This window comes from Zea mays, chromosome 5, assembly GCF_902167145.1.
Source record: "Zea mays cultivar B73 chromosome 5, Zm-B73-REFERENCE-NAM-5.0, whole genome shotgun sequence".
NCBI lineage: Eukaryota > Viridiplantae > Streptophyta > Magnoliopsida > Poales > Poaceae > Zea > Zea mays.
The window spans coordinates 18,658,269-18,801,466 of NC_050100.1; the positions used below are offsets into that span (position 1 = coordinate 18,658,269).

General features: G+C 44.2%; 7 protein-coding genes and 2 pseudogenes across 13 annotated transcripts; 4 read left to right on the forward strand and 5 right to left on the reverse strand.

Annotated features, from left to right (window-relative positions):
- The first annotated feature begins 5,351 nt into the window (after window positions 1-5,351).
- On the forward strand, window positions 5,352-7,546 carry LOC541789 (uncharacterized). The gene is made up of 2 exons (NM_001111473.1): window positions 5,352-5,763; window positions 7,232-7,546. Exons 1-2 carry the CDS (start codon window positions 5,419-5,421, stop codon window positions 7,394-7,396), a joined length of 510 nt encoding a protein of 169 aa, NP_001104943.1. The 5' UTR covers window positions 5,352-5,418; the 3' UTR covers window positions 7,397-7,546.
- Window positions 7,547-7,808: 262 nt separating this feature from the next.
- LOC100282454 (uncharacterized) lies at window positions 7,809-12,513 on the forward strand. 2 transcript variants are annotated; one of them, NM_001155364.2, is made up of 5 exons: window positions 7,809-8,238; window positions 9,490-9,628; window positions 9,726-9,804; window positions 11,053-11,201; window positions 11,961-12,513. In NM_001155364.2, exons 1-5 carry the CDS (start codon window positions 7,901-7,903, stop codon window positions 12,156-12,158), a joined length of 903 nt encoding a protein of 300 aa, NP_001148836.2. In that variant the 5' UTR covers window positions 7,809-7,900; the 3' UTR covers window positions 12,159-12,513. The 2 variants fall into 2 exon arrangements, with proteins under 2 accessions (NP_001148836.2, XP_008643668.1); XM_008645446.4 differs by having other exon boundaries at window positions 7,815-8,238; window positions 11,909-12,504.
- A 1,164-nt stretch (window positions 12,514-13,677) lies between these two features.
- Window positions 13,678-15,078, reverse strand: LOC100274141 (uncharacterized). The gene is made up of 3 exons (NM_001316741.1): window positions 14,771-15,078; window positions 14,218-14,607; window positions 13,678-14,090 (listed from the first exon to the last, which is right to left on the reverse strand). The coding sequence occupies exons 1-3, from the start codon at window positions 14,974-14,976 to the stop codon at window positions 14,012-14,014; spliced, it is 675 nt and encodes a 224-aa protein (NP_001303670.1). The 5' UTR covers window positions 14,977-15,078; the 3' UTR covers window positions 13,678-14,011.
- Window positions 15,079-37,380: 22,302 nt separating this feature from the next.
- Window positions 37,381-40,165, forward strand: LOC103626045 (probable prefoldin subunit 4). The gene is made up of 3 exons (NM_001301767.1): window positions 37,381-37,541; window positions 37,661-37,771; window positions 39,632-40,165. Exons 1-3 carry the CDS (start codon window positions 37,533-37,535, stop codon window positions 39,890-39,892), a joined length of 381 nt encoding a protein of 126 aa, NP_001288696.1. The 5' UTR covers window positions 37,381-37,532; the 3' UTR covers window positions 39,893-40,165.
- A 1,391-nt stretch (window positions 40,166-41,556) lies between these two features.
- On the forward strand, window positions 41,557-44,382 carry LOC100192894 (uncharacterized). Of its 3 annotated transcripts, none has more exons than XR_004858113.1 (4): window positions 41,557-41,768; window positions 42,188-43,094; window positions 43,178-43,410; window positions 43,809-44,382. XR_004858113.1 is itself a non-coding variant. In XM_008682851.4 (4 exons), the coding sequence occupies exons 2-4, from the start codon at window positions 42,271-42,273 to the stop codon at window positions 43,963-43,965; spliced, it is 1,110 nt and encodes a 369-aa protein (XP_008681073.1). In that variant the 5' UTR covers window positions 41,563-41,768; window positions 42,188-42,270; the 3' UTR covers window positions 43,966-44,382. The 3 variants fall into 3 exon arrangements, 2 of the variants coding, with proteins under 2 accessions (XP_008681073.1, NP_001131554.1); XM_008682851.4 differs by having other exon boundaries at window positions 41,563-41,768; window positions 43,282-43,410; NM_001138082.1 differs by having other exon boundaries at window positions 41,627-42,088; window positions 43,282-43,410; window positions 43,809-44,301.
- Window positions 44,383-46,530: 2,148 nt separating this feature from the next.
- Window positions 46,531-83,276, reverse strand: LOC109939639 (subtilisin-like protease; annotated as a pseudogene).
- Window positions 83,277-83,885: 609 nt separating this feature from the next.
- LOC100285239 (uncharacterized) lies at window positions 83,886-89,626 on the reverse strand. Of its 2 annotated transcripts, none has more exons than XM_020553404.3 (7): window positions 89,462-89,626; window positions 88,504-89,030; window positions 86,174-86,420; window positions 85,065-85,213; window positions 84,675-84,959; window positions 84,386-84,580; window positions 83,886-84,275 (listed from the first exon to the last, which is right to left on the reverse strand). In XM_020553404.3, exons 2-7 carry the CDS (start codon window positions 89,002-89,004, stop codon window positions 84,069-84,071), a joined length of 1,584 nt encoding a protein of 527 aa, XP_020408993.1. In that variant the 5' UTR covers window positions 89,005-89,030; window positions 89,462-89,626; the 3' UTR covers window positions 83,886-84,068. The 2 variants fall into 2 exon arrangements, with proteins under 2 accessions (XP_020408993.1, NP_001359130.1); NM_001372201.2 differs by having other exon boundaries at window positions 83,892-84,275; window positions 88,504-89,009; window positions 89,462-89,550.
- Window positions 89,627-92,149: 2,523 nt separating this feature from the next.
- LOC100282756 (nucleotide-binding protein pseudogene) lies at window positions 92,150-100,806 on the reverse strand (annotated as a pseudogene). Its single transcript, NR_174155.1, has 8 exons — window positions 100,477-100,806; window positions 98,626-98,729; window positions 98,335-98,438; window positions 97,829-97,951; window positions 96,444-96,541; window positions 94,105-94,231; window positions 93,936-94,021; window positions 92,150-92,466 (listed from the first exon to the last, which is right to left on the reverse strand). The product of NR_174155.1 is annotated as a nucleotide-binding protein pseudogene (transcript).
- A 21,236-nt stretch (window positions 100,807-122,042) lies between these two features.
- Window positions 122,043-126,147, reverse strand: LOC100279995 (putative RING zinc finger domain superfamily protein). Of its 2 annotated transcripts, NM_001152943.1 has the most exons (5): window positions 125,881-126,036; window positions 124,653-124,685; window positions 124,029-124,314; window positions 123,176-123,653; window positions 122,043-123,058 (listed from the first exon to the last, which is right to left on the reverse strand). In NM_001152943.1, exons 1-5 carry the CDS (start codon window positions 126,007-126,009, stop codon window positions 122,380-122,382), a joined length of 1,605 nt encoding a protein of 534 aa, NP_001146415.1. In that variant the 5' UTR covers window positions 126,010-126,036; the 3' UTR covers window positions 122,043-122,379. The 2 variants fall into 2 exon arrangements, with proteins under 2 accessions (NP_001146415.1, XP_008643504.1); XM_008645282.4 differs by lacking the exon at window positions 124,653-124,685 and having other exon boundaries at window positions 122,118-123,058; window positions 125,881-126,147.
- Between the last annotated feature and the right edge of the window lie 17,051 nt (window positions 126,148-143,198).

Genomic DNA, 143,198 nt, shown 5'->3' on the forward strand with positions numbered 1-143,198 from the left:
CTTTCCTTAGCCAAACGAAGTATACTCAAGACATTCTAAACAAGTTTGGGATGAAGGATGCCAAGCCCATCAAGACACCCATGGGAAGTAATGGGCATCTCGACCTCGACACGAGAGGTAAGTCCGTAGATCAAAAGGTATACCGGTCGATGATAGGTTCCTTACTCTATTTATGTGCATCTTGACCGGATATTATGCTTTCCGTATGCATGTGTGCAAGATTCCAAGCCGACCCTAAGGAAGCTCACCTTACGGCCGTAAAACGAATCTTGAGATATTTGGCTTATACTCCTAAGTTTGGGCTTTGGTATCCTAGGGGATCCACTTTTGATTTGATTGGTTATTCGGATGCCGATTGGGCGGGGTGCAAAATCAATAGGAAGAGCACATCGGGGACTTGCCAGTTCTTGGGAAGATCCTTGGTGTCTTGGGCTTCAAAGAAGCAAAATTCGGTCGCTCTTTCCACCGCCGAAGCCGAGTACATTGCCGCAGGTCATTGTTGCGCGCAATTGCTTTGGATGAGGCAAACCCTGCGGGACTACGGTTACAAATTAACCAAAGTCCCTTTGCTATGTGATAATGAGAGTGCAATCAAGATGGCGGATAATCCCGTCGAGCATAGCCGCACTAAACACATAGCCATTCGGTATCACTTTTTAAGGGATCACCAACAAAAGGGAGATATCGAGATTTCTTACATTAACACTAAAGATCAATTAGCCGATATCTTTACCAAGCCTCTTGATGAACAAACTTTTTAGGCATGAGCTCAATATTCTTGATTCGCGCAATTTTTTTGCTAATTTGCACACATCGCTCATTTATATACCTTTGATCATGTCTCTTTCATATGCTATGACTAATGTGTTTTTCAAGTCTATTTCAAACCAAGTCATAGATGTATTGAAAGGGAATTGGAGTCTTCGGCAAAGACAAAGGCTTCCACTCCGTAACTCATCCTTCGCCGTCGCTCCGGGCCACTCTCCCTCTTTGGGGGAGAGAGCAAAAGGACTTCGTCTTTGGTATAATCTTAACTCATTTATTTATGACCAAAGGGGAAGATAGCACTCCAAGGGCTCTAATGATTCCGTTTTTGGCGATTCATGCCAAAGGGGGAGAAAGTAAGAGCCCAAAGCAAAAGGACCGCACCACCACCAATTTCAAAAACTTCGTGTTTCTAAGAATATTATCAATTGGCCCAAAGCAAAAGGACCGCACCACCACCAATTTCAAAAACTTCGTGTTTCCAAGAATATTATCAATTGGTTTTCCTATTGTGTTCAAAAGGGGGAGAAAGTAGTATTTCAAAATGATATATCAAAACCCTCTTGAACACTAAGAGGAGGATCTCATTTAGGGGGAGTTTTGTTTAGTCAAAGGAAAAGCATTTGAAACAGGGGGAGGAAATTTCAAATCTTGAAAATGCTTTGCAAAATCTTATTCAATTACCTTTGACTATTTGCAAAAGAACTTTGAAAAGGATTTACAAAATAGTTTGCAAAAACAAAACATGTGGTGTAAGCGAGGTCCAAAATGTTAACAAGAGAAGAAACAACTCAATTCCAAGCAACCTTTGCACTTACATTATGCAAACTAGTTCAATTATGCACTTCTATATTTGCTTTGGTTTGTGTTGGCATCAATCACCAAAAAGGGGGAGATTGAAAGGGAATTAGGCTTACACATTGTCCCTAATTAATTTTGGTGGTTGAATCGCTCAACACAAACAATTGGACTAACTAGTTTGCTCTAGATTATATGATCTACAGGTGCCAAAGGTTCATCTATAACTATACTAAATCGACTGTCCGGAATACCGTAGATTATTCCGGACAGGAGAAGCTTTTTGGAAAAACAGGCCAAGGGCGGACCGTCCGGTCCTCTACGGCGGACCGTCCGCGACACCAGGATACCCTTCGGACAGAACCAATGCAAAAATACAAGTGTCCACTACGGACCGTCCGGAGGAAAAGCAAGGACCGTCCGAACCCTCGCGCGGACCGTCCGGCCTCTAGCGCGGACCGTCCGGTAGGCAAGAAACCGAAAAACCCGAAGGTGACGGGTTCAGAGAAATGAATTATAGCGGCCTCGCGGACCGTCCGGGCCAGGCGGGCGGACCGTCCGCGACTGGCTTTATCTGACATCTGACGTCGCATTAAATGCAATATAGCCGTTGATATAGCCGTTACTGCTGACCGTTGCGTTTTCAGCCGTTGATCTACAGGGGCGGACAGTCCGGACCAGGCGGGCGGACCGTCCGCGCTCAGCAGAATGGAGCAACGGCTAGGAAGTGGTTGGTGGCTATAAATACAACCCCAACCACCTCCATTCAAGACACCCAAGCATTCCAACCTTCAACATTCAATACAAGAGCTAGCAATCCATTCCAAGACACATTCAAAGCCTCCATCTCTCCAAGTTTCACAATTGAGAAAAGAGATCATTAGTGATTAGTGACTTGAGAGAGAAAGTGATCCGTGTGTTATTTGTCGCTCTTGTCGCTTGGCCTTTTCAATCGTGCTTTCTTGATTCTTTCATTGCGATCAAACTCACTTGTAATTGAGGCAAGAGACACCAATCTTGTGGTGATCCTTGTAGGAACTTTGTGTTCCAAGTGATTAAGAAGAGAAAGCTCACTCGGTCCGAGAGACCGTTTGAGAGAGGGAAGGGTTGAAAGAGACCCGGCCTTTGTGGCCTCCTCAACGGGGAGTAGGTTTGCGAGAACCGAACCTCGGTAAAACAAATCCGAGTGTCACACTTCTTATTTGCTTGCGATTTGTTTTCGACCCTCTCTCGGGGACTCAATTATATTTCTAATGCTAACCCGGCTTGTAGTTGTGTTTATATTTGTAAATTTCAGTTTCGCCCTATTCACCCCCCTCTAGGCGACTATCAATATTAGAACTTCCACACCATTCTCTAAGTGCTAACTTTATCTCACAAAACTTCCACCAAAATAAGTTTGCCGTTGGATACTGACAACCAGAAAACAACATAGTAGCATCATTGAATTCCTTCAAACATTTGCAAAATGAATCAGCCATGTCCCATTCATCACTTGTAGGAGCACAATAACCATATTTATCCTTGTGCAAGTATACTAGCCTATCAAAAGCACTCCTATAATATATAGCATGGCTCAGCATATCATATGTCGAATTCCATCTTGTAGCAACATCCAGTGGAAGTCCAGACTTATTATCTAAATCAAAAAATTCTGCACACTTCTGAAATTCCTCCCATTGCACTGTAGAGTTCTTCACAATAACAATAATAGCTCTAATGTTCTTAACTGATTTTGAAATAACCGACAAACCATTTTGAGCCACCAAATTTAATATGTGACACAAACACCTCACATGAAAGAACACACCACCACATATCAAGGGAGGAGACTTTCGAAGCTTAGCAAGATTATTCAGCTCCTTCACAACCACTCTAACACATTTATTATTGGCTGCAGCATTATCTAGGGTAAGAGAAAATAACCTATTTTCTAGGTTCCAATCCATCACACCCTTGACAAATTCATGAGCCAATATTTCTCTTGTGTGATGTCCTTTAACATGAGGGAGACAAATTATACGTTTTTGCATCTCCCAACTATCAGCAATCCAATGGATGGTAATGCACATGTAACCTTTATTTTGGTTGGATGTCCACATGTCCATAGTTGCAGAAAATCGACAAGAAAGCGACTTAAGATGGTCAAACAACATTTTCTTTTCATCCAAGTATATTTTCATTATATCATTCCTTGTTGCTGTACGACATTTGAATGCAAAGTGTGGACGCAACGACTTGATGAAATCAACAAAGAACTCATGTTCAACCATCTTAAAGGGGTAGTCATGCATAATGATTGCCTTATAGAATTTAGTTAGGCTTTCCTCTGGATCAAACTTGAAATTTTGAATAACTGTGCTATTACCTGCACCACTCTGAAGATGCAATTCTTGTTGCCCTCTAGTCAATTGGTGCTTTGCTTTCATATGATTCCAAAAGACAGTTCTGCCCCTTGAGGACTCACCACGAGTTTTGAACGAGCACTTCTTGCATTTTGCCCATACTTCCTTCTCAACGTTGCCATTATCTCCCTTTTTTTCACTATGGACTTGGTGAAGTGCTCCCAAACCTCAGATGTAGCCTTTTTCTCTCTTATTTTCTTTGCAGCAGGCTCTAATGGTTCATCGACATTTTTATCAACATGAATAACAAGTGCTGAGCCTCCACCACCAACAACTTTTGTGGGATCTGTAGTTGTTTCCTTCATCACAACAGGTAGTGGTGGCTTCAGTGCTGATTGTGATTGACTAGTACCAACCGGTGTTCCATGAGAGGCAGGTGATGCGCCCGTACTTGCACAGACACTACCGCTTCCAGAAGCCATCCTATACCAAACAACAAAAGAAATGATCTGACTAGAAAAAATAACCTGGAGATCAAATTCTTGGTTCACACAACTAATATATGAACCGACGTGATGGCCTGATGGGTGACGAGGAAGGTTGCTGGGCCGGCGAAGCTCCTGCGGGGACACAGCTTGACGATGTAGCGGCTGCGAAGGGCAAGAAGACGATGTGTTGAGGTGGATGTGGTGCCGTCTGTTGGCCGTCAGCCCGTCACCCACCGCCACCAGCGTATGGGTTTCTGCTAGTCCGCCGCCCGGCCGCCGCACAAGCTAGGGTTCTGGCTTTTGCTTGTCGCCTTGTCCGTCCACCCGCAGACACGCTGGACTAAAGACAGAAGCAGGCAGACAGAAGCAGGCAGAGGCATGAGTCCGTGGCTCTAGGGGTGTAAACAGTATGGATAATATCCGAGCATCCGATTAGATTTCTGCTTTCGGGTACCTATTGCCATCTCTAAGCACACACAACGCAAAGGAAATTTGAAAAATACGAAATATATACGAAGAAAAACAGATAGGGCTAGCATCTTCGCATAAGGAGGCCCAACTTATGCAATTTAATATGGGCAGGCTCAAACACACCCGGCGGCCCACTTATGCATCCAACAGGCAGCGAAATAAAAACCTCTTGATGGTCATTTATTGCAAGAGAAAAGAGTTTTTCTTTTGGATAAACAAAATTGAAAGCAAGAAAAATTCTTTTTTATTGAGAAGAGTTTTTTAAGTCTAGTTGCGAGGAGTAAGTTCTTTTCTTATCCACTCAGTTTATGCATCCTCATTACTTATTTTTAAACTTTACTCTGTAAATAAAAAAACATTATTTTACGTAAACTGTTGGACCCCATCTACTGCACAGACACGACGGGAGCGGGGAAGCCTGTCAGAAGTCAGAACAACTCGTTCGTCCGTCACCATAGAACGCTATCCCATTCCCATCTTCTGACACAAATATCCGCGTGAGCGTGACACCCGACCTCCCCCTCCCGCTCCGGGCAGCAGCAGCAGCAGTCATGCGGATAGCCGTGGTGGCTCCCGTCGCGGCGGCCTACCCATGTTCCTCCTCCCTCGCTGCGCCGGCGAGTGCGACGAGCCGCGCGCACGTTGCGGCGGCCGGGATGTCCTACAGGGCGTCCTCTTTCGTCGGAGGCGGGCTCGCGGCGGTGGTTGCGTCGGTAGCCGCGCGGCCGAGGAGGGCGGGCTCTGGGAGAGGCGACGCTCTCGGGTGCAAGTGCCTCTTCGGGCTCGGGGTGCCGGAGCTCGCCGTCATCGCCGGCGTCGCCGCGCTCGTGTTCGGGCCCAAGCAGCTCCCCGAGATCGGCCGCAGCCTCGGCAAGACCGTCAAGAGCTTCCAGGAGGTGAGTCATGAGTGTCGGGGCATGAATTCGAATGGCGTGGTCGATAGCAGCTCGCCGATCATGCGTGTGGCGTGCTGACAATAGTTTGGCTGGTAGTTGGCAGCTGCGGAAACTAGTGACCCCATTCTATTTCTGCTCGAGATGCTAAAGCTTAGGTGGTCTTCGTAGTGCAAACCGTGTCTTTACCAATCTACAATGCGTTGCTTTGGTAGCAATTTCAGGTTTGGAAAAAAAATTTGGCCTGCAACGCTGAGGATTTTGGCACTCTAGTGTCTAGTAGATAATAATGTTTAGTTTAGGTACCCTGTGGCTTAAATACGGTGACCTAACATAGCGCATTCATTGCAAATTTGCATTTTGGCTTAGTTGTGCTGCTGAATGCTTAGTGGGATAATGCCAATGGTAAGAAATACAGTCGCATTGCTTTCTCATTTTTACTTATATAAGAGTTATGCTCTTTTTTATAACAGTGTGATGGGAATTTCTGCACCTTATTCTTTATGAACTGCAATGGACCCTTAGTTCCAAAACATACTCCCTCTGTTCGAAATAATATGTTTTGGTTTTTCTACGTACATTATTTTAATTATATATCTAGAGAAGACAAAATGTTTTCTAGATGGAGCTGGAAGGGTGTTGCTTGTTCTTGTCTATTTCAAGTTTTATAATCTCTCAAAAATGTTGCAGATTATGATTTGTGCAGTTATTTTGTTGCAAATATAAGAGTCGTTATCTGTACACATTACACGTTCTGCAACCTTTATGGCTTATTCGTTTCACCGTTAAACCATGTGGATTGGATGGTATTGAGCCGATTTAAATACATAACAAGTCAAAATACATATCAATCCATTCCAATACACTCTAATCCACATAGAATTGAAATAACCGAACACGGCCTCACCTCAGGTGGTAGAGTGCTACCTATTGAGATTGAGTTGACTCTACATCTATAAACTGGTAGCCCACCATGCTAATTTTTCCTTGCCTTTGAAATCAGGAACAAATGTGTCTTCGGTCTAAAAATTGAGGTCATTTGTGGTTTATGATCTATGTTTTGGTCATTGCCGACTTGCGCCATGCTGGGGCTTATGGTTTACCCAATCTACTTGGTAGGAGATAAAGCTGCAGAGAAGAAATTAGTTTAAGTAGCACAAAAGGCTCGTAAAAGTTGAAAAGTGTTTTCATTTGAGTTCAACTTGTTTAAGGAGGCAGGGCGTGCGGAGGTTAAGTGTCCAGAGACTAGAGTTTGATAATTTCATCACTTCCTTTTGGCATCACTTGTCCAAGAATTTGATGGGGCTGATCCACCTTAGCATTCACCATTATACTAACTGAAAGCTGGCTGGGTTGCACACTTTGAGCTCTGTTTTCTGAAGACAAGCTACTGATCAAGTTTTCTGAGCAGTATTGTATCCTTTTTCCATTTAGTAAAACTGTTCATTGATCCATCTAACTTCTCTCTCAGGCGGCTAAGGAGTTCGAAAGTGAACTGAAGAAAGAGCCTGGGGAAGGTGGCGATCAGCCCCCACCTGCAACCCCCACGGCAACGGGGGTAGGTGGCGCGGAGAAGGGGCTTGAGGCATCAAGTAGCAAGGAGAGCACGTCGCGGAGAAGGGGGTTGTTGGTGTAAAATTGTATTCTGGTCTTCTGGAGTTAGCATCAAGTTCATGTCCTTTTTAACCACGTCGCGGTTTCAGGCCATTGTAGCGATATGTTTGTAGTCTGTACCGGGAATAACAACCTTCCGTGATTGATTATGAATCGGTTGTCTTGGGCATTATTCATTATTGCAATTCTCATTATTTGTAGCACTTGTTTATTGAGCTTAAAGGTGTGAGCTGAAGCGGTTAGAAGAGCACGTCTATGCTACATGGGGTTTCTAGATCGTGTAAAATAAAGAGAAAATATTTTCTTTATTTTTTTATTTGTCATATTTTAGTGTAAAAAAATTTAATGAGCGACAAATATTTAAGAACGTAGATACTATTATTTATAAAGAGAATTTTAAAATAAAAAAGAAGCAGAGAATAAATTAGGGAGCTGTTTGAGACCGGCTGACAGCCACAACAGCAGCTCGTGACCCATTAGTAGGGGAGCTGCTGGAGCACACGCACGGCCACGCCCCGATATCGCCATGGCTATCCTCGCCGTTGCCTCTCCACTCAAAACCCTAAACCCTAGCCCCGGGGACCACAGCCGCTGCCGCCTCTCCTCTTCCCTCCTCCACCTTCCGCTACCAGTGCCACGATGGCGCCGCCTCCGGTGCTCCGCTCAGTACAGTGAGGCGGCGGCGCAGCCCACGTCGACAACGACGGCGCGTCCAGCGGACATACCCTGGAGCAAGGAGCTCTGCAACTCGGTGCGGCTCATTGGGACTGTAGGCACCGACGTAGAGCTGCGGCAGCTGCCCAGCGGCTCCGCCGTTGCGAGGGGTCGCCTCGCCGTATGGAAGTCAGCCACCGAGACTACATGGTATTCCTGATTGGTCTTACGCAATACTATGGCTGTTTGGTTCGTGGCTAAACCTGCCACACTTTGCCTAAGGTTAGTCGTTCAAATTGAATAACTAACCTTAGGCAGAAAAGTTAGGCAAAGTGTGCCATCCATTTCTAGCGCCGCCTATTTCTGTTCCTATTACCGAGGCCGGCAGTGGGTTCGACTTTCTGTCGCTTGTCGGTCACTCGTGGAGTCGTGGTAGGGCTGGTAGCTTTGTGAGTGTGGGGGCATGCGTGGATTTTGAGAGGTCGGCAAAGGCATTCGGTAATATGTTGGCTAGAGAATTTTGTGCAATTGGTGGACTGTAGCAACAAGAAAGATGATCGTTGAGACCAGACAGTGTAGCTGTGCCAAATTGTTTTTGTTGCTTATACAGTGCGGTAAGAAAATACCAATGAAGTTGTGTAAAAAGGCTTTACTACGATTGAGTTACACCCTTAGTTAAATAGGGACTTTATTTTGGAGCAATGAATATTGATCAGCACATTCCCTTAGTCTGTTGCTACCTGCAATTTTTTTCAGTAACCTATCTCTGTTTCAAAGGTGTCGCTAGGCGTCCAGGCTTACCCAGCTTGCCTTGGTGAACAATGTCTGCCACTGTGCTCTCGCCTGGACACCTAATCACCTTTGAAACCATTGTTGTACTATGATGATAGACAAACGAGTTTCGATTTCTGAAACAAAACTCGGCAGGAGGGGGAATGACCGCCCTCCCGGAGAAGAGACTGAAACATTGGTCCTGGCCGAGAAAATCCCCGAACCCTCCCCCCCACCCATCTTGTCGACGTCAACCGTCCACTCTGCAATGACCCAACCAGAGGGTGGCACACAGGACAACGTAACCCGAGAGCGGATGAGACACAACGAAGGGATTCTTTATCAAGCCGGAAAAAATCCGCCCCTGAGTGGAATAATACCCGGGCCTTGGAGGTGCTACTCGGAAGTCTTAACTACTAGGCTACTGAATTCTGAATCCTAATGCTCTCCATCAATAATTAACACTGCCTTATTTGCACCCCCACCCCCAAAAAAGTTAACTCTTAAGAGCCAAGCAAGTCCAAGTGTGACTGCATGAGTTGTTGATATAAATATTCTAGCTATGCAGGTACATAATACTGCCTTTTACATCCTCTCAGAGCCATAAATGCTGAGTATTTTTTGTAACTGAAAAATACAGTCCTAGTAGTATTTGTTGTTTAAATGTTTAATGGGGTCACTGTACTATAGGGTAACTCTACAATTCTGGGACGATCTTGCTATTGTGGCCTCTGAGCATGTTAAGAAGGGTGACCGGATATTTGTTTCTGGACGGCTTGTGTCAGATACTGTTGATGAGGGGCCTGAGAAGCGGCATGTTTACTACAAGGTATCATCTTCACTTGTTTGCATTACACACCCATTTTCATTATCCCTCTTTTCTCTTTTCTGTGATAATAATGGAATTAATGGGTACTCTTTCTCAGCTTGCAGTTCAACAGTTGAATTTCATCGAGTCCCAGCCAGTTCGATTATATGAACCAGAGGCAAGCCAGGATGCCCTAGGTGTGGATCTCTGTTAGGCTGTGAAGCCTTTTTTATCATAAAGTTACTGCCTTCTCCATTCTTGTTTGCCTATATTTTTGTGAGATATAGTTGTCTGTGACTTGTGATGACTTGTTCCACTTTTTTAAAAAATTAGTAGAGTTGTCTGGACTGCTTTCAATTATTTTGGAACATTCCTAGCCTTTTTAGATCTGCTAACCTCTTGACTGCTTATGTTTGATTTGTATTTGATATGTGCTTTTAATTATCTATTAACTAGCAGTAGACTCCTAATTGCATGCTTGGTTAATTACTTTGAACTTAAACTAGTTAAATATAGCTTATGCAAGTTCTTAGACTGGCACATATCACTTGCATAGTTGCATCCACTGCCTGTACATGCAAAAAATTGTGTTAGTAGTATGTAATGGCCCTAGCTGCAACTGCAAATAGTACAAGAGAGAGCAGTAGAGAAAACAAATGCGGTGAGAATGAGAATCAAGGTAAGTTGGTTTGCAAGCTTCTGGGCAAGTGTTTCCTGTATCCACAACTCTGCAAAAGTTTTGGCTAGGAATCAATGGGAGAGCTAATTCTTCCATTGACTTGCCAAAGTTCGGTGGTACTCCCTGTAGAATAATGAAAGTGGTTGATGTATTGATAGAAGATGGGGTACAATATATAGACTCACAACCCTAACCCTAGTGGTGCCGGCCCACTCACACACACAGTCTAACACTCCCAACAGAAACTAAGTTTCAAGGTAATGAACTTAACTTGACTTTATATATTCCGTTTTGTGTTAAAATACATCAAGCTTAACATACGAACAACCTTTTGCATGGCTGTTGGTTATTGTATTTTAATTTGTATATCCAAGTGACACCAAAGTTTCTTTTTAATATCAGGATTACTGTTTTCCCCATAATATATAATTTGATATGTTGTTAGCCTAGCCACTATGCCCCCTCATTTATATGTATGTGAAAGTTCACAAACATTGCTCATGATAGATCCCATTAAGAAGCATGCTTTTCTAAAACGTTTGTCAAAGTTCCAAAAATATGATTTTCTGGCGCAGAAACAGACTCTTACCTGCATCATTCTCGAGTACTCTTGCAGAAGCAGTTGCATGTTTTAGCTGACTTTCTTCAGTTCATGAAATGTTTTATTAGCCAGTGATGCACATAACTTGGTTCTAGGTAGCTGTTTATTAATCTAATGAATATTCATAAAAGGTAAAAATTAACTCCCTTTTTTGTTGAATCAAAGGTGGAAGGCGTGCTGATTATTTTAACTCTATCTCTAATTCAACTGAGGATAAGAATAGGGATAATATGAGCTCATCTCGATCAACCGAAGAGCTGTGGCAAGTGTTCTTTGCCAATCCTCTTGACTGGTGGGATAACAGGACAAATAAGGTTAGACTGGGATTGTTCAAAGTTATAACCACTTGTCATTTACATGGTAACAGTTTACCTCGCATGTGGATAGCTTAAACCTTCCTTTTGAGCGTATTCTAATTAGCAAACATAAAAAAACAGAGAACACATGAGAACTCTAGAACTAAATAAAAGAAGTTCAAATATTTACTGAGAGGGATATATGGTCAGTAGAGTGGGTGAATATTGAGACGGAAATAATAAACAGCCAAATGAGTTATGAAAGGTATTATTGTTTTTCTAGTGATTTAATGCATAAGTTCTGCACTTACTTCAAATTTGAGACTAGTGTACTAGAAGGGTTCTGCATTTTTTTTGTCTGAGTTATCTTCTGACCTTGGGAACCTACCCTTGTTTCCTTTTAATTGGTTGTATTACTGCTCGAGTCGTGCAATTGAATTTAGTTGGTTTAATCCAATTGCTATATGCCATGCATAATTAAAAACAATCACTTGTCCACCGTCCTGAATCTATAAAGAAATCTAGCACCGATATCAAATTAAATTCAATCTGGCGACAAGAGTTCAAGACCTGTTATCGGCACATAACACTTCTATTGCTTTTTATGGAGATAGACTTGATATTTACATGTTTTTTAAAAACATTTGTATAGTGTTTGTTTAATCAACATGAGTATAGTGTTTGTTTATTTACTTAAGTAATTTGTCTCTCGATCTGTTTGGAAGAGGTCTGCTGAACGTTTGCTTGGCTTGTGTCCTCAAATCGTACCATCAACAGAAGAACCCAAGGTATCCAGACTTCAAGCATAAGCAGACTGGCGAAGCACTATGGGTTGACGGGAGGAACAACCCCAACTGGGTTATATCTCAGCTGGCGGTTTTGGACTCGAGAATGAGTTCGCTGCAAGACAATGAGAGGAAACCAGTCTCCTATATGTATGCTGACGAGTTCATGACATTGGACGGCAACCGATAGTCGTTATGGAGGAGGGAAGCTTCGCTCGTGCCGATTGGCTGGCTGTTATGGCGAGCGAGATCATGCTGTCGACCTGTCTTAGTAGCTAGCTCATGCTTGCTGTCTCAGTTTTGTTGAGCGGCTCTGGAGGGTTGCGTGTTATGAGCGTCGTCCGTAGTATGGTTTGTGACATAAGGTAGCTATGATGAGCCTAGAACAAACATAAACAAAGTGCGGGGGAAACCCTTGCTTTTAGTGACTCCATTAGTAGTGCTATGTGGTTTGTGACATGGTTTTTAACTATGATGTTACGCCGAATGGTAATATATTGAAGAACGTGCCGTGGCCCTACACAACTTAGTTATTATTTAGACTAGATGGAGCACTTACCAATGTTGGACTTGTTAAATCTGGGTTTTCTGAATGTAAATGATACTAGTAATTGTGGTTAAGATTAATCTATGGTAGGCCTGGAATACCAGGACTAGGGCTTTGAAGGGGGAAGGTTGATGATGCCTTCTAGGCCGAGCTAATCTCCACCTTGCAAGGAGCCCAGGCGACTGAGTAGAACCTAACCTGCCTGCCGGATGGAAGTCGTGCGCCGACCTGCAGCTCTCTCTACGGATTATTATTATTGGTCTCAGACCCAAAACGCAGCAGGCCCATGTCATATTGTTACACCCAAATCACGCACCTTCACTGATTTCTTTCTCATACCACTATCATCATGGACACGGTCGATGGCCCCTCTTGCTTGTTGTCGGTCGGACGACGTGGTCTGAATGAATCTGTGCCGAAGCATTTTCTACGCGTCGAGGAGCAGAGCAGAGCAGGCGTCATGCACGCCACCAACCAGCATACGGCATCCAACCAGAAGGTAGGCGAATAGAACAATATATACTGCTAGTGATCTCAAATTTATATGATTCATTTAAGGGACACAGGGATGGACCTGGCAACCAATCGGCTATAGATTAACCAGTTTAATCTTCTGATGCCAACTAATGGAGGCTTCGGCGATGCAGTGCAGCTCTCTCATGTGCGGCCACATGCCCGCCGGTGCCTCAACCGACGCATGTGTTGCCAGCAACGAAACGCAGGCAGGTCGTCGTCGGCGTTATTAATATGTGTCCGCGGCGTGTTAATTTCCTTTTGCCGATCGATCTCGATGATAACCTTCTTTTCTTCTCGTTTGACTGAGCTGGGTCAGTTTTATTGTTTTCTGGATCTTGAGATCGCACATGCATATGTGGGCATGCATGTCACAGCGCGATATATGCATCACAGACTTGCCGTAGTTTCAAGCCAAAACTGGATCGTTTAGAACATGTTGCTGCCCTTTATTGCTTTGCCTCGTAACATGACTTCTTCTTGCTTGGGGTTAATCCCAACTGTTAGTAAGGGATCACATGTCATATATATAACGCCATGAACTCACACATACGGAATACGAAAACGAAGGCATCGAAACGCTGAACAAGCTGAAAGCTCAAGAGGACCATCGCCTCGATCTCCACAAGCAATTAGTAAGGGATCAACGACGGTGAAGATAACTGTATTGTTTGGTTTGTACAAACACAGCATACGGAGAGCTAAGCCGAAACAACCGCTCGTCATCAGCATGCATCTCCTTAGCTTCTGTGCTGCTGCTAAAAAAGACCTAGCTACTAGTCGTCGTCTTACAGAACCAAAGCCGCACACACATCCGCGTATATGCATGCGCTTTGTAGATTGATGCGCCACCCACCAAGCTCATCCTTTTGGCTTGGGGTCTCTCGGACAAGAAGAACAAAATAAAATAATGGGGCAAAAAGAAAAAAAAAGAAGAGATCGACATGAACGTTGTCGGGCCCTCGGTCGTCGTCAGACCTTCTTCATTGTCTCGCCGATCCCAGGCCTGTGGCTTCAGATCTCTTCATGATCCTCAGCTTCCTGCAGGTGCTAGCGAACATCCTGCAGATCAATCAAATTAAAGAACACACCATCGTGTCGTCAGCGCGATTAATCTTGCTGCTGGTACGTAACGTATAAAGAAAATGAACAAGAACGGAAGAAGAGAGATGGAAAACGCTGTACGTACTCGAACGGCACGTCTCCGACGAGCATGAGGTCGCCGTCCTTGTCCTGGTAGGTGACGGCGAACTCCGACAGGTTGTTGTTGTTGTTGGCGCTGCCGGAGGAGACGAACATGGCCTCCAGGGCCTCCCGGAGCTCCCGGTACCCCTTGTACATCCTCAGGTCGAGCTTCCGCAGGTACGGGGCGCCGTCCATGCTCACCTTGACGAATGAGCCGGCCCCGGCGCTGGCGGTGGCGTTTGAGGCGGCTGCGGACGCCGTGCAGCTGGGCGCCGGCGCCGCAGCATCCTCTTTGTCGGCCGCCTTGCTGCTGCTGCTGACGGCCTGCTGCTTTGCCTGCTGGAAGCAGCTCTTCCGGTACGACCTCACCGGTGGCCATCCGACCACGGGCGCCCTGCAAGAGTTGGTGACAAGTAGCTGGCGCGCGTGAGCACCACCGGCAGCATATGCGCACAGAAGAGATAGATATGCTACGTACGTACACGTAACGTACGTACGAGAGACACACGTTCGGTTCACTCTGAACGTTTCGGTGCTCAGATCTATTAGCTACTCACTTGGCCGCCGGGGGTGCTGCCTCCGCGTCGCGCTTGTTTGCCTCCTCCTCCTCGGCGGCGGGGCGCTTCTTGCCCCTAGTAGGGTTGGACGGCGGCGCGGCCACCTTCAGCTGGGTCTGCTGCTGGTGCTGGCTGCAGTCGTCCACGGTGCCCGGCAGGCCAAGCCTCAGCTCGGTCGCCATGAGGTCTCCCACGACGGTTTCCATGTCCCAAGCTAAGTACTTCACTTTGTAGAATAGATCTCCTTCTCCGGTTGCAGCAGCTTGGTCTCTGAGGCAGTAGTAGAATGAGATGGATGTGATGAGCTGGTGTTGTGTGTGTTTGGCCTCTCGGGGGCGGGGCGCATGTTTTATAGGAGGAAGAGGAAGGACGAAGGAGTGGGTCGTCAGCCGGGCTGCCTGTAGAGACACATACACATGCACGCAGCGACGTCGCGGCCGGGGCGTGGGCTAGGCTGGCTGTGCTGCGAGGGTGACCGCGGGCAGCACCCACGAGCGGCCTGCCGGGTCGGCCGGCGACATGGGTTCCTCGGTCGACGGGGTCACGGCCATCGGATCCGGAGGCAGCCCATGTGGCCAGGGATACACATATCATACCGATCTCTAGGGTACAGATTTTTATATGTAGAAAAAACTACACGCCGGGTGGTGGCTTTCATAATTTCATTAGTTGGACCAAAATGGGTGGCTGCATACGCGGTTTTCGGGCTCCCGGGCAGGCTGGTTGGTTTTTTTTTTTTCCAATCCAGCGGAGAACATGGCGTGTTAACGGGTTGTCGCTCGTCACGGGTTGGGTTAATTTGTACGATTTATTTGGCGATCCGACTTTATCATATGTATTAGTTGGATATGTTTTGTTAATCTATATCATCTGAGGTTCGCAAGACAGAAGCAGAATCCTGTGTTGATGATTAGAGAGATCGGAGAAGCATTACTATGAGCTGTCGTCGTCGTTCCCTTTCGGCACCGCTCTCGTCGTCTACGACTCCACTTCCCCCGGCCTCTTTTTTTTTTTAACCATTAGACGAGATGCTATTGTCCGGCAAATCTCTCTCGCTGCTGCCGTTGCATCTTTTTGGTCCGGTAAAGGCCCAACAAAGCCAAGTGGGAGTTGCTCGTTACCAAAAAAAAAAAAAAGAACTTCACACGCAAAGCATTGTCTCGCCGTGCTAGCTTCTCCCTAAATAAAGTGCATGGTCCCCTGGCTTAAAGATTTGGCTCATGATTCAACACGGTGTATGTATGTGCATCAAACTATATATATGTGCCTTTTGGAAACCACACTGTGCTTCATGAGCAGTACTAAAGCAGAGGCAAGAAAGAGGTCAGTGCTTTCGGAAACAAAAGCTTTTCTTGTACTGCTACAACCTATAATTAGAGCAGCTTCAGTAGTTATGTAAAATATATCTAAAATTTAAAAATAATAGCTGATTTGAAGTGTTTAGGGTAATAATCATCTGCAGTTCCAACAGTTGAGTCCTATATCATGTTATTGTAAATAGATCATGTTATTTAGGAAATAAAATGTTAAGAATATTGTACAAAACGAGGATATGACTCCAACATATGGGGTCCTACATTTAGTACTTTAGAGCATCTTCAAGAGAAGCTCTAAATGTGACCCTATTTTAAATATAGGGTTTAGAATCATAAACCACCCTTCCAATAGTGCCTATTTTATAAAAATTCATCAAATGATTATAAGGCTCGGTCTTTTAGGTCCTACATATAGTACCCCATATATTAGGGCACTATCCTCCTCGTTTTCTATTAATATCCAACCATTTATTTTCTAAAAGCATGGTTTATTTTCTAAATGTGCGTTATTTAAGGCCTAATCTAATTTTTTTTAATAAATATCATGTATGCTTTGCTCCGATCATTTTAACGGACGTGCAATCTAGTACGTATGCTTTTTACAACGGATCGGAGGGAGTAGCTAGCTATATATAGCTGCGTTGCCCAGGACAGCGGCAAAACAAAAGGAAACGAATGGGGGCGAGACTATAGACTGCAACGTACGGTCCAAAAAAATTAATCGGAGTTTAACAGTATTATGATTACAGTACAAGATAAACACGGAGGTCTACACCTCGTAACTATATACTTCGTTGTGTTTTCAAAGTGGCTCGAAGTTTAGATGATGCTCCACTGCACATGCGCGGTGCTCGATGCATGCATATGCATGCATGATGCGAAAAAAAGAATTGTTTTTGCAGCTCGCAAGGGTCGTGTGTGCATCCTTTATTTTGTCAGCATCAAAGGATCCAAACGCGATCTATTGAAGCTATTAGCTAGTACGGTCAGTTTATTGTTGTTAATAACTGATCTAGCTGCTGCATGCCTTGAAATGACGAACCTCTGTCTATCCGCCTTACATCTTGTTCGCTTTAGATTAAAGACAGCCGTTTGAATTGCTGCAACTGTAATTTATATAAACAAAAATACTATAGAAATATAGAAATAGTAGAAGCCGGTACGGATTAAAATCAAACAAACAATCTAAAATACATTCTAAATACTAACGCGAGAATCAAGCTTTGATTCCCTGTCGCATTGCTACCGTCCACGCATGATTAGTCCACAACTCCTCCATACAGATTGACGGGTCAAACCAGCAGCTTATTTGCCGGTACCATGCATTGACTGACTGCTGGCAGATGCCTTCTGTTCCCGCAACCTCTTCTTCCAGTTCCAGGCACAAGGCTAGCAGCTGGTGGGACGTCGTCGTCGACTCGTCGTCGCTGTGGCACGCAGGCTAACGCTGCAACCTCTTCCTGCTGCTGATGCCCGGCCAACCGAAAAGAAATTTCCTCGGATTCCAGGTGGTCTGCTCCCTGCTGCACATATATTCATAATAATACGTGCATGCATATGACGATTCTGACAGCTGCACCGACTCAAGTGCTGGCATTCTTCGATGCTGTGCAGTTGGACCTGTTTGGCTCCATGTATTGGATTTGGATACTAGTGCACTGCATCTGGGTTCCCACACGACTAGCAGCTAGATCAGAGAGCGTTCAGCTGTTAGTTTTCTGTTTGCAAAGATGCCATGTGTCGCATGCAGTGACCTCCCACCCACACCAAGCTAGCTTAGCGTATTAACTAACAAATGTATAGTACCTGCCGGCTGCCGGTACGGTGTGTCGATCGAGTATGAAGACGTACGTACTGTGCAACCACAGTGAATCATATAGCCAGCAGTCATTGCATTCGACTTCCTAAGGTCTCTCTGTTCAATGTGTTTCTGCACACGGTTTTCAGAAACACTTCTCGATCAAAGTAAACGGTCCCCGGCCCCCACGCACTACTAAAGTAGGGCGTTCTCCTTGTTTTGTTGTTGTTGTTGTTGTCAATACTTGTAAAGCTCCATTGACCACAGATTATGTTTCTTTGACCACCAATTAAGGCCCCCTTTGGCAGGGCTTATATCCAGCGGCTTCTCCTTTGGCTTCACGCTTTTCCCCGCAAGCCATACCAAACGCGCTTTTATCAGATGGCTTTAGGTGGAAAGCAATTCCCTGTTTTGTACTAGATAGGTGAAGCCAAAAAATGTGGCTCGGTCAGCTTTGGCTCCTGTATTTTTTGTGAAAACCCCCTCCCACCGATCCCATCTCGTCTCTATCCGCACGCATCCTGATCCGGTGCGCCATGCGACTGCAGCCTTCCAACGACCATTTTTGGTGGTTGGGGCTATAAATACCCCAACCACCCCACATTCAATGGCATCCAAGTTTTCCACCTTCCAACTACTTACAAGAGCTCTAGCATTCAATACAAGACACACCAAAGTGATCAAATCCTCTCTCAATTCCACACAAAGCTTTAGTGATTAGTGAGAGAGATTTGTTGTGTTCATTTGAGCTCTTGCGCTTGGATTACTTCTTTTTCTCATTCTTTCTTGCGATCAACTCAATTGTAACCGAGGCAAGAGACACCAATTGTGTGGTGGTCCTTGCGGGGAAGTTTGTTCCCGTTTGATTGAGAAGAGAAGCTCACTCGGTCCGAGGGACCGTTTGAGAGAGGGAAAGGGTTGAAAGAGACCCGATCTTTGTGACCACCTCAACGGGGAGTAGGTTTGCGAGAACCAAACCTCGGTAAAACAAATCCTTGTGTTTCACTTCTTATTTGCTTGTGATTTGTTTTTACGCCCTCTCTCGGACTCGTTCATATTTCTAACGCTAACCCGGCTTGTAGTTGTGATTAAGTTTGTAAATTTCAGATTCGCCCTATTCACCCCCCCCCCTCTAGGCGACTTTCAATTGGTATCAGAGTCCGGTGCTTCATTAGAGCTTAACCGCTCGAAGTGATGTCGGGAGATCACGCCAAGAAGGAGATGATGACCGGCGAGAAGCCCGCTACAAGCCATGGGAAGGCTCCATCGGGAGAGTCCTACAACAAAGGGAAGGGGAAGGAGAAGGAATCCTCTTCACACAAGTCGCGTCGGAGCGGTGACAAGAAGAAGAAGATGAGGAAGGTGGTCTACTACGAGACCGACTCCTCGTCGTCATCCACCTCCGGCTCCGACACGCCGTCCATAACTTCTAAGCGCCATGAGCGCAAGAAGTTTAGTAAGACCCCCCTACGCTACCCTCGCATTCCTAAACATACGCCATTACTTTCCGTCCCATTGGGAAAACCACCAAAGTTTGATGGTGAAGATTATGCTAGGTGGAGTGATATGATGCGATATCACCTAACCTCACTCCACAAAAGTATATGGGATGTTGTTGAGTTTGGTGTACAGGTACCATCCATAGGGGATGAAAACTATGATGAGGACGAAGTTGCCCAAATTGTGCACTTCAACTCCCAAGCCACCACTATACTCCTCGCCTCTCTAAGCCGAGAGGAGTATAATAAGGTGCAAGGGTTGAAGAGCGCAAAGGAGATTTGGGACGTGCTAAAGACCGCGCACGAAGGAGACGAGGTGACCAAGATCACCAAGAGGGAGACGATCGAGGGGGAGCTCGGTCGCTTCCTACTTCGCCAAGGGGAGGAGCCACAAGACATGTACAACTGGCTCAAAACCTTGGTGAATCAAGTGCGCAACCTCGGGAGCAAAAAATGGGATGACCACGAAGTGGTTAAGGTTATTCTTAGATCACTTGTTTTCCTTAACCCTACTCAAGTTCAATTAATTCGTGGTAATCCTAGATATACACTAATGACCCCCGAGGAAGTGATAGGAAATTTTGTGAGCTTTGAATTGATGATCAAAGGCTCAAAGAAAATTAACGAGCTAGATGGCCCCTCCACGCCCGAAGCACAACCGGTCGCATTCAAGGCAACGGAGGAAAAGAAGGAGGAGTCTACATCAAGTAGACAACCAATCGACGCCTCAAAGCTCGACAATGAGGAGATGACGCTCATCATCAAGAGCTTCCGCCAAATCCTCAAGCAAAGGAGGGGGAAGGACTACAAATCCCGCTCCAAGAAAGTTTGCTACAAATGTGGTAAGCTCAGTCATTTCATTGCTAAATGTTCATTATCTAGTGATAGTGACAGGGGCGACGACAAGAAGGGCAAGGGGAGAGAAAAGAAGAGATACCACAAGAAGAGGGGCGGCGATGCCCATGTGTGCCGCGAGTGGGACTCCGAGGAGAGCTCCTCCGACTCCTCCTCCGATGAAGACGCCGCCAACATCGCCGTCACCAAGGGGCTCCTCTTCCCCAACGTCGGCCACAAGTGCCTCATGGCAAAGGACGACAAAAGGAAGAAGGTAAAATCAAAATCCTCCACTAAATATGAAACCTCTAGTGATGAGGAAAATGTTAGTGATGAGGAGGATAATTTGCGCACCCTTTTTGCCAACCTCAACATGCAACAAAAGGAGAAACTAAATGAATTAATTAGTGCTATTCATGAGAAGGATGACCTCTTGGACTCTCAAGAGGACTTCCTAATTAAGGAAAATAAGAAGCATGTTAAGGTTAAAAATGCTTACGCTCTAGAAGTAGAAAAATGTGAAAAACTAACTAGTGAGCTAAGCACTTGCTATGATACTATTGTGAACCTTAGAAATGAGAATGCTAGTTTAATTGCTAAGGTTGATTCAAATGTTTGTGATGCTTCAATTTCCAATCTTAGAGATGATAATGTTGATTTGCTTGCTAAGATTGAAGAATTGAACATTTCTCTTGCTAGCCTTAGGATTGAAAATGAAAAATTGCTTGCTAAGGCTAAAGAATTAGATGTTTGCAATATTTCAATTTCCAATCTTAGAAGCGAAAATGATATTTTGCATGCTAAGATTGTTGAACTAAAAACTTGCAAACCCTCTACACCTACCGTTGAACATGTCACTATTTGCACTAGATGTAGAGACATTAATGTTGATGCTATCCATGACCATCTAGCTTTAATTAAGAAACAAAATGATCACATAGCTCAACTTAATGCCAAGATTAATGAGCATGACTTAGAAAATGAAAAATTCAAATTTGCTAGAAGCATGCTCTATAATGGGAGACGCCCTGGCATTAAGGATGACATTGGCTTCCAACAGGGAGGCAATGTCAAACTCAGTGCCCCTCCTAAGAAATTATCTAATTTTGTTAAGGGCAAGGCTCCCATGCCTCAGGATAACGAGGGTTACATTTTGTACCCTGTCGGTTATCCCGAGGACAATATTAGGAGAATTCACTCTAGGAAGTCTCACTCTGGCCCTAACCATGCTTTTATGTATAAGGGTGAGACATCTAGCTCTAGGCAACCAACTCGTGCTAAGTTGCCTAAGAAGAAAACTCCTAGTGCATCAAATGACCATAATATTTCATTTAAGACTTTTGATGCTTCATATGTTTTAACTAACAAATCCGGCAAGGTAGTTGCCAAGTTTGTTGGGGGCAAACACAAGGGATCAAAGACTTGTGTTTGGGTACCCAAAGTTCTTGTATCTAATGCCAAAGGACCCAAAACAGTTTGGGTACCTAAAACCAAGAACTAAACTTGTTTTGTAGGTTTATGCATCCGGGGGCTCAAGTTGGATCATCGATAGCGGGTGCACAAACCACATGACAGGGGAGAAGAAGATGTTCTCCTCCTATGAGAAAAATCAAGATCCCCAACGAGCTATCACATTCGGGGATGGAAATCAAGGTTTGGTCAAAGGTTTGGGTAAAATTGCTATTTCACCTGACCATTCCATTTCCAATATTTTTCTTGTAGATTCTTTAGATTATAACTTGCTTTATGTTTCCCAATTATGTCAAATGGGCTACAACTGTCTATTTACTGATGTAGGTGTCACTGTCTTTAGAAGAAGTGATGATTCAGTAGCATTTAAGAGAGTGTTAGAGGGTCAGCTATACTTGGTAGATTTTGATAGAGCTGAACTCGACACATGCTTAATTGCTAAGACTAACATGGGTTGGCTCTGGCACCGCCGACTAGCCCATGTTGGGATGAAGAATCTTCATAAGCTTCTAAAGGGAGAACACATTTTAGGATTAACAAATGTTCATTTTGAGAAAGACAGGATTTGTAGCGCATGCCAAGCAGGGAAGCAAGTTGGTGTTCATCATCCACACAAGAACATCATGACGACTGACAGGCCACTCGAGCTCCTACACATGGACCTATTCGGCCCGATAGCTTACATAAGCATCGGCGGGAGTAAGTACTGTCTAGTTATTGTGGATGATTATTCTTGCTTCACTTGGGTGTTCTTTTTGCAGGAAAAATCTCATACCCAAGAGACCTTAAAGGGATTCTTGAGACGGGCTCAAAATGAGTTCGTCTTAAGAATCAAGAAAATAAGAAGCGACAACGGGACGGAGTTCAAGAACTCTCAAATCGAAGGCTTTCTTGAGGAGGAGGGCATCAAGCATGAGTTCTCTTCTCCCTACACCCCACAACAAAATGGTGTAGTGGAGAGGAAGAATCGAACTCTATTGGACATGGCAAGGACCATGCTTGATGAGTACAAGACTTCGGATCAGTTTTGGGCCGAGGCGGTCAACACCGCTTGCTACGCCATCAACCGGTTGTATCTACACCAAATCCTCAAGAAGACATCATATGAACTCCTAACCGGTAAAAGGCCCAATATTTCATATTTTAGAGTCTTTGGTAGCAAATGCTTTATACTTGTTAAAAGAGGTAGAAAATCTAAATTTGCTCCTAAGACTGTAGAAGGCTTTTTACTAGGATATGATTCAAACACAAGGGCATATAGAGTCTTTAACAAGTCCTCAGAACTAGTTGAAGTTTCTTGTGACGTTGTGTTTGATGAAACTAACGGCTCTCAAGTAGAGCAAGTTGATCTTGATGAGCTAGGTGATGAAGAGGCTCCGTGCGTCGCGTTAAGGAACATGTCCATTGGGGATGTGTGTCCTAAGGAATCCGAAGAGCCTCCAAATGCACAAGATCAACCATCCTCCTCCACGCAAGCATCTCCACCAACTCAAAATAAGGATGAGGCTCAAGTTGATGAAGGAGAAGATCAAAGAGATGAGCCACCTCAAGATGACGTCAATGATCAAGGGGGAGATGCAAATGATCAAGACAAGGAGGATGAAGAACCAAGACCGCCACACCCAAGAGTCCACCAAGCAATCCAACGAGATCACCCTGTCGACACCATCCTCGACGACATTCATAAGGGGGTAACCACTAGATCTCGTGTTGCACATTTTTGTGAGCATTACTCTTTTGTTTCCTCTATTGAGCCACACAGGGTAGAGGAAGCACTTCAAGATTCAGATTGGGTGGTGGCGATGCAAGAGGAGCTCGACAACTTCACTAGGAACGAGGTATGGCATTTAGTTCCACGTCCTAATCAAAATGTTGTAGGAACCAAGTGGGTCTTCCGCAACAAGCAAGACGAGCATGGTGTGGTGACAAGGAACAAAGCCTGACTTGTGGCCAAGGGATATTCACAAGTCGAAGGTTTGGATTTCGGTGAAACCTATGCACCCGTAGCTAGGCTTGAGTCAATTCACATATTACTTGCCTATGCTACTTACCATGGCTTTAAGCTTTACCAAATGGACGTGAAAAGTGCCTTCCTCAATGGACCAATCAAGGATGAGGTCTATGTTGAGCAACCTCCCGGCTTTGAAGATAGTGAGTACCCTAATCACGTATACAAACTCTCTAAGGCGCTTTATGGGCTCAAGAAAGCCCCAAGAGCATGGTATGAATGCCTAAGAGATTTCCTTATCACTAATGGCTTCAAAGTCGGAAAGGTCGATCCTACTCTATTCACTAAAACTCTTGACAATGATTTGTTTGTATGCCAAATTTATGTTGATGACATTATATTTGGGTCTACTAACGAATCTACATGTGAGGAATTTAGTAGGATCGTGACAAAGAAATTTGAGATGTCGATGATGGGGGAGTTGAAGTACTTCTTGGGATTTCAAGTGAAGCAACTCCAAGAGGACACCTGATAGTCGCCTAGAGGGGGGGGGTGAATAGGGCGAAACTGAAATTTACAAAGTTAATCACAACTACAAGCCGGGTTAGCGTTAGAAATATGATCGAGTCTGCGAGAGAGGGTGTAAAACAAATCGCAAGCAAATAAGAAGTGTGACACGCGGATTTGTTTTACCGAGGTTCGGTTCTCGCAAACCTACTCCCCGTTGAGGAGGCCACAAAGGCCGGGTCTCTTTCAACCCTTCCCTCTCTCAAACGATCCACGGATCGAGTGAGCTTTCTTTTCTCAATCACTTGGAACACAAAGTTCCTACAAGGATCACCACAAAATTGGTGTCTCTTGCCTCAATTACAAGTGAGTTTGATCGCAATGAAAGAATCACGAAAGCACGATTAAAAAAACCAAGCAACAAGAGCGACAAATGACACACGGATCACTTTCTCTCTCAAGCCACTAATCACTAATGATCTCTTATCTCAATAGTGAAACTTGGAGAGATGGAGGCTTTGAATGTGTCTTGGAAAGGATTGCTAGCTCTTGTATTGAATGTTGAAGGTTGGAATGCTTGGATGAAGTGAATGGAGGTGGTTGGGGTTGTATTTATAGCCACCAACCACTTCCTAGCCGTTGGGCCTTTCTGCTGAGCGCGGACGGTCCGCCCTCCTGGTGCGGACGGTCCGCCCCTGTAGATCAACGGCTGAAAATGCAACGGTCAGCAGTAACGGCTATATCAACGGCTATATTGCATTTAATGCGTCGTCAGATGTCAGACTGAGCCAGTCGCGGACGGTCCGGTCGTGCACCCCGGACGGTCCGCGAGGCCCCCTATAATTCATTTCTCCGAACCCGTTACCTTCGGGTTTTTTGGTTTCTTACCGACCGGACGGTCCGCGCCTGAGGCCGGACGGTCCGCGCGAGGGCTCGGACGGTCTTTGCTTTTCCTTCGGACAGTCCGTAGTGGAAACTTGTGTTTTTGCATTGGTTCTGTCCGAGAGTTATTCTTGTGTTGCGGATGGTCCGCCGCAAGGGGCCGGACGGTCCGCGCTTGGCCTGTTTTTCCAAAAAGCTTCTCCTGTCCGGAATAATCTACGGTATTCCGGACAGTCGATTTCGTATAGTTATAAATGAACCTTTGGCACCTGTAGAACATATAATCTAGAGCAAACTAGTTAGTCCAACAATTTGTGTTGGGCAATTCAACCACCAAAATTATTTAGGGACTAGGTGTAAGCCTAATTCCCTTTCAATCTCCCCCTTTTTGGTGATTGATGCCAACACAACCAAAGCAAATATAAAAGTGCATAATTGAACTAGTTTGCATAATGTAAGTGCAAAGGTTGCTTGAAGTTGAGCCAATATAAATACTTATAAGATATGCATGAAGAGTTTCTTTCTTATATAACATTTTGGACCACGCTTGCACCACATGTTTTGTTTTTGCAAACTATTTTGTAAATCCTTTTCAAAGATCTTTTTCAAATAGTCAAAGATAAATGAATGAGATTTTGCAAAGCATATTTGAAATTTTCTCCCCCTGTTTCAAATGCTTTTCCTTTGACTTAAACAAAACTCCCCCTAAATAGGATCCTCCTCTTAGTGTTCAAGAGGGTTTTGATATATCTTTTTTGAAATACTACTTTCTCCCCCTTTTTGAACACAATAGGAAAACCAATTGATAATATTCAACACTAAGTTTTTGAAATTGGTGGTGGTGCGGTCCTTTTGCTTTGGGCTCACTTCTCCCCCTTTTTGGCATGAATCGCCAAAAACGGAATCATTAGAGCCCTTGAAGTGGTTTCTTCCCCTTTGGTCATAAACAAATGAAGTAAGAATATACCAAAGACGAAGTCTGGTCCTTTTGCCTTGGGCTCATTTCTCCCCCAAGGATGAAGTCCGGTCCTTTTGTTTGATGCTCATTTCTCCCCAAAGAATGGAGAGTGGCTTGGAGTGATGACGAAGTATGAGTTACGGAGTGGAAGCCTTTGTCTTCGCCGAAGACTCCAATTCCCTTTCTATACACCGATGACTTGATTTGAAATAGACTTGAAAACACATTAGTCATAGCATATAAAAGAGACGTGATCAAAGGTATATAAAAGAGCAATGTGTGCAATCTAGCAAAAGAAGTTCCTAGAATCAAGAATATTGAGCTCATGCCTAAGTTTGTTAAAGGATTGTTCATCAAGAGGCTTGGTAAAGATATCGGCTAATTGATCTTTAGTATTAATGTAAGAAATCTCGATATCTCCCTTTTGTTGGTGATCCCTCAAAAAGTGATACCGAATGGCTATGTGCTTAGTGCGGCTATGCTCGACGGGATTGTCAGCCATTTTGATTGCACTTTCATTATCACATAGCAAAGGGACTTTGGTTAATTTGTAACCATAGTCCCGCAGGGTTTGCCTCATCCAAAGCAATTGCGCGCAACAATGGCCTGCGGCAATGTACTCGGCTTCGGCGGTGGAAAGAGCGACCGAATTTTGCTTCTTTGAAGCCCAAGACACTAAGGATCTTCCCAAGAACTGGCAAGTCCCCGATGTGCTCTTCCTATTGATTTTGCACCCCGCCCAATCGGCATCCGAATAACCAATCAAATCAAATGTGGATCCCCTAGGATACCAAAGCCCAAACTTAGGAGTATAAGCCAAATATCTCAAGATTCGTTTTACGGCCGTAAGGTGAGCTTCCTTAGGGTCGGCTTGGAATCTTGCACACATGCATACGGAAAGCATAATATCCGGTCGAGATGCACAAAGATAAAGTAATGAACCTATCATCGACCGGTATACCTTTTGATCCACGGACTTACCTCCCGTGTCGAGGTCGAGATGCCCATTGGTTCCCATGGGTGTCTTGATGGGCTTGGCATCCTTCATCCCAAACTTGGTTAGAATGTCTTGAGTGTACTTCGTTTGGCTGATGAAGGTGCCCTCTTGGAGTTGTTTGACTTGGAATCCTAGAAAATACTTCAACTCCCCCATCATAGACATCTCGAACTTTTGTGTCATGATCCTACTAAACTCTTCACATGTAGATTCGTTAGTAGACCCAAATATAATATCATCAACATAAATTTGGCATACAAACAAGTCATTTTCAAGAGTTTTAGTAAAGAGTGTAGGATCGGCCTTTCCGACTTTGAAGCCATTTGCAATAAGGAAATCTCTAAGGCATTCATACCATGCTCTTGGGGCTTGCTTGAGCCCATAAAGCGCCTTAGAGAGCTTATAGACATGGTTAGGATACTCACTGTCTTCAAAGCCGGGAGGTTGCTCAACATAGACCTCTTCCTTGATCGGTCCATTGAGGAAGGCACTTTTCACGTCCATTTGATAAAGCTTAAAGCCATGGTAAGTAGCATAGGCTAATAATATGCGAATTGACTCAAGCCTAGCTACGGGTGCATAGGTTTCACCGAAATCCAAACCTTCGACTTGGGAGTATCCCTTGGCCACAAGTCGAGCTTTGTTCCTTGTCACCACACCATGCTCGTCTTGCTTGTTGCGGAAGACCCATTTGGTTCCTACAACATTTTGGTTAGGACGTGGAACTAAATGCCATACCTCATTCCTTGTGAAGTTGTTGAGCTCCTCTTGCATCGCCACCACCCAATCCGAATCTTGAAGTGCTTCCTCTACCCTGTGTGGCTCAATAGAGGAAATAAACGAGTAATGTTCACAAAAATGTGCAACACGAGATCGAGTAGTTACCCCCTTATGAATGTCGCCGAGGATGGTGTCGACGGGGTGATCTCGTTGAATTGCTTGGTGGACTCTTGGGTGTGGCGGCCTTTGTTCCTCTTCCTCCTTGTCTTCCTCATTTGCATCTCCCCCTTGATCATTGCCATTATCTTGAGGTGGCTCATTTGCTTGATCTTCTACTTCATCAACTTGAGCTTCATCCTCATTTTGAGTTGGTGGAGATGCTTGCGTGGAGGAGGAAGGTTGATCTTGTGCATTTGGAGGCTCTTCGGATTCCTTAGGACACACATCCCCAATGGACATGTTCCTTAGTGCGATGCATGGAGCCTCTTCTTCACCTATCTCATCAAGATCAACTTGCTCTACTTGAGAGCCGTTAGTTTCATCAAACACAACGTCACATGAGACTTCAACAAGTCCGGTGGACTTGTTAAAGACCCTATATGCCCTTGTGTTTGAGTCATAACCAAGTAAAAAACCTTCTACAGTTTTAGGAGCAAATTTAGATTTTCTACCTCTTTTAACAAGAATAAAGCATTTGCTACCAAAAACTCTAAAATATGAAATGTTGGGCTTTTTACCGGTTAGGAGTTCATATGATGTCTTCTTGAGGATTCGGTGAAGATACAACCGATTGATGGCGTAGCAGGCGGTGTTGACTGCCTCCGCCCAAAACCGATCCGAAGTCTTGTACTCATCAAGCATGGTCCTTGCCATGTCCAATAGAGTTCGATTCTTCCTCTCCACTACACCATTTTGTTGTGGAGTGTAGGGAGAAGAGAACTCATGCTTGATGCCTTCCTCCTCAAGGAAGCCTTCGATTTGTGAGTTCTTGAACTCCGTCCCGTTGTCGCTTCTAATTTTCTTGATCCTTAAGCCGAACTCATTTTGAGCCCGTCTCAAGAATCCCTTTAAGGTCTCTTGGGTTTGAGATTTTTCCTGCAAAAAGAATACCCAAGTGAAGCGAGAATAATCATCCACAATAACTAGACAGTACTTACTCCCGCCGATGCTTATGTAAGCGATCGGGCCGAATAGATCCATGTGTAGAAGCTCCAGTGGCCTGTCGGTCGTCATTATGTTCTTATGCGGATGATGAGTGCCAACTTGCTTCCCTGCTTGGCATGCGCTACAAACCCTGTCTTTCTCAAAATGAACATTTGTTAATCCTAAAATGTGTTCTCCCTTTAGAAGCTTGTGAAGATTCTTCATCCCAACATGGGCTAGTCGGCGGTGCCAGAGCCAACCCATGTTAGTCTTAGCAATTAAGCATGTGTCGAGTTCAGCTCTTTCAAAATCTACTAAGTATAGCTGACCCTTTAACACACCCTTAAATGCTATTGAATCATCACTTCTTCTAAAGACAGTGACACCTATATCAGTAAATAGACAGTTGTAGCCCATTTGACATAATTGAGATACGGAAAGCAAATTGTAATCTAAAGAATCTACAAGAAAAACATTAGAAATGGAATGGTCAGGAGATATGGCAATTTTACCAAGGCCTTTGACCAAACCTTGATTTCCATCCCCGAATGTGATCGCTCTTTGGGGATCTTGGTTTTTCTCGTAGGAGGAGAACATCTTTTTCTCCCCTGTCATATGGTTTGTGCACCCGCTGTCGAGTATCCAACTTGAGCCCCCGGATGCATAAACCTACAAAACAAGTTTAGTTCTTGACTTTAGGTACCCAAATGGTTTTGGGTCCTTTGGCATTAGACACAAGAACTTTGGGTACCCAAACACAAGTCTTGGAGCCCTTGTGCTTGCCCCCAACGTATTTGGCAACTACCTTGCCGGATTTGTTAGTCAAAACATAAGATGCATCAAAAGTTTTAAATGAAATATCATGATCATTTGATGCACTAGGAGTTTTCTTTCTAGGCAACTTAGCATGAGTTGGTTGCCTAGAGCTAGATGTCTCACCCTTATACATAAAAGCATGATTAGGGCCAGAGTGAGACTTCCTAGAATGAATTCTCCTAATTTTACTCTCGGGATAACCGGCAGGGTATAAAATGTAACCCTCGTTATCCTGAGGCATGGGAGCCTTGCCCTTAACAAAGTTGGACAATCTTTTAGGAGGGGCACTAATTTTGGCATTGTCTCCCCTTTGGAATCCAATGCCATCCTTGATGCCCGGGCGTCTCCCATTATAAAGCATGCTACGAGCAAATTTAAATTTCTCATTTTCTAAGTTGTGCTCGGCAATTTTAGCATCTAATTTAGCTATATGATCATTTTGTTGTTTAATTAAAGTCATATGATCATGAATAGCATTAATATCAACATCTCTACATCTAGTACAAATAGATACATGCTCAACAATAGATGTAGAGGGTTTGCAAGAATTAAGTTCAACAATCTTAGCATGAAGAATATCATTTTTATCTCTAAGATCGGAAATTGTAACTTGGCAAACATCGAAATCTTTAGCCTTAGCAATTAATTTTTCATTTTCTATTCTAAGGCTAGCAAGGGAAATGTTTAATTCTTCAATCCTAGCAAGCAAATCATCATTATTATCTCTAAGATTAGGAATTGAAACATTACAAACATGTGAATCAACCTTAGCATTTAAACTAGCATTTTCATTCCTAAGGTTGTCAATCATCTCACGGCAAGTGCTTAGCTCAATAGATAATTTTTCACATTTCTCAATTTATAGAGCATAAGCATTTTTAACCTTAACATGTTTCTTGTTTTCCTTAATAAGACAATCCTCTTGGGAATCCAAAAGGTCATCCTTTTCATGAATAGCACTAATTAATTCATTTAATTTTTCTTTTTGTTCCATGTTAAGATTGGCAAAAAGGGTACGCAAGTTATCCTCCTCATCACTAGCATTTTCATCACTAGAGGTTTCATATTTAGTGGAGGATCTTGATTTTACCTTCTTCTTTTTGCCGTCCTTTGCCATGAGGCACTTGTGGCCAACGTTGGGGAAGAGAAGTCCCTTGGTGACGGCGATGTTGGCGGCGTCCTCGTCGTCGGAGGAGTCGCTAGAGCTTTCGTCGGAGTCCCACTCCCGACAAACATGGGCATCGCCGCCCTTCTTCTTGTAGTACCTCTTCTTCTCCTTTCTTCTCCCCTTCTTGTCGTCGCCTCGGTCACTGTCACTAGATATGGGACATTTAGCAATAAAATGACCGGGCTTACCACATTTGTAGCAAACCTTTTTGGAACGGGACTTGTAATCCTTCCCCTTCCGTTGCTTGAGGATTTGGCGAAAGCTTTTGATGATTAAAGCCATCTCCTCATTGTCGAGCTTGGAGGCGTCAATTGGTTGTCTACTCGGTGTAGATTCCTCCTTCTTTTCCTCCGTTGCCTTAAATGCCACCGGTTGTGCTTCGGACGTGGAGGGTTCATCAAGCTCGTTGATTTTCTTGGAGCCCTTGATCATACATTCAAAGCTCACAAAATTCCCGATAACTTCCTCGGGGGTCATTTGAGTATATCTAGGATTACCACGAATTAATTGAACTTGAGTGGGGTTAAGGAAAATAAGTGATCTCAAAATAACCTTAACCACCTCGTGGTCATCCCATTTCTTGCTCCCGAGGTTGCGCACTTGGTTCACCAATGTTTTGAGCCGGTTGTACATATCTTGTGGCTCCTCCCCTTGGCGAAGACGGAAGCGACCGAGCTCCCCCTCGATCGTTTCCCGCTTGGTGATCTTGGTGAGTTCATCACCCTCGTGTGCGGTCTTGAGTAGGTCCCAAATCTCCTTTGCATTCTTCAACCCTTGCACCTTGTTGTACTCCTCCTTGCTTAGAGAGGCAAGGAGTATGGTTGTAGCTTGAGAGTTGAAGTGCTCGATTTGGGCCACCTCGTCCTCATCATAATCCTCATCCCCTACGGATGGTACCTGTGCTCCAAACTCAACAACATTCCATATACTTTTGTGGAGTGAGATTAGATGAAATTTCATTAAATCACTCCACCTAGCATAATCTTCACCGTCAAAGGTTGGCGGTTTGCCTAATGGAACGGAAAGTAATGGAGTATGTTTAGATGTACGAGGATAGTGTAAGGGGATCTTACTAAACTTCTTACGCTCTTGGCGTTTAGAAGTTACGGAGGGCGCATCGGAGTCGGAGGTCGATGTTGATGAAGTGTCGGTCTCGTAGTAGACCACCTTCCTCATCCTCTTGTGCTTGTCACCTTTCCGATGCGACTTGTGGGAAGAAGATTTTTCCCTCTTCTCTTTGTGGTGTGAGGAAGAAGATCTTTTCTCCTTCCGTTTGGAGGAGTCCTTCTTCTTCTCCTTCCTCTTGGTGCGGGACTCTTCCGATGAAGTGCTCCCTTGGCTTGTAGTGGGCTTTTCGCCGGTCTCCATCTCCTTCTTGGCGTGATCTCCCGACATCACTTCGAGCGGTTAGGCTCTAATGAAGCACCGGGCTCTGATACCAATTGATAGTCGCCTAGAGGGGGGGGGGTGAATAGGGCGAAACTGAAATTTACAAAGTTAATCACAACTACAAGCCGGGTTAGCGTTAGAAATATGATCGAGTCTGCGAGAGAGGGTGTAAAACAAATCGCAAGCAAATAAGAAGTGTGACACGCGGATTTGTTTTACCGAGGTTCGGTTCTCGCAAACCTACTCCCCGTTGAGGAGGCCACAAAGGCCGGGTCTCTTTCAACCCTTCCCTCTCTCAAACGATCCACGGATCGAGTGAGCTTTCTTTTCTCAATCACTTGGAACACAAAGTTCCTACAAGGATCACCACAAAATTGGTGTCTCTTGCCTCAATTACAAGTGAGTTTGATCGCAATGAAAGAATCACGAAAGCACGATTAAAAAAACCAAGCAACAAGAGCGACAAATGACACACGGATCACTTTCTCTCTCAAGCCACTAATCACTAATGATCTCTTATCTCAATAGTGAAACTTGGAGAGATGGAGGCTTTGAATGTGTCTTGGAAAGGATTGCTAGCTCTTGTATTGAATGTTGAAGGTTGGAATGCTTGGATGAAGTGAATGGAGGTGGTTGGGGTTGTATTTATAGCCACCAACCACTTCCTAGCCGTTGGGCCTTTCTGCTGAGCGCGGACGGTCCGCCCTCCTGGTGCGGACGGTCCGCCCCTGTAGATCAACGGCTGAAAATGCAACGGTCAGCAGTAACGGCTATATCAACGGCTATATTGCATTTAATGCGTCGTCAGATGTCAGACTGAGCCAGTCGCGGACGGTCCGGTCGTGCACCCCGGACGGTCCGCGAGGCCCCCTATAATTCATTTCTCCGAACCCGTTACCTTCGGGTTTTTTGGTTTCTTACCGACCGGACGGTCCGCGCCTGAGGCCGGACGGTCCGCGCGAGGGCTCGGACGGTCTTTGCTTTTCCTTCGGACAGTCCGTAGTGGAAACTTGTGTTTTTGCATTGGTTCTGTCCGAGAGTTATTCTTGTGTTGCGGACGGTCCGCCGCAAGGGGCCGGACGGTCCGCGCTTGACCTGTTTTTCCAAAAAGCTTCTCCTGTCCGGAATAATCTACGGTATTCCGGACAGTCGATTTCGTATAGTTATAAATGAACCTTTGGCACCTGTAGAACATATAATCTAGAGCAAACTAGTTAGTCCAACAATTTGTGTTGGGCAATTCAACCACCAAAATTATTTAGGGACTAGGTGTAAGCCTAATTCCCTTTCAACACCTTCATTAGCCAAACAAAGTATATTCAAGACATTCTAAACAAGTTTGGAATGAAGGATGCCAAGCCCATCAAGACTCCCATGGGAACCAATGGGCATCTTGACCTCGACACGGGAGGTAAATCCGTAGATCAAAAGGTATACCGGTCGATGATAGGTTCTTTACTCTATTTATGTGCATCTCGACCGAATATTATGCTTTCCGTATGCATGTGTGCAAGATTCCAAGCCGACCCTAAGGAAGCTCACCTTACGGCCGTAAAACGAATCTTGAGATATTTAGTTCATACTCCTAAGTTTGGGCTTTGGTATCCTAGGGGATCCACTTTAGATTTAATTGGTTATTCGGATGCCGATTGGGCGGGGTGTAAGATTAATAGAAAGAGCACATCGGGGACTTGCCAGTTCTTGGGAAGATCCTTGGTGTCTTAGGCTTCAAAGAAGCAAAATTCCGTAACTCTTTCTACTGCCGAAGCAGAGTATATTGCCGCAGGTCATTGTTGCGCCCAATTGCTTTGGATGAGGCAAAACCTTAGGGACTATGGTTACAAATTAACCAAAGTTCCTCTTCTATGTGATAATGAGAGTGCAATCCGCATGGCGGATAATCCCGTTGAGCATAGCCGCACTAAACACATAGCCATTCGGTATCATTTCTTAAGGGATCACCAACAAAAGGGAGATATCGAGATTGCATATATTAACACTAAAGAACAATTAGCCGATATCTTTACCAAGCCACTAGATGAACAAACCTTTAACAAACTTAGGCATTAGCTAAATATTCTTGATTCTAGGAATTTCTTTTGATGTTTTGCACACATAGCTCATTCATATACCTTTGATCATGTCTCTTTCATATTCTATGACTAATGTGTTTTCAAGTGAATTTCAAACCAAGTCATAGGTGTATTGAAAGTGAATTGGAGTCTTCGGCGAAGACAAATGCTTCCACTCCACTCCATAACTCATCATTCGTCGACGCTCCGAGCAACTCTCCGACTTTGGTATAATCTTCACTCATATGTCTTTTACCAAAGGGGGAGCAAGTAGTTAAAAGGGCTTATATTTCACTCAAAGTATCCGTTTTTGGCGATTCATGCCAAAGGGGGAGAAAGTATTAGCCCAAAGCAAAAGTACCGCACCACCACCTTATTTTCAAAAAGAGTTTTTCAAATTGGTATCTTACTATATCCAAAAAGGGGGAGAAAGTAGCACCTTTAAAAATTGGTATCTTAAAACCCTCTTTAACACTAAGAGGAGAAATTTATTGAGGGGGAGTTTTGTTAAGTCAAAGGAAAAAGCATTTGAAACAGGGGGAGAAAATTTCAAATCTTAAAAATGCTTCTCAAAATTCTATTCATTTACCTTTGACTATTTGCAAAAGGACTTTGAAAAGAATTTACAAAAGAATTTGCAAAAACAAAACAAGTGGTGCAAGTGTGGTCCAAAATGTTAAAAATAAAGAAACAATCCATGCATACCTTATGAGAATTTATATTGGCTCAATTCTAAGTAAACTTTGCGCTTACTTTATGTAAACTAGTTCAATTATGCAATTCCATACTTGCTTTGGTTTGTGTTGGCATCAATCACCAAAAAGGGGGAGATTGAAAGGGAATTAGGCTTACACCTATTTCCTAATTGATTTTGGTGGTTGAATTGCCCAACACAAATAATTGGGCTAACTAGTTTGCTCTAGTCTATAAGTTTTACAGGTGTCAAAGGTTCACCATAAGCCAATAAAAAGACCAAGAAAGGGTTCAAACAATGCGAGCTAAAGACATCCCGAAAGGCACCCTGGTCTGGCGCACCGGACTGTTCGGTGTGCCACCGGACAGTGTCCGGTGCATCAGGGCACTCGAGGCTGAACTCTTCACCTTCGGGAAATTCAGAGGGCGCTCCGCTATAATTCACCGGACTGTCCCGTGAGTCACCGGACAATGTCCGGTGCACACTGGACTGTCCGGTGTGCCAACGGAGCAACGACTTCTTCCGCGCCAACGGTCACCTGCAGAGGCATTTAATGCGCGCCAGAGCGTGCAGAAGTCAGGCACGCGCGAGAAGGGGCACCGGACAGTCTACAGGACCTGTCCGGTGCACCACCGGACAGCCCAGAGCCCCCACAAGTCAGAGCTCCAACGGTCGAACCCCAACGGCTCGCTGACGTGGCTGGCGCACCGGACAGTGTCCGGTGGCGCACCAGACTGTCCAGTGCGCCATGCGACTGCGGCCTTCCAACGACCATTTTTGGTGGTTGGGGCTATAAATATCCCAACCACCCCACATTCAATGGCATCCAAGTTTTCCACCTTCCAACTACTTACAAGAGCTCTAGCATTCAATACAAGACACACCAAAGTGATCAAATCCTCTCCCAATTCCACACAAAGCTTTAGTGATTAGTGAGAGAGATTTGTTGTGTTCATTTGAGCTCTTGTGCTTGGATTACTTCTTTCTCTCATTCTTTCTTGCGATCAACTCAATTGTAACCGAGGCAAGAGACACCAATTGTGTGGTGGTCCTTGCGGGGAAGTTTGTTCCCGTTTGATTGAGAAGAGAAGCTCACTCGGTCCGAGGGACCGTTTGAGAGAGGGAAAGGGTTGAAAGAGACCCGGTCTTTGTGACCACCTCAACGGGGAGTAGGTTTGCAAGAACCGAACCTCGGTAAAACAAATCCTTGTGTCTCACTTCTTATTTGCTTGCAATTTGTTTTTACGCCCTCTCTCGGACTCGTTCATATTTCTAACGCTAACCCGGCTTGTAGTTGTGATTAAGTTTGTAAATTTCAGATTCGCCCTATTCCCCCCCTTTAGGCGACTTTCAATAGCAGAAAAGGAAACCGACTTAAACGGGAAAAGGCTATTTAGACCCCAATGGATTACTATAGAGTTATTAGCAAATGTAAAGGGCATGAGTGTAATTTTACATGGGCTGCGTCCCGTGCCTATAAATAGATGAACAGTGCTCTCGTACTGTTCACGCTGACTTGGCATTTACTTTTGCGTCACACTTGTACTTTTGCCTTCTTTCAAGCCGAAGGTACATTTGTAATTTGTTACCATTTCTATTTTTCCATAATAATAAAATAGAAATGAGTTAATAATAATATTTAAGTGTTTATGTTATTTCTCATACTTTATATGAATCCTTCTTCATTATTTGTTATGCTGATGAAGGTATGTCCTTCATAACCTTCGTCCGAAACTTATTATATACCAAGAGAAATAATGCTTCGAAGGACGAAGGACTTTAACGTTTAACAATTTCTGTGTTGCCTTGTTCTTAATTCATAGCATTTAAGGACAAGTCTCCAACAACAATCGGGTACCCAAAACACCCGAATTACCCGAACTTTCATTTGTCATGTACTCATGTCATGCTTAATTATTAATTTGTACATCTATAATTATGTGTAAGTGTGCATAACTTGTGACTGTAGATTGCTTGTGTTTTATATGTCCATATATAACTGTATTGTTATACTAATTTAATAGGATGTATGTTTTTATGAAGCCGACACAACAATTCGGGTAGTTCGGGAATACCCGAACCCGAACTCAAACCCGAAATTCCGGGTACCCGAATTTTCGGATATTATAAAACTCGTTGTAGTTTTGGATATCGATTCTCAAAATCCGAAATTTTAAATATCCGAATTACCCGACCCGAATTTTTTGGGTAAACCGAACGCTCACCCCTGTTGCAATACCAGCGAAAGATATAGTTACAATTGTCTAAAAATAAAAAACAGCAAAAGTACCCATGAAAGCTGGAAAGGGTATATTTTTTCTTAGGTGAAAACGTATTTAGCGCTGCATGTATTGAGGGCAAGGGCTGAAAGGCTCGCGTATGCCTTCCCCCTCCTCCACCTTTTTCCCCCGTTCGAGTGCTCGAGCTCCGACCAAATCTCGCAGCGGTAGCAATCCCCGAGCGGCCGAGCCCGAAGCGGGATCAGTGGAGGACGAGTGGACGACACCCTCGATTCTGACCTGCGGTCGGCGCGACTTACAGAGAACCGGAGATGCAGCAGGTAAAGTAGCAGAGCAAACCCTAGGCCCCAAGCCAAACATCCCCTCCCTTGCTTGGCTTTAATGTTTAATCCTGGCTTAATCCGGACGGTGTTGTGGTGGTGGGGGATTGGTTCCGCAGGGCGACAGCACGGAGGCGCAGGTGACGTGGGAGGACCAGCAGAACATCAACCGCTTCGGTCGCCTCAACAACCGCCTCCACGAGCTCCAGGACGAGATCAAACTCGCGAAGGTGGATTCCTTGACATATTACGTCTTTTCGTGCACCATCTCCTGGTATTTGCACTGCCTAGTTAGTTTAGAGTGAAGTGGAAACGGGGCGCCAGGCGCAGCCTTTGAGCAAATTTAGTCTTTAGCGACCAGTTATTTATAGTGAAGTGGAAATGGCAATGCCAGTCGCAGCCTTTGAGCCAATTTAGTCTTTAACGACCAGTGAGATGCCAATACTAATTGTTTCTAGGTTCTTGGGGATGGTTATGGTAGCCTATTTGTGGTCTACATTCCTTCAGGGAAAAAAGTGCTGGAGAGAGGTCATTTCCTGATTGTTTGCAAGAACGCAGCAGGCAGAATCATCCCATGTATTAGTTGTAGTTTACCTTAAGTTCTGCTGGGTAAATCTATGAGTCTCATTTGCATTGCACAGTCGGTTGCTAGATAAACAGAGCCTTTTATGGTTTTCACTTTGTCTATGCATCTGTGTCGTTCTTAGTATTTCCTTCATTTATGTATGGCAATATGATACTAGTTTATGCCTTTATGGTTTTGTTGCATTACCTGTTTCTTTTTTGTTGGATCATGGAATTTTATACAGATAGCGTCTAGTTTTTTTAAAAGGTTCTCAGCCAATTCACCCATGAATATTATTGTAAAAGACTGAGACTCCTATTGCATAGAGAAGTGTTACATATATAGACCCAGGAAATCCTAACCCTAATGAGCCGACAGCCCACATATATGGATAATATAGGAACACACACTCTAACACCCTCCCCCAACGCAGTTACAATGGGAGCACTGCAAACGATCAGATTGGAGAAGAGTCGAAGGTAGAAGCCGATGAGCTGAAATCCCCTCGCAGTCGTAGCGTCGTGAAGGTGCGAATGTTGTGGCTGGAATAGAGACATGTGTGCACTCCATGTAGATGATAGCCCCCGGATGCCGAGGTAGCCGAAGTCGAGGTGGTCGAAGTTCGAGCATCAACGGTCGGTGGGGTGACACAAAAATGGACAACAACAGACTCGTGGACCTTCTTGATTCTTTCCGTGTCCGGTCATCGAGGAGCCTCGCCAAGGAAGCCGGCGCAGCGCATGCGTCTGCGCTGGTCAAGGTGGCTGCGCTCGCTAGAGGGGCCGCGCCGGCCTCCGGCCAGTGGAGGCGGCGGCGGATCCGGTCGGGAAGGCCACGACAGCGACAGATCTAGCCATAAAGACTCGCTTCGACAGCAATTCGTTAGCCTAAAACAAGGGAGTGGTACTGTTCAGGACTACATATGAAACGCGACAACTTGATGAGGTATGCTCCCGACATTGTGGCAGATGACTTCCGCTTGCGACGACAATATCTGGAAGGGCTTCATCCCAGATTTACACAAATAATCGACCTTCCTGGTACAGTGAGAAGACGATGGAATTTGTGTGTTTTTGCCTTGTAATGGGCATCATATTGCTTTTTCACATGTTGGTAAATGCATACAGATCAGACATTTGGGCATATCACCAGCTTATATGACATGCTCTTCTTTATATATTTTTAGATGGTTTTTGCATTGATAAGTAGACATGTTTTCATCTTTATCCTAATAATAATCTTTCATAATTGGTAGTGTATGGCTGTATGCAAAGGTCACAATATTTCTGTCTTCTTTTCATCTTGTTTCACTATAATTTGAGAAGTAACTTCCAATCCAGATTAGTAGAAGAGGAATGTGATTAGAATCACACTTGACATCACTTCTGAATTCGCTGCATACTGCCACTATTTGTTATGCGAGAGTTTTCATGATCCTTGTGGGGAAACGAACCTTTCCAATGTGAAATTCCTACACCAGATCTCAACCTTGAAAGGTCACGTCCTCGTTCACTGAATGTTCCAGGAAACGAACGAGAACCTTGACGATGCTGGGAACGAACTCATCCTGTCGGACGAAGATGTCGTGCGCTTCCAGATCGGGGAGGTGTTTGCTCACATGCCGAGGGACGACGTCGAGACTAGGCTGGAGCAGATGAAAGAGGATGCGGCTAAGAAGCTGGAGAGGCTAGAGGAGGAGAAGGAATCCGTCCTCGCCCAGATGGCCGAGCTGAAGAAGATACTGTACGGGAAGTTCAAGGACGCCATCAACCTGGAGGAAGATTAAGAGTAGTACTGGAGTTGTGACGACGTGGCCCTCTCTTTCTAGTTCAGGTCCTGTTTTTGTTCCCCTGCTCCCCCCACAGAAGCGCTTGGCCCGCTCGTGTAATGGAAGCTTGAGTCTCTCAGTCTTTCAGAAGCTCTTTTCACCAAGAACCCAGAATAGTTTTCATTCTGCGGGTTTATACGGATTGAAGCTAATGGCGCTGGGCCCATGAATCCTTTTTCAGTTTGATTGTACTTGGTGTATGTGGGTACATCGCTTGCCCTATTTCCTAGTACTTACTAGCAAGCCTGTGACTGTGAGTACCGGAAAACAGTGGAGATAACGGGCATGTAGGTCTTGTTTTCTGCCTAATATGTTGGGAATCATTTGCAGCCTTTCACCAGCTTCGGTGATATTTGGAGAAGCATTTAGTGATGCGATCCAAACATAGACTTGGCGTGGATCTTAAAGTAATTTGAAAGGCACGAGACGCGGGGTTCATGCCCGTGTACTTGATTAGAAGACTGAAAATAGAGAGAGTGGCCGTGTACTTCAGTACTAGAAGATTGAAAGAAGCGGTGCCCGTTACATCAGATCAGAGATGGATGAAGAGAGAGAGAGAGAGAGAGAGAGAGAGAGAGAGAGAGAGAGAGAGAGAGAGAGAGAGAGGAACATCCTACTCCCCTCTGCGGCCGGAGTGAGGGAAATGCGTGTGAGATTCCACTCACACGGTCACACACACATATCTCCCGGTCCTTTTCTTTTGACCTTTCATCGACTCACATGGATGGATGCAGCTGCAACTTGCAATGCAACAGGAACATGTGATTCCTGGAGGGCCTACGCATCACGCGTCCATGACTCGTCAATATGCGGACTAAAATCAATCAGCGTCTACAAATAATGCATCTTATCAAATCATAGGTTTTCCATCTCATCAGCATCTATAGTAGTAGTAATAATAATAAAACAATGATAATAATAATAATAACAATCGTATTTATCACGAGGGTGATGTACAACGAATCAACGCATCCCCGCACTTTACACATCTTCAGAATTTTGGTGCCAAGAATATTTGTACAACGAACCAATACCATAGCTTCTTTTTTATAATGCTGAAAACTTAAATGGAGTTGTAAGTTAAAAAAATAATTATTAATGATCTAACTTTCAAAAGTCAATCTTTTTCTATTTTAATTGAACATATAAAAAAATAATACTTATATTACACATTAATATGGTTAGATAGATCTTTGAATCTATTTTATAATAAATTTATATAGACATATAGATTTTACTAATATTTTCTATAAATTTATTAATACAACTTCAAAATCGATATAAATACTACGCTGACAGCTATTTTAAGACCGTTTGCGCGTTTTCCGTGTGAGCGTAGCAATAGTCAACAAAAGGCCCACTTTCACGCTGATCGCTGACTCATGCCTTAGACATTTGACCCCCGGACCCGAACGCAACAGGTCATCGACAGACAACGCGCCCCACCACCAGCGAAAACTCCCATCCCCAGCCGTCGATCGCCTCCCAACTCCGTCACCGACGGCCCGGATCAAATCAAACGGCCCCGCAATTAAACTACTCCGGAGGGGCGAGTGGGCGACCGGCTTTTTCAAAGCGGGAGGGACCCGGCTGCTATTTTTATATAAACCGGCGTCCTCGGCCGCGAAAAAGAAATGCGATTTTTTTTCTCTCTCCCTCTCTTCGTTCACTCTCTCTGCGCTCTCCGGACTCCGGTCTTCTTCCTCGCCTTCACACCTTCTGACATTTGCGATTCATTTACCGTACCGTGAACGACGACCGCCGCCCTCCGGCCTCCGGGTCGCCCCCCCCTGGATTCGCGCCCGCGCCACCGCGTCTCCGGATCCTCTCGGAGGTGAGCTCGTGGCTAGAGCGATGCCTTTTGTGGGTACGATGGATTTCGTGCTTGCCCTTCGCCTGGTCGAGTTCCTGGCGTGCGAATCTCTGGATTATTATTAGGGGCATTCCGTCCGTGCAGCGGGGTCCTCGTGCCCGTTTCGATGCGTCTGCGCGCAAGAAATCGCTGTCCCGGGTCGTCACTCGCCGCGGCCGTCGACGTCGATCTCGGGTGTATGTCCGCGCCGGCCGCTTCTGGGATTTCTCGCGGAGACGGCTCCCCCGTGATCCGCTCACGGGCTGCTTTCTTTCGTGGCTCAAAGCTTTTTCCCGATTCCTGTGCGTGTGGCGTACTGGTGTTACGATGTACTCAGCTGAGCTTCTGAGCTTTTTCGTAGAATCTGAGTGAAAATTTCCCTTATTTTTTCTGCTGTCCAGATCTGCTGCTGAGGGAGATGCATATAATCTGAGCTGCTCGTGAAGTGTCCAGAAGAGGTTCCTTTTTTTTTCGTGCGTGTATAATGGAGGAAGTGGAGGAGGCGAACAGGGAAGCCGTGGAGAGCTGCCGCAGGGTGCTAGCCTTGCTCTCCCATCCGCATGACCCCGCGCAGGTCAGGAGCATAGCTCTGGGGACGGACGAAGCATGCACCAAGTTTAGGAAGGTGGTCTCCCTGCTCAGCAATGGAGAAGTAGGAACAGGAGAAGCCGGACCATCAGGCACAAGCGCAAGCGCAAGCCATCCTAGAGCTAAGCTTGTTAGCAGAAGACAGAATCCAGGGTTCTTGACTCAGAAAGGCTTCCTGGACAGTAACACCCCGGTCGTGGTGCTGAACAGCGCCGCCCATCCTTCTCCGACCTCCGCGCAGGTGCATCCAAGAGCCGGAGCATTGGATACGGAGGGCGTGCACCCCCTCGGAGTTGGAGGACCTCCCAAGCTGGTCCAGCCTTTGTCCGCGCATTTTCAGTTCGGCAATGTGTCGTCGAGGTATCAGCAGTTACCGAGTCATCATCATCGTCATCAGCAGCAGGAGAAGCTGCAGGCCGCCGAGATGTTCAAGAGAAGCAACAGCGGGATAAACCTGAAGTTCGAGAGCGCCAGCGGCACGGGTACAATGTCGTCGGCGAGGTCCTTCCTGTCGTCTCTGAGCATGGATGGCAGCGTGGTGGCTAGCCTGGATGGCAAGCTGCCGTCGTCGTCGTCATCGTTCCGTTTGATCGGTGCGCCTGCAATGAGCGATCCGGCGAACGCCGCGCAGCAGGCCCCGAGGCGGCGGTGCACGGGCCGCGGGAAGGACGGGACTGGCAAGTGCGCTTTGGCGGGCAGGTGCCATTGTTCAAAGAGAAGGTATACCATCTGCTACCTCTGTGCTTGCTACCAGAGCATCTCCAACCAGATCCTAATACCACTAATTCCAATCCTCAATTTAGGGAAAAATGGAAAAACAGACGTCCAATGGAGATCCTTATCAGTATTTTAAATTCAAGGTTTTTTTTAATATGATCGCTGTTTTTATTTATTTTTTTGGTTTCAGTAAGAAGTTGCGGGTGAAGAGGTCGATTAAGGTTCCTGCCGTTAGTAACAAGATCGCTGATATACCTCCGGATGAGTACTCGTGGAGGAAGTATGGGCAGAAGCCGATCAAGGGTTCCCCTCATCCTAGGTATGGACTGAACACTGAAGTAGTATGATTAGTCTAGTCTAATCTTTCTTGCATGCTAGACGATTCCACAATTAATGCCACCAACAATGTCAACTCATCAGTTTTGTCAGCAAGGACGTCTCATCATCTGCAATGTGATAATGCGGTACAAGTTCCATGATATACTCAAGTGCCTTGTTGATAAATAACGAACCGATGATAATCATAACACACTTTATCTGAGTGGATATGCTTATCTACATTTGTTTTCTGCACCTCTTCTTTTTTTCCTTTCCCATGGATTCCCTCCCAACACTTGGTGTGGGGGGCACTTAAGACATGTTTGGCATGGAATTCCCTTCCATGTGGATTCTCTCCAATTCCCTTGTCAGCTCATCGTTTTCTTGAATGAAATGCAGGGGCTACTACAAATGCAGCAGTGTGAGGGGCTGTCCAGCTAGGAAGCACGTGGAACGGTGTGTGGATGATTCGGCGATGCTCATCGTGACATACGAGGGCGAGCACAACCACACCGGAATGCCAGCTCAGTCAGCAGCAGCAGCAGCACAGGTGTAGCCGTGTAGTCGTAGAGAACTCATCATCAGTTCATCACTGCACCCCCGCCTCCCCCTCCTTGAGGACGAAGTGGCACCACCAACATGGCCTCTGTTGGTCACCAGGTCGTCGAGATGTCTGGTCCTGCTTGCGCCCACAAGATCTGTAGCGAGAATGGAGTGTGGGTGTACACAAGACTTTCTAATCCATTTGTGGGGGCAGCTGGCTGTCGCTCAGGATTATTTATTGTGGTCTTGTTGAGAGGTGGAAGGGAGAAAGTAAAAGTTTGGCGGGAACGGGATAGCCGTGTAAACTACTTGTTCATAGCACAATCGTCAGCGGCACTGCCTTCGTTTCTCTGCTACGGTTCTTTTTTGAAACGAACCAGGCAGGAGAGCTGTCGATTATATTTATAAAGAAGAAGTGGTCCGGATCGAACTAATCAACAAAACAAACAATAGGCGGTTGGATTGGGACATCAACACGCTGACACCATACAACTTAACTCGCCGGTTGGATTGAGACATCAACACGGCACCACACTCACCGCCGACACAGAGTGCCCAAACAAACACAGGCAGCGGCAACCCCACACGAGAGCATATAAAACTGCTTAAGGTCATCGTTGTCAAGCAAGGATGCAGAGCATCCAGCAACTCCGACTTTCCAAAGCAGCCGACAGACGAACCAAACGAAAAGCAGACAGACAACCCTAAGCGAAAGGTCTCAACAGGTCATCGTTGCCGGGCTCAAGGCACAGAGCAGCTCCGACTTCCAATCTTGACCCTCCGCCCTGCCTTCGGTTTTTGCCCGACCTTCGAAACATTCTGGACCACGAAGAAGGGAGGTTCGCCTCATGTTATCGTTGCCGAGCCACATCCCCTGACATAGCAGCTCCGACTTCACGTTGCAAAACCCCACCTCCACCTGCGTACCAGGCGTCGAGAAGCGAAGCAACAGTTGAAGGCAAAGCCGTGGCCGAGACGAACTTAAGAAGCGACGCCTTCAGGAAGGGAGTGACGCCACCGTGACGCCACCGTCGCCTGTCCGCGATGGACCGGGCTTTCACCCAAGGAAGATAGCGTTGGAGATGCGATGCCCTCAACAGGGGAAGCGGCACCCATGGGCGTCACCATCGCCGAGACTTTCGCCCAAGAGCCCCAAGCATCGCGTCTGGCCGAAACCTCGAGACACAGCAAGCTGCCTCCGTCGTCGCCGCTGACCCGTCGTCCTGCATAATGATGAAGATTTTGGGACATGCCGCCGCCACCACCCTGCGCTAGTCCGAGCCACTAGCCGACGCTGCTGCAGACGAGAGGTCCCGCTCCAGCCTCTCCAGGCCAGAACGGCCAGAGGCGGTGGCACCAGCCACGACCGCCGTCGACATAGCCGGTCGCAGTCATACCAGCCAAAGCCACGTTGTGTCGGCCACGCCAGCCGCAACCGTTGCTGGACGCCAGACGTTGCCCCTCCCACGCACAGGTGCGCGCCCCTGCCTCGCGGGCACCGGATCCGGCCCGGGCCTAGCCGGATCTGGGACCACCTGCCACCCGCCGCCGGGAAGGACGTCCCGCGCCGGCGAGCACTCTCCAGGGGGCGAGGCGGCCACGCCTGGCATGAGCCCACCACCACGGCTGGACGCCACCCATGCCACAGCCCGGCAGATGACCCGCCGGCCGCCGCGGACGCAGCCGTTGCCGTCACCACAGACGAAGCGCAGGAGCCCAGAGCCGGCAGAAACGCCCTGCCGCCGCCTTCACTGCTAGCCGCACGAGCATCTGGCCGGCTAGCTCCGACGGCGGCGAGGTAGAGCGAGGTGGGAGAGGAGGTGGCGGCGGCTAGGGTTGGTGCCGCCCGAGCTGAGCGACGCGGGGGAATAGATGCACTTGTTCTGCTGATGTGTCTCTGACTCCTACTACGGTTCTGAAATCTATTTCTGTTGTTTAGCATAGGAATTCTTTTTTTATTAGCATACGCAGTTTCAGAGAGTGCCAGAGTGGTGGTAGAAAACTACTTGTAATTAATAGCATCCGAAATGTCGGTTTCATCAGAAGTTACGGGCAAATATGAGCTACTAGCTAGAAAACTGCAGGAACATTTCATGTTCTCTTCATAGCTAATTGTGCAAATGCACTACGTACTGGTTACTAGCTAGAGCTCCCAAGGTCAAGATCATTTCTCAATGAGTGAGGATACGTTTTTTTTGGGACCTGTCGACCGTAGCTGACCTAGCTGGAGCTCATTTCTCCATGCGGTCGACCTCGACGATCTCGTTGCCGTCGTTGTCGGGGTTTCTCATCATCGCCCACCTTGGAGATAATTGCCATTATGGAAGAAGAGAGAAGCGGTTTCGACGAAATGGAGGCGTTGGCGTTGGCTTCTCTGTTTTGGAGACGCAGACGACAGACAAACTCCAAAATGGATACGAGACACTCACTTAGGACTGCACAAACAGATATCAGTGTCCTTTCACCGTTTACCGTCACCGTGCTCAGACGCCATCTGACGTCGTCTTCTTCTCTCCGTCTGGCGTCGTCTTTTTCAGCTGCTTGCCGCCGCAGGCGACGCGGCGCCCCGTTATCTCCTTCACGCCGCCGTCGGTACTGATGGGCACGCCCGCGTGCTGTAGAAGCTCGCCCGCCGGTACTGCTCGTCTTTGATGGGCACGCCCGCGTGGTCCGCCGCGTCCGACGACGTCATGATCGCCGACTTCACCGCCGCGGGGACCAGCTCGGGTGAAGGCTCTTGATGACGGCCGCGATGCCGCTCAGGTGCGGCGTCGACATGGACGTCCCGGACTCCACCAAGAACGGCAGGCTCACGTCGTCCGCGAACTCCGGGTGCATCTCGCTGGGCACCCACGCCGCCAGGATGTTCATGCCGGGCTCCGTGATGTCCGGCTTCAGGATGCCCGGGCTCGCCCTGTTGGGCCCGCGCGACGAGAAGATGTCAGGTCCAAGCCAGAGGAGGAACAAGACATCGACAGCGAACTCGGCACGACGCAACGGCATGCGCGGCATCGTCGTCCTAACTCAAAGTTTGTTGGGCCGCAGTGGGCTCTGTAATGGCATGGGCCAAACTAGTGAATGAGCGGTAATCGGACGCGTGAGGGAGTGTGTTCCAGACGTTGGTAAAGGCGCCGCCGTGTTGGCTGACGGAGGCAAGCAACAAAAAGCACATTCGTATCCTTCTCTCGTCTTCCTCTCCTTCTCCAATCCCTCTCCGAGAGCTTCTAGCCTAGCACTCCGTTAACATTTGGTATCGGACGAGTTCGATCTAGAGGATCTACCACCAATACCCGGTCGTCGTCCTCGCTCGACAGCGTCGGCAGCGATGGATGCAGCGCTGCAGCGGGTGCTGGATCAGCTCGCTCCGATGCAGCGGGCGTTGGATCAACTCGCTCCAATGGAGGCGCGCCTGACTGAAGTGATGTCCTGCCGCTACGACGACCTCACGCGACGCATCACGGACGTCGAGCAGAAGTCCGAGGCGCGATTCATCTCCCTCGAGATGGATCAAGCCCAGATCGAAGGATGGCGGCCAAGCATCGAAAAGCGCTTGGACAACATCGCGTTGGAACTGAATCGTGCCAACAAGTTCATGGAGCGCGGAACCCTCGCGACCGACTTCACCAAACCAGGGTTGATTCCATCCTCGTCAGCGGCGTTCGGGCGCCCATATGCTGGATTTCAAGTTCCCGATGGGCCAGATGGCCACCGCCTTCCTCATCACCACCGGGACGGTGGGTTTGAGCGAGTTCCACTCCAAACCCACGGCCCGGTCAAGGGTACGTGTCCTGATCCATTCTCACATGGCCATGATCAGTTTGGTGATACTTCACGGGATGTAGATGGGAGCGGTCGTCGTGACGGAGTTCATGGGGGCAGTGGCAACCTGCCACGTCTCAATTTTCCTTCGTTCGACGGGGATAACCCGCAATTGTGGAAGTCCTTATGTGAAAATTACTTTGATATGTATGACGTTGATCCTCACATGTGGATACGGGTTGCTACTATGCATTTTTCTAGGCGCGCCAAGGTGATAGTTGCCTAGAGGGGGGGGGGTGAATAGGGCGAAACTGAAATTCTCAAAAATAATCACAACTACAAGCCGGGTTAGCGTTAGAAAAAAAATTAAGTCCGCGAGAGAGGGTGGAAAAACAAATCGCAAGCAAATACGGAGTGAGACACGTGGATTTGTTTTACCGAGGTTCGGTTCTCGCAAACCTACTCCCCGTTGAGGTGGTCATAAAGACCGGGTCTCTTTCAACCCTTTCCCTCTCTCAAACGGTCCCTCGGACCGAGTGAGCTTTTCTTCTCAATCACTTGGAACACAAAGTTCCCACAAGGACCACCACAAGATTGGTGTCTCTTGCCTCAATTACAAGTGAGTTTGATTGCAAGAAAGAATGAGAAAGAAAGCAAGCGATCCAAGCGCAAGAGCTCAAAAGAACACGACAAATCACTCTCACTAGTCACTAATGCTTTTGTGGATGTGGGAGAGGATTTGATCACTTGGGTGTGTCTTGTATTGAATGCCTAGCTCTTGTAAGTGGTTGGAAGTGTGAAAACTTGGATTTCTTGAATGTGGGGTGGTTGGGGGTATTTATAGCCCCAACCACCAAACTAGCCGTTTGGTGGGGCTGTCTGTCGCATGGTGCACCGGACAGTCCGGTGCACACCGGACATGTCCGGTGCGCCAGCCACGTCACCAAAGCCGTTGGGTTCCGACCGTTGGAGCTCTGTCTTCTGGGCCCGCCTGGATGTCCGGTGGCGCACCGGACATGCACTGTAGAGTGTCCGGTGCGCCAGCATGGGCGTGCCTGACTTCTGCGCGCGCTGGCGCACATTCAATGCGCTGCAGGTAGCCGTTGGCGCCGAAGTATCCGTTGCTTCGATGTCACACCGGACAGTCCGGTGTACACCGGACATGTCCGGTGAATTATAGCGGACTAGCCGTTGCGAATTCCCGAAGCTGGCGAGTTCCAGAGCCGCTCTTCCTTGGAGCACCGGACACTGTCCGGTGAATTATAGCGGAGCGCCTCTGTATTTTCCCGAAGGTGACGAGTTCAACTTGGAGTCCTCTGGTGCACCGGACACTGTCCGGTGGCACACCGGACAATTCGGTGCGCCAGCCAGAGGTGCCTTCGGTTGTCCCTTTGCTCTTTTGTTGAACCCAAAACTTGGTCTTTTTATTGGCTAAGTGTGAACCTTTGACACCTGTATAACTTATACACTAGAGCAAACTAGTTAGTCCAATTATTTGTGTTGGGCAATTCAACCACCAAAATCAATTAGGAAAATAGGTGTAAGCCTAATTCCCTTTCAATCACCCCCTTTTTGGTGATTGATGCCAACACAAACCAAAGCAAGTATAGAAGTACATAATTGAACTAGCTTGCATAATGTAAGTGCAAAGGTTGCTTGGAATTGAGCCAATATAAATACTTATAAGATATGCATGGATTGTTTCTTCATTTTTAGCATTTTGGACCACGCTTGCACCACATGTTTTGTTTTTGCAAATTCTTTTGTAAATCCTTTTCAAAGTTCTTTTGCAAATAGTCAAAGGTAAATGAATAAGATTTTGCAAAGCATCTTCAAGATTTGAAATTTTCTCCCCCTGTTTCAAAACTCCCCCTTAATGAAATCCTCCTCTTAGTGTTTAAGAGGGTTTTGATATTAATTTTGAAGAGGTTATACCAATTTGAAATTATATCACAAGTAAGATACCAAGTTGAAAAAACTCTTTGAAAAACTAAAATTTTAGAAATTGGTGGTGGTGCGGTCCTTTTTCTTTGGGCTCATACTCTCTCCCCCTTTGGCATGAATTGCCAAAAACAGAATCATTAGAGCCCTTGAATTACTTTCTTCCCCTTTGGTCATAAATAAATGAGTGAGGATTGTACCAAAGACGAAGAACTCTCCCCCAAAAGATGGAGAGATGCGCGGAGCAACGGCGAGGGATGAGTTACGGAGTGGAAGCCTTTTGTCTTCGCCGAAGACTCCAATTCCCTTTCAATATACCTATGACTTGGTTTGAAATAGACTTAAAAACACATTAGTCATAGCATATGAAAGAGACATGATCAAAGGTATATATAAGAGCTATGTGTGCAAATCAACAAAAGAAGTTCCTAGAATCAAGAATATTTAGCTCATACCTAAGTTTGTTAAAAGTTTGTTCATCAAGAGGCTTGGTAAAGATATCGGCTAATTGATCTTTAGTATTAATGTAAGAAATCTCGATATCTCCCTTTTGTTGGTGATCCCTTAAAAAGTGATACCAGATACCGGATGGCTATGTGTTTAGTGCGGCTATGCTCAATGGGATTATCCGCCATGCGGATTGCACTCTCATTATCACATAGAAGAGGAACTTTGGTTAATTTGTAATCATAGTCCCTAAGGGTTTGCCTCATCCAAAGTAGTTGCGCGCAACAATGTCCTGCGGCAATATACTCGGCTTCGACGGTAGAAAGAGCTACGGAATTTTGCTTCTTTGAAGCCCAAGACACCAAGGATCTTCCCAAGAACTGGCAAGTCCCTGATGTGCTCTTTCGATTGATTTTACAACCCGCCCAATCAGCATCTGAATAACCAATCAAATCAAAAGTGGATCCCCTAGGATACCAAAGCCCAAACTTAGGAGTATAAACCAGATATCTCAAGATTCGTTTTACGACCGTAAGGTGAGCTTCCTTAGGGTCGGCTTGGAATCTTGCACACATGCATACGGAAAGCATAATATCCGGTCGAGATGCACAAAGATAGAGTAAAGATCCTATCATCGATCGGTATACCTTTTGATCAACGGATTTACCTCCCTCGTCGAGGTCGAGATGCCCATTGGTTCCCATGGGTGTTTTGATGGGTTTGACATCCTTCATTCCAAACTTGCTTAGAATATCTTGAGTGTACTTCGTTTGGCTGAGGAAGGTGCCTTCTTGGAGTTGCTTCACTTGAAATCCTAAGAAATACTTCAACTCCCCCATCATAGACATCTCGAATTTATGTGTCATGATCCTACTTTGAAGCCCATTAGTGATAAGGAAATCCCTAAGGCATTCGTACCATGCTCTTGGGGCTTGCTTGAGCCCATAAAGCGCCTTAGAGAGTTTATACACATGGTTAGGAGTCTCACTATCTTCAAAGCCGGGAGGTTGCTCAACATAGACCTCTTCCTTGATTGGTCCATTTAGGAAGGCACTTTTCACGTCCATTTGGTAAAGCTTGAAGCCATGGTAAGTAGCATAGGCTAATAATATACGAATTGACTCAAGCCTAGCTACGGGTGCATAGGTTTCACCGAAATCCAAACCTTCGACTTGGGAGTATCCCTTGGCCACAAGTCGAGCTTTGTTCCTTGTCACCACACCATGCTCATCTTGCTTGTTGCGGAAGACCCATTTGGTTCCTACAACATTTTGATTAGGACATGGAACTAAGTGCCATACCTCATTCCTAGTGAAGTTGTTGAGCTCCTCTTGCATCGCCACCACCCAATCCGAATCTTGAAGTGCTTCCTCTACCCTGTGTGGCTCAATAGAGGAAACAAAAGAGTAATGCTCACAAAAATGTGCAACACGAGATCGAGTGGTTACCCCCTTATGAATGTCGCCGAGGATGGTGTCGACGGGGTGATCTCGTTGGATTGCTTGGTGTACTCTTGGGTGTGGCGGCCTTTGTTCTTCATCCTTCTTGTCTTGATCATTTGCATCTCCCCCTTGATCATTGTCGTCATCTTGAGGTGGCTCATTTGCTTGATCTTCTACTTCATCAACTTGAGCTTCATCCTCAATTTGAGTTGGTGGGGATGCTTGCGTGGAGGAGGATGGTTGATCTTGTGCATTTGGAGGCTCTTCGGATTCCTTAGGACACACATCCCCAATGGACATGTTCCTTAGCGCGATGCACGAAGCCTCTTCAATACCTATCTCATCAAGATCAACTTGCTCTACTTGAGAGCCGTTAGTCTCATCAAACACAACGTCACAAGAAACTTCAACTTGTCCGGAGGACTTGTTAAAGACTCTATATGCCCTTGTGTTTGAATCATATCCTAGTAAAAAGCCTTCTACAGTCTTAGGTGCAAATTTAGATTTTCTACCTCTTTTAATAAGTATAAAGCATTTGCTACCAAAGACTCTAAAATATGAAATGTTGGGCTTTTTACCGGTTAGGAGTTCATAAGATGTCTTCTTGAGGATTCGGTGTAGATATAACCGGTTGATGGCGTAGCAGGCGGTGTTGACCGCCTCGGCCCAAAACCGATCCGAAGTCTTGTATTCATCAAGCATGGTTCTTGCCATGTCCAATAGAGTTCTATTCTTCCTCTCCACTACACCATTTTGTTGTGGCGTGTAGGGAGAAGAGAACTCATGCTTGATGCCCTCCTCCTCAAGGAAGCCTTCAATTTGTGAGTTCTTGAACTCCGTCCCGTTGTCGCTTCTAATTTTCTTGATCCTTAAGCCGAACTCATTTTGAGCCTGTCTCAAGAATCCCTTTAAGGTCTCTTGGGTTTGAGATTTTTCCTGCAAAAAGAATACCCAAGTGAAGCGAGAATAATCATCCACTATTACAAGACAATACTTACTCTCGCCAATGCTTATGTAAGCAATCGGGCCGAATAGATCCATGTGGAGTAGCTCAAGCGGCCTGTCGGTCGTCATGATGTTCTTGTGTGGATGATGGGCACCAACTTGCTTTCCTGCTTGGCATGCGCTACAAACCCTGTCTTTCTCAAAATGAACATTGGTTAGTCCTAAAATGTGCTCTCCCTTTAGAAGCTTATGAAGATTCTTCATCCCAACATGGGCTAGTCGGCGGTGCTAGAGCCAACCCATGTTAGTCTTAGCAATTAAGCAAGTGTCGAGTTCAGCTCTATCAAAATCTACCAAGTATAGCTGACCTTCTAACACTCCCTTAAATGCTATTGAATCATCACTTCTTCTAAAGATAGTGACACCTACATCAGTGAAAAGACAGTTATACCCATTTTGCATAATTGAGATACAGAAAGCAAATTGTAATCTAATGAATCTACAAGAAAAACATTGGAAATAGAATGGTCAGAAGATATAGCAATTTTACCCAATCCTTTGACCAAACCTTGGTTTCCATCCCTGAATGTGATCGCTCGTTGGGGATCTTGATTTTTCTCGTAGGAGGAGAACATTTTCTTCTCCCTAGTCATGTGGTTTGTGCACCCGCTATCGATGATCCAACTTGAGCCCCCGAATGCATAAACCTACAAAACAAGTTTAGTTCTTGACTTTAGGTACCCAAACGGTTTTGGGTCCTTTGGCATTAGAAACAAGAACTTTGGGTACCCAAACACAAGTCTTGGATCCCTTGTGTTTGCCCCCAACAAACTTGGCAACTACCTTGCCGGATTTGTTAGTTAAAACATATGATGCATCAAAAGTTTTGAATGAAATGTCATGATCATTTGATGCATTAGGAGTTTTCTTCTTAGGCAACTTAGCACGGGTTGGTTGCCTTGAACTAGATGTCTCACCCTTATACATAAAAGCATGATTTGGGCCAGAGTGAGACTTCCTAGAGTGAGTTCTCCTAATCTTGCTCTCGGGATAACCGACAGGGTACAAAATGTAACCCTCGTTATCCTAAGGCATGGGAGCCTTGCCCTTAACAAAATTAGACAATTTTTTAGGAGGGGCACTAATTTTGACATTGTCTCCCCTTTGGAAGCCAATGCCATCCTTGATGCCAGGGTGTCTCCCATTATAAAGTATACTACGAGCAAATTTAAAATTTTCATTCTCTAAGTTATGCTCGGCAATTTTAGCATCTAATTTTGCTATATGATCATTTTGTTGTTTAATTAAAGACATGTGATCATAAATAGCATTGATATCAACATCTCTACATCTAGTACAAATAGATACATGCTCAACGATAGATGTAGAGGGTTTGCAAGATTTTAATTCTACAACCTTAGCAAGTATTATATCGTTCTCACTTCTAAGGTTAGAAATAGTAACATTGCAAACATCAAAATCTTTAGCCTTAGCAAGCAATTTTTCATTTTCAACTTTAAGGCTAGCAAGGGAAATGTTCAATTCTTCAATTTTTGCAAGCAAATCATCATTGTCATTTCTATGATTGGGAATTGAAACATCACAAGCATTTGAATCAACCTTAGCCATTAATTTAGCATTTTCATTTCTAAGGTTGTTAATAGTTTCATGGCAAGTGCTTAGCTCACTAGATAGTTTTTCACATTTTTCTACTTCAAGAGCATAAGCATTTTTAACCTTAACATGTTTCTTATTTTCTTTAATTAGGAAGTCCTCTTGGGAATCCAAAAGGTCATCCTTCTCATGAATGGCACTAATTAATTCATTTAACTTTTCCTTTTGTTCCATGTTAAGGTTGGCAAAAAGGGTATGCAAATTATCTTCCTCATCACTAGCATTATCATCACTAGAAGATTCATATTTAGTGGAGGATTTTGATTTAACCTTCTTCTTTTTGCCGTCCTTTGCCATGAGGCACTTGTGGCCGACGTTGGGGAAGAGAAGGCCTTTGGTGACGGCGATGTTGGCGGCGTCCTCGTTGGAGGAGGAGTCGGTGGAGCTCTCGTCGGAGTCCCACTCCCGGCAAACATGGGCATCGCCGCCCTTCTTCTTGTAGTACATCTTCTTTTCTCTCCTCTTGCCCTTCTTGTCGTCGCCCCTGTCACTGTCACTAGATATTGGACATTTTGCAATAAAATGACCGGGCTTACCACATTTGTAGCACACTTTCTTGGAGCGGGGCTTATAATCTTTCCCCCTCCTTTGCTTGAGGATTTGATGGAAGCTCTTGATGATGAGTGCCATCTCCTCGTTGTCGAGCTTGGAGGCATCGATAGGTTGTATACTTGATGTAGACTCTTCCTTCTTCTCCTCCATCGCCTTGAACGCGACCGGTTGTGCTTCGGGTGTGGAGGAGGTGCCTTGCTCGATGATTTTCTTTGAGCCTTTAATCATTAGCTCAAAGCTCACAAATTTTCCTATAACTTTCTCGGGAGACATTAGCTTATATCTAGGATCACCTCGAATTAATTGAACTTGTGTAGGGTTAAGAAATACGAGGGATCTAAGAATAACCTTGACCATCTCATGGTCATCCCATTTTTCGATCCCGAGGTTGCGCACTTGATTCACCAAGGTCTTCAAGCGGTTGTACATGGCTTGTGGATCCTCCCCTTGGTGAAGCATGAAGCGACCGAGCTCCCCCTCGATCGTTTCCCGCTTGGTGATCTTTGTCACCTCGTCTCCTTCGTGCGCGGTCTTGAGTACGTCCCAAATTTCCTTCGCACTTTTTAATCCTTGCACCTTATTATACTCCTCTCGACTTAGAGAGGCGAGGAGTATAGTAGTGGCTTGGGAGTTAAAGTGGTGAATTTGGGCCGCCTCGTCCGAGTCGTAGTCTTCATCCCCTACGGATGGTACCTGTACACCAAACTCAACAACATTCCATATGCTTGTGTGGAGTGAGGTTAGATGATGCCTCATTTTGTCACTCCACATATTATAATCTTCACCGTCAAAAACTGGTGGTTTGCCTAATGGAACGGAGAGCAAAGGAGTACGTTTTGAAACATGGGGATAGCGTAGAGGAATCTTACTATACTTCTTGCGCTCTTGGCACTTAGAAGTAACGGACGGTGCATCGGAGTCGGAGGTCGATGGTGATGAAGAGTCGGTCTCGTAGTAGACCACTTTCCTCATCCTCTTGTGTTTGTCGCCTCTCCGATCCGACTTGTGGGAAGAGGATTTCTTCTTCTTCCCCTTCCCTTTGTTGGAGGAGTTTTTCTTCTCCTTCCTCTTGTTGCGGGACTCTTCCGATGAAGTCAACCCGTGGCTTGTAGCGGGCTTGTCGCCGGTCTCCATTTCCTTCTTGGCGAGTTCTCCCGACATCACTTCAAGCGGTTAGGCTCTAATGAAGCACCGTGGCTCTGATACCAATTGATAGTCGCCTAGAGGGGGGGTGAATAGGGCGAAACTGAAATTCTCAAAAATAATCACAACTACAAGCCGGGTTAGCGTTAGAAAAAAATTAAGTCCGCGAGAGAGGGTGGAAAAACAAATCGCAAGCAAATACGGAGTGAGACACGTGGATTTGTTTTACCGAGGTTCGGTTCTCGCAAACCTACTCCCCGTTGAGGTGGTCACAAAGACCGGGTCTCTTTCAACCCTTTCCCTCTCTCAAACGGTCCCTCGGACCGAGTGAGCTTTTCTTCTCAATCACTTGGAACACAAAGTTCCCATAAGGACCACCACAAGATTGGTGTCTCTTGCCTCAATTGCAAGTGAGTTTGATTGCAAGAAAGAATGAGAAAGAAAGCAAGCGATCCAAGCGCAAGAGCTCAAAAGAACACGACAAATCACTCTCACTAGTCACTAATGCTTTTGTGGATGTGGGAGAGGATTTGATCACTTGGGTGTGTCTTGTATTGAATGCCTAGCTCTTGTAAGTGGTTGGAAGTGTGAAAACTTGGATTTCTTGAATGTGGGGTGGTTGGGGGTATTTATAGCCCCAACCACCAAACTAGCCGTTTGGTGGGGCTGTCTGTCGCATGGTGCACCGGACAGTCCGGTGCACACCGGACATGTCCGGTGCGCCAGCCACGTCACCAAAGCCGTTGGGTTCTGACCGTTGGAGCTCTGTCTTCTGGGCCCGCCTGGATGTCCGGTGGCGCACCGGACATGCACTGTAGAGTGTCCGGTGCGCCAGCATGGGCGTGCCTGACTTCTGCGCGCGCTGGCGCGCATTCAATGCGCTGCAGGTAGCCGTTGGCGCCGAAGTATCCGTTGCTTCGATGTCACACCGGACAGTCCGGTGTACACCGGACATGTCCGATGAATTATAGCGGACTAGCCGTTGTGAATTCCCGAAGCTGGCGAGTTCCAGAGCCGCTCTTTCTTGGAGCACCGGACACTGTCCGGTGTACACCGGACAGTCCGGTGAATTATAGCGGAGCGCCTCTGTATTTTCCCGAAGGTGACGAGTTCGACTTGGAGTCCTCCGGTGCACCGGACACTGTCCGGTGGCACACCGGACAGTCCGGTGCGCCAGACCAGAGGTGCCTTCGGTTGTCCCTTTGCTCTTTTGTTGAACCCAAAACTTGGTCTTTTTATTGGCTAAGTGTGAACCTTTGACACCTATATAACTTATGCACTAGAGCAAACTAGTTAGTCCAATTATTTGTGCTGGGCAATTCAACCACCAAAACTTACACCTATTTTCCTAATTGATTTTGGTGGTTGAATTACCCAACACAAATAATTGGACTAACTAGTTTGCTCTAGTGAATAAGTTATACAGGTGCCAAAGGTTCACACTTAGCCAATAAAAAGACCAAGAATTGGGTTCAACAAAGAGAGCAAGGGATAACCGAAGGCAGCCCTGGTCTGGCACACCGGACTGTCCGGTGTGCTACCAGACACTACACCGGACAGTCCGGTGCACCACCGGACAGTGTCCGGTGCACCAGGGGACTTCACGCTGAACTCCTCACCTTCGGGAAAATCCAGAGGCGCTCCACTATAATTCACCGGACATGTCCGGTGCACACCGGACTATCCGGTGAGCCAGCGGAGCAACGACTACTTCGCGCCAACGGTCACCTGCAGAAGCATTAAATGTGCGCCAGAGCGCACAGAAGTCAGGCACGCGCGAAGTGGCGCACCGGACACTCTACAGTACATGTCCGGTGTGCCACCGGACATCCAGGCGGGCCCAGCAGTCAGAGCTCCAACGATCGGAACCCAACGACCTGGTGACGTGGCTGGCGCACCGGACACTGTCCGGTGTGCACCGGACTGTCCGATGCACCATGCGACAGATAGCCTCCACCAAACGGCTAGTTTGGTGGTTGGGGTTATAAATACCCCCAACCACCCCACATTCAAATCATCCAAGTTTTCACACTTCCAACCACTTACAAGAGCTAGGCATTCAATACAAAACACACCCAAGTGATCAAATCCTCTCCCAATTCCACAAAAGCTTTAGTGACTAGTGAGAGTGATTTGTTGTGTTCCTTTGAGCTCTTGCGCTTGGATCGCTTTCTTCTTTCTCATTCTTTCTTGTGAATCAATACTCAATTGTAACCAAGGCAAGAGACACCAATTGTGTGGTGGTCCTTGCGGGGAAGTTTTGTTCCCGATTGATTTGAGAAGAGAAAGCTCACTCGGTCCGAGGGACCGTTTGAGAGAGGGAAGGGGTTGAAAAAGACCCGGCCTTTGTGGCCTCCTCAACGGGGAGTAGGTTTGCGAGAACCGAACCTCGGTAAAACAAATCCGCGTGTCACACTCTTTATTCGCTTGCGATTTGTTTTGCATCCTCTCTCGCGGACTCGATTATATTTCTAACGCTAACCCGGCTTGTAGTTGTGATTAACTTTGTAAATTTCAGTTTCGCCCTATTCACCCCCCTCTAGGTGACTTACAATTGGTATCAGAGTCCGGTGCTTCATTAGAGCCTAACCGCTCGAAGTGATGTCGGGAGATCACGCCAAGAAGGAGATGGAGACCGGCGAAAAGCCCACTACAAGCCACGTGAAGGCTTCATCAGAAGAGTCCCGCAAAAAGGGAAAGGGGAAGGAGAAGAAAGCTTCTTCCCACAAGTCACATCGGAGTGGCGACAAGATAAAGAAGACGAGGAAAGTGGTCTACTATGAGACCGACACTTCATCACCATCTACCTCCGGCTCTGACGCGCCCTCCGTAACTTCTAAGCGCCATGAGCGCAAGAAGTTTAGTAAGATCCCCTTACGCTATCCTCGCATTCCTAAACATATGCCTTTACTTTCCGTCCCATTAGGCAAACCACCAACTTTTGATGGTGAAGATTATGCAAGGTGGAGTGACTTAATGCGATTCCATCTAACCTCACTCCACAAAAGTATATGGGATGTCGTTGAGTTTGGTGTACAGGTACCATCCGTAGGGGATGAGGATTATGATGAGGACGAGGTGGCCCAAGTCGAGCACATTAACTCCCAAGCCACAACCATACTCCTCGCCTCTCTAAGTCGAGAGGAGTACAACAAGGTGCAAGGATTAAAGAGCGCCAAGGAAGTTTGGGATGTGCTCAAGACCGCGCACGAGGGTGATGAACTAACCAAGATCACCAAGCGGGAAACGATCGAGGGGGAGCTCGGTCGCTTCCGTCTTCACCAAGGGGAGGAGCCACAAGACATGTACAACCGGCTCAAAACCTTGGTGAATCAAGTGCGCAACCTCGGGAGCAAGAAATGGGATGACCACGAGGTGGTTAAGGTTATTCTAAGATCACTTATTTTCCTTAACCCTACTCAAGTGCAATTAATTCGTGGCAATCCTAGATATACACTAATGACTCCCGAGAAAGTAATCGGGAATTTTGTGAGCTTTGAGTTTATGATCAAGGGCTCACGGAAGATCAACGAGCTTGACGGTCCCTCCACGTCCGAAGCACAACCGGTCGCATTTAAGGCGACAGAGGAGAAGAAGGAGGAGTCTACACCAAGTAGAACACCCATCGACGCCTCCAAGCTCGACAACGAGGAAATGGCGCTTGTCATCAAAAGCTTCCGCCAAATCCTCAAACAAAGGAGGGGGAAGGACTACAAACCCCGCTCCAAGAAAGTATGCTGCAAATGTGGTAAGCCCGGTCATTTTATTGCAAAATGTCCACTATCTAGTGACAGTGAAAGGGGCGACGATAAGAAAGGAGAAGAAAAGGTACTACAAGAAGAAGGGCGGCGATGCCCATGTTTGTCGCGAGTGGGACTCCGACGAAAGCTCTAGCGACTCCTCCTCCGACGAGGACGTCGCCAACATCGCCATCACCAAAGGACTTCTCTTCCCCAACATCGGCCACAAGTGCCTCATGGCAAAGGACGGCAAAAAGAAAAAGGTTAAATCTAAATCCTCCACTAGATATGAATCCTCTAGCGATGATAATGCTAGTGACGAGGAAGATAATTTGCGTACCCTTTTTCCCAACTTAAACATGCAACAAAAAGAGAAAATAAATGAATTAATTAGTGCCATCCATGAGAAGGATGACCTCTTGGACTCCCAAGAGGACTTCCTAATCAAGGAAAACAAAAAGCATGTTAAAGTTAAAAATGCTTATGCTCTAGAAGTTGAAAAATGTGAAAAAATATCTAGTGAGCTAAGCACTTGCCATGAGACTATAGATAACCTTAGAAATGAGAATGCTAATTTGTTAGCTAAGGTTGATTCTATTGCTTGTAATGTTTCAATTCCCAATCTTAGAAATGATAATGATAATTTGCTTGCTAAGATTGAAGAATTAAACATTACTCTTGCTAGCCTTAGGAATGAAAATGAAAAATTGCTTACTAAGGCTAAAGAACTAGATGTTTGCAATGTTACAATTTCTGATCTTAGAGATAAAAATGATATATTGCATGCTAAGATTGTTGAACTTAATTCTTGCAAACCCTCTACATCTACCACTGAGCATGTCACTATTTGCACTAGATGTAGAGATGTTGATATTAATGCTATTCATGATCACATGGTTTTAATTAAACAACAAAATGATCATATAGCTAAACTAGATGCTAAAATTGCCGAGCATGAACTTGAAAATGAAAATTTTAAATTTGCTCGTAGTATGCTTTATAGTGGGAGACGCCCTGCCATTAAGGATGACATTGGCTTCCAAAAGGGGGACAATGTCAAACTTAATGCCCCTCCTAAGAAATTATCTAACTTTGTTAAGGGCAAGACTCCCATACCTCAAGATAACGAGGGTTACATTTTGTACCCTGTCGGTTATTCTGAGAGCAAAATTAGGAGAATTCATTCTAGGAAGTCTCAGTCTGGCCATAATCATGCTTTTATGTATAAGGGTGAGACATCTAGTTCTAGGCAACCAACCCGTGCTAAGTTGCCTAAGAAGAAAACTCCTAGTGCATCAAATGATCATAGCATTTCATTTAAAACTTTTGATGCATCATATGTATTAACTAACAAATCCGGCAAGATAGTTGCCAAATATGTTGGGGGCAAGCACAAGGGGTCAAAGACTTGTGTTTGGGTGCCCAAAGTTCTTGTATCTAATGCCAAAGGACCCAAAACCATTTGGGTACCTAAAGTCAAGAACTAAACATGTTTTGTAGGTTTATGCATCCGTGGGCTCAAGTTGGATCATCGACAGCGGGTGCACAAACCACATGACAGGGGAGAAGAAGATGTTCTCCTCCTATGAGAAAAACCAAGATCCCCAACGAGCTATCACATTCGGGGATGGAAATCAAGGTTTGGTCAAAGGATTCGGTAAAATTGCTATATCTCCTGACCATTCCATTTCCAATGTTTTTCTTGTCGACTCTTTAGATTACAACTTGTTTTCCGTTTCTCAATTATGTCAAATGAGCTACAACTGTCTATTCACTGACGTAGGTGTCACTGTCTTTAGAAGAAGTGATGATTCAATAGCATTTAAGGGAGTGTTAGAGGGTCAGCTATACTTGGTAGATTTTGATAGAGCTGGACTCGACACTTGCTTAATTGCTAAGACTAATATGAGTTGGCTCTGGCACCGCCGACTAGCCCATGTTGGGATGAAGAATCTTCATAAGCTTCTAAAGGGAGAGCACATTTTAGGATTAACAAATGTTCATTTTGAGAAAGACAGGATTTGCATCATCCACATAAGAACATCATGACAACTGACAGGCCGCTCGAGTTCCTACACATGGATCTATTCGGCCCGATTGCTTACATAAGCTTCGGCGAGAGTAAGTACTGTCTAGTTATTGTGGATTATTATTCTCGCTTCACTTGGGTATTCTTTTTGCAGGAAAAATCCCATACCCAAGAGACCTTAAAGGGATTCTTGAGACGGGCTCAAAATGAGTTCGGCTTGAGGATCAAAAAGATTAGAAGCGACAACGGGACGGAGTTCAAGAACTCACAAATCGAAGGCTTCCTTGAGGAGGAGGGCATCAAGCATGAGTTCTCCTCTCCCTACACGCCACAACAAAATGGTGTAGTGGAGAGGAAGAATAGAACTCTATTGGACATGGCAAGAACCATGCTTGATGAGTATAGGACTTCGGATCGGTTTTGGGCCGAGGCGGTCAACACCGCTTGCTACGCCATCAACCGGTTGTATCTACACCGAATCCTCAAGAAGACATCATACGAACTCCTAACCGGTAAAAAGCCCAATATTTCATATTTTAGAGTCTTTGGTAGCAAATGCTTTATACTTGTTAAAAGAGGAAGAAAATCTAAATTTGCTCCTAAGACTGTAGAAGGCTTTTTACTAGGATATGATTCAAACACAAGGGCATATAGAGTCTTTAACAAGTCCTCTGGACAAGTTGAAGTTTCTTGTGACGTTGTGTTTGATGAGACTAACGGCTCTCAAGTAGAGCAAGTTGATCTTGATGAGATAGGTGATGAAGAGGCTCCGTGCATCGCACTTAGGAACATGTCCATTGGGGATGTGTGTCCTAAGGAATTCGAAGAGTCTCCAAATGCACAAGATCAACCATCCTCCTCCACGCAAGCATCTCCACCAACTCAAAATGAGGATGAGGCTCAAATTGATGAAGGAGAAGATCAAGCAAATGAGCCACCTCAAGATGACGGCAATGATCAAGGGGGAGATGCAAATGATCAAGACAAGGAGGATGAAGAACCAAGGCCGCCACACCCAAGAGTCCACCAAGCAATCCAACGAGATCACCCCGTCGACACCATCCTCGGCGACATCCATAAGGGGGTAACCACTAGATCTCGTTTTGCACATTTTTGTGAGCATTACTCTTTTGTTTCCTCTATTGAGCCACACAGGGTAGAGGAAGCACTACAAGATTCGGATTGGGTGGTGGCAATGCAAGAGGAGCTCAACAACTTCACTAGGAATGAGGTATGACATTTGGTTCCACGTCCTAATCAAAATGTTGTAGGAACCAAGTGGGTTTTCCGCAACAAGCAAGATGAGCATGGTGTGGTGACAAGGAACAATGCCCGACTTGTGGCCAAGGGATACTCCCAAGTCGAAGGTTTGGATTTCGGTGAAACCTATGCACCCGTAGCTAGGCTTGAGTCAATTCGTATATTATTGGCCTATGCTACTTACCATGGCTTCAAGCTTTATCAAATGGACGTGAAGAGTGCCTTCCTCAATGGACCGATCAAAGAAGAGGTCTATGTTGAGCAACCTCCCGGCTTTGAAGATAGTGAGTACCCTAACCATGTGTACAAACTCTCTAAGGCGCTTTATGGGCTCAAGCAAGCCCCAAGAGCATGGTACGAATGCCTTAGAGATTTTCTTATCACTAATGGATTCAAAGTCGGAAAAGCCGATCCTACTTTATTCACTAAAACTCTTGAAAATGACTTGTTTGTATGCCAAATTTATGTTGATGATATTATATTTGGGTCTTCTAACGATTCTACATGTGTGAAGAATTTAGTAGGATCATGACACAGAAATTCGAGATGTCTATGATGGGGGAGTTGAAGTACTTCTTAGGATTTCAAGTGAAGCAACTCCAAGAAGGCACCTTCCTAAGCCAAACGAAGTATACTCAAGACATTCTAAGCAAATTTGGGATGAAGGATGCCAAACCTATCAAGACACCCATGGGAACCAATGGGCATCTCGACCTCGACGAAGGAGGTAAATCCGTCGATCAAAAGGTATACCGGTCGATGATAGGCTCTTTACTCTATTTATGTGTATCTCGACCGGATATTATGCTTTCCGTATGCATGTGTGCAAGATTCCAAGTCGACCCTAAGGAAGCTCACCTTACGGCCGTAAAACGAATCGTGAGATATTTAGTTTATACTCCTAAGTTTGGGCTTTGGTATCCTAGGGGATCCACATTTGATTTGATTGGTTATTCGGATGCCGATTGGGCGGGGTGTAAAATGAATAGAAAGAGCACATCGGGGACTTGCCAGTTCTTGGGAAGATCCTTGGTGTCTTGGGCTTCAAAGAAGCAAAATTCCGTAGCTCTTTCTACCGCCGAGGCCGAGTACATTGCCGCAGGACATTGTTGCGCGCAACTACTTTGGATGAGGCAAACCCTTAGGGACTACAGTTACAAATTAACCAAAGTTCCTCTTCTATGTGATAATGAGAGTGCAATCCGCATGGCGGATAATCCCGTTGAGCATAGCCGCACTAAACACATAGCCATTCGGTATCACTTTTTGAGGGATCACCAACAAAAGGGAGATATCGAGATTGCGTACATTAATACTAAAGATCAATTAGTCGATATCTTTACCAAGCCTCTTGATGAACAAACTTTTAACAAACTTAGGCATGAGCTAAATATCCTTGATTCTAGGAATTTCTTTTGTTGATTTGCCACATAGTTCATTCATATACCTTTGATTATATCTCTTTCATATGCTATGACTAATGTGTTTTCAAGTGAATTTCAAATCAAGTCATAGGTATATTGAAAGGGAATTGGAGTCTTCGGCGAAGACAAAGGCTTCCACTCCGTAACTCATCCTTCGCTGTCGCTCCGAGCCACTCTCCATCTTTGGGGGAGAGAGCATGAGTCCAAAGCAAAAGGACTCCGTCTTTGGTATAATCTTCACTCGTTTATTTATGACCAAAGGGGGAGAAAGTAATTCTAAGGGCTCTAATGACTCCGTTTTTGGCGATTCATGCCAAAGGGGGAGAGAGTATTAGCCCAAAGCAAAAGGATCGCACCACCACCTAATTTTAAAAAGATTTTCAATTGGTAAATTTCAAATTGGTACCTTTTTGTGTTCAAAAGAGGAAGAAGTTAGTATTTTCAAAAATGATATCCTAAAACCCTCTTGAACACTAAGAGGAGGAATTTATCAAGGGGGGGTTTTGTTTAGTCAAAGGAAAAGCATTTGAAACAAGGGGAGAAAATTTCAAATCTTGAAAATGCTTCGCAAAATCTTATTCATCTACCTTTGACTATTTGCAAAAGAACTTTGAAAAGGATTTACAAAAGAATTTGCAAAAACAAAACATGTGGTGCAAGCGTGGTCCAAAATATCAAAAAATGAAGAAACAATCCATGCGTATCTTATAAGTATTTATATTGGCTCAATTCCAAGCAACCTTTGCACTTACATTATGCAAGCTAGTTCAATTGAAAGTTGCCTAGAGGGGGGTGAATAGGCAAGTTAAAACTTTTTCAACAAAAACTAGAAGTAAACTGGGTAAAACTGAATTGATCTCGAAATTCACCCAGTTAACTTTGGAAATGAGATGTTCTAAATGATCCACATGATTCAAAGTAGTAGATCTGAGAAGGGCACTTCTCAAAATCCACACACCAAAAAGATATAAACAAATCTTCCACGCAATGGTGAGAGAACGAAGAACACAAACAAACACAATGAGCAAGAACACAAGAGACACAAGATTTATCCCGAGGTTCGGTCACACCACCAAGGTGCCCTACTTCCTCGTTGAGGCGCCCACAAAGAGCCGGGTCTCTTTCAACCCTAATCCTCCCTTTGCCGACCACAAAGGTCAAGCTCACACACTAATCTTTGCTCAAACGAGCGGGTAATACAAACTTTCTTGTGGTCTTCCACAAGATTTGGAGACTCACAAGAGACACCTAGTCGTCTAGGAGCTAGAAGCTCCAAGAGAAATGAATCCACAAAGAACTCGATGTAGTACCAAAGCTCGAATGAAGAAGAGCAAGAGAGATTTGGAGATGAAGCACAAAAATCGCAGCTCTCAAACTCACTCAAAGATTTCTCTCCAAAGATTTGAAATGGGAGAGACAAGTGATGTGTGAGAGAGAGTGGGAGGTGTTCTTCAAGTTAGAAATGGAGTTTGGGTCGTGCTCTTGGGTGTGGGGAGAGAGGTAGGAGTGAGTATATATAGGTGGAGCTCAAAACTAGCCGTTGGGCAGATTTTTCTGTCTGAGACCGGTTGAACCGCCCCTGGCAGGTCAGGCAGACTTTCTGCCAGTCTGACTGTCAGACTGACTGGCAGACTAACCTGCAAACTGGTCAAGTTGACCAAGACCGGTTGAACCGCCCCTAAGACCGGTTCAACCGCCTGGGGCAGGCTGACAGACAGTCTGCCAGTCAGACTGGCAAACTGCAGGTCAGACTGCAAAAATAGGTCCTGACACCGGTTGAACCGCCCCTAGGGCCGCTTCAACCGCCTGGGGGTCACACTGGCAGTCAGTCTGCCAGTTAGGAGGTCAGACCGGTCAGGTGACCCTGACACCGGTTGAACCTCCCCTAGGACCGGTTCAACCGGTTTTGACCAGTGAGGTCCGGGGAAAATACCCCGGCTGAACTTTCCCTGGACACCGGTTGAACCTCTCTGGACCCCGGTTGAACTTGCCCTGGACCCCGGTTGAACCTCTCTGGACCCCGGTTGAACTTGCCCTGGACCCCGGTTGAAGTTGAAGTTCAGCTGGAGTTGAGAAAGCTCAACTCAGCTGAAGTTCAGCTCAGCTGAAAAGCTCACCTGCAGCTGAAGAAGCTCAGCTCAGCTGAAAAGCTCAGCTGCAGTTTAAGAAGTTCAGCTGCTTTTCAACAAGAACACTCTAGGTTTCTCAAACCTAACCACGGTCAGCCATAGAATTTTGAAGAGTTTTTTGGTTTTCAAAAAATAGCTTTTGAATATAGAGGCTTGAGCTTTGGCAAACACCTACCTTCTTTTTGGATCCCTCTTTATAGTACGACGATTCCTATACTCAAGTTAAATAAAATATAATTAAGTAAACTCCTTGAGTCATTGGTGTCTCATGTGTGATTTCTCCATGGCGTTGCTTCATAAGGATCACAAACATCTTTGTCTCACCTTTTGAAGCAAACATAAATCAAACCATGTGACTTGTGCCATATCACCATATGTGAGTTCAAAATCATGGCTTCAAGTCACTGTACTGATGCATCAACATGTTATAACTCTTCATAGCTGATTAGTTCATCGACTTAGTGCAAGTACTCTCTTCTTCACCTTAGCCATGGTACCTCGGTCCGCAAGCCGTCGCTTGGCCTTCACCTTCGCTTAGTTCCTCGAAGCCCTTTCCTTGCTATCTTCACCCTATCAAGCCATTCTTGAGTCACATCATATTGATCATCCATTGAGAGAATCATTTCTTCAATATTGTGAACCTTGCTTGAATGTCTTCTAGATATAACCGTTAAGATCAATCAAGCTCTAGTTTGATTCTCATAGAAGCATATATGGACTGATAGTAATATGGTCAAGCCAATTCACGATTCCTCATATCTTATTCACTTTGGCTTGACCTATCCTCTTAATCACTTCATCCTCTATTTTGATCATATGTATGTAGTGATTTCTCGGGTCTTGTCCATATATTCAAACCAATATAGAGATCATATAATATCCATTTGCATTGTCTCATTGGTTATTTAACCTCGTGTTGAACCTTCGTTCATTGATCATTATACACTATTCAAGTATGTTCATCATACTGAATTTCCTGTTCAACACTTAGCAAACTCGTTAGACCTTTAAATGTGTTGTTATCCAAATCACCAAAACTCACAAAAGGGATGAATGCACTTTCAATCTCCCCCTTTTTGGTGATTGATGACAACACATTTAAAGCTTACATAAGATTTGATAAATAAGATTTTGAATCCTATGATATAGTTTCCTCCCCATAAATATGTGCATTTCAGAAAATAACACTTTTGTACTCAAATGCCAAAAGCACATATTTGGGTCAAAGTATGGAGACAACTTATATTATACTATTCATGAGGTACAGTGTGTCATAAAATAAACATGATGCTCATGACATAGTATGCACTCATCAATTTTCTACATCTTATGTTTTTCTTATGATTCCCCCTTTTTGTTAATTATATCTCCCCTTCTTAAAAGTCTTCTAACACTTAGTTACATAAGACTAAAGGTAAGCTTTAATGCAAAATTTCTCCCCCTTTGTCATAAATCTCCAAAAAGGATACAAAGAATATAAAGGGTAGAAATTATGATTAAGCAAGATAGGAACACACTATTATGAAAAGGGTCCTTAGATGGCACAAAGGCAATGGAGAAGTGACATGAAGTGATGTACCTTTGGATTTTACCTTTTCAAGGGAGTTCCAAACTTGTGTTGGATATAGAATTCATTTGCAAGCTCTTGTTGTCATAATTGTGACATAGGTCCAAGATATCAAATGAATATTGTCATACTAAATTGAAGGTGACACTTGATACTTGGAGTCTAGATGTCACCTAGCATTTTCTTATCATAACAAGAGGCAACATGAAAATTGCACAAGTGTGGATTATACAACTAGTTATCATGTATGAAAAATATCAATTGAAAAACACCAATTGATACAATTTGATAGATAAGCATATCACTAATTTCATATTACATTAAGTTCTCATCAAGTTTTATTGCACACATATATATGTATTCAATTGATACCTATTGAGAGTACTTATTTGCAATTTAAAGTACCATTGGCATAAAAAGAGTATCAACTGAATATAATTATACAACATAAGGAACATGTGCACTATTTAATCAATTAAGTTCTAGAAAGGAGAATTTAGAAGCTATGCTACTTTAGACATTTGCAATCCAAAAGGATATGATACATATTTACCAATTTTAGATGACGTTGGAGTAGCATATACAAGAGAAACCCATTCTCTTATGAAATGTATAAAAGATACATTTATTAGCGCAAAGAATCTTTGATACCCATCAAATTTGCAGTGGAAGCGATTGTCTTTGCCCAAAAATTCTTTTCTAATTTGAGACTACACACATAATAGACTTGAAAAGAAGTTAGTATCAAAGATTCAAATTATAGACCATTCTCCCCCTAAATGTGTGCATACAAGTGATGAATACTTGTTTAGCTTATGCACTTGGACTTATGAGGCCAGGGGATTAAGTTATACAATTTGAACCTTGGTCCAAATAAAGTATGAAAATGTGAAATTGTACCAATTGAAGGAATTACTCGTACTCAAAAGGTATACTAATAGACATGATATGCAATATTTTAAACCAAGATTCTTGAGAAGTTAGCATGTTTGAGTCATACCTTACTAAGATGACTTAAAACTAATTTATGACATCACCACAAGAGGTATTAATCAAATATCTAGAGATTCTTTAATCGTCACCACAAGTGCAACCTTATGATGTGACTTAAGATATTGCATATACATGCACACACTAGCATGTAAGAGCCTAGATACACAAATGTAATACAATAGTTCATGGAGTGACACACCTTTGTTCTACGCCACATGGTCTCCATTATAATCATGAATTTTCATCTTAGCTTTTGATAGGCTTGACATTCAAAGAGAAACTTATCTTCTTCAAACGATCAAGAGAAATTCATTTTCATTTCTATGGAACCATTCATCCTCATCTGATGTTCTCCAAGGTGTGAGACTACACAACATGAACTTGAAAGAAATCATTAGTCTCACAAGATATAGGCTAAACTCTCCCTCAATTTGTGCATGCAACAGTACACAAAGTACACTTATGCACATCAACAATACAAGGTTAAAGGAGATGTTTGCACTATATCTTGGTTTAACATAACATGCTTTACATATATGATGGAAATTAAACCAATTGAAAGTTTAAGAACTGAAAGTATATCAATTGAAATCCTGAAGGGTAAGGCATGCTAATATGAACCTTAAACCTCATAATGAAGGTTATCATATAAATATGTCACTACATCTTCATTATTTGGTTGACAAAAAAAATAACTCCCTTCTTGAATCGATGTGATCTCTTTTCTCTTTACGATTTCATCCAACCAAGTGATCTTGAACTTCTTTCATCTTTTCTTGATTCAATCATACTTGATATGAGACCTATTGAAACTCAATGATTGAAAGAACCAAGACTCTTATATTTGTAAATTTTGAATTCATCTTCAAAGAACTTGGGAGGACCTTGTTGAAACACTTAGAAAAGAGAGCATTAGAAACACAAGAGAGGGTTTCACAAATGATGATCCTTATATGTGGATGGCAAATGAATCATCATTATTGAAGCCCAAAAGGATAGACTAAATTCCTTTAAATTAGTGCACACATATAGTTGATGTCAAAGTTATATTCACTATTGAACATTTTATATTGCAAGGAATTTAACCTATACTATGGTACATCCCACTAAGGATAGAATACTAAAACAACCGAAGGAGAGGAGTTTTCATACCTTGGCCTCTGATCAACTTCTTCTTACTTTAGTTGAATAGTATCCTTTAAGCTTGTGATTTATCCAATTTAAAACAAGCACCATCTCTTAACATAGATTTTCTATGGATAAACTCAACACAAGAGATGACATTAGTAGCACAAGCACTAGTTTCTTATTTAGCAACCCTTTATATGTGGAAGGCAAGCGAGTTGCTAAAATATAGAAACCTCATAATATGGACTAAATTTCCCTTGAACCCTCATGCACAATATATTTTGAATGACATGGATAATATGCATGGTTGTTCAATGAAGTCTAAAGGGCTGACTTAATCCATATTATGGTGAGTGTCTAATAAAGAAGAATCAAATCCAAATTAACTAGATAGAGAATACGTCACATAATTTTGGATTGTTCACCATATGATAATATTCATTCATCTTCCAATTAGACCTTTATTTCATAATCAACAACTAATATATATCCTCAAGTGCTTCTTTTTCCTTAGTGGCTACACAAGTCACAAAAAAGATAAGATTTGAAAATAATATGCACTTGAGATTCAGTTGTTACCACCCTTGCTACTATCTCCAAATATGATTTATACATTCATTATCGAGCACCCAACTTGATCCATTGAAGGCGTGATCCTGCAAAACAAGTTTAAGCTTCATATCTTGGTACCCAATTTGAATTGGGTCCTTTGAGATTAGTAGGAAGAGCCTTGAGTACCCACACAATCCTTATTGTGACCTTTCTCTTTGTGTAGGCACCCACATATACTTGACAACTATCTTACATGGTTTCAAGTCAATATTTAATCACATAGATAAAAGCTAGAGTTAAGAATAGGAGCCTTTTCTCCTTTTCTTGATACATCATTGTGTTGCCTTCTTGATGATGAACCTAGCTTGACCTTGAGTGCACCTAGCTTATCAAGGTTAGTCGCACAAGCATTCATATCATAAAGACAAGTTATGCATGGAATGTACAACTTAGTGATCCAATTCAATATGAAGCATATGGACACCGATTTCAGTAGATTTCTAAGATATCAAAATATGGGTTTCCAAAATTTAGAGAGTACAGATCGCTAATTGTACCCTTACAGTTTAAAATTCATATCCATGTTAGTGCATATGTATGTGATGAATATCGACAAAAGGGTTCTTATACACTTTTAAATTTAACGATAAGAGGATTTTAAACTGCATAAAGAGTAGCTATTTAAAAACAAAGATTACAATCCATATGAATGAGATACAAATTTACCATTTTGGATTGTCTTAGTATAACTTACTCAAGGGAAACTTATTCTCTACGACACAAGATATATAATGTTCTCCCACTAGATATGTGCATCAAGTATTTGAATGACTTGCCACATGCACTTTCAATTCAGTTAAGAGTCTCATGAGGAGTACATTACATATCATGGTCAAGGCATGACAAATTTGCAATGAATTAACTTATGCCTAAGAATACTTACCACCATATAGAACGTACCATTTGTTATACCAATTTGACAGATCTTACTATCTGTGGTGGTGTCACCTTAGTATTCTTCTTTTCATCATTTGTGGAGACTTCCTTCTTTGTTATCTCTTTTCCTTTTAAAACTAGTCGATAAAACACTTCGAAAAGAGGTATTAGTAGTACAAGGAAGTATTTAATAAATGATGATATCTATATATGAATGGCAAACAAATCATCATTTATGAGGCATAAAGGCATAAATTAAATTCCTTTTAAATTAATGCACATGGATGAGTGAATTAGTAATATGCACCAATTTACAAATTTAAGCCAAAAAGAATTTAACTTTCATATTGACATTTCTTTCTATAAAATAGATTATTACCAATTGAAAGAATGGCACTTGAAAGGAACTATTATTGGTCACATACCAAATGAAACAACTAGTTTCATACCTTTGCCTTGAGCATTCCTAACCTTTCTTTTAGGTGAAGATTAACCTTTAATGCTTGCGATTTTACCAAATGAAAGAGCACAATCTCTACTTATGAATTTCCATGAAATAGCTTAAAGGAGATTGCATTAGAAACACAAGCAATAGTTTCCTATTTAGAAACCTCTAGTATATGAATGACACGAAGGTCACTAAAATAAGGAAACATCATGATATGAACTAAATTACCCTTACAAACATCATGCATAACACTGATCTAAACACGGTGAAAATAGCATGATTATTTAATTAAGTTTACATGGCAAGTTTAATTCATAGCATGATGAGTGATTAATTTAGAAGACTCAAAACCAATTTAAACAAGAAGGAATACATCACATAGTATTGGTTTGATCTTCTTTGAATGTTGAATGACACATTCCATTTGAGAAACACATTCTCATGTTGTGAGACTATATAAACACTTAGATAGAAACATTAGTCTCACAACTCTAGTCATATAGAGAATTCCCCTTTTGGTAAGTGCTTTAAGAATTTGAATTTCTTACTTAGCACTCTATTCATTTAAGAACATGGGATAATCCTCTTTATGTCTAGGTCATGGCAATAATATGATAATTAATTTGAAATATGCCACAAGATACATACAACCAATTTAAAGCATGTAGATTGTCACAATATAAACATATAAACTTGCAGTCTACCATATAATTGGATCTTTTCCAAGGCAAGGTAAAATCTTTTAAGTTCATTCTCAAGTGCTTCATTTTTCCTATGTGGCTACAAAAGACACAAAGGAATATACTAATTAAAAACAATGTGCACTTAAAATTTAATTATTACCATCCTTTGGATATCCCTTAGTTGTAGGCCTTTTGCTTGATTCCCACAAAGGTTAATCCTTTTTCCCTACAACACAAGTTCTTGCTAGAGATGAATATGAAGTTAGTGATATAACAACTCAATTCATCTTTGGGTCAATCTTAAAGGATAGACAATGTAAGATTGATAGCTTGAGATAAGAATTGAGTTGAACCGCTCAAGCACCCCAAAGCTTCATATCATCTCTGGGTACCTGCAAAACTTATTAAGTACATTTTGGTACCCATTTTTGGATGGGTCCACCAAGGTTAGCTAATAAATACTTAGGCACCCAAATAGCCTTGGTCCTAGAATGTGGTGAACTCATCACCTTTCTAGCACAAGAGTCAAATTTGGGTCTCCTAAGCATATTTGAATGTATTGACAAGTTAGGCTTAGGAGTTTTACCCTTTGGACAAACCTTGAATAGATGACCTTTTTCACGACAATTGTAGCAAATGCGATGCTTGTCCTTGCATGCATTTGCCTTTTGCTTTCATCCTTTTTTATGGTCATCTTTGTTGATCGTGCAAGGTCTTGATTCTTCATGTGGGGGCATGAATCAATTTCATGGCCCTTCTCCTTGCATCCATAGCACCTCCTATCGCTTCTCTTTGATCTTTCTTTGTTGAAGCACATAGGTACAGTGTTAGAGCAAATCATATGAGCATTAATTTTCTCACCATGGATTTTGCTCATGCTCTTCTTGGAAAGCTTGGTATTCTTTTGAAGGGGTTTTGTGCATGCTACGGTTGTCCCCTTCTCAAGCTTTTTCACCATATTATCACGGTTATCTTGAGAAGGTTGAGCATGACACTTTCCCTTCAAACGAGTTAAGCTCCTTCTTAGCATTCCAACTTCTTCCTTGAGCTCTTTTTTTTCTTGTGTGATAGAAATATCACTAATTCCTGAAATTTCTAGCTCAATGGAAGATTGGCTTTCTTGAGAGCAACATTTGTTAGCACATGATAATATAGTTTCTACTTGATTACATGTGCATATGTGAGGTTGGTATGATTTCAAATTAGTTAACACAACCTCATGATCCATTTCTAACATGATATGTGAATCCATCAATTTATTATGAGAGCACACAAGCATATCATGTTTTTCTTGTAAAGCTAGATTTTCAATATTTAGCTTTTCTATTGTGTTCTTGAGCATATCATTTTTACTTTCTAATTGAGCAATATATGATGAATGATTAACAGCTTTAATTTGCTCAATTGAAATGTCTTCATACCTTTGGACCAAATCATCATGAGAGCACTTTAGCTTCTCATGCTCTTTGGTCAACTTTTCAAAATCTTCGATTTTTCTGATGAGGAAGTCTTCTTGCTTATGAAGCATTTCTTTTTGTTCTTCCGCTCTTTTCATGAGTTTGAGCAAGCTCATCCGATGTTTCTTGCTTAGCTGAGCGAAGAATTGTTGAAGATCATCCTCATCTTCACTATCACTTTCTTGCTCCTCCTCATCCTCACTTTCGCTTTCACTGTCACTCCCATTAGCAATAAAGCACATATGAGAAGTAGATTTGAAAGACGAACCTTGTGAAGAGGTGGATTCATCGTTTGGTCTCCATCGATCATTTTCTTCTTCAATCTTGTTCTTCGCCTCATCTTCCTTCATTTTGAGGAACATCCTTTCGGCGATTCTCATAGCAAGGTCTATTGCCCTAGGATCAACATCTGCACCAAAAGATGAAGTCGAGGCAACCTCAACTTTTTCAAGCATAGAAGCACTCTCGTTTCTTAGTCCCCCCAACATGATCTTTTCCTCACGCGGTTAAGCGTTAGAACGAGGATTAGGCTCTGATACCAATTGAAAGTTGCCTAGAGGGGGGTGAATAGGCAAGTTAAAACTTTTTCAACAAAAACTAGAAGTAAACTGGGTAAAACTGAATTGATCTCGAAATTCACCCAGTTAACTTTGGAAATGAGATGTTCTAAATGATCCACAGGATTCAAAGTAGTAGATCTGAGAAGGGCACTTCTCAAAATCCACACACCAAAAAGATATAAACAAATCTTCCACGCAATGGTGAGAGAATGAAGAACACAAACAAACACAATGAGCAAGAACACAAGAGACACAAGATTTATCCCGAGGTTCGGTCACACCACCAAGGTGCCCTACTTCCTCGTTGAGGCGCCCACAAAGAGTCGGGTCTCTTTCAACCCTAATCCTCCCTTTGCCGACCACAAAGGTCAAGCTCACACACTAATCTTTGCTCAAACGAGCGGGTAGTACAAACTTTCTTGTGGTCTTCCACAAGATTTGGAGACTCACAAGAGACACCTAGTCGTCTAGGAGCTAGAAGCTCCAAGAGTAATGAATCCACAAAGAACTCGATGTAGTACCAAAGCTCGAATGAAGAAGAGCAAGAGAGATTTGGAGATGAAGCACAAAAACCGCAGCTCTCAAACTCACTCAAAGATTTCTCTCCAAAGATTTGAAATGGGAGAGGCAAGTGATGTGTGAGAGAGAGTGGGAGGTGTTCTTCAAGTTAGAAATGGAGTTTGGGTCGTGCTCTTGGGTGTGGGGAGAGAGGTAGGAGTGAGTATATATAGGTGGAGCTCAAAACTAGCCGTTGGGCAGATTTTCTGTCTGAGACCGGTTGAACCGCCCCCTAGGGCGGTTGAACCGCCCCTGGCAGGTCAGGCAGACTGTCTGCCAGTCTGACTGTCAGACTGACTGGCAGACTGACCTGCAGACTAGTCAAGTTGACCAAGACCGGTTGAACCGCCCCTAAGACCGGTTCAACCGCCTAGGGCAGGCTGACAGACAGTCTGCCAGTCAGACTGGCAAACTGCAGGTCAGACTGCAAAAACAGGTCCTGACACCGGTTGAACCGCCCCTAGGGCCGCTTCAACCGCCTGGGGGTCACACTGGCAGTCAGTCTGCCAGTTAGGAGGTCAGACCGGTCAGGTGACCCTGACACCGGTTGAACCTCCCCTAGGACCGGTTCAACCGGTTTTGACCAGTGAGGTCCGGGGAAAATACCCCGGCTGAACTTTCCCTGGACACCGGTTGAACCTCTCTGGACCCCGGTTGAACTTGCCCTGGACCCCGGTTGAACCTCTCTGGACCCCGGTTGAACTTGCCCTGGACCCCGGTTGAAGTTGAAGTTCAGCTGGAGTTGAGAAAGCTCAACTCAGCTGAAGTTCAGCTCAGCTGCAGCTGAAGTTCAGCTCAGCTGAAAAGCTCAGCTGCAGTTTAAGAAGTTCAGCTGCTTTTCAACAAGAACACTCTAGGTTTCTCAAACCTAACCACGGTCAGCCATAGAATTTTAAAGAGTTTTTTGGTTTTCAAAAAATAGCTTTTGAATATAGAGGCTTGAGCTTTGGCAAACACCTACCTTCTTTTTGGATCCCTCTTTATAGTACGACGATTCCTATACTCAAGTTAAATAAAATATAATTAAGTAAACTCCTTGAGTCATTGGTGTCTCATGTGTGATTTCTCCATGGCGTTGCTTCATAAGGATCACAAACATCTTTGTCTCACCTTTTGAAGGAAACATAAATCAAACCATGTGACTTGTGCCATATCACCATATGTGAGTTCAAATCATGGCTTCAAGTCACTGTATTGATGCATCAACATGTTATAACTCTTCATAGCTGATTAGTTCATCGACTTAGTGCAAGTACTCTCTTCTTCACCTTAGCCATGGTACCTCGGTCCGCAAGCCGTCGCTTGGCCTTCACCTTCGCTTAGTTCTTCGAAGCCCTTTCCTTGCTATCTTCACCCTATCAAGCCATTCTTGAGTCACATCATATTGATCATCCATTGAGAGAATCATTTCTTCAATATTGTGAACCTTGCTTGAATGTCTTCTAGATATAACCGTTAAGATCAATCAAGCTCTAGTTTGATTCTCATAGAAGCATATATGGACTGATAGTAATATGGTCAAGCCAATTCACGATTCCTCATATCTTATTCACTTTGGCTTGACCTATCCTCTTAATCACTTCATCCTCTATTTTGATCATATGTATGTAGTGATTTCTCGGGTCTTGTCCATATATTCAAACCAATATAGAGATCATATAATATCCATTTGCATTGTCTCATTAGTTATTTAACCTCGTGTTGAACCTTCGTTCATTGATCATTATACACTATTCAAGTATGTTCATCATACTGAATTTCCTGTTCAACACTTAGCAAACTCGTTAGACCTTTAAATGTGTTGTTATCCAAATCACCAAAACTCACAAAAGGGATGAATGCACTTTCATCAATTATGCACTTCTATACTTGCTTTGGTTTGTGTTGGCATCAATCACCAAAAAGGGGGAGATTGAAAGGGAATTAGGCTTACACCTATTTTCCTAATTGATTTTGGTGGTTGAATTACCCAACACAAATAATTGGACTAACTAGTTTGCTCTAGTGAATAAGTTATACAGGTGCCAAAGGTTCACACTTAGCCAATAAAAAGACCAAGAATTGGGTTCAACAAAGAGAGCAAGGGATAACCGAAGGCAGCCCTGGTCTGGCGCACCGGACAGTGTCCGGTGCACAAGGGGACTTCACGCTGAACTCCTCACCTTCGGGAAAATCCAGAGGCGCTCCGCTATAATTCACCGGACTGTCCGGTGAGCCAGCGGAGCAACGGCTACTTCGCGCCAACGGTCACCTGCAGAAGCATTAAATGCGCGCCAGAGCGCGCAGAAGTCAGGCACGCGCGAAGTGGCACCCCGGACACTATACAGTACATGTCCGGTGTGCCACCGGACATCCAGGCGGGCCCAGCAGTCAGAGCTCCAACGGTCGGAACCCAACGGCCTGGTGACGTGGCTGGCGCACCGGACACTGTCCGGTGTGCACCGGACTGTCCGGTGCACCATGCGACAGACAGCCTCCACCAAACGGCTAGTTTGGTGGTTGGGGTTATAAATACCCCCAACCACCCCACATTCAAATCATCCAAGTTTTCACACTTCCAACCACTTACAAGAGCTAGGCATTCAATACAAGACACACCCAAGTGATCAAATCCTCTCCCAATTCCACAAAAGCTTTAGTGACTAGTGAGAGTGATTTGTTGTGTTCCTTTGAGCTCTTGCGCTTGGATCGCTTTCTTCTTTCTCATTTTTTATTGTGAATCAATACTCAATTGTAACCAAGGCAAGAGACACCAATTGTGTGGTGGTCCTTGCGGGGAAGTTTTGTTCCCGATTGATTTGAGAAGAGAAAGCTCACTCGGTCTGAGGGACCGTTTGAGAGAGGGAAGGGGTTGAAAAAGACCCGGCCTTTGTGGCCTCCTCAACGGGGAGTAGGTTTGCGAGAACCGAACCTCGGTAAAACAAATCCGCGTGTCACACTCTTTATTCGCTTGCGATTTGTTTTGCATCCTCTCTCGCGGACTCGATTATATTTCTAACGCTAACCCGTCTTGTAGTTGTGATTAACTTTGTAAATTTCAGTTTCGCCCTATTCACCCTCCCTCTAGGCGACTTTCAGAATTATTGGTACCCGAGGAACCTGCTCCTCTAGACCCTCCATCGGAATCCATGTCTGAACCAGTAACGAAAGTGGAACAGCTGTTCATGTCAGTATCTCAGGCTGCATGGGGAACATCTGAGGAGGTGCGTACTCTGAAGTTTGAGGCCGTTATTCAGAATCACCCTGTGCTTATACTGCTGGACAGTGGCAGTTCACATTCCTTTTTGCATGACATGTTTCAGTCACTGTTATCCAACATTCAGTTGGTGCCTACATCATTACGTGTTCGTGTGGCTAGTGGTGCTGTTTTGCAGTGTACACATAAGATTTTGCAGCTGCAATGGGAGCTTCAAGGTTGTTCTTTCATTTCTGATGTTACATTATTGCCACTACCTTCTTACGACATGATTATTGGGATGGATTGGCTCCAGACTTTCAGTCCTATGCGGGTTCATTGGGAGCATAAGTGGTTGTCTATACCATACAAGGGTGCCAACGTTACATTACATGGTCAGTCAGCTGCTATACCTGAATGTACCATAGTGGAACTATTATTAGTGTCTACTATTGCCACTGCTGTAACACAGCAAGTTGTACCAGATCAAGTGCAGTTAATATTACAGAAATTTGCTTCAGTATTTGCTGATCCAGTGGGACTCCCACCTTCGCGGGAGTGCGACCATGTTATTCCACTGATACAGGGCGCTCAACCGGTTAGTGTGAGGGCTTATCTTTATCCTCCCCAGTTAAAAGATGAGATCGAAAAACAGATTACTGAGATGCTCCAACAGGGTGTTATCCAACAGAGCTATAGTCCATTTGCTTCTCCTGTTTTGTTGGTTCGGAAAAAAGATAATACATGGCGATTTTGTGTTGATTATCGCTACTTGAATGCTCTTACCATTAAGAGTAAATACCATGTGCCCATATTTGATCAGCTCATCGACGAGTTAGCCAACGCTCGCTGGTTCAGCAAGTTGGACCTCAAAGCCGGGTACCATCAGATCTTGTTGAAGGCTGGAGAAGAATACAAGACGGCATTTCAAACTCATATTGGACATTATGAGTTTCGTGTAATGGCTTTTGGACTCACTGGTGCACCGAACACATTTTTGGCAGCAATGAATGCAACTCTGAAAACAGTATTGCGACGGTGTGCTTTGGTGTTCTTTGACGACATCCTAATATACAGTCCAACGTTGGAAGATCACCTGCTACATTTGTCTGAAGTTCTGAACTTATTATCCCGCGATCATTGGAAAGTGAAGCTTTCAAAGTGTGAATTCGCTCAGCAACAAATTGTATATCTTGGGCATGTTATCAGCGCTCAAGGCGTATCAACGGATCCTGACAAAATTCAAGCAATAGAGAAGTGGCCAGCCCCTACAAATGCCAAAGAGTTGCGCAGTTTTTTGGGCCTTGCCGGCTTTTATCGCAAGTTTGTTCGTCACTTTGGTGTGATCAGTCGTCCTCTCTTCAACCTCCTCAAGAAACACTCAGTATTTCTCTGGACTCAGGATCATCAACAAGCATTTCAGCTCCTAAAAACTGCTCTGGTTACAGCACCGGTCTTGGCGCTTCCAGACTTTACCAAACCATTCAGTATTCACACAGATGCTTGTCAATACGGTGTTGGTGCCGTCCTCATGCGGCAAGATCACCCGTTGGCATTTCTCAGTCATGCTTTGGGTCCCAAGAACCAAGGACTTGCAACTTACAAAAAAGAATATATGGCTATTCTGTTGGCAGTGAATCATTGGCGTTCCTACCTGCAGCTTGCTGAATTCATTATATACACGGATCACAGCAGCCTTACGCAATTGAATGAGCAACGTTTGCATACTCCTTGGCAGCAGAAGGTATACACTAAGCTGATTGGTCTCTAATATAAGATTGTGTATAGAAAGGGCTCCGACAACGCAGCAGCTAATGCTCTGTCCCGTTTGCCCCGGCCGTCCCGGCCGTCAGCAGACTGTTTCGCTGTTTCTCATTGTTCCCCGGCATGGTTACACGATGTGGTTGCTGGTTATGACAACAATCCTACAGCCAAACAGCTGTTAACAAGTTTGTCAGTACAGTCGGATGATTCTGGACCTTTCTCTCTGCGTCCGGGTGTAATACGTTACAAAGGGCGCGTGTGGTTGGATGGTAACTCTGAATTACAGCAGCGGGTTCTCCAGGCGATGCATGATTCTGCTATTGGCGGTCATTCAGGCATACCTGTCACTTACGGCCGATTGAAACAACTATTTTATTGGCCAGGAATGAAGTCTGTTGTTCAGGCTTATGTGCATTCTTGTTCAGTCTGTCAACAGGCGAAGCCGGAAAGGGTTAAGTACCCAGGCCTTCTCCAACCATTGTCAGTACCGCCGCAAGCCTGGCATACGATTTCACTCGACTTCATCGAGGGATTACCCCGTTCTGGACATGCTAATTGCATCTTGGTGGTGGTGGATAAGTTCTCCAAATATGGGCACTTCTTGATTTTATCCCATCCATTCACTGCTGCTCGCGTTGCTCGGGTGTTTTTGGATCACATCTATAAATTGCATGGATTACCTACCAATATTATTTCAGACCGTGATCGTATTTTTACGAGTACGTTCTGGCAGAATTTATTCCGGCTCACCGACACCAAGCTTTGTATGTCATCAGCTTATCACCCGCAATCGGATGGCCAAACCGAGAGACTCAATCAGTGTCTTGAAACCTGTTTGCGCTGTTTCGTGCACACTTGCCCTTCCAAGTGGTCACAATGGATTTCTGTTGCTGAATACTGGTATAATACTAGTTTTCATTCTGCCCTCGGTCGGTCGCCTTTCGAAGTATTATATGGTTACAAGCCGAAGCACTTTGGGTTATCTGCTGCTTCAGTAACTTCTGTTCCTGAATTGAACGAGTGGATGCAAGAACAGGAGGTCATGAACAAGGTCATTCAACTGCATCTGCAACGTGCATGTGACTGTATGAAGCGCCAGGCCGATAAGAAGAGAACAGAGCGCGTCTTCGCTATCGGTGATTCTGTCTACCTCAAGTTACAACCCTATGTACAATCTTCAGTGGCAGCACGTTCCAAAAACAAACTTGCTTTTCGATTCTTTGGTCCTTATAAGATTCTAGACAAAGTTGGGTCTGTAGCATACCGCCTGCAACTTCCAGATTCCAGCACGGTGCATCCAGTCTTCCATGTATCCCAGCTCAAGCTCGCGGTTGGTCACAATCACACTGTGGCTTCACATTTACCTGCTGATATGGATGCAGTCCAGGTACCATTACGGGTGCTTCAACGTCGTATGGTTGATCGTGGTGGTGAGCACATTGCCCAGGTCAAGGTGTGCTGGTCAGGATTGGATCCGGCGCTGGCTTCCTGGGAAGACGCTGCAGCTCTCCGTGCCAGATTTCCAGCGGCACCATCTTGGGGCAAGTTGGTCTTCAAGAGAGGGGGAATGTCAGGTCCAAGCCAGAGGAGGAACAAGACATCGACAGCGAACTCGGTACGACGCAATGGCGTGCGCGGCATCGTCGTCCTAACTCAAAGTTTGTTGGGCCGCAGTGGGCTCTGTAATGGCATGGGCCAAACTAGTGAATGAGTGGTAATCGGACGCGTGAGGGAGTGTGTTCCAGACGCTGGTAAAGGCGCTGCCGTGTTGGCTGACGGAGGCAAGCAACAGAAAGCACATTCGTATCCTTCTCTCGTCTTCCTCTCCTTCTCCAATCCCTCTCCGAGAGCTTCTAGCCTAGCACTCCGTTAACAGAAGAAGGCCACGGACGGCGCCGGGGACGACCCCATCACCGTGCCCCGGAACGCGATGGACGTCGTGGGCCTGGGCGCCGACTTGGTGTACGCCGCGATCCTCGACCCCGCGGCGTGGCTCACGTGCGACGCGGCCAGCACGTGCGTCAGCATGTAGCATGTCATGAAGCAGCTTCCAAACGTGTTTTATTTGCCATGCAAGAGTGTTCATTGGTATCGCTTTAGCACTTCTTCTGTTTGTCTCTTTTGGTAGACTTGCAGAAATATTCTCCAAAGACCCCATGCGAATGTGGTGTACCCCTCCGCCGCCTTGTTCATCAGGACCATGCTGGCGCCGCCGTATGCGGCCACCGTCTGTCCCTGCTCGACGTGCTCGCTGATGGAGCGGCTCTCGCACAGCACCACCTTGCCCCTCACCTCGGCCTCCACCAGCGCGCAGCGGGCGCCCCGCAGTGTTGTTCCGGGGCTGGAACAGCGACTCCCCGTGGAACTCCTGCCCGTTGCCGAGCCTCACGGTGGTGCGTATCGCGCGGTCGGTGGTGCCTGCCGCGACCGTGAGCATCCACGGCGCGCCGTTGGTGATGGACCCTGCGGCGGGACCGTCGTTGCCGGCCGTGGCGCTGACGAAGATGCCGTGCTCCATGGCCTTCAACGTGGTGATGGCGATGAGGTCGTAGTTGCTGCAGGCGTAGTTGTCAACGCAGACGGCGGCTAGGGTTTCTGGATTGGGGATGCAGGCCGCGTGAACAAGAAACGGCGGCGCCAGACTTTTGACGGCGTGAGCACAGAGTGAATTTAATGTTGACACCAGAGCTAAATCTCTGTCTGTTGTCCATATCAGAAAGAGTCTGTCGGCTGCGTCTCCAAAACAGAGAAGTCAACGCCAACGCCTCCATTTCGTCGAAACCGCTTCTCTCTTCTTCCATAATGGCAATTATCTCCCCACCTTGTAGCCGACGTTTTAGATGGCCAAACGGGCCGGGCCGACTCGACCTGGCACGGCCCGTCAGACTTGCTGTGCCTGGCCGACGCTTTAGATGGCCAAACGGGTCGGGCCGGCTCGACCTAGCACGACCCATTTTTGGCACAGCCCATCAGGCTCGGTTAGCAAACCGTGCCGTATCAGACGGGCTCACGTGCCATAGTAGCGGCCCAGGCACGAACCATCAGCCTGCTAGCCGTGCCGGGTCAGCCCGGTGGCACGTTAGCTCATCTGAGTATATATTGTATAATTCAGCAAAAAATATGTAGCTACGAGGACTCGAACACACAACCAAGTGTATGAGTGACTTAAACACACCCATTTAGCTAGTGCGCCTGCAATTTTATTGTGTTATATGTTAAATTCTTATACTTAATATATGTAAATTATTTTTTAAAATAAAAAATATAACTGTATTGTGTCCGTGCCAGCACTACGGATCGAGATGGTGGTCCAGACACAGCACTATAGCCGTGCACTATACTAGCTGGGTCGGATCTTGCTTTTTCGTGTCGTGCCTGGACTGACCCAGTGTTAGTGCCAAATGACTATAGCCGACGCATGGTAAATGACTATAGCCGACGCATACCATGCGGTAGCAGTGGCAGTGCATGAACTGATTCCTTCTGTCGCACACCTTTTTTTCAATATAAACTGTTGCACCCTTCTTAGTCTAGTACATGTAAATTATTTATTGTGACTTATTTAGCTTGTATGATCGCCAGTCAACACCTCAGCCCAAAAAACCATGACACCAAACGGGTGTTCGATTGACGAATATAAAAAGACCATAGTTATATCATAGCAATTATCAGACTGGTATTGAAAAATTGTGGTTTTAAAAACTGCACTCCCAACCAGGGGCAGGGGGATGTCAAGCCCAACACTGTCGTTATTCGGAAAAAAAGAGGGGGGGGGGGGGGGGCAAATCCTTGGTATGCTACACTTGTCTACTAATAGCCATAGCTGGGAGGGTAGGTCGGGCCACCGTAGTTCCCACCATTGTACTGCGGAGGCCCAGCAGCTGCGGAAGAACCATAAGAAGGAGCTGCTCCATATGGTGGTGGGTAAGAGCCATAGCTTGGATCAACTGGTGGTGCGGGAGGGTTGGAAGCTGGCGCCGGGCCTGGTGGTGGTGGGGCAGCTTCTGCCATGAAATTCTGCAAGTGAAAAGGGCAAAATTAGCTTAACAGCAAGGGGAGCATCGAAAGGTGAAACGTGCTTTCGTCTTTCGTTAAGACCATGGTGCAATGGACGGCGGAAAAGGTACCTGGATCAGCTGCTGCGCAGTTTGAACTTGGGCTGCAGTCCCAGTTATCTCCACGGTCATCTCTCCGGGTGCACCTCTGCTCTCTTGAATAGTTACTGTTGCGCCGCTGTGTCTACGGATATAACTGATACTAGCACCAGCTGCCCCAATCACAGCATCAGCGTAGGCAAGGGGAATGTGCATGTCATGAGCCACCTTTCAAAAATGCATAGAAAATCAGTACCTGCTTCGCACACCAACCAAACTAAAGCACAAGCCATCTCGAGATTAAAAGCGCCACGGAGCTTACCTGAGAACCTGCATGAGAGGGTGGTTGATTCCCTGTAGCAGAAGCACCACTTGGTGGGGCCTCCCGGCCGTATGCAGAAATACCGTAGTGCGGCTGCTTTTCCATATGGGGGACATCAGGAGAAGGATAGTAACTGTCTTGCGGCCTTGGATGCATGAACTGTGGATTTCCTCCAAAACCAGGACCACCTGGAGGAATGTTTGGAGGGCGGATCCAGGTTTGAGGAGGGCCCCAATGCTGGGGAGGTGGCACTGGTTGCTCCCTCGGCATACCATGCATTTTCATCTGAGGAGATTAAAATTTACATCATCACACACTGCAACTGCATGCAAAACATTATCACTGACAGAAATACAAGATGCCAGAATAAACATGAAAAAGAAAACTTGCATGCGCTTCAAACAATGGTAGAACACTGCGGTCAACAAGAAATTTTCTCAGGTGACTCGATATTAATTCCACTGCTTCCTGGACACCAAGAGGCTCGCCTTGTATCTCCACAACTCTATCATCATTTAGTGCAACAGGAGGCACATTCTCTGAAGAAAAGTATAAAACTACGAATTAGAAGTTCGCACCCTTAAGAGGATAACATACCAGTACAGATACACGCACAAATGATTAACAGTTTTGCTATATCATGCCCAGGTGAAAATTTTGCATTTTTTTTGCTTCCAACACCCAAATTTTATGAGTCAGAGTTCCACACCCAGATTAAATGTGTTGTAGGAATAGGGTGAAGTATATAATCTCCACACCTGAATTTTTAGTTACACTAATTATACCTAGAAATTGCACCAAAATAATCACTGTAACTCTACATGTTAACCTAGCACATGTTGACAGTAACTAAAATGGGGTGTGGGAGAGAAGATTTTCACCCAAATCTATAGTTAAATCAATTTTACCTAGAAATTACACTAAAATAATCAGCATAACTCTAGCACAAGTTGAGTGTAATCTAGCATAAGCCATAAGTTGACTAACTAAAATTGGGGTGTGGAAGAGAAGATTTTCACACGAATCTTAGTTGTATTCCTTCCATACATGCTTATTTCCTTACATCCATGCTATTTGGGAAGAAGGGGAAGCAAAGGAAAAAAAATCAGGTGCCAAAGAGAAGACTTTCACCTGGGAACGGAGTAGAAAAAAACCATGACCAAAGATAAATGCTATGATAATTAGCATAGTGAACAAAGGCAGAAGGAAAAAATTTAAATATATTGCAGAATGTGTGTAGTTATATTTTCTGCAATATAAAACAACAAATCTTTTTCTTTAAAAAAGCATGTATGTGCAGCATTGTTCTCCAAAAAATAATTAGTAGATCAATGAACTCTTTATAGCAACACATGTTAAATCATGACCAAAAAACTTTTTTCTCATTATTATTGATTTAAAAAAAACTATAACATCATTTACTTCTCAAGTTTCATGGTCAATCAGTTAAACAGACTAAATTCCACAGTAACTAAATAAAGAAACATGACAAAACTTACCAACAATACGGACAATAGATTTTGAAGAATCTTGTATTGATTTAATAGTTGCTCCCTGCTTGCCAATAAGGCTGCCAGCTTGCGAAGATGGCACTAGAAGTCGTGTTGGTCCTATATTACCAGCACTTCGTTGAGGTTGACTAGATTCACCATCTGAACTATCAGTTATTCTTTTATGAACTCTAAGTAAGCCATCCATAGCTGGAGAGAGAGGTGCATCTGGTTCATCCTTTGCTGAAATCATTACCTTCAAAGGTGAAAGTGACAAATTCACCAAATAAATTAATAGTTAAAAGGATCTGACAGCGCAAAAACATTAGTATTCCTTAATGATTAGACCTAGATGAGCTCAATGAACGGCATAAGGTACGATGACACTAGCATTCACAAAAATATGTGTCTGGAACAAGTATAATGAATAGTCAGTGCCATAAGTTTGATTAGGTCAACTTCAGAATTTCTAAATTGCCAAAACTTCCTATTTAGGTTACTTAATCAAGAGATTCTACATACACCCTACTAGCAAAGTAAATGATGCCTCTCTTCACAAAAGAAATGAACTATGGTTCTACAATGGTATGGTTTGATAGCGACATGTACATTTTCCACCTGAACTGCATACATTAGCAATTCCAAAATAGTCATATGAACATTCTACTTAAGAACTTTATTCATACTACAATAGTAATTGTTGCTCAAGAACACAACAACAGATGCATCTAATGCTGAAATGTCAGTAAAAATGAGAGCTTCCATATGATCCTACATATTTAATCAACAGTGGTGAATCATTCAAGTATGACCGATCAAAAGAGTTGTTCTCCTTTTGTTATTCGCTTAGTAATATTATTTATCAAACACAACATCCTTCGCTAATAGTTATTGTTTCATATTTTATTAAATGCATCGACCTTTTTTTTGTTTAGAATTCATCAATGTACAATGATGAAAGAATAGGTACATTTTTCTCTTTTACTCACTTGCTGATCATGTAAATAACATAATATTTATTTATTTTCTTAAGGAAACACTTGATCCAAAGTACGATTTAACAAAGAGTTCCATAATAATACTTTTCCAAATGTATGTATTTGTAAAATTTATGAGAAAAAACAATACCTATGTCATCATGCGGATGAATTGGATTTTTAAATTATGTAGTGCATGTAGACAACTTGGTACATTTTTTATCCTTTTACCTCTTCCCTTTATTTATTTCCTTTAGTAAAAAATAATAAGGTCATGAAATTAACATATAGTTTATGGAACAACGTTAAAGAGATCTTCATCCAAAAATCAAATTCAATACCTATGTCATCATGCAGATGAACTCAAAATATTCATTTGCATGTAGACAACTTGGTACATTTTTATCCTTTTACTTCTTCCCTTCAGTTATTTTCTTTAGTTCAAAATAAAAAAGGTCATGGAATTACCAGATAGTTTAAGGAGCATCTTGAACGAGATCTTCATCCAATAATGAAATGACCTATTCATATTTCCAGCACAGGAGCCCAAAACTGGACTTTCAAAACCATGTCAGATCAACCATTTATGAAAGGTTGTTTGTTTTGGGGCCTTAGACTGCAGTCACAACCTGCAAGCATTAATCTGTGTTATTATTATCAAAGCTTCCCAATTTTGGCCTTTGGTGGACGGTCACTTTTAAGTCAGTTTTAGAGCTACTATTTAGCTTGGAGAACTTCATTGTTTTAAATTTCTCAGTGTTATCCAGATGTTAACTATGCTTCTTAGTTCTTACACTGAGTTGTGGCACAGTTATTAATTTGAAGTTGTGAAGAAAGGATGATCCCAACTAGGAGCCATAAAAAAATGACATGTTCCTTACACAAAGATGCCGATTCCTTCACTATATTCATTATTATATTATATAACTTATAATGTGCATTTGGTACAAGATTCAAAATCCACGCTAAGGGAAAATATCACCAGTTTCAAAACCCACAACTAATAAAATAAAATGTTTGTAAATTTCAGGAAAACCAAAACACAGCTGTCTTAAGATTTAATAATTAAAGTTCAGCTGTTGGACAAACAGTTCATCTTATTTGTTCCCCCTGATATAATGATGTTTTATGTTGAAACTAGCAACAGCATAGACCGACACTGCTCATATATGGAGTGGGGTGAGTAGGGGGTAGAGTATCTAGATCAACATAAGGTGTTCCTAGCAGACCAGCTAATACCAAAAACGCAGCACAAAATAAACAAACCGAACTTCTTGGGTGGACCTGCACACCAGGTGGCACATATGCTAGTTTGAACCAATGAGACTACTAATCAAATACAAATTCCATAAAGGCACTTACTGCTCTTTCTGGTACACCAGGTGGGCCATCAAGTATTTTGATGCGCGCTTTAGTCTCCTCGCACATCTTCTTGATAAACTCCCCTTTGCGGCCAATGATAGCTCCAACCTTCTGAGCTGGAACGAGTATGCGGAAAACACTCTCTCCAGGCCATCCAGGCCATTTGTTATCGTCAACATTGTTGACCTGCAAGTTGTCCTGTTGGTTTATGCCCCCACTGAATGCATTCTCCTGCTCTTCCTGGTAAGAATCTGCTGGGTCCTCGTTGTACCGATTCCCAGTTTCCTCACTGTACAGGTTTGCTTGCTCTTCATAATCATTATACGGATTCCCAGACCCTTCATCATATTGGGCACGAGGTTGCTCGTTGTACTGGTCACCTAGCTCTTCACTGTACTGCTTCGCGACACTATCATACAGCGTTGGCTGCTCCCCATCGTAAGGAACTTGAGGCGACCCGCCTTCCTCATCTCCGACAAAGGTCTCCACCTGTCCATCCATAAGTTCTAGCCACAGACATGAAAAATCTGTTAGAAGTTACAAGCCACTTTCACTTAAGTAGGTATTGGTTTCCAACAGATGCACACATAGCAAACAGCATGAATAGACCTTTTGCCCTCTGGACAGCACGAATCTATAGCTATAGGAGGGAGGGTGCATATGGCACTCGGGTGTCACTGGAACCTTTTTTCAGATTAAACTCCACAAATATCTAAATAGGTGCACCCCAAAGGCCGAAATCAAGGCAGACCGACCAATCACATATCGCCGCTCGTCGAAACCCTGATCCTAAAGGAGAGAGGACACGCCGTCGCAGCAAAACCTGATGACTGATCTCTGGGCTAAAATGACACCCGCGCCCCCCCGAATCATGAGACCCGGAATCCGCCTAATCGGAGCAGGGCACGGGATCTCAGAACACGAGGGAGTAAGTAGAAGGAAGGAGAGAGTGTGGTACCTGAGGAGGGGATGAAGGGAGAGGCGGGCAGGACCCCGGCGAGGAACTGCCGCCGGAGGGAGAGGCGGGCCTGGGGATCTGAGCGGCTGATTCGGGTGCGAGGAGTGGAGCTGGAGCGCTCGTGGAGACCGCACCGGACTCCCGACTCGAAGAGGTAGGTGGACTTGCAACGGGACCCGATATCCAATAGGGTATTTACTAAATCCGTTAAATATAAACAAAACACATTATCTATGGCCCGGAACCGGCTAATAATTATTGTATTAGTTTTAAACACTCCACCTAATTCAAAAATAAGAATTTTCTCGTGGAGAGTCCTTCATAACTATTTGCCATCCAAGCAGGAATTGAAGAGGAGACATATTCTTCGTAAAAATTTCTGTGAAGTGTGTGGGGAGGAAGGAGAATCATTTTTTCATATTGCTATTGATTGTCCAGTTGCAAAGCAGTTCTGGCGAGTGATTAAAAACATCACGGGAATAAAACTACCAGTTTTTTTGGAGGTCACTTGGGCAAAGGACTTACTGGCTGACGACCACTTCACTGACTCAGTTAAAACGATGATTTTTTGTGGTGCCTGGTCCTTATGGTCTGGAAGGAATATAGAAGGTTTGGGCGTGACCGTTGGAATCCATACGCTGCAGTGAGTCATGTGGCGAAAATGCTAGAGGATCTTGTTTGTTTAAAATTGCCAGGGCAGCAAGCCTCTCTGTGTTGTCGGGTTAAATGGAAAGCGCCATTGAAAGGTTGGGTGAAAATTAACTCGGATGCTGCTTTTGTTGCTGAGACGGGCAAAGGGGCTAGGGGTGTGGTGATGAGGAACTCGCAGGGAGAGGTTTTGGCGGCAGCAGCACAGCTTTATGAACACATCCCTGATGCGCTAACCAGCGAAGCTTTGGCTGCTCGTGATGGCGTGGTGCTGGCCCAGATGCTTAGTATGGAAAAAGTGATTTTAGAAGTTGACAACTCTGTTCTGGTGGCTCTTCTCCGGTCAGAGGAGGGAAGAAGGAGTGCTATCGCAGGTTTATGGCAAGAAATCAGAGAGAGGAGTGTGGTTTTCAGATCTTTTGATGTATCTTTCGTTAATAAAGAAGGAAATGAGGTAGCTCACATTTGTGCAAGTAAGGCTATAGAGTTGGCTTCTGTTTTATTTTGGCTAGATTGTTTCCCTAATTGGCTTATGGAAGCAGCTAGCAGGGATTGTAATGTCACTTTAAATCAATAATACAGAACGTGTGTTCTTCCTAAAAATGATAGTTAAATCTCTCAGCTCTAAAATTAGTTTATTAACTAGTCCAACATGGCTACTAAAATTTTACAAAAGACATCTCTATCCATTAGTGTTCCATCTTGCGGGCAGGCGTCGTTGGACTGTAGGGACCGTGCCGTGTTGCACCGCCACGCTGCCAGCCTCCCGTCGCGTCGTTGGACATTCTTTAATTCACTCTAGCTGCGCTATTGGGTCAGCTAGTGTTGACCATGGCACATGTTCAGTTACACTCTCTGGTTCTCGTGACGGTCGTGGCGCTGTACATTTTGGTTCTCGTGATGCCTGTGGCGATGGTTCCTCAATTGGTCGTTGGTCACATTTTGGTACAGACCTATTTATGACTTCGGTATGCCATGTAGAGAGTATAACTGAACATGTGCCATGTTGAATAAAGCTCTGTACTCGCTATTTATGTAGCTGTGGCGATGCTTTCCATACGTACAGGACATCATGGGTACACACAAAATGTACTCGCTATTTATGACTTCGGCATGATAGTGTTCAATGATGCTCTTTATAAATATGGGGGCATTTTTCCACATCCTCAAACTTAGGGGGTGTTTGGTTTCTAGGGACTAATGTTTAGTCCCTAGATTTTATTCCATTTTAGTTCCAAAATTGTTAAATATAGAAACTAAAACTTTATTTTAGTTTCTATATTTAGCAATTTATACACTAAAAAGGAATAAAATGAAGGGACTAAACATTAGTCCCTAGAAACCAAACACCCCTTTACATGCTTCATAATTTATAATTATGTTGTTTGTTTTGTTTATTATTTTTAAATTTTCTAAATTTTGTAGAAAAAAATTAAGCAAAAAAATACTTACTTGCATGACCCTATATAACTTGATTAGAGAAAGTGTTGCGGCGGATGCAGATGCAGATTTATGAAATGTGTGACAATGATAAAAAAAATTATATACCGTTGTCCATGGTTTCATCTCTCGAGAAAAAAAATGACGAAGAACAAGACATGAATGAGTTTCGTGATAGTATTGCAAATGCTTTATTCAACATATGAGGATGGCTATTAAATTTCCTGTTTATTTTTCAATCTAGTTTAATTTATATCACTCAAGAAATTTGTATGTTGTTTATAAATTAATGTTGCTTGTGTCACAAGTGTGAAATCCATTTAATTTCAAAGGCACTATAGAAAATTAGCAGCAGGTCGGACCAACCTATTAGTTAGGAGTTCTAAATAGCCCCTAGTTAATAGATCTAGAGGGGGGGGGGGGGGGGGTTTCTAAAGAGGACCTTTAAGTATGAGTAGTGAAGCATCTTGGTGTTGCGAAAACATGCAATGCATGCAAGCGATATAGATAACGGTGAATATTTTCGTACGACATCTTGGTGTTGCGAACGCATGCAAGATCTAAGAAAAAAAACGCTATTGACGTAGACCAGGGACCATAGAAGCAGCAGAAGTTTGTTTGAGTAAATTTTCAGACAGAGTGACGAAATTTAAAGTTTACTTCCAACAGCAATCTACTTATCAGTACATTGTTTTGGCGCCGTAGCGTCAAACAGGGAAAGGTGTGAGAAAAGCAGCCTGAATTTCTCAAAGTAAGATTTCTGGGCCCATCCGTCGCTCCTCTGCTAACTCCTTGAGCCTTTGAGTCACCTTCTCCGCAACATTTACGTACGCTTGCGCAGATGCTGAGTTGGGTGATGATACAACAATAGGGTTGCCTTCATCTGAACCTGTTCTGATACTGATTTCAAGAGGTACCTATTAAAGAAAAACACCAGCTGTTTAGCATAAGATCATATGTATATGTATAGAAATATACAAACTGATGTGCCAACCATTCATCTGAAGTAAAAAAACCAAATTTAGGGTGTTCATTCTAACAGAATGTTCTTTACATCTTAAATTCATAATATCTACAAATTGAAGTAACAGTCAAATGTTTGAAAAAGATTCATCCTTTTCTCAGATATAAAAGAAACGAGCAAAATCATCACAACTAAAGAATTGGTGCCAATTGTAATAAATCTTGACAAGATTCACTCACATCACCAAGTAATTTCATGTCCATTGTAACAAATCTGCCTATAAAGCTCTATTCATTGGAGCAGAATCCTTTGAGCCCTGGAAAAGAATTTGGAAGAGCTGGGCAGCGCCTAAGTGTAAGACCTTTGTTTGGCTGGCCATAAATAACAAATGTTGGACAGCGGACAGACTTAAAAAAAGGGGACTTCAGCATCCTGAATTTTGTGTTCTATGTGACCAGGAAGACGAAACTGTGCAGCATATTCTATCTAATTGCGTCTTCACAAGACAGTTTTGGCATAAGATTTTAACCCCCATTGGTCTCTCTTCTGTGAGTCCTAAGAGAAGAGATTCAGTTTTTGCTGAATGGTGGAGAAAGGCTTCAACCAAGATTCCAAAGAGCAAAAAAAAGGGGTTTAATAGTATGATAATCCTTGGGGCTTGGAGTATTTGGAAGCAGCGAAACAGGTGTGTTTTTGAAGGAGCTCGACCCTGCCTTAATACCTTAGAGGATGGATTTAAAGATGAGATGAGATTGTGGGTTTCTGCTGGAGCCAAGAACTTGCGCTCTCTTTTTGACCCTGGATAGAGAAAGGAAAGCCTTATAGCCTACTAAAAGACGGGAGTGTTGGGGTCGTTTGTGTCTGTGTGGTGTGTGCTTTGTAAGGGTAAGTGTGTGTTTGTGTTTAGAGTGTGTGTTTGTGTTGTGTGTTCTGTTTGTCCCGGGCCACAGGCCCTTTTTCCCTCTACTTTAATTTAATGATACGCAGCCCTCCTGCGTATTCGATAAAAAAATTTCCTCTGCAGTCCTCTGTGCTCCACCTTCCCCAAAGATGTAAGATTTCTCACCACATTTTGAGCATTTAAAGCAACTCATATTCTCTACCAATCCCAGAATCTGTGAAACCAAAATACTCAGATGTGACGTGAAAGCTAGATATACTGGAGCATGGGAAAGCATCATGAAGAATTTTGCAATAGTAAATGAAATGTGCACAACTGCACATCCTTAAGGTGGATGGGTGATGATTGATGCCCTTATTTTGAGGGCTGACATGCAACGGACTACAAAACAGTAACTGACAAAGTTTAGAAAAAAAACTAAACAAAAAAATTAAAAGAATAAACTGAAGAATTATAACTTGAAATAGAAACGTAAAATGTGATGCAGACCAACAGTTATGGAGAGAAGACAGAATATGTACTGGAACTTGAACTTTGCGGAACATGTTGGCTCCTCTTCTAGCATCGATAAGAGCAATATCTTGAGGAGTTGAAACAATTAAAGCACCTGCAAAAACAATAAGTAAAAACTAAAATTCAGATTTTGTATCTAACCAACATTTGCAGCTTCATAGGCAGATGTACAAATACCAGATAACCGAAGCCTTTGGGACATTGATAGTTGAGCATCACCAGTGCCTGGGGGCATATCAACAACAAGAATATCAAGGTCCCCCCAAGCAACTCCCCTTGTCATCTTCTCAAGAGCACTCATTACCTGATACCAAGAGAAAAGTAGTATTACCAACATCGAACTAGACAGAAGAACACAAATTGTAAATATGAAGCAACAACATTATATCCATGTAAAGGATTACCAATATAGCAACTAATTCTAATATAGCAAAAGACAATTAACCATCATTACATATTTCAATCAACTGCAACAGCACATCGTCTTCTTCTAACAGTAATTTTAATATTAGCCACTTCATCATCTATAAGATTCAATTGTACCAGCACCTGGATGGAGTAAAAATATAAAATAAAAGGGTTCACATACACCAGCCCTTATGGATCCTAGTCCTTTTTCGATAAAGTAAGCTTTATTAATCTTAGACAATTACATCAAGATGACACAATGGAACTAAGATTACTCCCAGCCTCTACACACTAAGGTGTACACATCCTAACAAAAGAGAGGAAAGAAAAAAGAAAAGAAAAAAAAGAGAAACAAATCAGTCCCAAAGCGAGCTATCACTCACAACAGTCTTCACGGCAACCACTAACCAGACAAAGCTAGAGTCAAGATTGAGGCACTCCATAAGCAAAGAAAACGACATATAAGAGCCTCGATACTTCAGACAATGCCTTCATCAAGGTCAATGCTAGGCATAACCAACTAAGATCAGGCCTAGAGATTTTCCCCGAAGTCGACGAGCCCGACATTCATAAGTCCCACCAAATCAAAGAACACCAGCCTTGCCTCCACCTTCTTTCCATGCTCATGTTGACATACCACCAAATCTTGGCTAATATCAAACAGCCATAAGCTTTGAAACAACATCCAATTTTAGATAGACAGTCCTACGAAGACAGAGTCGCGAACTAGCCAATAGGCACACGAACACAGTCCATAGGTTGCATCTAAAAATAGAATGTGTCCCTCGAGCAAACGATTCCGAGAATCAAGTCTAAGATGATACAAGTCTTAGGTATGTATGCACGGTATTTGCAAGATATGAAGACAAGAAGTGAGATATAGTCGCACCTGCCGCAAGCTAGATAACAATCGCCGTACCAAAGGCGACGCCGCTACAGGGCCGGCTCTCCTGACCCAAGCATCAAGCCGTCAGATATGTCCATAGCTGAAAGGTCATGCCGTCATGCCACGGTCAAACGAACAAGGAACACCCGAACAGGATTGGGTGGGAGGGCTGGTCACAGGACGCAGGGTCGCCAAATCTGGCCACCAGGATGCCAGATCAACCCGCAACCACAAGATCGAGCCGTTGCGCCTTACAAGGCGAGAGGAGAGGACACACGCCGCGCGAAGAGGCGCTACCATCACTGGCAATGGGACGAGCCACCGTCGCCAACCGCAGGACGAGCTGTCACCCTCACCATCAACGAAGCCGTCGCACGTCCAAGGATGGACAGGGTTCACACCCTCGAGAACACCATGCAGTAGGGGACATGATGCCTCACAATGGTGCCCCAAGCAGGTAGAGTGACGCCACAAGGGCACTACCACCATTGCCACTGACATAGACATCAGTGAAGGCTTACGCCCGACTCAGCACCATGTCTGCCACATGTTCTTGCCCAAGCCAGTAGCCCGCTCCTCCTTGCCTCCGCATCGTCTCCACTGGAAGAAGCCCGGCATAGCTCGAAGCACCACCACGGCGCCACCAGCATGCACCATAGCCAACCCCCAACCGCAACACCAAGGCGGCGTTGGACCAGCATCACCGCCGAGAAGCACCAACCGCCTCACCTCAGAGCCTTCCGCCCGTGCACTGGCCCCAGCCAGCCAAGCCACGGCCCGCAACCACATCCCGAAGCCAAGTAGCCCCCAGCGCCAGACACCTGTGCCGGCCGCTATCGATGCCGCCCGCCGTCCCCCCCCCCCCCCCCCCCGAGGACCTGCCCCAATCCGTCAGAGAAGAGGAGGGAGGGCCCTGCCGCCGCCGCCTTCCCCGCGGGCCGCACGAGTTGCCGACAGCCCGCTCGGGCGACGGCACGACGAGGTGAGGGTGGCGGCGGCGGCTAGGGTTAGGTGTCCGCTCAGTCGCCCACGCGAGGGGCGACGCGAGCGTAGACCAGTTTTGTTGCGTCAAAAGACGCAAGAACAGAAAGTAACCAAAGTTGCAACAATTTATGTTTTTACATGCTAAACATGCAATAGAAAAGGAAATGGTTGACATGATAAATGTCCAAAGGATTTAGACACCTCAAATGAGAAGTTAACAGGACATGCAAAGACAAACCATAGGACCTCTCCAAACAATTGGTGCGTCTTTGTCTACAAGAAAACCAATGGACATGCATCTCACACCATGGTTCTCAATTGGAATCATCTTCATGTCTGCAAAAAAATGTAATTTAAAAATTCAGTATAAACCGTAAAGAAATAGCAATTGTAATTGTAGTTAAAAAAGGTACCGGTATTATAGGCATGCTAGTATCCAGGAATTATTTTACCAGAGGTTAAACTGGCACTTTGGCGTAATTAGCATACGTGTATTAAAAAATAGTGAAGACGAGGAGTTAATTTCCAAATAGCTATATTTAGCTCACTGCTCAGCTAGACACAGATAAAAAAATTGTGACCAGTGCAAAACGCTTTCCCATGTTATTTCGGACTGCTTGGTGTTTATATTGTTTGGAGACATGAGGCATCAGGGTTGTTCTCCTCTAAATCCTGCTACAAAGTCCTTTTCTTAGGCTCTACTGTTTTTGAGCCTTGGAAGAGATTATGGAAGACCTGGGCTCCTCCTAAATGCAAGTTCTTTCTTTGGTAGCAATAAGGAACAAATGTTGGACAGCTGACAGATTACAGCTGAGGGGGATGCCACACCCAGATGTTTGCCCAATGTGTGATTAAGCCCAAGAGACAATTCAACACCTCCTTACTGCGTGCATTTTTGCCCGGCAATTTTGGCATACAATTCTTGCTGCTATTGGCTTGGGGCATCTCACTCCGACAGCTGATGAGGAGAATTTTGCAGACTGGTGGGGAAAGGTGAGCCTTAGGGTTATCAAGACCAGAAAAAAGGGCTTAACTCTCTGATCATCCTGGGGGCTTGGTGCCTATGGCTCCAGAGAAACAGAGCAGTGTTTCATGGGGAGACTCCATCCTTACCCAGGATTTTTAGGTGTTTCTCAGATGAGTGTGTTTGCTGGGTTTTAGCAGGAGCTAAGGAGACCGGGAGCATGGGCTTAGTTGCTGCCCTGGGCGAGGTCGGGTCTAGTTTCAGTGCTACTCTGTAATTCCCTTCGGGATTATGTGGGTCTTTGGGAGATTTGCTCAGCAACATCTCCTCTTTTGTAATGTTTCCTTTCCTCTTTAATATATAAGATGCGCAGTTCTCCTGCGCGTTCTCAAAAAAAAATAGAATATTGTTCTCACTTGTGCCTTTTAATTTAGCAATGTCACGTCCAGTATATATTTCTTCATTTTTTCGATATAGTTCAATTTACACTAATCAAATTATGAGAATGTAACGGTTTCATGATAAAAGAAAAGGCTAAAAAATCTAAACAAGACAACCAAAGTCCTAGGTGTATAGCCTTAACAGTTTTAACATATATAAGAATGCATATGGTGTACACCATGGCGCATGGCATGTGCTAAAAGAGTTCCAACACATACCTTCACTTAATTCAGGCTTGGCATGGAGATTCATCATTGTGGGAATGGATGGTCCATAGATGTCAGCATCTAGCAAACCAACCTGAAGCTTAAACTCCTTTGCAAGTGCTACAGCAATGTTAACTGCACGAATACAATTACCAATATGAAGAAGCAATTTTAACTATAGTGAACAGAAAAACAAAAATGGAGCAGGAACTTGAGAAATATGACTAGACACAAGTGCTAGATTTATATTGCCATCATTTTTAAATAACTAAAACAGAAATTATGCACCTAAATCATTGGCATCTATCCCCTCAACTCAAATTAAGAATCATTTCTGCTTCAAGATAGTTAATAAGAACTAGGAAGTATCTTTAGCACAGTGCAACTTTGGTTTGAATGTACCTCTAAACAGACCTAAGCGATTCAAGCTCTACAAGACCTTTCTATTTGCACCAATATCGAATACAAAAAATAATTGGACAAATGCAAGATATTCTAGGGTTAAGAGGAATGCAGACCTGCAGTGGTGGACTTGCCTACGCCGCCTTTCCCAGATGCGACAGCAATGATGTCACATACGCCAGCGATCGAGGTGCCTCCCTTCACGGCAGAGCTGTAACATCTACCAAGCAAACCCTAGGGAAAATGAGAGATGAGCTAGAAAATTGGAGGGAAAATGCAATCGTTTTGGATTTATTGGAACAGTCAGGAAGGTTGGGCATGAAAAAACTGCATTTTACATGGGGTAATTATGGGAGAAGAGGAAAATTCCTTGGAAGCAATAAACAATCGAATAGTTGATGCCTCACCGAGCGAGATGTTATCCTGTGCATCGAAAAGAAACTGTGTCCCATTGAGAACGAGACAGTGATTCGTTACTTGGCCACTGCAACAGCGAGGGACAGTGGCAGACCTGAAACGCAGCAAGAGGGGCGCTGATTATACTCTTTAACTTCATAATGTGAAGCCCAAGCATAGATATTTAAGCCACATGTATATATGCTTACAAGTTACAACATGAGAGTAACTCATAAAATATAATCACGCAAAATTGGTGATAAAGTAAATGTAACATATAATAAAAATGTAATCACATGCATATATATATATAGGTATATATATATATATATATATATATATATATATATATATATATATATATATAGGTAGAACTGAGCAACACAATAAACTTCATGCCAAATTGGGTTCTAAATCTTAGAGCAACTCCAACAACTCCCGAAACTTCAGTCCCAATACGTATTTTAGGAAAAAAGAAGAAAAACAAACATCCAACAGTCACCAAAATGGCCACCATATCCGTGGCGCAAACCTTCGCAGCTGCACGAGCTCCCAATACGCCTGGATTTCTTCATTCCCGCGCAGGGGTGGAGACAGACTACCTATTTGTTTTAGCTTATAGATCATATAATCTGGATTATAATCTAAATTATATAATAGATTATAATCTAGACATATTATAATCTACATGTAGTTGTTTGGTAGTCTAGATTATACAAATGTAGATTATTCATAAAGACAGTAATACCCTTGTTTGTTTATTTGAGGTGAGGAAAGAATGATGACATATATTGTAATTTTTGTTTACATAACCATGGGTGGTGGGTCTTTTGCCAAAATAATCTCAAATAAGCTACTCTTAGGAGATTATGAGATTATCATAATCTAGGCTTTAGATTATATAATCTGAACCCATAATCTAGGTGTTTGTTTACCTATTGGATTATTTGCGCTAGATTATATAATCTAGAGAGATTATAATCCGAAACAAACAGGGCTAGAGCCCCGCCTGCCCTTGGCTCCACCGGTGCCTTGCTGGTAGCTGCACTCGCCACGTGTGCTGAGGCTGCCTTCCTAGCTGCTTGCTTCGAACGCTCCCGTCGCTCTAGGTGTTTCTGGTTGCGCTTTCGCTAGATCCATGGCCCATGGAGTGGAAGGCAAGCTCAGGTTCCCTCTCACCTCCGCCGCCGCGCGGTCACGAATGAATCTCTAGCTGGTGCGCCCCACCACCACGGTGCTGCTCTAGAACTTGGCGTGCACCTCATAGCCGTCAGGAACTCCTGGGTCCTGCGGGTGCTCAGCGACTCAGCGCTTTGCATTTGGGTGTAGGCATGGTGTTCTCCGATTTGTGTGAAAGACGAGATAAGTCTTGGATTTTTTTGATTCAGGTGGTTGAATTTGAGAGGGCCTTCATAAATGTTTTTTCTATAATGATCAAAATTGCTAGCCGGCTCTTCCTCGGAGACATTCGACACTGTCCATCCTTCCCTCGTCTAACCCGCTAGTCTAGATCGATGAAGAAAGCTCAAACAGGGAAGAGGATTTGCAGGCGGTTGAACGACAGATTTCAAAGGATTTTAGAAAAATTATAGGGAGCTGTTGGAATATTGTCTTTTTTGGATTTAAAACTTTCGAGGATATCCCAATTTCTTTGTTCTAGAAGCTATAATTTTAGGATATGTTGGAGATGCTCTTAAACAAGTTACAAGTTCACTACAAATTTAAGGAGTGACAAACGGATTCCTGACTTCGCACTTAATAAGGAGAATAAATTAAGAACATGTGCAACTGACGAAGCAAACAAAGCAGCACCGGAATAAGATGCAACAAAAAATAGAAATCAAACAATCACACTGACTCACTGTGTAGGACGAGCAGGGGACTGGGGCCAGCCAAGAGAGAACACCAGCGGCCCTGCGAACTGTGGTGCTGGCCGTAGGCCGGCTGGCACAGGAGCACTTGGTAAATGACGCAGCGACAAGCGGCAGCACAGAACAAGGCGGGACGCAGGTGGATCTGCACAGCACTGCCTAACCCGCTACCCAGCGCCTAGCAGGAGCTAGCCTTCACGCCGACATGGAGAACGGAGGTCGAGGGGCGCCGGGCGCGGTCGGGGATTCGGTGGACGGCGGCGCAGGAGCGCTTGCGCTTCTCTTGCGGGCCGCAGATGCGGGCGACTGGGCGAGGCTGCCGCTGGACCTTGGGACCAGAGATGGCAATGGGGACCCGATCCCCGATTCCCCGCGGGGAATTCCTCTATTAGGGGATGGGGATGGGGAAGTTTCTTTCCCCACGGGGATGTAAATGGGGAAAAGTTCTCCCCCGACGGGTAAACGGGGACGGGGATGGGAAGCATTCCACATCCCCGTTCCCCGCGGGGACCCGTTAAACTTATATGTGACAATGTTTTCATGTAATAGTTAATGATAAAAGTAAAGAATTACCTTGTCAAGAGATCACCCGTTGTACAAATACATTGATTTTAATGTGCACATAATGAATTTTACATCTAACAATGTGTATAAGTGACAATATTTTACATTAATAACAAATGAAGTACGATTTAATTATAATTTAAGCGGGGATGGGGATCCCCGACGGGGATTTATCCCCGCGGGGAACGGGGATGGGGAAGAAATGTCCCCCGCAAGCGTTCGTGGGGATCCCCGAGGGGAAAATTTTTTGTCGCGGGGACGGGTTTGGGGAGCTAAAACCCGACGGGGAATTCCCCGTTGCCATCCCTACTTGGGACATTAGTTCCTCAATTTTTTTAGACCTATTTAAATTATTACTATTCATATGTCCGTACATTTATACGATTTATATATATATGATGTAAATTTGTTTTAATAAAGTATAAAATATATGTTTTCTATTGATTAGGTGTGTGATTGTGGAGCCAACAAACAAGGTTCAAACATTTACTTATACATAATTTCACATTATTTTTTACATAAACTCTCTTATTATAGTAGTAAAGAAGAGATTAAAAGAGTCCGGGTTGATTCTAAATAAATGTAGGTTTTTTTGAAAAAAAATTGACGCGGAACGACCGTTGAAACTGGTGCTTTAATATAGTAGAGAAATTTCTTTAGAAACTTTTTCAATAAAGTCCTTTAGAATAAAGGATTGATGTCCTGCAAATTCTATAAAATTCCTATAGAATAACCTATTATAGTATAATTTTGAAGGATTTCTAACATGAGGTCTAATCTCTTCGAAAATTTTATTTGTGTCTATCTCTCCCCTCTAATTGTTGTGTTCTTTTTATACTGCATCCAAATGCTCTATTAGAAGTTTTCATATGTTTTAATTCCTATAAAATTGCAGGTGTCAAGCAACTCTATTCCTACGTGTTGTTCTTGTTCCTACATTTCATCAATCTTGTACTCCAAAGGAGGCCTCAAGTTCATTTACTTTTAGGTATAGAAAAAATTGATTTTTTGGGTAGGCTAATACAGTCTTGTTTTAGGCCTTCTTGTCGGATCGGTCTAGTCCTCCTCCTCCTCGGTCCAGTTTTCGTATCTATTCATTCGGCCCCATTCTTCTTGGCGTCGCTCGTGCCAGTATGCCCCAATGCCCCTTTCTTGACGTTGCACGACGCGTGATGTTGTCCGATCCCACTCCCTTCCAGGTGCCCTCATCTGGCTTCACCGTCATCACGACGATGGTCCACCCAACATGCCCAATCTTGTATTATGTATTGATATGAAACTTAAATTACATGTAATGCTAGTTTTTACGGTCTTGTTTAATTTTTTCATATGATTTTTTTGCCCCCCATGAATTATCGTCCCGCGTCCGCCACTGCTAGGAGGCTTTCTCCCTGTGAGTTGTACTTGGGCTGGACTGATTTGGGACGCTTGACGGTCATGGGCTGGTGTGGATTAAGTAGACGAGGGGGCGTGCCCGAAGTCGTTTAGATCACCTATATATCTCCTATCTCTATATATGTATCTATACTTACTTCCTATATAATCCACTAGTGTCCTGACTAAAGTTGAGTTCATATCACATCAAATATTTAAATATCAATTATAAGTATTAAAATTGGCTTATTTAGGATTAATAAATCGTGTCATCTTTTAGTCTTTATCTAATTAGTTTTATAATTAGCCTATATTTAATAGTAGTAAATATCATCCTAGTCTAAAGCTTCACAAGAACAGAATACAAGAAATTAATCAGTTGAGATACTCCCAAATTATCGGTACTCTCATGTATCTTGTTGTTGCAACAAGATCTAATTTTTGCAGTGAGCAAAATGAGTAAATTCGCTTCTAATTCGGGAAGCGATCACTAATGTGCACTAAAACGTGTAATGAGATACTTGAAAAGTACTTCTCTATATGGACTTCACTATACTATATACCCCGCTATACTTGAAGGGTATAGTGATTCCAGTTGGGTCTTAGATGAAGCTGAGATCAAGTCCACGAGTGGATATATATTCACTATTGGTAGGGTTGCAGTTTCTTGGGGTCTCGTAAACAAACTATCTTAACGAAATCTATTATGTAGGCAGAACTTGTAACACTTGAGTCAGCCATATCTGAGGTAGAGTGGCTGAAAGATCTCTTGACGGACTTGCCAATGATTGCTAAATCAGTACCAGTCATTTTTTGCATTGTGATAGTCAAAGTGTGATCAAAATTGTAGACAATACAAAGAAAATGCAAAGTTCTCAAGACATGTGAAACGATGAATCAAATCAGTAAGACATTTAATAAAACTGGAGATATCGTCGTAGAGTATATTAATACTGCTCGAAACTTGGTGGACCCTTTTACAAAGGGATTAACACGTGTTGTGATTGATGATGCATCAAGGAAAATGGGATTAAAGTCCACATGATGTTATTATATAGTGGAACCCCAATCCATATGATCGGAGATCCTGTGAATTGGATGTTGGGAAGAACAAATTGTTTGTATAGTAGGGGAGTACACCATAGATCCCATGAATTGGATGTTGGAACAAATTGTTTGTATAATAGGGGAGTACACCATTTTACTCGTTTTCCGACAAAAATGTGTACTCTCGGCACAAGGGAGGTTGACTTTTGTCTTAATATATTCTGTGGCTTGTAAAAAGCAAGATATTGTCCTGCAAGGTACACTTGCAAGAATACAACTGTGTGAGTTTGACTGTGAGGTCACGGTCTATGAGATGTGGGTAATATCAAATAAACTCACTAAAAGACACAAAAGTATGATCGTAATGCTCCTATCAGAGACATGTCTTTAGGCGGCCTAGTATCAGCGACGTTTATAGATGAACCTACTTAGGCCATCTCCAATAACTTACGCATCCACATCCATATATTCAAACTCCACTCTATGAACAATGCGGTCTACAATGCAAAACAATATTTTGGATGACCATATGAGTGAATTGCTGGAGACGATATTACACAAGACTAACAATTCAAGGCTTTATCCATTGCAAAGTCATGATAAGGTGATAATGTAATGCAAAGTGTAGCTCAAACCATATCGGGTCTGCGCTGTAAAGTTGGTATATAAAAGCACATAAATTGAGTTAATTGGAGACCTTAGCTTTGGTGTGGATTGTTGAAATTTGGCTCACTTGTGTGTGACCCAATTAAAATATAGAAGCCAAGGTGGTGTGTAGAGATGACATGGGGGCTTTAGTCCTATATTGTTCACCTAAGTAAAAGAGAACCAATTTATATGTGAGGTTGTTCACTACTTTTCACATGAGATAAACAAAGGCTAATGAAGGTTGTTATGAACTTCCACACGCGTTCGCTCGCTCGCATTTCATTTTTTTCTCGAAATCACAATGTGACTTGTGACATGCAACGATACGTGACCGTGTTGCGACATGTTCTAAACAACAGTTTATTTTTTATCTTTTGTTTATTTGGCTATCATATATCATACGTAGAATGCCACGTCAACCGGGAGTAATGGGCACACACGTAGAGAGGTTTCAGGGGGTGTTCCTGGAATAGCAGATCAAATTGTTGTCTAGTTGAGGCTGACCGTCTATTCAACAGAGACGTTCGAGGGATTACATTTTCATTTTCAATTTTTGAAAACCGTTTTGTTGACCAAAATTTGACTTTTATGTTTTCAAATTCTAAACCGAAATCCAGCAAAACCTGAGCGATTTTCATTTCTCAGTGAGTACTGATAACGGTAAATTTTCTGGTTACCGGTGCTTTTTGACCAAAATTGTCTATCGTGGTTCGATAAACGAGAGAGAGAGAGAGACGCAAAACAAAACTGCATCGTCTTCTCCATTGTTGTCCCTGCGTCTGTTGTGTAGAAGATCAAGAAAGAGTGATGTCTTCGAATCGATGTCGATAATCTGACGACCCGCACATGTGTCAGCGAATCAGGTTTATGAAAAGTGCTTCGCGCACGTCTGCTTATGTTCATCTCACCATCACTCGTGAAAAACATTGTAAATAAATATGTATTTTTAGTTTATAACGATGACGGTCTTATAGTTAGATCCGTTGTCGGTTTTTCTTTTGTGCACTCATATTTTTGATTTAGTACAGACCCATTCTATTCTAACGTCATTGATATTATCTATCAGTAGATCTAGGTTTAACGTTTGATGTTGTATTATCAAATTAATCTTAGACCATGTTAATTTTGTAACAGTATCTTCATGAACACGTGAAGATCAATCAGACAACCTGTTTGTTTGGCTTTAATCTGTACCTACTTCTACCGCTTCTACCGTGTTTTTGTCTCTATAGATTGTAGCTGCAACTGTCCAAATAACCGGTTTTAATCTTAAGCGAACAGCCACGCCTCTTAGCTTCCACCATCATCCGATCGAGCGAGCTTATTCCTTGGAGCTGGCGAAATATGCTGGGATTCTGAGTTCGTCTTGTCCACCTTGTGTTCATGTGCTTGGTCGTCTTTTTAATACAAAATCTCGACCGATTGTTAACATAATGTTTATTGATGTGTTCCTTGAAAGGAAGCGAGTGTTGGATGAGGTCCCGGTCCCGGTCAGAGCAAATAAAAATGATTTTCTTTGCTCTTTGGATGTCCTTGAGAAGATCCTTCCAGATCCCAACACCAGTATTTTGTTGTGGCCACGCAAGTGCCAGCCATGTGCCACACAGCCACACAGTAATCTATATCTATATCTATATACTACTCTATAAGCACGTAAGGAGGGCGTCCACCAGGGTATGCCATGCCCCCGCCTCCGCAGATCACGCCTACCGTCGTCCTCCTCACACCGTTTTCCTCCTCCTTCATTGACCTGTCGCCAACGCCGGCGTCGTCTCCTCCCTGTGCTCCGTCTCCTCGCCCTTATCCGCGTCCGGCGCTATCTCTTCCCCGTCCTCCATCTCCTCGTACTGCCCCTCTCCCATCTCGGTCCCTGCCCCTCTCCCATCTCACGCCCCACCCCGCCCCCGCGAGGCCACGACGTAGATCCCGCCCATGTCACCGCCCCCCACCGCCGCCCCCACACCTCCCTCTCCTCGTGTCCACCTCATCATCCTTGCGACGCTCTCACTCCTCCTCGCGCAAACCCCCCGTCCCGCAGCTGTAGGATCTAGGACACCAGCTAGAGGGGGGGTGAATAGACGGTTTTGACTAAAAACAACAATACTAAGTAAATTTAATCAATACAACAAGGGAAATAAATTTACTAGTGTCAATAAGTAAACAATGTATGAAAGACAACTACGGAGATTGAATACTTGAAGAACTATAAGCAAAACACTAATCAATTGCAAGGTAATAAGTAATGCTAGAAGAAATGGACACCGAAATTTATCCCGTGGTATCGGTGATTTGCCGATCACCCCTAATCCACGTTGAGGTGGACTTCAAGCTCTCACTTGCTCCTCTATCAAGACACGACTTGATCTTGAGCCAAGTGGACAAGAAATCACTCAATACCTCGATTCCACTAATGTCACCTTTGCCGCTCCGACGAGGTAGGCACGAACCCCTCACAATCAACACCGCGGCTTCTCCACAATCTTCTTGGAGAGCTCGACGGAGACAATCACCCGAGCCATCTAGGAGGCGGCAACCTCCAAGAGTAACAAGCCAACGACGCTTGCTCGGTGTACCACCTAGTGCCTCAAGAATCACCAAATAATGCAAATGCACTAGGAACCCTCAATCTCTCACTAGAATGCAACCTTAAGCAAAGAGTGTGAGAGAGTGAGTTGGAGGATCACAAATGAGCTCAATGTGTGCAAGGAATGGCCTAGAGAGAACTCACACACGAGCTACCCTTCTATTTATAGGCCCCCATCTAAAACCAACCGTTATGCACAAAAGAGGGCAGTTCTGCGCACGCGCGGACCGTCCGCGCCCTAGGGCCGGACGGTCCGCCGTACACCATAACGGCTATAATGACCGTTGGAACATGTCAGAGTCGACTCAAAAGGTGGGTCCGGACAGTCCGCCCTTCAAGGTCGGACCGTCCGCGACCTGGCAATTTCAAACACCTGAGCCTCGGATCAAACGGAGTTAACACACGCGGACCGTCCGGCTATAAATCCCGGACCGTCCGCGACCTGAGACAGTACTGTCCGAACTGGTCACCCGGACCGTCCGTAGTACAACTCAATAAAAACACACAGTCCCTGTCCAAAACGAGTTAGACACATGCGGACCGTCCGCGCCTCACAGGCGGACCGTCCGCCTATAATTCAGGGACTGACCCGAAGCCCCCTTCTTTTGGTCAGGACTGCGGACGGTCCGGCCCTAAGGCCCGGACGGTCCGCAGTGCAAAAGAATACAGAGTCAATCACAGAAAAGTCAAACCTCGGACCCTCTGGAGGATCGCGGACAGTCCGCCCCCTAGGGCCGGACAGTCCGCGCGACCAAGACTTCTCAAAATTCAAACATGCTTTGGAATGAACTTTTAACACATGAAATGAGAAGCGCTGTTAGTCCTTATGTAAATGCAACTACTTGATGCTCTATGAGGCACTAAGTTTTACACAGATCTAAGTCATTGACCCCTCTTAATAGTACGGCTATCTAGCCTACTAATCCGGTCAGGTATCTTCTCTAAACTCCTCAAGACCGGCAAAAGCAAAACCTATATTATACCTTTGCCTTCATCTGATCCACAACCAATGCGTATGACTCTCCAACAATCTTATTTCTTTGTGGTCCAACCCTGCATTCTTATTTCTCCAAGAATCGTTAGTCCACAAGTAGTTGTCATTGATTACCAAAACATTACCAAAGGGGCCTAGATGATTCACAATCTCCCCCTTTTTGGTAATTGATGACAACACCACATAGTATATCAAAGAGAAGTTTAGTTTCTCCAAATCTCTCTCATACCAAAGGTATAAAATAGATTTTGGAGATGAGTTTCATAGGACTTATCTTGAATTGAAGTTCTGTCCAAAAGATAGATAAATCCCAATAGAAACTCAGTATGCAAGAAAGGCTCCCCCTAAGTGTGTGCAGGATTATTTGAAGTTGAAGATATAACACACATAATACATTGGAGCTTGATGGAGACTTTCCTACAAACATGGTTATCGAGACATACAAGCGATGATTCGTAGAGTGAGCGCAGCAATTATAATCACATCTCGATTAACCACACACAGAGTAATTTGAGCTAAAAACATAGTTCATCCCACAGAATATTACAGATAATAATCCACAGACATACGACATAGAGTTAATAGATCAAACCAAGTTCCAAATGCATAAGACATAAACTAAAACGGCACGAAAAAAATAAAATGCATATGCATGGTCTTAGTGTCCACATAGAACCACCAACTCCCCCTGAAGGAGACGCCTGACAACTTCTCATCACTTCTCTCCCCCTTTGGCATCAATTGCCACAAAGGAGAGGCCTTACTGATCACTAGGCGGAGGATGCATGTTGTAATAATGAGTGCTGAAGGTGTCAAACAGGGAGGAGAACTGGGCAAAGTCCTGCTGGAGCTGCTGCTGCCTCTGACTGATATCATGCATGTTGTCAGTTGTAGAAAGATTATCAAACTGACTGGAGAGAGCACCCATGTTATCTTGAAAGCTTTGTTGCATATTATTCAGCCTTGACATGATGGGATCAGTGACATTAGTGTGAATTTGATCACGAAAGTCAGAAAATTCAGAGTTGAGCGCATCCCAGTTGCTGTCAAAGCGAGACTGCATGTCATCGAGGCGGTGATCCACATGTGACATCAACCCCTCAAATCGAGTATCAATATGAGCCTCCAGCCCTTGCTGCATGTTGTGAAAATAAGGATCAAAATATCCTGGAGCAGGCTCCCAATAGTGCTGAGGCTGAGGAGGAGGTGGAGGAGGAGGCATCTGCTGTTCCTCAACATTAGGCGCTGCTCCACCCTCATAGCCAGGGTCTTCCTCATCATCTGGGAATGGAGTGAGTGGCCTGGTGAGAAACCCTATCTCATTCTTAAAAGGCCTGAATGGAGTGTGGACAATCTCACATGGGCCCTCAAATCTTGTCTTGGATTTGATAAGAGCCATAATGTATGGAGCATATGCCAAGTTTTGATTCTTGTCCATCTTTAAATCATTAAGCTGCCTCATCATGAAAAGAACAATGTTCATGACTTCTCCATTCATAATGTGATGAATTATGTTCCAGAACTTATCTCGAATTTTACTCTTATCACCACTCTTGGGAAGAATGGTGACTCTGGCAATCTTGTTGATGACAGCAGGATGATGTCTGAGTCCTGCTGTTTCTCCAAATCTCCTGGGTATACCGAGCCTGGCTGGCTCATAAAACTGCACAAAATCCTCAAAGTTGTCTTCAGTATATAGATCCACCCCAGCAGAAATAGTGTCATAGTTCAGACTGTTGGCAGCGGCAAAGTCAGCAAAAGAAGCAGAATACCGCTTGAAGCCAGTCATCCAGGTGATAGATTCTTCTGCAATATCAATCTCTGAGGTAGCCAAGAATTGCTTAACTGCCATTTCATTGAAATCGGTGCGCTGCCCCATAAACTGGTATAACCCACATGTTTCAAATTTGGGGATAAGACCCTCCATGACTGATTGACTGAGCAAGAAGGACCAATCAATCACCTGATGCTTATGAAAGTTGGTATCCACCAGGGTGCCCCAAAAGACGTCAAACTGCAGCTGAGTGTGGAAAAACTGAATATTTGTATCTGATGGCAGAGCATATTGGTTCATAGTCCGTCTAGAGCAGTACTCAGCCATAGAAAATCGCCGCTTGGGATAAGTCCATCCTTGGATATCAATGGGATAATCTGAATGAACATTAAGAAAATCTTCAGCATCCATGGATTCAGTGCCCCCAGCTGAGGATTGGGCCTCTGAATCAGTGGTCGGTGTATAATCATCATCATTGCCACGAGGGCGCTTTGATTTAAAGCGACCTGCAAGTTTCTTGCGGAGACCACCAAAACCACTGCAACAAGGTGACAGACAGCTAGAGATAAATAATCGATACCAATCGCCACTTATAAGAAGGAAAGGAATGGTAACACTCTGCCAGGGTCCGGACGGTCCGCGCTAGGGGGCCGGACGGTCCGCGCCAGAGGCCCGGACGGTCCGCGACCACCAGGCGGACGGTCCGCGACCGACCAGGGGCGACTCCAAGAACCCTAGCCGCCACAAGTGTTCAATTTGATGGTTTTGCAGATAATACCCAGCCAAATAAGTTGAAAATTTTGCATAGCATTGATATTGAGAAGAACTAACAATCCCACCAATCAGATTTTGAAACCCACTGCTCAATTTCAGATCAGAGAAGAAACCCAAATAATCTCAAAGTTGATGAAATTTGATTAAATCCACAAGATTTGAAGATACCGTGATGAAGACATGTTGAGTGAATGGTGCTGCTAGCTGTCGGACTGTCCGCACGCAACTTCTCTTCACGGTCCGCGCACACTCGACACAAGAGAGTATATGCGAGAGGAGAGCAAAAGAGAACAACCGAGTGGGCACAACTGGCAAGACTGCGGGCTCTGTCCCTTTTTCTGCCCTGTCGCGGACGGTCCGCGCGGGGCGGCGGACGGTCCGCGCCCTGATGATCTCAGACGGTCTGCGAGGCTGCTCGGACTGTCCATTTCCTGATGCTGCGGACGGTCCGCGGTCCATAGGCGGACGGTCCGCGGCCTGATACTCATTTTTCCAATTTCTGTCCACTTTCTGATTTTGAATTCCGAATCCGAATTGGTGCTCATATATGGACATGTTGACCAATCCAAAAGTTGGTATGCATGCATATACTTATGATGTATTTGAGAAATGCAAGATTTTTGAATTAAACTATCTAGAGCAATTAGAAATGAAAAATGCACAAATAATACCAAATAAATAGCATAAAAAGCATACTTAGACCCAAGATGCAAGGCGACACATGTGTGATCAACTTCAAGTCACATTTGAGATATCGATCACATTCATTTCACTTCTTAGAGAACAAAATCTTGTTTCATCCAAAGGTTTTGTAAAAATGTCTGCTAATTGATCATCGGTGCCAATGGAATAAATAGAGATATCTCCCTTGCCAACATGATCTCTTAAGAAGTGATGCCGTATATCAATATGCTTGGTTCTTGAGTGTTGGACCGGATTGGTAGCCAATTTCACCGCACTCTCATTATCACACATGAGAGGCACATTCTTGAAAATAATTCCATAGTCCAATAAGGTTTGTTTCATCCATAATAGTTGAGCACAACAATTTCCGGCCGATATATATTCCGCCTCGGCGGTAGATAGAGCAACCGAATTTTGTTTCTTAGAAGACCATGAAACAAGAGATCTACCAAGAAATTGACAACAACCGGAGGTGCTTTTTCTATCAACTTTGCACCCCGCATAGTCCGAATCCGAATATCCAATTAATTCAAATTGAGCACCTTTGGGATACCATAGACCAATATTGGGAGTATACTTCAAATATCTTAGAATTCTTTTAGCGGCCTTCAAGTGAATCTCTCTAGGAGAAGCTTGAAATCGAGCACACATGCATACACTAAACATAACATCGGGCCTAGATGCGGTAATATAAAGCAAACTACCAATTATTGAACGATAAAGTTTTTGATCAACTATTGTACCTCCTTCATCTAAGTCTAGATGACCATTTGTTGCCATTGGAGTCTTGATAGGCTTAGCATTTTCTAAACCAAACTTCTTGAGCATGTCCCTCAAATATTTTGATTGACTTATAAAAATTCCATCTTTCAATTGTTTGATTTGAAGGCCAAGAAAGAAGCTCAATTCTCCTATCATAGACATTTCAAATTCCTTTGACATCATTTTTCCGAACTCCTCACAAAATAATTCATTAGTAGATCCAAAAATAATATCATCAACGTAGATTTGACAAACAAATAAATCTTTACCAATTCTTTTAGTGAATAGAGTAGTGTCAACCTTCCCAATTTTGAAGTCTTTGGAAAGCAAGAAATCCCTAAGCCTTTCATACCAAGCGCGTGGAGCTTGCTTAAGCCCATAGAGAGCTTTAGAAAGCTTGAACACATGGTTAGGTCTTTTGGGGTCCTCAAAACCGGGAGGTTGTTCAACATACACTAGTTCACTAATCTTACCATTTAGAAAGGCACTCTTTACATCCATTTGGTAGAGCTTGATATTGTGTGCACAAGCATAAGCAAGTAGAATCCGGATTGCTTCTAATCTTGCTACGGGAGCAAATGTCTCCCCAAAATCCAATCCTTCAATTTGAGTATATCCTTGTGCAACTAATCTTGCCTTGTTTCTTACTACCACACCATCTTCATTGTGCTTGTTGCGAAACACCCATTTTGTACCAATAACATTGTGGTTCTTTGGTCTCTCAACAAGCTCCCAAACTTTATTTCGAGCGAAGTTATTTAATTCTTCATGCATTGCATTCACCCAATCAACATCAAGTAGAGCTTCATCTACACGGTTAGGTTCCATACAAGATACAAAAGAGAAATGTTCACAAAATGAAGCTATGCGAGAGCGAGTTTGAACACCCTTACTAATATCACCCACAATTTGATCAACGGGGTGATCCTTCACAATGGAATGATGAATTCTTGATACGGTTTGATAGTTGCTTGTTGAAGCATTGGGAGGAACCGTAGGTCTTGAAGTACCTTGATCATGAGTATCCAAGGTTTCATCGAGTTGTTGGCTTTGGTGATCTTCCTCATTTATAGTTGAGGATGAAGGAATAACAACTACACTATCTTCATCATCATCTTCCTTAGGTTTTATTTCACCAATGGCCATTGTTTTCATTGCATTTTTCAATTGAGTTCCCCCAACATCATCGAGATTATCACTCTCATCTTGAGACCCATTTGTTTCATCAAATTCAACATCATATGCTTCCTCAATAATACCATGAGATTTGTTGAAGACTCTATAAGCCTTACTATTTGATGAATATCCAAGAAGAAAACCCTCATCACATTTCTTCTCAAATTTAGAAAGCCGGCTTCCCTTTCTCAAAATATAACATTTGCAACCAAATACCCTAAAATATGAGATATTTGGCTTTCTACCAATGAGCAATTCATATGGAGTTTTCTTCAAGAGTTTGTGACAATATAGTCTATTTGATGAATGACAAGCGGTATTTATTGCCTCGGCCCAATAAGAATCCGATATATTATATTCCGCTAACATAGACCTTGCCATATCAATAAGAGTTCTATTCTTTCTTTCAACAATACCGTTTTGTTCTGGGGTATATTTAGAAGAGAATTCATGTTTGATACCCTTGTCATCACAATATTGATCAATCCTTGCATTTTTGAATTCCGACCCATTATCACTTCTAACCTTTTTGATGTCGAAATCAAATTGATTTTGAGCCAATATAGCAAATGACTTGAATGTTTCAAACACATTGGATTTGTCTCGTAGAAAATAAACCCAAGTAAATCTTGAATAGTCATCCACAATCACAAGACAATAAGAATTACCACCAATACTTACAAAAGATGTGGGCCCAAATAAATCCATGTGAAGTAATTCCAAAGGTCGATGAGTGGACATTTGACTTTTATTTGGATGAGTATTTGCCACTTGCTTACCGGCTTGACAAGAGCTACACAATTTGTTCTTTTCAAACTTCACATCTTTCAAGCCTCGAACTAAGTCATGCTTGGTTAACCGATTGAGTTGCTTCATCCCAACATGACCAAGTCTTCTATGCCATAACCAACCTAGTGAAGCTTTTGAAAATAAGCAAGTTGTGAGCTTTGCCTCATTAGATGAGAAATCAACAAGATAAAGATTTTCATGTCTAAAACCTTTAAATTTAAGATTGCTACCGTCAACACTAGAGATAATAACATCTTCAACTGTGAAATTGCAACAAAATCCTAAATCACATAATTGAGCTACGGAAAGTAAATTAAAATTCAAAGACTCAACCAATAGCACATTTGATATAGAATGATCATTTGAAATAGCAATTTTACTCAAACCTTTAACCTTTCCTTTACGATTATCTCCAAATGTGATACTATCATAATTGGAACAATCTTCCTCGCTCATTTGGGTAAACATCTTCATATCCCCGGTCATGTGTTGAGTACATCCACTATCCAACACCCAATGATTCCCTCCCGCTTTGTAGTTTACCTACAAAAGGAAATCAATCTCTTTTAGGTACCCAAACTTGCTTGGGTCCTTGGATGTTAGTGACCAAGGTCTTTGGCACCCAAATAGCTTTCTTTTTGTTTCCAACAATTGAAGTACCAACAAATTTAGCATGAACACCTTTTGCATTATGAGAAAGAACATAACAATGCTCAAAACAAGTGGAGGATACATGTTTGAACTTGGGACAATTTTTCTTAACATGTCCCTTTTTGTGACACTTGTGACACACTTTGTCACATTCTTTCACAAACAATGTCTTTTGCTTTACAAAAGCATTCTTTCCTTTCTTGGGAACATATCCAAGACCTTCACGGTTAAGAGAACATCGTTGACTTCCCAATATGAAATCCAACTTCTTCTTTCCACCATATGCCTTTTCTAGGTCATGAGTTAGAGTATTTATTTTATCCACTAACACTTTATTCTCAACAATAATTTTTGATTCATCAAGAGCAATATTATCATTGAGAGAAATTTTGCATTTATCACAAATAGAGTTAGTGGGTAGTGGTTCACTTGTAAGACTATCAAGTAAGTCACAAGTGACTCCAACATCCTTAGTGACCACCTCAACTTCATGCACAATAGAGGATTTTTGAGCATCCGCAAGCTTCTCACAATTTTCTTTGAGATCATTGTGAGAGATCTTGAGCTCCTCAAAAGACACTTGGAGGTTTTTATACAATTCCCTCAAGGCCTTAAATTTTTCTTTTTCTTTGTGCATGTAGTCATCGGCCTCACCTAACATTCTAACAAGATCATCATATGAATAGCCATCATCATCAACATCATCGATATCATCATCATCATTTATATCATTTAAATCGGTGATGATTTTTACCTTAGCATCTCCCTTTGCCATGAGGCAATGGGGGGATGAGAAGAGTGAGGGAGCTTCCTTGATGGCAATTCCGGCATTAAGCTTGGATGAGGTGTCATCATCATCGTCATCCGAGCTATCATCCGAGTCCCATTCAACTAAGTAGGCTTTGCCATCTTTCTTCTTGTTATAGTATTTCTTTTTCTTCTTGTCACTTTCATCTTTGCCCTTCTTCTTCTTGCTTGGACAATTCATGGCAATGTGACCGGGTTCCCCACACTCAAAACATTTTCTATCATTGAAAGCATTTCTTCTAGATGTTTGACCTCTTCTAGGTTGACCTCTTTTCATCTTCATGAATTTATTGAATTTCCTTACAAATAAAGCCATGTCACCATCACTCTCACTTTCATTTTCTTCATCATTGCTATCTTCCTTTTCAATTGCCTTTGAGGCCTTGGCTTTGAGAGCAATAGATTCATTTTTCACCTTCTTTGCCAAACTTAAAGCATCGGCTTGTGACTTCTTAAATATATCTTGAGTGAGAATTTCTCCCAATACTTCGGTTGGAGAGGTTGTAGATAGATCACTCCTTACTAGCATTGTCACAATAGTCTCATATTTCTCCGGAAGTGATCTAAGGAACTTGTGTGTGAAATCCACATCCGGAACATTAAAACCAAGTCCTTTGAGTTCATTTACAATCTCATTCAATCGATTGAACATATCGGATACACTCTCATCTTCTTTCATAATAAATTGCTCAAACTTCCCTTTGCACACATATAGTTTGGCACTCTTCACAATTGTAGTTCCTTCATGAATTTCCATTAGTTTTACCCAAATCTCATGAGCGGTTGTGAGATTCTTGATACGATTGAACTCATTTATATCAAGAGCATCATAAAAGACATTCATGGCTTGATCATTTGTGAGGATATTCTCATTATCACTAACGGATGGTTCATCTTCCTTCAATACAACAAATCCATCTCTGACAATTGGCCAAATTTTTCCACCCATTGCTCTAAGATGCATTGACATTCTTATTTTCCAATAATCATAATTGTGTCCATCAAAGTGCGGTGGCTTCCCTATGTGCACATTGTTGTTACTAGCCATTTTGTCCCACTCCGGGATGATTAGATCCACAAACAATGGAGTCCTCGGCTCTGATACCACTTGTAGGATCTAGGACACCGGCTAGAGGGGGGGTGAATAGACGGTTTTGACTAAAAACAACAATACTAAGTAAATTTAATCAATACAACAAGGGAAATAAATTTACTAGTGTCAATAAGTAAACAATGTATGAAAGACAACTACGGAGATTGAATACTTGAAGAACTATAAGCAAAACACTAATCAATTGCAAGGTAATAAGTAATGCTAGAAGAAATGGACACCGAAATTTATCCCGTGGTATCGGTGATTTGCCGATCACCCCTAATCCACGTTGAGGTGGACTTCAAGCTCTCACTTGCTCCTCTATCAAGACACGACTTGATCTTGAGCCAAGTGGACAAGAAATCACTCAATACCTCGATTCCACTAATGTCACCTTTGCCGCTCCGACGAGGTAGGCGCGAACCCCTCACAATCAACACCGCGGCTTCTCCACAATCTTCTTGGAGAGCTCGACGGAGACAATCACCCGAGCCGTCTAGGAGGCGGCAACCTCCAAGAGTAACAAGCCAACGACGCTTGCTCGGTGTACCACCTAGTGCCTCAAGAATCACCAAATGATGCAAATGCACTAGGAACCCTCAATCTCTCACTAGAATGCAACCTTAAGCAAAGAGTGTGAGAGAGTGAGTTGGAGGATCACAAATGAGCTCAATGTGTGCAAGGAATGGCCTAGAGAGAACTCACACACGAGCTACCCTTCTATTTATAGGCCCCCATCTAAAACCAACCGTTATGCACAAAAGAGGGCAGTTCTGCGCACGCGCGGACCGTCCGCGCCCTAGGGCCGGACGGTCCGCCGTACACCATAACGGCTATAATGACCGTTGGAACATGTCAGAGTCGACTCAAAAGGTGGGTCCGGACAGTCCGCCCTTCAAGGTCGGACCGTCCGCGACCTGGCAATTTCAAACACCTGAGCCTCGGATCAAACGGAGTTAACACACGCGGACCGTCCGGCTATAAATCCCGGACCGTCCGCGACCTGAGACAGTACTGTCCGAACTGGTCACCCGGACCGTCCGTAGTACAACTCAATAAAAACACACAGTCCCTGTCCAAAACGAGTTAGACACATGCGGACCGTCCGCGCCTCACAGGCGGACCGTCCGCCTATAATTCAGGGACTGACCCGAAGCCCCCTTCTTTTGGTCAGGACTGCGGACGGTCCGGCCCTAAGGCCCGGACGGTCCGCAGTGCAAAAGAATACAGAGTCAATCACAGAAAAGTCAAACCTCGGACCCTCTGGAGGATCGCGGACAGTCCGCCCCCTAGGGCCGGACAGTCCGCGCGACCAAGACTTCTCAAAATTCAAACATGCTTTGGAATGAACTTTTAACACATGAAATGAGAAGCGCTGTTAGTCCTTATGTAAATGCAACTACTTGATGCTCTATGAGGCACTAAGTTTTACACAGATCTAAGTCATTGACCCCTCTTAATAGTACGGCTATCTAGCCTACTAATCCGGTCAGGTATCTTCTCTAAACTCCTCAAGACCGGCAAAAGCAAAACCTATATTATACCTTTGCCTTCATCTGATCCACAACCAATGCGTATGACTCTCCAACAATCTTATTTCTTTGTGGTCCAACCCTGCATTCTTATTTCTCCAAGAATCGTTAGTCCACAAGTAGTTGTCATTGATTACCAAAACATTACCAAAGGGGCCTAGATGATTCACAGCAGCCCCCGCTCCCGCCCGTGCCCCAACCACGCGCCTGTACCACAGCCCCGTGCCCGCCACTCCTCCTCGCGCAAACCCCTCGTTCCTCCTCCCAGCCATGAAACCAAAACGAAGGTCAGGCGATCAGCCGCAGCATCCCGAGGCAGCGGAATCGCAGAACGACGCCTCCTCCAGCGTCGCCGGGAGCAAGAAGATCAAGAAATCAAAGGCCCAGGGGAAAGTGCACGGCGGGCTGGGTGTGAAGCTGGTGAACCTCGACGCCGGCAACAAGGACATGCTGCTGTCGCGGGTGGGAGAGTAGCAACGACACAATCGTGAAGGGGCAAGGGTACATCGATTTCATCTGTGAGTGCGGGTTGAAGGCGAACGACAGGTCTGAGCGTTCGTTCAGCCCCGCTTCCGTCTCATCGGTAAGGATGTCTTTGGCGACTGTCTCCTGCATTTACTCATCGTCAAGAAAGACGACCAGCCGCAACAATGCCGCTACTACCGTCTGATCATGATGAGCTCGTGATAGCTCAGACAGGACCCGTTGAGATATTCTTAATGTTTTAGTATTAGTTAATAGTTATCATTTTTCTAGCTACAAGCTACACATCCATGTAATTAAAAATAAGGTTCACTAATTTTGCATAAATTGCTCAGTCACTATGTGCGCTAAACTTTATATCCTGCAGAGTGTAGGCCATATTGTCATTCTTCTCTTTTTCTATACAGGATGCATGTATACGTATGCGATTAGCATTTTTTATTTCCTTTTTTGCAACTGTAAGTTGAATACAAAGACTTTATTTATCATTTGTACCGTACGAAGTGATGTTGTAGATTATCAGCCTTGTAATTATACTTGTCACTTGACTGTCAGTAAAACCATTATATTGAATTCAGATTGTGAACCCTGTTAGATTAATAAATGTTCACCTAACTCCGTTTCATAAAACACTTTTTGCTGCACTCGACAAATGTTTCATATGTCCTTCAGATGGATGAAACTAGCAATGTACTCAAGTTCTGACATTTTCAAATGACTTAAGAATAATTAGTGATCAATTATAATATTTGGGTGGTTTGTTTTCATGTAATTAGGTAATCGTTGTGCACTAGCATTTTATTAAATAATTTGTGGGTCGTCGCATCGCACGGGCACGGTACTAGTTTCTTCCAAGGCTATTCCCGGTAGAAGTTTCATGGAAGTTTTCATCATATTTAATGGTGTGCCATGTCATCATTTTGGATGACATGATATAACATTTAAGAGGAACGTGTTTCATGTGGATAAAATCCTGTCAACCCGTTTCCAAAGTCTTGAAAACTGTGTGAAACCTCCATTGAGAGTGATTTATTTCATCTTAACATATTTTACTAATCTATATTGGTCATTTAGTTGCATTATTTAATTAGTATGTTAATCTATGAAATAGTGAAATGAAATTTTACGTTAAGAAACATTGTTTCATTTTTAGTTTCATGACACTCTTGATGGTGTGACATTGTTAGAAAAAGTGCTATGAAATCACTATTGGGAATAGCCTTATTAAACCGCTACAGCTCTGCTGCCATACGTATCATCCACGTCATCATCCAAAAATTCTCCACCGCATACGTGTCTTAGGCCGTCTACAACAACGTTCCCTAAATTTTATCATATAAAAGAATATTCTTTATTTTTGTATAGCACACTCTAAAATATTCCGTCCTTTATATATTCCTCGTCTTGATACAGAACGGTGTACAGTTCCTTATTGTTCCTTATTGGAGAGAGACTTATACCACAATGTTGTGCTAATGTGCTGTCCAATAAAAAAAAGAAAACAAATCACAGTCGCTCTGTACTGCTCTACCTTGCAAATAAAAAAGGATCTTCCATGTGCGCGCACCATTCACTCTGCAATCCCGTGGCGTCCAATAAAAAAACCGCAGTCGCTCTGTCCCGCTCTACCATGCATATTCAAAAGGATTTTTTTACGCCGCGTTATTCACTAGTAATTAGCAAACCGCAGTGGCCGCTGTAAAATCTGCCACATGTTGCATACCTTACCTCCAGAAATTCGCTCTCCGTTGAATCGAAAACAAAGAAAAGAAGCGAGCAGCAGGATATGGAGCACCGGCTACCCGTTGTCGTGGCGCCCGTTCCCTTGACCAGCCGCAACGCAACCACAATGCGCGAGGCGGATCAGAGCCCGACCAAGCGTGAAGCATCTCTGCCTGCTCCGTATCGTGGCTATAATCAATCAAGCACTGCCTAAGAAAAGCTTGCCACACAACGAAGTCAAGCCGAAACAAACCACACTCACGCCAACCATTTCACAGACGGTGCGAACCGAGCTTAGAACATGGTCGAATGATAACATCTCTGCAAATCCACCAATGCAGGCAAGATTAAACCATACACATAGCCAAAACACAATACTGGTCAAGGACTATTGCACACCCTCTTGATGTCATCAGTAGAAGAATGCATATGGTTGGTTGGAGCCATGCTGACTATTGTTATTGGGCAAGGCAAAGAAGCACTCCGGTACAATGGCACGACCGATGCATTCAGGAAGACTGTTCGCCATGAAGGCGTTCGTGCTCTGTAGTTTGTACAAGGGTCTTGTGCCGAACTCAGTCAAGGTAATCCTTCTAACAGAAGTTTAAAACCGAAACAAACTTTTGATGTTGTCTAACGTTAGCTGGCAAATTGTTTCCAGAGTTTTGTCAATAGTTTGTTCTGTAAAATCCTGTGTAGTCTGTTTCTAACATCATGTCCTTGTTTTGTCGTCTCTAGGTGGTGTCCTCAATTGCCATTGCATTTGTGACTTACGAGGCTATGTAAAGGATGTGCTAGGAGTAAAGATTAGAATATCATATTGGTCAAGGAAATGGCGAGGGTGGTATTGGTCGTTTTCAACTTCTGTTTTTGTAGGTTTTGGGAAGTATGTTTTTGTAGGCAGGGCGGGTAGAAGGATATGGCTGTGGCTCCATTCAGCATCAGGCCCTTTCAACCCATGTTGGATATATCCTGCTACTAGCTTCAGATCTTAAAATTGTTGCTGGATTGTACAAAAAGTAATAAGTTGGTTGTAAAGCTTTTAAGCATCTGCCTAACTCATCAAAAGAAGTCTATTCCTTGTTGATAATGTATCGAGATTGAACTTAAAGCGGAACTGCATGCTGCTAATAGTTGATTTTGATGATTTTTCTTTGCCTTTGTCGCGTTTCGTTTTCACGCGGTTGCTGGTGATTTTAGCCCACATGACCGTTCAAAATTTTGGAGTTCTGTGCTTGATTTTCATACTGAGCGTTTTTTGAGATATCTATTCGCATCTGAGAAGAAACCTGACATAATCAATGGTCTAGCCGATAAAAATGTTTTTGGTTGTTACATTTTCGTCCCTAGCAAAAGGGCCTCTAGTAGGTTTAGTCGATTTCTATGTTGATTCCTTAAAAATAATTTGTGCGATATTATAATGTTTGCTCTACATTAGATTATTCTATTTGAGTTGGCATATTTGTTGTGCGATATTATAATTTTCTCTACATTAGTTCATTCTATTTGAATCGGCGTATTTATAACAACATTACATATTTATATCGTCAATATAATATTATTGTTTCGATAATATTTTGTCACATAGATTTTGTATATCATAATGATGTCTGTCAGTACATACTTATATTTTATACTAATTTTTATTTTTCGTGGCAACACACGGGCAAATAACTAGTTATGCATAAGTAGGGGGTTTGAACCTGATTGTTGGCTTCACATTCACATTCACCTAACCAACAGAACACATAATTTTGTTTTTTTATTAAAACAAACTCTATCCATATAATTTATAGAAACCAGAGCAATGCACGAGCATCAGTATAGATTTATCTAGTAGAGATTTATCTAGAGAATGATTGGTTTGGGCAAACTTCAAAAGTACCATGAGAACTCTATAGCAGAAGAGTTAGCGAAAATATTTGAATGTTAGCATGCTTGGCCATCAATAAGCTATTATATCACATGTCTTTGTGTCCCTATTTATTATGCATCATTAATATTAGTATTTTTGTATGAATTTGGCCAAACTTAAGATGCTTCTAATTTAGAAAAGGTGGATACCATACAAATCAAGTTCAAAGCAGAAGCTTAAACGGTTAAGCTAAGATCAAGACAATAGAGGCGAACTACCAGACACAAGGATTCATCTTGTGGTCTCCAAAAAAAAAGAATGGAGTTCAAATGGACGGATGAATCAGCTTTTTTTAAAAAAATAAACATGTCCAGCCTTTTTTTAACTTTCAGTCAGTACCTAACCCTTGTGTGCTAACAGCCTAAAATCATTTCACGGCACGTTCACGCTGTATATGGCGTGTTGGTTGCTGCCTGACAGGCAGCTTTTTATCAAACCAAGGCGATCAAAATCCTACGCCTAGCCCTAATGGCAAAATGTGGCAGCGAGTAAAAAAGACAGCCCCCCACGGCCCCACCCCATCAGATCGCGGGCTTCGCTCTGTCGGGGCCGTCCGGCCTGTACGCCGCGATGCTCATGGGCTCCACGAGCAGCGTCAGCAGCTCGTCCTGGATGCACTTGTACATCTCCCCGCACAGCCGCTCCACGGTCTTGGTGAGCGTGATCGCCGTCTGCTTCTGCTTCACGATCTCCGCGTCCGGAGCCCCCGCCAGGTCGGCCGACTCCGCGAGCGACCTGGACAGGTGCTCTACGTGCCGCTCCAGCTGCTCCTGCTGGTGCTCGAACAGGTTACGCGCCACGCCCAGGTTCGCCCGCTCGGCCGGGCGCGTCCGCAGCTCGTGGCCGCCGAACATGTAGTATGCGAACACGTACGACCGCGACAGCACCTGCCGAGAAACCAGCAGCCGCCGGTGCGCCCGGGTCAGCCAGTCGCCGTCGCGGATGGCGAGCGGGCGCTCGCGGTCCGACTCAAGAAGCCGCACCCGCTCCTCGATGGCCGCCCCAAGCTTCTGCTTCTCCACGCCGTACGACGAGTCGCCGTGGATCTTGAACCGGTCGTGGTAGTGCTTGTACCGCTGCATCTGCTGCCTGCCGGTGTGCACGGTCTCTACACAGATCTCCTCCTCGTAGCGGTTGCAGCTGTGGCCGGTAATGCTGTTCCACGTGTGATCTTGGCCGGTACCTCCGCCGCAGAGCCAACTGAGCCACGAAAAAAAGAGGTCAGCAATCCAATTTTTTTTTCACCGAAAACAAAGAAAGTTTATAGACATGCCCGCCGCCCGATCGCATAAAAGTGTAAGAGCTCCAAAAGCATACCACATACACTGTCCGCACTTGCAGCGGACAAGGTTGCAGCCGCCGTTCTTCTCGATGGCCTTGAAGCATTTGGGGCAGCTCTTGGTGTTAGCGAGGATCCACTTGATGTTCTCTCCCTCGGACCGGCTGGCATTCCATTTCTCCCATATGGTGCACGGGCAAGGCGAGTGCGCATGCCCCATGCAGTTAAAGCAGAAGCTTAAGCCGCAGGGGCATTCCACCTCACAGCAGCGCTCATCAGTGCCCACGCGAATGGCATGGCCACAGTTCGGGGTGCTAGGGCACCACTTCACAGAGGCATTGTCCTCAAGGTAGGACCCAAGCAGGAAGCGATTGAAGTTCTTGGCCATGTCTGGATACTTTTGGACAAGGAGAAACCGCACGAGGTCCTCATCGCAGAAAGCCGAGCACTTGACCTCCATGCACCGAATTTGCTTTTTCCCGCTCTCTACCGCAGCGTGGAAATACTCCGTCCAACCTGGAGGAAAAAGAGAGTAGCAGTAGCAGTCAAGCTATGGTAAGCAAATCATTCATCTATTTGAAATCTCTTTTGATCATTTATTTGAATACTCAAGGATTGTAATATATATTTGGTAGATGAAACTTCATAGAGAAACTCACACACCAAAAATAAATAAATAAGCTCATATTAATTAAGGCATCTATACTATACATATGAAAACGTAAACCACAGAGGCCTTGTTCGCGGTTCGGTTGCACATGGATCGCACATGGATCGAAGGAGATTAAATCCCTTTTCATTCAACTTTGAATAGGAAGAGATTTAATCTCCTCTAGTCCCCTCAATCCACCCTTAACCAAACAAGCTCTGAGGTGGAATGTGGAAACTTACAGTCATTGCAGAAGCAGTGCCCACAGTCCATGGTCGAAACAGCATCCATGGAGAAGTCCTCAAAACACACTTTGCAGGTCACTGTTCTCCATGGTGTCATTGAGCCAGCTGCTGCAATGCTGTTGACCTCCTGCAGCACGATCCCTGAATTTCTGAGCATGCGTTCTCGCCCCATGTCTAGAGAATCATAGATGCCATCCATACTCCATCGGTGGTGAATGAGGAGGGCTCGTGCTTGATGTTGATTTATATTGAGCAAGTTCATCACCGTAGACAGATCTTGTTTCTGTGGGTAGAGTTGGTTAGTACAAAACTGTACTCCCTCCGTTCATAAATATATAACACCATTGACTTTAAAAAAAACTTAAGTCACTCGTCTTATTAAAAAAATAATGAGTTATCATTTATTTTGTTGTGATTTGTTTTATCACTTAAGCTAGTTTGTGCTTAACTTAAAGTTTTACATTTTTGAATAAGACCGGTGGTCAAAGTTTTTGAAAAAAAGTCAACGATGTCATATATTTGTGTACGGAGGGGTAGTAGTAGATAAACATTTGGACAGAACAGATACCATCTGAACGATGGCTATGAACACTTAGGAAATGGTTGAATCTGTTCCATTACCTGTGCAGCGAAAACGGTATCTTGTGTGATAGCCTGCAACAACAATTATGCATGTAACATGTTTCTTTACAAGTAATATTCAGTATGCAAACAACATGGATGAATCTAAAAACAGCATGGGTGAATTTAGTTGGTTAAAACAAATAAAGAATCTTCTTGGGGAAACACATCCTCTGTTTTGGGTGCACTCCACTGATCTGCACCTCAAACAATGCAAAATATTCCGTATATATGATTGCACAAAACAAGACCACTACTACACAAATAAAGAAGAAAAACAGATGTTTACACCATAGATCAAACCTCTGCCCATCAGATGGTGAGAACTGAACTAATATCAGTATAATAGATGAATGATTGCTTGCTACAACATACCTTATTTCGGACTTCAGGCTGTTTTCAAGTCGTCCGATTAATTGTGATTAGTTGCGATTAATCGTCCAAGTCGGTTTGGACCAATCACAATTAATCGCCCAAGTCGTCCGGCTAATCATGATTAATCGCAATTAACGGCCAACAAGTCGGCCGACTAATCATGATTAATCGCAATTAACGGCCAACAAGTCGTCTGACTTGAAAACAGTCAGAAGTTACCGACTTAGTGACTGCTTGGTGAATATCAGTATGATGTTTAGTTATCTTAGTGGTAATCAAATACATGAGGATAAATAACAGATTGTGTTTCATCCAGTTTTTAAGTAAATTGAAATTCCAGGTTTTTAAGGAAAAAAAGAGAAGTGACCAACATGCACATGCATCTCGTAATTATTTGGCAAAGGTAAGATTTTGTTGACCAATGGCCACTACTTTGGGCAAAATTAAATACTACACTTTACACTTTACAGTGAAAAGACAAGTACTCTGATGGACTCTAGCAATTCTTATCTTATACAGCTAAGACAAGTAGACAGGAATTTGTTTGTTCACTGCTCTCAAATTCCAAGTACACACGGATACATCCCACCGAATTAAAATATAACAACCCAATCTGGTGAGGATCTGAAGACATCCAGCACCGGTTCCTCGTGACACCCCGTTATTTTATTTCTTACAACGATGAACTTATATAAAGGTTTGGTGAATCGGGGCAGGCAGGGCGATTCTCGAATCGATCGGCGAGGTCCTCCCAGATCTCGCCGGCGCGGAAATCCCAACCCGGCAAACACACACAATTATCATCCCCGCGACTAGCCGGGGCGCCCCGGGGTTCGGATCAGAGATCACTCACCCAGTAGTCCGCGCGGCCCTCCGGCGTTGGAAGCGAAGAGTCCTCCTCCAGTCCGGCGGCGGCGTCTTCCTCGGCGTCGTCGTCGTCGTCGTAGAAGTAGTCGCACGCCTCCTCGTCGTCGCTCGTCATGGCGGTGGGTCTCGGTTGATCGCGGCGGGGTGGGGGGAGACGAGAGGATAGGGGAGAGGAGAGGGTTTTCCGAGGGAGCGAGGGGCACTAACGACGGACCGATGGGGCGATGACGATGCTTAGCGTGAACTCGAACGCAAGATCGGAACGGCCACGCTTCAAGGGGTTTTATGTGGTGGATGTGGGCCAGCGCCATGCCACGTGCCGTGCCGTCAGGGGTTGCTCTTCGGTTCGGGTTGGACCACGGCTCCGAGTCGTCTCCGCCAGCATAGCTGGCAGACGGACACGGACATAGGATGGCAATTTTACCGGCGGCCATACGTTTCGTCCGTGCTAGATTTAGTGGGTGTTTGGTTTGCCCCTGCTAAAATTTAGCCCCTATCATATCGAATGTTTGAACCTCCGTTTGGAGTATTAAATGTAGTCGGATTATAAAACTAATTTCTCAGCCGAAGATTAAAAAGTGAGACGAATCTAGTATAGTTGGTTGAGTCTATATTTCATACTCCTATTTGAAAGTCAAACACTTGATGTGACCCGAGCTAAACTTTAGTCCACAGAACCAAACACCCCTGACGGGTCATGTTGAAATATGCCTCTAATTTCTTTTATATATTTAAAATATACTTTAAAATATGATTTTCTATACACCTATAAATATAGGCTCTCTATTTAACTTTACTCTATAGTTGATAGTGGATTTGTTTACTCGTACTTGTTTGCTCCTCTATATTGGAGGATATTTTTCCACGTAACTCTTTGTGTCTATTTTATTTTTTAACAAGTGGTATCAAAGCTAGGGTTAGACATGTTATTTTTATCCATATTGTGGTCGTCGCCGCCGGGTTTTGCCTTCGTCGATCTACAGTAGCCGTCGCTTCGTACTTCCACAAATCAGTTTGTGTCGCGCCGCTGTGATCTGTGTCCGAATCTGCGTTGTCGCTGGATTCTTCCCCAGACTCATCAGTGGTTGCGCTCGTTCATCGTCGACACACGTGCTGTCTCTGTCGGCGAGGAATCCTATTGAATCACCAGCATGTTCGCATCTATGTGCAGGCGACGTGTACTGGTTTTGTGTGGTGGGTGCTTGATCGATCTACAACAGCTCTCAACGAGAGAGTCACACCCACGTGCACCTGCTACGGTGGATTCTCTCACCGAAGAACAAGGACATTATCAATTCTCTTGTTTCCAAGCACCTTGGCATTAGTGCATCACAAGTTCTCAAGTAAATGTGCACACGTAAATTAAGCCATTATTATCAATCAGTTTTGTTTTTTCTAGGTGCACCAAGGAGACAAGATATCTAGCTAACTCATCAGATTGATCATGGTTTTTGTTCTTCGATTTCGTTGACTTCGGAAATTTTTTATCTCGCATTATGTCGACTAAATTTGATATTCTGAAGTTTGATTTGGCAGATTCAGATGAAGGTTGTTCTTATCTAGTTGGTTGTTCAAAAGGCGTTGTAGACATGACCTGCTAACATGACTGATGATAAGTGGCAAGATATTGATGAGAGAGCTTTATCCACAATACAGCTCAGTTTATCTTTTGATGCTCTGCGTGAAGTAATGCATGAAAAATTCACAGTAACATTGTGGAATAAATTGGAGGAGCTGTATATGATCAAGAGTCTTGCAAACAAGCTAGTCTCAAGGAGCATCTTTACACTATTCACATGTTAGGTGGTACATCTATGCAGTCACATCTTAATGAATTTAATTCAATTATTGTGGACCTTGAGAATCTTGATGTGAAGATAAATGATGAAGATAAGTCAATTTTGTCGGTAGTCTCATTGCTCCCTTATTTTAAGCATTTTAAGGAAATTATGCTTTATGGTAATCATACTTCACTGTCCTTTGAGAATGTTAAGTCGAATTTGTTGTCCAAGGAAAAAATTGACGTTGATTCTCGTTCTGAACCCAAAGATGAAGGTTTAATTGTTTAGGGACCTAGAGATCATAAATCCAACCTTTATTGCCGTTATTGCAGAAAAAATACTCATCATATTTCTCAGTGCCCCAAAGTGAGAAATAAAGAGGAGAGAAAGAAAAAAGAATTGGATAAGTCTTCTGCTGCAGCCTGAAGAGGGGTGGATGGTCTACGGTTTATGAGGTATGTGGCGGTGTTGAGAGCTTCTACCCAAAATGTAGGAGGAAGCTTGGCTTGAAAAGGAAGGGTACAAAGGACATCATTGATGGAACGAACGGATCGTTCAACTTTGCCGTTTTGAGGAGATGTGTATGGACATGAGAGACGATAGGTGGTGCCATGACGTGTGAGGAAGGAGCGTAGCGCATTGTTGTCAAATTTAGTACCGTTATCGCAGGGATTGTATCTGAATGTGAAATTGAGTCTGGACGTAGGAGTAGAAATTTTGTATAGTGGAGAAGGTGTCGGATTTGTGGCGCAAAGGAAATGTCCATAAATAACGAGAAAAATCATCCAATATAACAAGATAGTATTTATATCCGGTGAAGTTAGGAAGCAGTGACGTCCAAAGATCACAATGCACTAATTGAAAAGGAAAATAAGTTTTTGAACTGGAATTAGGAAATGGTAGGTGAACATGGCGGCCTTTCTGACATGCATCACATACATGACAACTTTTATTGGATCTAGGAACAGAAAAAACAGACAGAACACGATCAAGCTTTTGATGTCCGGGATGTCCGAGCCGTTGATGCCATAGGTTGGTGTCGGTGGAGATATGAAGCGCCACAGAGGTATGTGAAGGATGATCGGAGTGGAAGGGGTAGAGATCACCGGCTACTGGACCTCAGAATTTCTTTCCTGCTATGAAGATCCTTGATTGAAAAACCAAGCGGGTCAAATTAAATAGAACAAGCATTATCTTTGGTGAATTTTCTAACGGAAATGAGATTCTTTATTAGGTTAGGTGTGTGAAGAACGTTGGTTAAGTGAAAAGAATGATTGGAATTATGAATAGTAGTAGAACCACGAGTCCACGACCAAGAACAGGAAGGGTGGACCCATTGCCAACAATGATGCGAGAATTATCATGTACTGAAGAAGGACAGTAATGGGTAAAGTTACCTGGATCGCTTGTTATATGGCCATTAGCCCCGGTGTCCAGAAACGAGTCGGTTTGATGCTGCTGCTGAGACTAGGACGCATTGTGTAGCGCTTGAAGAAGAGATGTAGTGTCAAAAGACGGTGGCGCAGCTGGTGACATCTGAGTTGTAGCAGGAACGAAGGCGTTGTACGCCTGAGGCATTGGTGGCCGAGCACCAAGGACACCAGGCCCGGTGTTACCCGTCCAGGGAGCGCGCCGGGTGTTCTCGGATGCGTACCATGAAGCAAGCTGCTGCAGAAGTGCCGCCGGGTTTTGAGGTGGTTATCCGCGACCACGACCACACCCCCTTCCTCTCTGGTAATTTCCGCGACCACTGTCGTAGCGGCCACCACCACGGCTGCGAGAATATCCAGAGTTACCCTGACCACCGTTAGAGCGAGAAGAGTGGTTGTTGGAGCCGCCGTGGTTGGTGTTTTCAAAAGAAGAATCGGTGATGTTCAACGCTGATTCGGTTGACGGAGACTTGGCAAGAGTGTTCTCGGCCACAATGAGCTGATCTCGTGCCTCCATGAAGGTGGGGAACGAGTGCAATGCAGGGAGCATTTGCTTAAGGACATGGAACTTTGGATTCATACCTCGAATTAGTTGATGCACGAGAGAACGATCGTCGATCGGTCTATCGCAGTCGGCGAGGGAATCTACTAGGGTTTTCAAGCGATGACAGAACACGGTTGCACTCATGTCGCCCTGTTCGAGGTTGTGCCTATCTTGTTCCAGTTGAACGGCACGGCTTGCCCGGTTGCCGAGGAAGAAGGTAGCAATTCTGTTCCAGGCTTCACACGCAGAGATATCATCATCCATCACCATATCAAGTAGATCGTCTACCAGAGTGGCATTGATCCACATCAAGATAGTCAGATCCTCTTGGATCCAGAGGGGATCGACCAGGCGTGCACTACCAGAATCCGAGGCTTTGCCGAGTGCCGGCGGCTTTGCCGAGTGCTTTTTATCGGGCACTCGACAAAGTCCTGCGCTCGGTAAAGAGCTTATTTACCGAGTGTAGGACACTCGGCACAGCCAAGCACTCGACAAAGACTGCTTTGCCGAGCGTCAAGCACTCGACAAATATGACTCTCGACAAAGGGCCGTTAGCGGCCGTCTACAGCTGACGGCCGTCAGTCTTTGCCGAGTGTCAAATATCTGGCACTCGGCAAAGCATTTTTTTATTTTTTTTATTTTGGTCACCAAACTTTTTGTGGTATGTTCCTACACTATGTAGACCTACATGTACCATTTTGGGACAATTATAACAATGTTTTCTATAGCTAATACATTTAGTTTGTTTATTTGAATTTCTTCGGAAAATTCAGATTTGAACTGCAGGTCACTCGAAACTTGGAAAACCGTGCATGCAAAAAATGATATCCATGCTACTTAGCACAAGTTACAACCGATTTCAGGAGCGGACCGGAAACTTCGAGCACCATGCTCACTCAACATGACCGTGAACTTGCCATCCAGGTGTTTAAAATTGTATAAAAACAGAAACAAAGTCAGAAAATCATGAAACATGTCCACGTGTCATGATATCATATGTAGAGGCTGTGATAAAAATTTGAAAAAGTTTCGAGAAAGCTGTAACGCACTATGTGTACAAACCTAAGAGATCCACATTGAAACTCTATGATTTCATGTGTGGTTCTCTTAGGTTTCTACACATAATGTCTCACAACTTTCTCCAAACATTCTAAATTTTTTATCACAGACTCTACATATGATATCATGACATGTGGACAAGTTTCATGATTTTCTAAGTTTATTTGTGTTTTATAAAATTTTTAAACAGCTGTATGGCAAGTTCACGACCATGTTGAGTTAACATGGTGCTCGAAGTTTCCGGTTCGATCCTGAAATCGGTCGTAACTTGTGCTAAGTAGCATGGATATTATTTTTGCATGCACGGTTTTCCAAGTTTCGAGTGACCTGCAGTTCAAATGTGATTTTTTCGAAGAAATTCAAATAAACGAAATAAATCTACTAGCTATAGAAAACAATTTTCTAATTGTCTCAAAATGGTACATGTAGGTCTATATAGTGTAGGAACATACCACAAAAATTTTGGTTGGGAAAATAAAAAAAATAAAAATGTACTTTGCCGAGTGTCAAGAGATGACACTCGGCAAAGGCTGCTTTTGCCGAGTGCCAGCTGGTTGACGGGGAGTGCCGTCAATGTGGTGTCGCAGATTGAACCACCCGAGAATGACATGGAAGAGACACCGCCAACACGATAGGCATTGGAAAGCTTATCCAGACGGATTGTAACAAGGCTAGTGATGTTGATTGATTGAGCAACATTAGCAAGCGTGGTGGCTGGAGGAGTATTACTGATGGAGTCGGAGTTGGTGTTTTTAGAGGTCGACATTGGGAGGGAGGGCTAGGAAGAAGAAGATTGATGATGTCAACCTGGCTCTGATTACCATGAAAGATGAACTGAAACTAACCCCTGAGAAATCAGTTACAAAGGTTACAAAGGTTTTTAGAGGTCTACATTCATTAACATGTGGCCTATATAAAAGGCCGAGGAATCAGTTACAAAGGTTGTGCATGCCAGGCTAAATAACCGGACGAATCTGTTTACAACAGATGAGGCATGCACAGGATATACACAATGTGATGCTAATCTATTCTTTACACAGGATAAACACGAATACAAGTGACAGACTTCCAATATTAACATCCAGATCGGTACCAACCGTAGCCAACGGATATCTGAAAATTAGTAAATAATCTGATTTTATCCCCATCGCAATCGGCCTTTTCCATCTAGTCCCCATCCGTCCACCCGCCAACGGTACCTTTTCTCTTGAAACAAATTACTAAGGTTGAGCAGGCGACACACGAATTGGAAGAGTCTTACGTGTGACATGCATAGAGCAAGTTAATTTGGTACGTATACTACTAGACGATGGCGTGCACATGCAATGAAAGAACATTTTAGGGGTATTTAGTTTTAAAAAAACTAAATTTTAGTACTTTATTTTAATCACTTTTAGTCTTTAAATTGACAAACATAGGTACTGAAATAGAGATGTTTAGCGATTGAGGGACTAAAACAAACAAAAATAAAGGGACTAAAAATTAGTCTGTATAAACAAAACACTCTTTTAATCCGGTCGAGGTAGAGTGGGGGCACCACAATCCGATCGTATTTTGTACTTAATGTGTCAGTCATTTAATAAAATATTTTTTTTTTATTTTTTTAGCTAAAAATATGTAACTGGACATGCTAACCTATTTAAACGTTGGGTCGAGTTAGGTTCGAGTCGGATTAAGGTCAGATCGTGGACTATTTAACACGATCCGTACGTGGTATCCGGTTGGGTCGGGTAGGCCCGTGCCTCCCTGTTGGACATGTCAGGTCGAGTTTTTCGGGTTAGGTCAGGTTTTATGGCTTGGATTGGGTTTTTTTGGGGATTGGTTTTTTTCGGGTAAAAAAATCATGGCCCGTACCTGGCCCGTGAATTATTACAGATCAAAAACTACGACTCATACCCGCCCGTTGCATTGGTCGTGTTGGATCGGGCTAGATTTTTTTGGGCAGGTGGGTCGGGTTGGTCGGGTCGGGTCGTCCATGATCACATCTAGTACATGTATATTTTGTAAATACAAAATTGTACCCGTGGGTATGCGATACCCGCCCGATACCCGGTGGGTACGGGCATGGGTACAAAATTTTACCCGCGGGTATTGTCGCGGGCGAGCATGAGTAATCCCCACGAGTATTATTGCGGGCGGGTATTTACTATACTTGATCTGAACCCGACTTGTTGCCATGCCTAACTCACATGTAGGCCTGGGCATTCGTGTTACTCGAAAAGTTTCGGATCGGTCGTGTTTTGAGTACCTAAAATTGCACCGAGAATTATAGTATCTGAAAATTTGGGTACCTGACAATTCAGGTTCGGGTATCGGGTATAGCCACATGCAACATACATACACAGGTCTATGACATCAAAGTAAAAACTAGAAGGGGTCAACCCTAGTGGAAGACTTGACCTTGGTCTTTGACAGGCTACGTGCACGAAGCTGAATCCTCAGAAGTGCGTCATTGGCGTCTCTGCTAGGAAATTACTAGGGTTCTTGGTTTCACAACGGGACATCGAGGCGAATCCAGACAAGATCAGGGCAATCGAGGTAATGAGGCCTCCCACCACATCAAGGACGTATAGTGTAACACCCTGATTTTGGGGGTATAAAATTTCTTTCTAATTATCACCCAAAATCATGTGTTACCCTTCTCTTACTAGTTTCTATCTATCTCTAGATTCTCTCTCCCTCTCTCTCTTCCTTTTAAGTAGAATTAGCTTAAACTAGTGGAGGTTAATTATTTATTTTTGCCAAAACACTATGGGTCATGACATGTTGCATCATGCTGAGCTTAAAATATTCTTTGATGTGTTGCACATGTTTGAATTTATTTGAATTTGAAACCTAATTTGAATTTAGATTTGAAAACCCTATAGAAAAGAAATGGAAAAGGAATTAGAAAATCCAGAGAAAAAGGAAAAAGGAAAGCAGCCCAGCAGCCTAGCCGGCCCAGCTCGGCCCAGCCAGGCGCGCGTCCGCGCGCCCGCGCTGCCTGACAGGCGGACCCCGCCTGTCAGCTGTAGCTCTCCCTCCCGCGCGCCCTCTCTCTCTCTCTCTCGCTCACTGCTTAGTGGGGCCGACCTGTCGGCGCCGGTTTCTTCACCCGCGCGCTTCCCCTCTCTCTCTGTCTCACGGGTCCGGTTCGCCAGTTGCTAAGCCGTTGCCCCGTGCGTCCCCTTTTCTCTCTCTGCGCCGTGGGCCTGCCCTGTCAGTTCCGCCCTCCCCGCGCCCGCCGTGGACCGGCGAGTGCGCACTCGCGCACGTCACCAGATTTCTCGGCCACGACGCCCGCCCACGCGCCCAGCTCCCTTCTTAGAGCCCCGTCAACGCTCCGCACTCGCCCCCCGCCTCATTTCACGCAGCTCCGCCCTCTCTCGCGCTCTGCCCATGCCGCCAGCAGCCGCCGGAGACCCGCGCCTGCGTTCTTGACCGTCCAGGCCACCGTAGACCGCGCCAGGCCTCCCCGAGCTCCGCCCCGAGGTGAGACACCTGTCCCCGTGCCCAATTTTCCCTATTGCGCTCCGTGCTCGGCCAATTTTGACTTCACCGGTGCTCGGCCGCGGTGAACCGCCGTGCTCGCACGGTGGCCGACCGATTTAGCCCGGTCTAGTTTCTCGGCGTTAGTCCCTAAGGTGCCTCTGCCTCTACTGAAGCTAGCCCAGGCCTTAGCGCGCCTTAAGCCCCCTCCCCGTGGTCGGAATGCCTCACCGGAGTTACTCCAGCCCGTCCGAGACCTTCTCTCCGCCGTTCTCCCCTCCCTGCCCTCAGATTCGTGGCCTCTTCCCCGCCATTGAGTTCGCTGTGGCATTCTCTCCCTCTCTGCCCAACTCCGGCGACCCCGGAGCCACCCTAGCTCGCGCCAGCCTCAACTCCGGCGACCTCACTGCCGCGGAGAAGAGCAGCGCCGCCCGCAGCCGTTCGCCCCTCCCCGTTCTGATCCCCTCTGTCTGATCTTCATCGCACGACCCAGATCGCGGGTACCGCTACGCGCACGCGCGCCTGACGCCCTAGCCCGCCTGTCAGCACCCAAGCCCCCCTGGCGCTGGGCCCGCTCGGTCAGTGCGCCCTCCCCCTCTGTCGCTGGTGCCCCTGGCCCGCCTGTCAGTGCTCGCCCGCCCCCGCGCACGCCCTCAGCCGCAGATCTAATCTCAGTCGTTGGTTTTAGATCTGACGGTTAGATTCACCCGATACCCCTTCGCGTGGATGTTTTATTAAAGAGACCCTCGGTTTGTTAGAAATAAACCCATCATCCCTAGTTTTCACGCGCAGGCCCCTGTAATCTTGCAGATTTAACCCTGGACTTTTAAATATTCACAGAATTAGACCTAATTTCATTTTTTGAATTCCCAAACTTGTTTATTTCATAACTTTTGCATATGAACTCCAAATTTAGTGATTCAAATTGCAAAATGTTCATAGAATTAGTCTCTGTCTAAATAAAATGGTTTCATTTACTGTCTGCACCTTCTATTTTTTATAATTAAGTATGCACTAATGTAGATGTAGATTTATCTATTTAATAAAATAAATAAAAGGAAAACCTTATGGATTTAAACTTGTTTAAACTTGTGAGATTAATAATGTGTATTACATGAGTTCACCTCTGTTCTAAATTTTAGGTCACAATAAAATAAATTGAACTATGATTATATACTTGTAAGTAACACTTAGGGAAATAATAATCTATGTCCAAATGAAGTTAATTTGGGCTATAGTTCATGTTATACTTTGAATTCAGTAACCCTTATGTAGTATGGTGTCCTTTTAAGATTTGTTCCAATGTTTGTACATGTTTGGTGTGATGTTCATTTGTACTTTCCAAATGTATTGAAAGCATGCTCGCTTTATTTAGACAACGAGCAGTCCGAGGTTCCTGAGTGTGTTGTTGGAGACCTCCCTGAGCAACAACCTGGTGAAGGCAAGTGTCCTCTGACCTATTATGTCCTACATACTTTATGATTCACTGTCCCGCATTACTTTATGAAACCTAAGGATTGACTAGTCTGTATTTACTTATCCTTGTCTACCTTTTGGGTTATCATGGTTAGCATTTTGCTATTGCCTTAACTTTAACCAATGAACATGATGTGAACATTTATGATACGATACTGTTATCCTGGTTATGTTGATGAGCTTATGATACTCTAGGGGGCTCATGCCTTTTTCCTGAGTACCTCTCCATAAGGACCTATTCGTGGAGTGACCACCCGAGATAACATTGCAACCATGAGGGTGGTATCACACCCGGGTTTCGGGGCACCAAGACCCAGACGCGAACATAATCACCAGGTATGCTGGGACCAAGTCTCACGCATATGATGAATCATGACACATGATCGAATGTCACATCTTTACTATATAATAGGAGTTCTGTACAAAATAAATAAATAATTACATTATAAGGAGACAACGGTCCAGCAACCCAAAGTTGACTGGGAGACGACGGCCTAGACCTCTCACGAACTCGTCATAGCATCCTCCAAGCGCCTCATCTTGCGGTACCTGTTCTTGACCTATGGGGGGGGGGTGAGACAACAAGAGTGAGCTCACATACGTTCATAGCTCAACAAGTTGTGGGGAATAATGTGCATGAACTCGCCAAAAGTGGGAGCTCATGTGAAGTGTAAGGCTTACCAAAGAGGATGGTTAGAGCTGAGCATTGCTTTTAAAGTTGGTCAAAATCTTATTAGCAATTACTAAGTATAAGTAAATACCAAACCAAATTAAGTAGTAGAACAAAAGTAACAACATCACCTGCGATGCAATGCATATGACAACTTGAATTTAGTTCCATAAATTAATCATGTGAGTGTCCGAGCTGCTCATGACCGTGAGCATGGCTAGTATACCAGTTTTACACTCTGTAGAGGTTGCGCATCTTTACCCACAAGTCATGTTACCCATCTGCCAAGAGACGACCAATCCCATACACCTCTACCGAGGAGGCGAGGCAGGGTAACACTACGAGGCCTTTACAAAGTTCCACTAGCTTCAGAAAACCCGCTACAGTTTATAGGAAGCTCCAGTGCAGGAATCCCTCGCCTGACCGCCATCGCAGCAAAATCAACTCAAGGACCTACCTACACTAACCACTCCCCTACTGCCCTTGCCCCTTTCGGGTAAGGTAGTCATCCACTACCTTTCCTAGTTAATCAGCCAAGGTGAGAGCACCTAGAGGGCAGGGGGTGAATAGGTGATTCTATAAAAACTTGAAACTTAATGCCACAAAACTTGATTAGGAGTTAGTACAATAAAGCCAAGTGGCTAGAGAGGAGTTCTAGCAAGACATGATAACCACCAGAAGATCAACACAGATAGGCACAGTGGTTTATCCCGTGGTTCGGCCAAGTCCAACACTTGCCTATTCCACGTTGTGGCGTCCCAACGGATGAGGGTTGCAATCAACCCCTCTCAAGCGGTCCAAAGACCCACTTGAATACCATGGTGTTTTGCTTTGCTTTACTATATCCCGCTTGCGAGGAATCTCCACAACTTGGAGCCTCTCGCCCTTACAATTTGATGTTCACAAAGAAGCACGGAAGTAAGGATGGGATGAGCAACGCACACAAGACACAAAATCAGAGCACAGTACGCACACAAGTCACAACTCGAGCTCACAACACAACCCAAAGAGTTTTCTACTCAAATGGAGCTCTAGTTGCTATCACAAAGAATCAAATGCGCGGAATTGGAGTCTGAAAGGGAAATGTGCCTTTGGGCCATTTCTAAGTATTTTGGTGATTGAGTGCAAACACAAGTGCTTAAATGTGAAAATGTGCCCATGGTTGAACAAAGTGCAAATCACAAGTAAAGGTATGTTTCTAAGCCTTAGTACATTGGTTTTGTGTACTAATATCCTGTCTAAGTGTTAGAAACAGGAAGAAGAAGAAAAGAAAAGAAGTGGAGAGTGGCTGTGTACAGCAAAGGCTGTTTCGGGCTGGGGCACCGGACTGTCCGGTGTGCACCGGACAGTGTCCGGTGCGCCAGACCAGCGCGGAGCAAACCAGCCGCTCTCGGGCTTTTCTCCGGCGACTTCGGCTAAAATTCACCGGACTGTCCGGTGTGCACCGGACTGTCCGGTGAGCCAACGGTCGGCCGAGCCAACGGTCGGCCGCGGAATCTGCACGTGACACGTGGTCTGGCCAACGGTCGGGAGGGGGCACCGGACTGTCCGGTGTGCACCGGACTGTCCGGTGCGCCAGATCTGCAACGGTCGGCAACGGTCGACTGGACTGTTTAAGGAAAGAAATCGGGCACCGGACAGTGTCCGGTGTGCACCGGACTGTCCGGTGCGCCCGACGACAGAAAGCAAAGATGGTTTTCCAGATTTGTTCTCAACGGCTCTTAGCTGCCTTGGGGCTATAAAAGGGACCCCTAGGCGCATGGAGGAGAAAACCAAGCATTCCTTGAGCACTCTTGATCACTCACACAGCAACCTTGCACACTTGTTCGATATTCTAGTGATTTGAGCTCCGTTCTAGTGTGCTAGTCTTTTGAGCTCAAGTCTGGGTCTTGTGTGTGCGTATTCGCTGTGATCTTTGTGTTGTGTGTGAGTTGCTAATCCCTCCCTTGCTCCGTGATTCTCGGTGAACATCTTTTGTAAGGGCGAGAGGCTCCAAATTGTGGAGATTCCTCGCAAACGGGATTGAGAAAAGAAAAGCAAGAACACCGTGGTATTCAAGTTGATCATTGGATCACTTGAGAGGAGTTGAGTGCAACTCTCGTCCGTTGGGACGCCACAACGTGGAGTAGGCAAGTTTTTGTACTTGGCCGAACCACGGAATAACCACCGTGTCATCTCTGTGATTGATTTCTAGTGGTTATTGTGTTTTGACTCCTCTCTAGCCACTTGGCCATACTTGTGCTAACACTTAACAAGTTTTTGTGGCTTAAGTTTTGAAGTTTTACAGGATCACCTATTCACCCCCCCTCTAGGTGCTCTCAATTGGTATCAGAGCCGTTCTCTTCAAGAAAGGGACTAACCGCCCGAAGAGATGGATCCTAAGGGGAAGGGAATCGTGATCAACGACAAGGAGAAGGAATCCTTCGTCAACGAGCCCAAAGAAGACAAGCCTACCGACTCCGGCTCGGGCCATAGACGGAGGGAAGGGAAGAAGAAGAAGACAAGGCGCATCAAGGAGATCGTCTACTACGACGACAGCGACGAATCTTCCTCTTCCCAAAAGGACGACGACCACAACGACTACGAGCAAAGGAAACCGGTTAATTCTAACTTTTCCTTTGACTACTCTCGTATTCCGCAAAGTTCAACTTCACATTTGCTTTCCATTCCACTCGGCAAGCCCCCACACTTTGATGGGGAGGACTACGGATTTTGGAGCCACAAAATGCGTAGTCACCTATTCTCTCTCCATCCTAGTATATGGGAGATTGTAGATAGTGGAATGCACTTTAATAGTTCGGATAGTCCTATATTCATTAATGAGCAAATCCATAAGAATGCACAAGCTACTACTGTTCTTCTAGCTTCATTATGCAGGGATGAATATAACAAGGTGAGTGGCTTGGATAACGCCAAGCAAATCTGGGATACCCTCAAGATCTCTCATGAGGGAAATGACGCTACCTTGCTCACCAAAATGGAGTTGGTGGAGGGCGAGCTTGGACGGTTCGCGATGATAAGGGGCGAGGAGCCAACTCAAACATACAACCGGCTCAAGACCCTTATCAACAAAATAAGGAGCTACGGAAGCACGCGATGGACGGACCACGACGTCGTCCGCCTAATGCTAAGGTCCTTTACCGTTCTTGATCCTCATTTGGTGAATAATATTCGTGAGAATCCCAGGTACACCAAAATGTCGCCCGAAGAAATTCTTGGGAAGTTCGTAAGCGGGCGAATGATGATCAAGGAGGCAAGATACGTGGACGACGCGTTGAACGGTCCCATCCATGAGTCTCAACCCATTGCTCTCAAGGCAACAAGGAGCAAAGAAGCGCTACCAAGCAAGGTGGCGCAAGTTGAGGCGGCCGGGCTAAATAATGAGGAGATGGCCCTCATCATTAAGCGCTTCAAGACGGTGCTAAAGGGTCACAAGGGGCAGCCAAGCAAGACCAAGACGAAGGGGAAGCGCTCATGCTTCAAGTGCGGTAAGATTGGTCATTTTATCGCTAACTGCCCCGATAATGATAGTGACCAGGAAAAGGGAAACAAGAGGGAAAAGAAGAAGCATTACAAGAAGGCAAAGGGCGAGGCGCATCTAGGCAAGGAGTGGGACTCGGATTGCTCCTCTTCCGACTCCGACAATGAAGGACTCGCCGCCACCGCCTTCAACAAATCAACCCTCTTCCCCAACGAGCGTCACACATGCCTTATGGCAAGGGAGAAGAAGGTATGTACTCGCAACTCTACCTATGCTTCTTCAAGTGAGGACGAATCTAGTGATGAGGATGAAGTAGATTATTCATGTTTGTTCAAGGGCTTAGATAGATCTAAGATAGACAAAATTAATGAATTAATTGATGCCTTGAATGAAAAGAATATACTTTTAGAAAAGCAAGAGGATTTGTTATATGAAGAACATGATAAGTTTGTAGAGGCTCAAAAATCCCTTGCATTAGAAATTAAGAGAAATGAAATGCTTGCTTGTGAAGTGTCAACATGCCATGATTCTATTTCTAACTTAAAGAGCATAAACGATGATTTAAATGCTAAACTAGTAGAAGCAAATAAATCCAACTCTTGTGTTGAATATGTTGAAATTTGCACTAGGTGTAAGGATATTGATATTAATGCTTGTAGCGAACACTTAGTTTCTATTTCAAAATTGAATGATGAATTAGCTAGTCTTAATGCTCAACTTAAGACTAGCAAGAGTAATTTTGATAAACTAAAATTTGCTAGGGATGCCTAAACGGTTGGTAGACACCCCTCAATTAAGGATGGGCTTGGCTTCAAGAGAGAAGTCAAGAACTTGACAAGCCATAAGGCTCCTATCTCCGCCAAGGAGAAAGGGAAGGCTCCTATGGCTAATAGCACTAAAAAGAACCATGCTTTTTTGTATCATGATAGAAGTGCTTATAGGGGTTATAATGCTTATGATGATTTTGATGCTCATAGTTCTTCCTTTATGCATGGTAGAAATATGTCTAGGAAAAATGCTATGCCTAGAAAGAATGTTATTCATGCTCCTAGGAAAGTAGTGAATGAACCTTCTACAATTTATTGTGCTTTAAATGCTTCCTTTGTTATTTGTAGAAAGGATAAGAAAATTGTTGCTAGGAAGTTAGGGGCAAAATGCAAGGGAGACAAAACTTGCATTTGGGTCCCTAAGGATATTTGCACTAACCTTGTAGGACCCAACATGAGTTGGGTACCTAAGTCCCAAGCCTAAATTTGCCTTGCAGGTTTATGCATCCGGGGGTTCAAGCTGGATTATCGACAGCGGATGCACAAACCATATGACGGGGGAGAAGAAGATGTTCACCTCCTACGTCAAGAATAAGGATTCCCAAGATTCAATCATATTCGGTGATGGGAATCAAGGCAAGGTAAAAGGGTTAGGTAAAATTGCAATCTCTAATGAGCACTCAATTTCTAATGTGTTTTTAGTTGAGTCTTTGGGATATAATTTATTATCTGTAAGTCAATTATGCAATATGGGATATAATTGTCTTTTTACAAATGTAGATGTGTCTGTCTTTAGAAGAAGTGATGGTTCACTAGCTTTTAAGGGTGTATTAGACGGCAAACTTTATTTAGTTGATTTTGCAAAAGAGGAGGCCGGTCTAGATGCATGCTTAATAGCTAAGACTAGCATGGGCTGGCTGTGGCATCGCCGCTTAGCACATGTAGGGATGAAGAACCTTCACAAGCTTCTAAAGGGAGAACATGTGATAGGTTTGACTAACGTGCATTTCGAAAAAGATAGACCTTGTGCAGCTTGTCAAGCAGGTAAACAAGTGGGAGGAGCGCATCACAGCAAGAATGTGATGACCACTTCAAGACCCCTGGAGTTGCTGCATATGGATCTCTTCGGACCCGTCGCCTATCTGAGCATAGGAGGGAGTAAGTATGGTCTAGTTATTGTTGATGACTTTTCCCGCTTCACTTGGGTGTTCTTTTTGCAGGATAAGTCTGAAACCCAAGGGACCCTCAAGCGCTTCCTCAGGAGAGCTCAAAATGAGTTTGAGCTCAAGGTGAAGAAGATAAGGAGCGACAACGGGTCCGAGTTCAAGAACCTTCAAGTGGAGGAGTTCCTTGAAGAGGAAGGGATCAAGCACGAGTTCTCCGCTCCCTACACACCACAGCAAAATGGTGTGGTAGAGAGGAAGAACAGGACGCTCATCGACATGGCGAGGACGATGCTAGGAGAGTTCAAGACCCCCGAGTACTTTTGGACGGAAGCCGTAAACACGGCTTGCCACGCCATCAACAGGGTCTACCTTCATCGCCTCCTCAAGAAGACGTCGTATGAGCTACTAACCGGTAACAAACCCAATGTATCCTACTTTCGTGTATTTGGGAGCAAGTGCTACATTCTAGTGAAGAAGGGTAGAAATTCTAAATTTGCTCCCAAAGCAGTAGAAGGGTTTTTATTAGGTTATGACTCAAATACAAAGGCGTATAGAGTCTTCAACAAATCATCGGGTTTGGTTGAAGTCTCTAGCGACGTTGTATTTGATGAGACTAATGGCTCTCCAACAGAGCAAGTTGTTGATTGTGATGATATAGATGAAGAAGATGTTCCAACGGCCGCTATGCGCACCATGGCGATTGGTGATGTGCGACCACAGGAACACTTGGAGCAAGATCAGCCTTCTTCCTCAACCATGGTGCATCCCCCAACCCAAGATGACGAACAGGTACCTCAAGTGGAGGCGTGTGATCAAGGGGGAGCACAAGATGATCATGTGATGGAGGAAGAAGCGCAACCGGCACCTCCAACCCAAGTTCGAGCGATGATTCAAAGGGATCATCCCGTCGACCAAATTCTGGGTGACATTAGCAAGGGAGTAACTACTCGATCTCGATTAGCTAATTTTTGTGAGCATTACTCCTTTGTCTCTTCTATTGAGCCTTTCAGGGTAGAGGAGGCCTTGCTAGATCCGGACTGGGTGTTGGCCATGCAGAAGGAGCTTAACAACTTCAAGCGCAATGAAGTTTGGACACTGGTGCCTCGTCCGAAGCAAAATGTTGTGGGAACCAAGTGGGTGTTCCGCAACAAACAGGACGAGCACGGGGTGGTGACGAGGAACAAGGCTCGACTTGTGGCAAAAGGTTATGCCCAAGTCGCAGGTTTGGATTTCGAGGAGACTTTTGCTCCTGTGGCTAGGCTAGAGTCAATTCGAATCTTGCTAGCATATGCCGCTCACCATTCTTTCAGGTTGTACCAAATGGATGTGAAGAGCGCTTTCCTCAACGGGCCAATCAAGGAGGAGGTGTACGTGGAGCAACCCCCTGGCTTCGAGGATGATCGGTACCCCGACCATGTGTGTAAGCTCTCTAAGGCGCTCTATGGACTTAAGCAAGCCCCAA

Bases quoted from the DNA above. Each gene is read 5' to 3' on its own strand.
- LOC100279995 (NM_001152943.1), bottom strand. From the start codon at position 126,009: ATGACGAGCGACGACGAGGAGGCGTGCGACTACTTCTACGACGACGAC. The intron at 124,686-125,880 runs GTGAGTGATCTC...TTGTTGTTGCAG, and splicing joins AGGGCCGCGCGGACTACTGG to GCTATCACACAAGATACCGT. The intron at 124,315-124,652 runs GTAATGGAACAG...CTCTACCCACAG, and splicing joins ATACCGTTTTCGCTGCACAG to AAACAAGATCTGTCTACGGT.
- LOC100285239 (XM_020553404.3), bottom strand. From the start codon at position 89,004: ATGGATGGACAGGTGGAGACCTTTGTCGGAGATGAGGAAGGCGGGTCG. The intron at 86,421-88,503 runs GTAAGTGCCTTT...TCACCTTTGAAG, and splicing joins CTGGTGTACCAGAAAGAGCA to GTAATGATTTCAGCAAAGGA. The intron at 84,276-84,385 runs GTACCTTTTCCG...TTTCACTTGCAG, and splicing joins CTGCGCAGCAGCTGATCCAG to AATTTCATGGCAGAAGCTGC.
- LOC100282454 (NM_001155364.2), top strand. From the start codon at position 7,901: ATGGCTATCCTCGCCGTTGCCTCTCCACTCAAAACCCTAAACCCTAGC. The intron at 9,629-9,725 runs GTATCATCTTCA...ACTCTTTCTCAG, and splicing joins AGCGGCATGTTTACTACAAG to CTTGCAGTTCAACAGTTGAA. The intron at 11,202-11,960 runs GTTAGACTGGGA...TACCATCAACAG, and splicing joins GGGATAACAGGACAAATAAG to AAGAACCCAAGGTATCCAGA.
- LOC541789 (NM_001111473.1), top strand. From the start codon at position 5,419: ATGCGGATAGCCGTGGTGGCTCCCGTCGCGGCGGCCTACCCATGTTCC. The intron at 5,764-7,231 runs GTGAGTCATGAG...CTTCTCTCTCAG, and splicing joins CCGTCAAGAGCTTCCAGGAG to GCGGCTAAGGAGTTCGAAAG.
- LOC100192894 (XM_008682851.4), top strand. From the start codon at position 42,271: ATGGAGGAAGTGGAGGAGGCGAACAGGGAAGCCGTGGAGAGCTGCCGC. The intron at 43,095-43,281 runs GTATACCATCTG...TTTTGGTTTCAG, and splicing joins TGCCATTGTTCAAAGAGAAG to TAAGAAGTTGCGGGTGAAGA. The intron at 43,411-43,808 runs GTATGGACTGAA...AATGAAATGCAG, and splicing joins AAGGGTTCCCCTCATCCTAG to GGGCTACTACAAATGCAGCA.
- LOC100274141 (NM_001316741.1), bottom strand. From the start codon at position 14,976: ATGGAAACCGTCGTGGGAGACCTCATGGCGACCGAGCTGAGGCTTGGC. The intron at 14,608-14,770 runs GTGAGTAGCTAA...CAACTCTTGCAG, and splicing joins GCAGCACCCCCGGCGGCCAA to GGCGCCCGTGGTCGGATGGC. The intron at 14,091-14,217 runs GTACGTACAGCG...ATTGATCTGCAG, and splicing joins GTCGGAGACGTGCCGTTCGA to GATGTTCGCTAGCACCTGCA.
- LOC103626045 (NM_001301767.1), top strand. The intron at 37,772-39,631 runs GTGGATTCCTTG...TGAATGTTCCAG, and splicing joins ACGAGATCAAACTCGCGAAG to GAAACGAACGAGAACCTTGA.